Here is a 144179-nt window from a genome sequence, read left to right as displayed (position 1 = left end):
AAAGTCAAATTAAAGACATTGTTTTTCCTCCGATCAGAAACACGAGAGCCTCAGGGAAGCTTCGGAGAAGAGAATAAATTGAACAACGCCTCAGAGTTTCAGTCCAGGCCCCTTTTATTTGACTGTAAGATAATGGCATTGAGCTCAAAGAATCCTTTATATCCTTCCTCCAGCGCTCCCTCTAATGCTTCCCCCAGGACAAGAAGCAGGGCATGCCAGAACTGTAAATTCTAGCTCTGTATCTGTCCATCTCTCAGCATAGTACGACCAAATGTACATTTGTACCCATAAAGATTCATGCTGGTTTCCAGTGGGGCTGTTTTTGGGTGGCAAGTACCCTGGTCTTTACGACGGTCATATAATATAAATCATCAGGCCGTCCATGTAATGAAACACTGATGGATGAGAGCGGGTGGCTAATCGGAGTTGACCTCTGGGGTCACATTGTCTCCACCTGGATCCAGTCATTCAGAAAGCCCCAACATCCTGAGTGGAGGAGGCAGACGACATGAATCGATCACTGTCAACACAAGTGTTTTCCACCAGATGTCAGCAGTGCATTCACACTCATAGTGCATGTTTAAACTGAGCTAACCACTCAGCAACTGCTCACGACCAATCAATGTAGGCAGGCATAGCATATTACTGTAAAGTCCTCTGGCACTGTGTGATAGACAGTTCAGTCTCATAGTGTTACTGTCTACTGTTAGAGTCCATGCATGGACTGCTATTATTCCTCTTCTGTCTGTGGTTATGTAAATAGAGGGGGAGGAGTCTCATTATGTAGTGTTGCTATGGAGGCAGGAATCATGGGACAAGCTATACTTTTCGTGGCTGTTTGGTTACCACCATTGACAGATGCTGGCACTAAGACCGCACTCAGTCAGCTGTATAAGGAAATAAGCAAACAGGAAACCACTCACCCAGAGGTGACGCTCCTAGTGGCCGGAGACTTTAATGCAGGGAAACTTAAATCAGTTCTACCAAATTTCTATCAACATGTTAAATGTGCAACCAGAGGGAAAAAATTCTAGATCACCTGTACTCCACACACAGAGACGCATACAAAGCTCTCCCTCGCCCTCCCTTTGGTAAATCCGACCACAACTCTATCCTCCTGATTCCTGCTTACAAGCAAAAATTAAAGCAGGAAGCACCAGTGGCTCGGTCTATAAAAAAGTGCTCAGATGAAGCAGATGCTAAACTATAGGACTGTTTTGCTATCACAGACTGGAACATGTTCCGGGATTCTTCCGATGGCACACCACATCAGTCACAGGCTTTATCAATAAGTGCATCAAGAACGTTGTCCCCACAGTGACTGTACGTACATACCCCAACCAGAAGCCATGGATTACAGGCAACATTCGCACTGAGCTAAAGGGTAGAGCTGCCGCTTTCAAGGTCGGGACTCTAACCCGGAAGCTTACAAGAAATCCTGCTTTGCCCTGCGACGAACCATCAAACAGGCAAAGCGTCAATACAAGGCTAAGATTGAATCATACTACACCAGCTCCGACGCTCGTCTTATGTGGCAGGGCTTGCAAACTATTACAGACTACAAAGGGATGCACAGCCGCGAGCTCCCCAGTGACACGAGCCTACCAGACGAGCTAAATCGCTTCTATGATCGCTTCGAGGCAAGCAACACTGAGGCATGCATGAGAGCATCAGCTGTTCCGGACGACTGTGTGATCCCGCTCTCCGTAGCCGATGTGAGTAAGACCTGTAAACAGGTCAACATACACAAGGCTGCGGGGCCAGACGGATTACCAGGACGTGTGCTCCGGGCGTGTGCTGACCAACTGGCAGGTGTCTTCACTGACATTTTCAACATGTCCCTGATTGAGTCTGTAATACCAACATGTTTCAAGCAGACCACCATAGCCCCTGTGCCCAAGAACACAAAGGCAACCTGCCTAAATGACTACAGACCCGTAGCACTCACGTCCGTAGCCATGAAGTGCTTTGAAAGGCTGGTAATGGCTCACATCAACACCATTATCCCAGAAACCCTAGACCCACTCCAATTTGCATACTGCCCAAACAGATCCACAGATGATGCAATCTCTATTGCACTCCACATACTACCTCAATCAGCCTGACTAACCGGTGTCTGTATGTAGCCTCGCTACTTTTATAGCCTCGCTACTATATATAGCCTGTCTTTTTACTGTTGTTTTATTTCTGAACTTACCTATTGTTCACCTAACACCTTTTTGCACTATTGGTTAGAGCCTGTAAGTAAGCATTTCACTGTAAGGTCTACACCTGTTGTATTCGGCGCAAGTGACAAATAAACTTTGATTTGATTTGATCTGTGTGTATGCGTGCGACAGGAGGTTGGTGGCACCTTAATTGGGGAGGATGGGTTCGTGGTAATAGCTGGAGCGGAATCAGTGGAATGGTAATAAACACATGGTTTCCATGGTTTCTATGTGTTTGATGCTATTCCACTCGCGCCGTTCCAGCCATTATTATGATCCGTCCTCCCCTCAGCAGCCCCATTGATGCGTTCGTGAGTGTGATTTTTGCCATTTTATTACAGCCAGCTGTTTGAAATGCCCAGCTTATCTCTTTACATACAATTTGATATTCTGTGCACAGACACAGTAAAATTAAACAAAGGAATTTTCTCATATTCACATTATCTCAAACCTCAACTTTTTTTGTTTAATCAACTTTCGAATTTCGATCAGATTGAGTTTATCTTTATCTAGACTTGGCCAAATACAAACAAACAAAAAAACTTTGCAAATACAGAAATACTTTATCTTGCAGAGCATTTCAGTGTTGTTTTTTATGCTTTTCAATGTTAAGCAAATTTCAAGGCTCTCAGTCCCATGCTTGTCTTCAAGTTCCAACAGAGTTGATAGATGTAATTCCTTTTTGGTGGGTATGCAGCAGCACCACTGCCTCCCCCACCTGAAAGGCACTGCATGGACAATCCAACGTCTGCATTGGCCGTGCAGCATTTACGGTGATACTGCCTCTACAGAAGGCAGGGCGTTCATACTTCTTGCTAGGTCGCTTGACCAAGAACTGGGTGGCCATCAGCTGAGATGGCATCTGGGGCTTGGGAAATGTTCATCCATTTCTGAACCAACATTTTTGATGAACAGGTTAGTGGCCTTGGCTCCAAGTTCCGCTTCACGCTCTTTGCGAGACTTAAAGTGCCCAATAAGCACTTTTTTCTCATTACCCACCCCGCTCTTCCTCAGGGGGTTAGGCTGAGACGATATGATAAGCAGAGTTCTTCCTTCAAACATCTCATAGTTCAACTCGATCGGGGCTCACTCAGAATTGGCTGGCTGATAGTTGTTGATATAAACATATGCCAGCAATCGGCAGGTGATGATGTCCCTTCGAATCGAGTATAATGGGCCGACGGAACTGAACAGCTCATGGAGCTGAGCCTCGGTGACATCACAGAGTTTCTAAACCCAGAGGCCCAACATCGAAAGACTTCCAGGAATGCTTGTGAAGCAGACTCGGCAGACCAGACTGGGGTTTGAGAAGTCAATGAGAGAAGTGAAATATTCTTCCTTAGTTGTTCATTTTCTCCAAATCTAAAGGCACCACCTAGATACGAGTCAACGTCTTAAGTAGTTGAACATGTTATTACTCCAACCGTGTGAAAGTGACAAACTGACACTTTTTAAATTTTCGTCAAAAACAACTTTACATCGAAGAACTGACTTTTATTTGACGGTCTGCACATGTGCAGTTCAGCGCGAGACAACCTTTAGACCCGATGATGTGTTTCTGTGCATGAGCTTAGCTAGCCAACGTCGCCATTACATCACCTACAAGCGTGATCAGGGATTTCTATTGGAGAAGCCGTTTCCACATATCTTCATACTGAAATATCTTAGGTGACATGCTGGTGAAGGTCCCCAACATAAAAGGAGGAGATGGGTGATGCACTGAGATTCATGTCTGACTTTTAGATACTTTCTTTGCTTACAGAAATCTTTGTTGAATTTGTAGGAGCACATGACAGGAGATTGAATCATGACAGAAGAGTGAAACCAATGTAATTTGGGACCCCCGTAACTCCATTGTTTGTTATCTCATAAGTAATGTTCAACCAGATAGAATACATCATATAATTAGAATTCTTTATTGGGTCATAGTAATTTACTGTAGCATGATTTACCTTACAAATAGTGTGTGTGTGTGTGTGTGTGTGTGTGTGTGTGTGTGTGTGTGTGTGTGTGTGTGTGTGTGTGTGTGTGTGTGTGTGTGAGAGAGAGAGAGAGAGAGGTACATATCTAGGGTCACTGTGTATAAACCAATAGATGGTGCTAGTGATCCTCGTCTGCTGGGTGTACAATGCAGCACAGTACCGTACAGTCAGTCTGCCTGGGACCAGGGGCCCTTATCCATTACCACAGCAGACTCACCATCAGATAGCAGCAGGGGTTAACCATGGAGGGCCAGAGGTCCAGGGAGAACTGTCGGAATAAGATTCTGTTTCTCAGTTCAATCGAGGAAAGGCTAACTGAATGAACAACCGAGACTAAGTGCAATATGAAAATGCATTAAAATGGGAATGATCTTCGGTGCCAGAGACCCCCCTGCTGGGAAAAAGGAGTTTGATGACAGGCCTTAAGCTGGCGGTGGTGGGGAGGTGGTTGTTGGAAACAGCAAGTGAGAGAACAAGGGTAAGTTGACATATAAATACATCCCAAGATTTACACCCATTGGTTGAGAGAGCGTAAGGTGATAATTGTGAGCCCATTGGTTAAACAGCAAGCGTGAGGAATGTGCATTATTGTGCCTTGCCCACAGGCTATAAGGTAAATAAGTGCATGACATTCTGCATGTCGCAAATAGAAAAGAGGAAGAGAGATATGACACTATGATGATAACATTTCTAAACACTAACATATATACTGAAGAAAAATATAAACGCAACACGTAAAGTGTTTCATGAGCTAGAAATGTTCCATATGCACAAAAAGCGTATTTCTCTCAAATGTTGTGCACAGATTTGTTTACATCCCTGGTAGTGAGCATTTCTCCTTTGCCAAGATAATCCATCCACCTGATAAACACCCATGGTGGAGGTGGGGTTATGGTACGGGCAGACATAAGCAAAGGGCAACGAACACAATTGCATTTTATCGATGGCAATTTGAATGCACAGCGATACCGTGATAAGATCCTGAGGCCCATTGTTGTGCCATTCATCTGCCACCATCACCTCATGTTTCAGCATGATAATACACAGCCCCATGTTGCAAGGATCTGTACACAATACCTGGAAGCTAAAAATGTCCCAGCTCTTCCGTGGCCTATATACTCACCAGACATGTTTGGGATGCTCTGGATCAATGTGTACGTGTTCCTGCCAATATCCAGCAACCTTGCACAGCCATTGAAGAAGATACTGACTGGTTTTCTGATCCACGCCCATATCTTTTTTTAAAGGTATCTGTGACCAACAGATGCATATCTGTATTCCCAGTCATGTGAAATCCATAGATTAGGGCTTAATTCATTTATTTCAATATGCTGAATTCCTTATATGAACTGTAACTCAGTTAAATCTTTGAAATTGTTGCATGTTGCGTTTATATTTTTGTTCAGTGTACATTCCCACTATTACCATAGAAGATGAAGCAATGTTAATATATTATGCTTACTGGATGAAATGAAAGGGGCAATCCGCAGTTGAAACAATAACAAACCGTTCTCCACACCAATATTTCGGTAAAAAGCTGAGGGATAGGGCTGTAGAAATGTAACCACTCAACTATCATTTTTACCATGTTTTGATGCTATGCAGTGTTAGTTCACGTTTACCTTGTTTACAAACAATGGAGTAAAACAACTTCATGTTTTGGGTTCTCATGGGGTGTGACAATTGAACTAAGCTCATGAATATAAGTTATATTCTTCAAGAATCAATGGATGCATATCATAAATGTATTAAGTGGAACAAATATGGATGCAGCAACTGCAGATTGCACCTTTAAAGAAGCAAGCCATTCAGTTTTACTGACTGAACATCGTTAACTACATTTCTCCCCGGGGCTGGACACTGTGCTAGGAATAAATCAGTCATGTGCAATCCCAAACGTTAATTGTGCACCTGAAGACTCACTGCAACAGGGTTGGATCATGTAGGTCGGTGAGAAGGGCAACTCTTTCCCATTGATTAAAGTGAGATTATTTTGTTGTATATACTGCAGACCTAAATGTGAAGATGCGAACAAATCTTCATAGCTCTTCTTCCACAGGAATGGCTCTGAGAGAATTTCTATGACAAACTCATTTGGGAAGAGTTGCAGAATTTTTTTGGGGGGTTGATGAATAATTACATGTCAATGTCGTGTTTCTATCCAAAGATGGAGATTTTTCCTGGGCCTCCAGCAGTTTCCAGGAGTCCAAGAACAACACAAATAATAGCATCAAGAGGACAGAGTGCTGAGAGACTGCAGTGTCTGTCCGTTTTACACTCGGAATCCTATTTCCTCCATCCTGCTAGCATGTAAAATGTGTCCTACTTTTAAGAGCAAAGTGCTTAGCTTGAACACTCACAATAATTACCCACTCTTGCTGTCTTCTGAACCTCGTGTGAAGTTCCCAAAATTGCGGGCGATAATAAAATATTATATTTCCATGACTGTTCCTGCGACAATGACCACGGAGCCAAGGATATGAGTATACCTTCCATTGGCAAGTCTCTCTCTTCCATCTGCCAATGCTAAGGACCCCATTATTCTCCCTAACTAGATTCCACCCTCTGGCTTTGATGACAGTTGCAACTCAGCTTCACTTTTACAGTGATGTCTCCTTGCCAAGAGAAAAATGACTCTGGATATGCGGATTCTGCTATCATTTCAGGAGAAATGTGTCAAGTCCTTTTCTCATGAAGATGAATTCTGTGCCTTCTCCAGGTACCTGTGTGTGGAGTTTCATCATCATTTTGTTAATCAGACATCAAACAAATTGAGATTTTGTTTCCACAGAAACAGTACCTTAAGGAATATTTGGACTTCAGTATGAGACTTTGCTCCCAAATGAATAACCAGTGAAGAGATAGAACATGTGAGCTATAGAAAAGACATATCGATGTTGGTCAAATGTTAGGCCTTTATTATGGAGATAGATTTGTGATTTTCTTTGTATTTTACAGATCATGGTACACATTGACTTGTATGCTGTGTATTTACAAGAATTCTGGCACCGATCTATCTCCGTACTTTATTTTCTGAAAGGAAAAAGAATGAATCACAGAGGCGTGTGGTTTCTCTCACTATGAAAATGGTGGATGAGGATAAATATTGAATAGATATTACTCAGTCCAACCCAAAGGTCAATAGTAATATATTAACCACACGCGATTATGATCCGAGGGGTTTCTAAGTCATTCTGGGTTTTCCAGCGTTTATGGTCAGTATTGTTGTATATTTGGCTGAACTATTTTCAACATTGGTTTTGAGTAAAGACTTTCATGGCTCCAAGTAACTTTTTGGACACATCCAGCATGGCGAGGTTAAGGGGGTTGTGTGAGAAAGAGAGAGAGTTTACAGTAAATGTTTTCATCCGTTCAGTCGAACAAAAGGAAAAATACACACTTTAGCCTGACCATTACGATGCTATAGCCAGCATTTTGCTGATGTAGAAACGATTCAATGAGGGACGTTCATAAAACACCATGTTGTTTATTGTTTGGCTACACCTTCCTCCTATGGAGGATACCACAGCCATTCATTAGCTGGTGTGGCTAATCATTTATGGAATGGTATTTATATGTTCAATATGGGACCATTAGCAACTGACTTTCACAGGCGGCACAGCAGGAGGGGACAGGGTTTTGTGTGCTGTTGTTATTCAGGCAACACACACACACACACACTTTCTCTCTCCCAGAGCATGGGTGGTCATGGGCCCACTACAGCCCCAACTAACACCGTGGTCGTTGGCACACCTCCCACAACACAGACACACCCCCGCTGCTCGACAAAAACTGCTCCAAATCGTTTTTGTCTTCCGATTACATCCTCCCATTCCAAAAGCTGTGCTTTGGTGGCTTGGTAACAAATGTCATATTGATCGGTGCATTTGTTTGGGTGTACTGCAGTATCCCTTATGAAGGACAGCTTTATGCACAGTCAGTTCCATACAGCCATCTTTAAAGGTCCCAATGTTAAGCACTCACCCACCATAATGGCTGGCCCCAAAACAGGAAAGGCTCAAGTTATGAGAACCACTTGAATTTTTGACAGACATATTGAAGTGGAAACTCCATGCTGAAGGAGTTGGCCTCTTGGATGATATTTGGTGAGTTGACCAATCCCCCACCCAGTAGTCATGACCACTTATTTGGGTAAAGAGAGCTCCAACGTGACTCTTTTCACTCACAGAGGGACATCTGTTGCCAGTAGCTACAAACCTCGTTCACTCTGGATTGACAACGTCAGTAAATCCTGACATATTATGCTTTCCTCCATTGGTAGATAATACGGACAGAAATACTTCTGCAGTTGCGTATTGGTTCCATTTTACATGGTTAGTGTTAGTCAAAACAGCCTGGTGAATGTGAAGTTTATGGAAGACAGGAGGGCCTGCTTCATTGGGCTAATTTGCTCTTGGAGCCAGGTTGAGACACTTCTGTAGGCAATAGCAGTGATAAGATCATGACAGGAAAGAGATTGGCCATAGATACTTAGGGTCCTGAGTTTTTCCGGGCCAGGTCATGTGATTAGAAAACACTCATGGCCCCAGCTACACTTCCATAGCTTTTATGTTAATGCTCCATTGAGCAACAACTGTCCCGGTTTAGGGACACCGATCCGTAGAGATTAATGCTCAGCCGTGCTTGAAGTGTTCTTGTAGCAGAGTGGTCCATCGGTGAATAAGGATGATTTAACAGGAGATGAGGAGTCTAGTTAAAGGATATCTTTATAGCCAACAGACAAAATGCAAAGTGAGGAAGAGGTTGGAATAGGAATAGGACAGCTGTGCAACTATACCCTGAAGAGTTGAAAGATGTGCTAAAGCAGGGTTTCCCAAACTCGGTCCTGGGCCCCCCCCCCCCCCCCCCCCCGGGTACACATTTCGTTTTTTGTCCTACCACTACACAGCTGATTCAAATAACCAATTGTTTAGTTAAAGGTTGCAAAATAAGAGCTTGGTGTGTTTGTGTGTGTGTGTGTGCGTGCTTATTGGCTGCCTGAGGTCTTTCATCAAGGTCCTTTAAGACTTCTAAGCTTCCAAAACTTGTCTCTGCTACCTTAAGATGGGATACACACACCGCTCAGGGGTTTACTTTAGTCCCCATATGATCAGTAAAACCTACTGTACATCCCTTTCTATAACATCCTTTTCTGAACAATTGTTCACAGTACAGTTGTTTTGAGTCTGAAGTGTGATGGCCTGACAGCGTGATCCAGGACAAGTTCTTGTTCTTGCTCTTGCCTAGACAACTCCTCAGCGGGCAAGACACACCTTAGTTTGAGCAACAGAGCTCTCGCTGTCCAGCCAACTGCACGGTACAGAAGACAACAACCATATTTCCATATTTGCACACACACCGTACACAAGTACACAAATAAACACACTCATACATACATGCAATACACACACAAAGAGTATACGCCTACTGTTCATAGGGCAATGCACAGAGGCACTTCAAGCTTCCAAAAGATCTTAGTGAGATTTTTTATAGCTCATGAATATGCAAATACTGTATATTGACAGCAGGTCATTGTTGGTGCTGACTTGAATGCCATTGGTGATTATGACGACATGTCTGCCCCAGAGGAAGCTGGTGGGAGGAGCTATAGGAGGAATGGCTCATTGTAATGGCTGGAATGGAATAAATGGAAGGGTATCAAACACATCAAACTAATGGAAACCACATGTTTGGCTCAGTTCAATTTATTCCATTCCAGCCATTACAATGAGCCTGTCCTCCTATAGCTTCTCTCACCAGCCTCCTCTGGTCTGCCCCCATGGCAAAATTTAGTTTAACTCCCTCTGTCTTGCACGCTTCTTGCACAATTCTTTAGCTGTATTATTATTAGTATTATTTCTTTATTGTATACTTTGTCTTTTTTTGCGCAAATGTGTGTCTTTTTTATACACACTGAGTGTACAAAACATTCTGAACACCTGCTCTATCGATGACATAGACTGACCAGGAGAATCCAGGTGAAAGCTATGATCCCTTGTTGATGTCACTTAGTAAATTCACTTCAAACAGAGTAGATGAAGAGGTAGGAGACAGGTTAAAGAAGGATTTCTAAGCCTTGAGACAGTTGAGACATGGATTGTGTGTGTGCCATTCAGAGGGTGAATGTGCAAGACAAAAGATTTAAGTGGCGTCAGCTAATGGGGATCCTAATAAAATCAAATAAGTTATACACACGGTAGCAGATCAGCTGGTTGAGCTCCTGGACATGCAACACTGCAATCGTTTTGGAGACAGCTCACAAAACCTTGTCATATATAACCCACCACTTCAGAACACATCTCATTTTTGCTTCACTATGATGTTCATTTGCTTTCCCCATAGGTCTTATCTGTCTCAACAGCACCTCTCAAAGTTTTGTGTGTGTGTGTGTGTGTGTGTGTGTGTGTGTGTGTGTGTGTGTGTGTGTGTGTGTGTGTGTGTGTGTGTGTGTGTGTGTGTGTGTGTGTGTGTGTGTGTGTGCGCAGCTAATTAAGTTTAAGGTGATAGACATGACTAAAATACATGAAAGAGCAAGGCAAACCCCCGAAGAAACACAGACTGGCTACCAAACACTTCAAACAGGTGCTGGGGCATGCAACTCCGGAGCAAGGCCTGGGGCTATGAATGGTTAACGACGTCTGCAGAGCACATTTGAAAATGAAGATGTGAGGCAGAATATTTGCAAACGCTTTTGCAGACTTTATTTGCACAAGTCTGTCAAGAAGACGGCTCAGTTCTCTGTATGAAGACTTCCATAAACTCGGAGCAGAACTTGTACGTCTATTTGTGCACAATGGAGGTAGGTGTGTCATGGGAGAGGAGAATATTCTGGCTCCTCTCCTTGTTCGTTCGGCGATCGACATCACCGGCTTTCTAGCCATCGCCGCTCCATTTTTCATATATCCATTTGTCTTGTCTTGTTTCCATACACACCTGGTTTTCATTTCCCCAATTTAGCTACTTGTATTTAACCCTCTATTTCCCATCATGTTTTGTGTGTAATTGTTTCATGTTGCTGTGGTGTCTTTTTAAGAACTTTACTTTTGTTATGTTCTGTGTTTTTGAGCGCATTTGATTTATGTTGTGCTCTCGTTTTGGAACTTTAATAAAGTGCGCCTGTTTACATCACACTACTCTCCTGTACCTGACTTCGCCTCTTTTACACACGCTGACAGTTGGCTCGTACTCCTATATCTCGGCACTGTGGTCCAAGCTATGACAAGCTCTGGGGCGCTGGTTAAATGGGCAGCCTTAAGGGAATCCTCAGCGGGGGATTCAATAGTAATCTAAGTTTTCACCCCTCAAACGAATGATACACCACCTCAAAATGAAGACCAAAATCCCACTAAGACAGTGATCCATTGGAGGGAAAATCCCCCATCACCTTGATGTGAAGGCCTTCAAAGTAAAACCTGCAGAGCTCTTCAAACATATCCCCTGTGCACGAATGAGCTCCATTTCAAACCAGAATGGGGAATATAGTGTTTTATTTGAATGAGCACTTGGGAAAGTAATTCTTACACTTTATTAATATCTCAAGACATGGAGCTGTACAGCTCAAGAGCCATACTTCATAGCACAGAAGCCAATGAGTGAAGAGATCCCAGTTCTTAACCTTGCATTTGGGATATTACTTGGATTTGAAGCCTCTGTTTGGAGAAGAAGAAAAAAAGCTCTGCGTCCTATTTCATTTTGATAAACTGTATTTCCATAGCAGTGAGAGCGCTACAGATGTAAGATCTTAATTTGAGCCAGTTTGCCACAGCACAAAAATCAACCTGCAGCAACAGTAAATGTGAATTATTATGTGGATTAGAATTAAAATACATTTTTATAGGGATTGATCTATTTTTCTTTAGGACAAATCAAGTCTGACATTTTAAAGTAGAAATTGCAAACTTCAGAATCCTTTTTAAACCTTGAATACCTTGAACCACTTCAAGTGTACATTTCCTGCTGTGTAGGACAATTCTCAGCAACAAAAGAGTGATCATATTATAAGGGGGGTAAGCATGATTCACACCTCTCCCTATCCAATTCCCGCATCCCTTACCTTACAAGTCAACTAGAGAATTACTGTAGATGCTGTATTCAGGCACTACTCATTAAGTTTGAAGACTGTGTGTGTGTGTGTGTGTGTGTGTGTGTGTGTGTGTGTGTGTGTGTGTGTGTGTGTGTGTGTGTGTGTGTGTGTGTGTGTGTGTGTGTGTGTGTGTGTGTGTATTGGGGGCGGGTGATTTTCTTTTTTTACTCACTCCCCTAGCTAATAAAACATTCATAGGAGGTCAAGTATTCCAATGTATAGTTTCCCTGTGCCTGTGAGAGCTGGGATCCTGTGGTGAACCCATGGGGAGCACCATTCTGTCTGCAGACAAAGACCCACTGTTCCAACTATACAGCCAAAAACTATAAATAAAACACTCACTACTGCACTGCTGCAAAGCTAATCAACAGTTGTTCTATTACCGTCGATTACTTCAGTATATGCATGTATGTTGGTGGTTTCTTTCTGTGGTTATCACAAAGTGGAAAATACTGTTGTGGAAAATTGTGTGGACAGAGTAATAGACGTGTGATAAGTAGTTAACTGAGAAGCTTTAGAATTGGCTGGCTTGTTTACACTCTAGTTCTCTTTAAGAGAGAAAAACAAATATTGAATTTAAGTAGTCTTTCTACGAGCAAGTTGTAAAAACATTTGTTTTGTTTACTCCATATTATGAACCTAGTGTGCCCCTCACCTTCCCTCAGATAGAGGTGAAGTCTCAGAGAGTCCAACCAAAAGGGAAATAATCTTCCATTGCTGATTGCCCAAAATCATTTAGCTACTGTAATGATTCAGATTTCACTATGCCAGAGATTGGCCAATGTAGCTAGTCTTCCCTCTGAGAGAGCTATTTATTCAGCTCGTAAAAATATGGTTGACAAAAAAACATCTCATTACTTGATGTAATCAAGTGCAGGTTTCATTTATTTAGAGAGCTTTTTTTTATCCTATGAATTCCAGCTAATTTCTTTTTTCTTGGTTTTAACTCATCGGTCATGTAGAGGGTTTGATTAAATGCAGGACAATTTCATATTTTTTAAGAACTACATGCGTATTCAAGCACACATGCACGTCAAACATACACAGGCACACATGTAGGTCTTGTTCCGGGTTCATCCTGACTTCTATAAAACCGTTTGAAACCATCTGATGAAGGAAGGCTAATAAAGCTATGATGTGTGTTGTTGAGTCGATTTGAACACATTTTCAGAATACTCACATTTACACTAACTGGACAAGACTGGTTTGATTTCCCAAAAAAAAGGCCACCCTAATGGAAGAATAACACCATCTAGTTCCCAAGAAAACACTTTCAATACCAATGTTCTTGATTTTAAGTTAGGGCCTTCGCAATGATGTCATGCTCATACAATTTAAAGGATTATTATGATTATAGTATTATTATAGATTATTAGTATTTAAGAGAATCTTGAGTTGCAAGACATACCTCAGTACTCAGTTGATTCTCTGATGTGCCAGAAATGTCTTATTTTCTCCTTCTGGCAATGGCAATTTGGTTGTAAGAAAATCCTAGCCGTTTGCTCTCTCTGAAGTGGAGTGTAAACGAATATGACCCTGGGCTATTTGTCCAGTGTGTTTGAATAGTCTCTGACCTGTACTAGCACCTACTGTAACATCACCTCTCTCTTATCTCAGTATACTCTCTCTCTCTCTCTCTCTCTCTCTCTCTCTCTCTCTCTCTCTCTCTCTCTCTCTCTCTCTCTCTCTCTCTCTCTCTCTCTCTCTCTCTCGCTCCACACACACGCACACACACACACACACACGCAGGCATGCACGCACACACACATACACATAAAGATACAGTAATTGTACACTACACAGACAGGGTCGTGGTTCAGACAGGGCCGGGGTTCAGACAGGGTCAGAGTTCAGACAGGGAACACATGTCAGTGATGCATCGAGACACAAATTAATCTCCGACCAAATGATGACAAATGTGGTGCCTCTCAGATTGCTCATTGTATCAAGTCGAGGCCTGGTTTCATGTAGGCATAGTTACAGTAATAGCTGTACTAGTGCTCAGGTGATGTTCAGGTCGTTCAGGGCCAATTGACAAGTCACACGGAGTCATCAACACCATGTCAGATGAAACTGCATGATGTATTCCCTCCATACCCAAAACGGGCCTGGTTTCTTGGTGTTCACCTGTTTCTTATATCTTAGCCTTACATCCTGAAATGGGCCTGTTGCCACAGAGAATAACATTTTTCATTTCATTTTAGAATATGCAGGAATGGTTCCCCCCTTCATGAATGTGACTTAAGCGTGCCATTTTCTCCCCCTCTCTCCTTTTATCTCCCTCTCTCTCCCTCTCTCTCTCTTTATCTCTCTCTCTCGCTCTGACTCTCTCTTTATCTCCCTCTCTTGCTCTCTCTCTCTTTGTCTCCCTCTCCCACTCTCTCTCCCTTTCTCCCTCTCTCTCGCTCTCTCTCTCTATCTCCCTCTCTCTTGTTTATCTCCCTCTCTCACTCTCTCTCTCTTTATCTCCCTCTCTCTCGCACTCTCTCTTTATCTCCCTCTCTCTCACTCTCCCTCTCTTTATCTCCCTCTCTCTCACTCTCTCTCTTTATCTCTCTCTCTCTCGCACTCGCGCTCTCTCTCTTTATCGCCCTCTCTCGCTCTTTATCTTCCTCTCTCTCGCTCTCTCTCTCTCGCACTCGCGCTCTCTCTCTTTATCGCCCTCTCTCGCTCTTTATCTTCCTCTCTCTCGCTCTCTCTCTTTATCTCCCTCTCTATCTCTCTTTACCTCCCTCTCTCTCTCTCTCTCTCTCTCTCTCTCTGACCAGTTCAGCTGTGCTTAGATTTAGATTCAGAGGGGGAATATCGGATGTAGTATCTCCTTGACAAAGGTTTAACTATGCTTCACTGTTATCTTTGCAATTGGATACACAAAAATCTACTGTTAGACATATGCGATGACGTCTTTTCAAGAAAGTCGTTCCGGCTTGATTTCAGATCTACAAGGTCGTGCCAGATGATCACACAAAATCCACCCAGGACATCAGATAGCAATGTGAAAGAAATACCCTTTTACCACAGGCTTCCTTAAAGCAGGGGCTGCCAAGTCCCAAATTAACGTTGATTTAGTAACAACAGAAGCCTTTTGTTTAGCTTTTTTTGTACATTGAGCACTTGGGTTTCCAGCTTGTTATTTTTCCACGCATAAAACTTTCATGATGAAATAAGGCAGTGCATGGTTCGTTCTGGGGATGGACAATTTGCTCGGCTTGGCTCGTATCGTCGATGAACTTGACCTGCTGCATAGTGTGCGAACAGGCCACTCACACTAATCTTAGTGATAAAACTACGCTGCTAAAACCGTCTTATTGTTTGGTATAGGGTGGTCCCCTGCTGTTCCTGAAAATAACAAGAAAATGCCAAAAACAAGAAAATACAAATATCACATATCAACATTAAATCGACATACATTTATAAACAGACAAATCATCCATGTGGAAACAGTCCAGACATACTTCATCTGGAGTCAAGCAGTTCAAATTACAAACACTGACATTGGGAACTTGAACCCGTTGTCTGAGTGTATCCCCCCGGTAGTCATAATCAAACTGTTGATGGTTGAGATTCCACTTATCCTGCTGAGGACTGTATTTTACTGACCTAATGAATCTGGATATAAACAACCGGAGGCTGCAGAGTTCAACCCCCACAACCCCCTTCCAGATCCCCCAACCTCTCGTTTATCCTCTCCCCAAACTGGCTTTTATTGGCCCTGGATTCAAAACGGCATCATTGAAGTTCAGGCAGGTTGAGGGAGAATGAATGTGTCTAGACACTGGTGGTGACCGCTGTTGAGAGATGAGCTGTTGAGTCACACAACATGTGTCATCATGGACCAGTCTACTGATGAATGTAATGTCATTCACTACTACCAAGCTCTGAGGCTGGGCTTTGAATCAAAGCAGAAACAGATTGTCTCTATGATACCGGGCTGCTTGGGAGTGTATGGTACAGTTCATAATAACACCAGTTGTCGAATAAATATTGGAATATGCTTGAAAACATAAGGCAGTACTATGTTTTGCAAAAGGCAGTACTATGTATTGTAAAAGGCAGCACTATGTACAGTGCTTTGCAAAAGTATTCATCCCCCTGTGTGTTTTTTGTTGCATTACGACCTGTAATTTAAATGGATTTTTATTTGGATTTCATGTAATGGACATACACAAAATAATCAAAATTGGTGAAGTGAAAGGAAAACAATTACTTGTTTAAAAAAAAGTGCATATGTATTCACCCCCTTTGCTATGAAGCCCCTAAATAAGATCTGGTGCAAACAATTACCTTCAAAAGTCACATAATTAATTAAATAAAGTCCACCTGTGTGCAATCTAAGTGTCACATGATCTGTCACATCATCTCAGTATATATACACACCTGTTCTGAAAGGCCCCAGAGTCTGCAACACCACTAAGCAAGGGGTACCACCAAGCAAGTGGCACCATGAAGACCAAGGAGCTCTCCAAACAGGTCAGGGACAAAGTTGTGGAGAAGTACAGATCAGGGTTGGAGTCTAAAAAAATATCCAAAACTTTGAACATCCCATGGAGCACCATTAAATCCATTATTTAAAAAATGAAAGAATATGGCACCACAACAAACCTGCCAATAGAGGGCCGCCCACCAAAACTCACAGACCAGGCATGGAGGACATTAATCAGAGAGGCAACAAAGAGACCAAAGATAACCCTGAAGGCGCTGTAAAGCTCCACAGCGGAGATTGGAGTATCTGTCCATAGGACCACTTTAAGCCGTACACTCCACAGAGTTGGGCTTTACGGAAGAGTGGTCTGAAAAAAGCCATTGCTTAAAGAAAAAAATAAGCAAACACGTTTGGTGTTCACCAAAAGGCATGTGGGAGACTCCCCAAACATATGGAAGAAGTTACTCTGGTCAGATGAGACTAAAATTGAGCTCTTTGGCCATCAAGGAAAACGCTATGTCTGGCGCAAACCCAACACCTCTCATCACCCCGAGAATACCATCCCCACAGTGAAGCATGGTGGTGGCAGCATCATGCTGTGGAGATGTTTTTCATCTTCAGGGACTGGGAAACTGGTCAGAATTGAAGGAATGATGGATGGTGCTAAATACATGGAAATTCTTGAGGGAAACCTGTTTCAGTCTTCCAGAGATTTGAGACTGGGACGGAGGTTCACCTTCCAGCAGGACAATGACCCTAAGCATACTGCTAAAGCAACACTCAAGTGGTTTAAGGGGAAACATTTAAATGTCTTGGAATGGCCTAGTCAAAGCCCAGACCTCAATCCAATTGAGAATCTGTGGTATGACTTAAAGATTGCTGTACATCAGTGGAACCCATCCAAGTTGAAGGAGCTGGAGCAGTTTTGCCTTGAAGAATGGGCAAAAATCCCATTGGCTAGATGTGCCAAGCTTTTAGAGCTATACCCCAAGAGACATGTAGCTGTAATTGCTGCAAAAGGTGGCTCTACAAAGTATTGACTTAGGGGGGTGTTAGTTATGCACTCTCAAGTTTTCTGTTTTTTGTCTTATTTCTTATTTGTTTCACAACAAAAAATATTTTGCATCTTTAAAGTGGTAGGCATGTTGTGTAAATCAAATAATACAAATATTAGTTCCAGGTTGTATGGCAACAAAATAGGAAAAATGCCAAGGGAGGTGAATACCTTCGCAAGCCACTGTATTGTAAAAGGCAGCACTAAGTACTGTAAAAGGAAATACTGTGTATTGTAAAAGGAAGTACTATGTATTATAAAAGGCAGTACCGCATAATGTGAAAGGCAGTACTATGTATTTTAAAAGTCCACATGTTCATTCATTTGTATTGCCTGAAACCTTTTCAAACTAAATACAAAGTAAATACTTTCCTCTCTTTTCAGATCTGCTGCTGGTTTTAGTAACCACAACCACTTGAATCTGAGGGTCTTTCAGCCCCAAAAAAGACCACACAAAACGTGTTATGAATGAATAAACAAAATTTATACAATCAAGATCATCACCCTGGATACCATCAGTACATAAGTATATTCAACTGATTCTTAGCTAAATCTCTTATCTTCTTTTGTCTGAGCCTGGACTAAAGGGACAACCCATAGTGAATGATGTCACACCAGAGGTACAGTGTGACATGGGTGGGAGGAGGCCACACAATGCAGGCTTATTGTCTCACACAGGGCCTTCTCTAACAATATTTTTTCTAGACGGCCTTTTTCTTACGTTCTCCACAGCATTTAGAATCCAGGCAATGCTTCCCCTGCTGAGTTGCAGAGCCAATGGGATTACTGCCGCCCACACAATCTATAGCCCTCCCTAACACCCAACCACCCACCCCATTGCTGGCAAAACACTATGCCCTTTTTGTGAGGCACTTTTCACACGAGAGGGTTACATTTGACGGTTGATCTGAAAAACACATTTTTCAGTTACGGCGGGGGCTCCGTATTGGAAGAAGTAAACATATGCTGATGGTTAAATCATATAGTGTACAGTAGACGTCCAGTTAAATGTTTTTCAATGGAAGCCAACTGTTTAACACACTTTTTTATTTCCTGCTTGTGACATGATAGACATTGAAATTAATTGGGATTACACATTGAAATTGAGTCCCCTACCTCCCAAGGCAATTTCATGAAGTGGTATTGAATATCTGAGTGAGCAATGTTTGGCTCCATCTTTCTGACTGACTTCACTCTTCAACATAGACCAAAAGAGAGACAGGAAACTTAAAAGAAAGTGGTTTGTGAGGTGTGGGATTTTTCTGTTGAACGCAGCAGACAACCTTTAGACTCTACTCATTATATGTTCAAGATATTTGATGTCAAAGGTTCATACTGGGGTTAGATCATAGCTCAAGGCAATGTGAAAAGGCCTGTAGCGAGAGCATGCTCTGTGGAAGCTGTAATTAGAGAAATAAGTCAGACGAAACCTGAAATTAGCCCCAGTACAGTCAATTTGGGCACATTGACAAGAGTGTGTGTGGTTTGGTGTAGATATGTGAGGTTGGGTAGAGTCACTGAGACTGAGAGTTAATTAGTTCCCTTAGAAGTGAAGACATCAGTTCCAATGGCTGACTATCCTACCATGGCCAATGCCAAATACTGCTTTCTGGTCCATCTTTCACCAAATATACTACTGTACCCTTGACAACCAACTCACAAATGTGCACCCAAATAGAGAGAGAGAAAGAGAGAATTGGAGACAGAGGGATAGAGAGAGTTGGAGGCAGAGAGAGAGAGAGAGAGAGAGAGTTAAAGGCAGATGGAGAGAGGGAGAGAGAGTTTCTCCATTCTGAGGGGTAACTAATGTTGAGTGACAGAGAGGCAGAGATCAAAGCTGCCCTGGTGCAGGGGGCCAAGCATTCACAGCTGTCAGAGGGGAAATCACATAGGTAACAGGCACGCAGAGCAGGGCAGCCGCTGGCTGGCTGGCTGGTTGCTAGATGACTAGCTGGCTGGCTGAATAGTGTGGCTGGCTGCTAGATTACTGGTTGGTGTGGGTGGGTGCTAGATGACTGGTTGTGTGAGTGGCTGGTTGGTTGGTGTGGGTGGCTGGTTGTGTGGCTGGTTGGTGTGGGTGCTAGATGACTGGCTGGTTGGTGTGGGTGGTTGGTGTGGGTGCTAGATGACTGATTGGTATGGGTGCTACATGACTGGCTGGTTGGTGTGGGTGGTTGGTGTGGGTGCTAGATGACTGGTTGGTGTGGGTGGCTGCTAGATGACTGGTTGGTGTAGGTGGCTGCTAGATGACTGGTTGGTGTAGGTGGCTGCTAGATGACTGGTTGGTGTAGGTGGCTGCTAGATGACTGGTTGGTGTAGGTGGCTGCTAGATGACTGGTTGGTGTGGGTGGCTGCTAGATGACTGGTTGGTGTAGGTGGCTGCTAGATGACTGGTTGGTGTAGGTGGCTGCTAGATGACTGGTTGGTGTAGGTGGCTGCTAGATGACTGGTTGGTGTAGGTGGCTGCTAGATGACTGGTTGGTGTAGGTGGCTGCTAGATGACCAGTTGGTGTGGGTGGCTGCTAGATGACTGGTTGGTGTGGGTGCTAGATGACTGGTTGCTGTAGGTGCCTGCTAGATGACTGGTTGATGTGGGTGCTAGATGACTGGTTGGTGTGGGTGCTAGATGACTGGTTGGTGTGGCTGCTAGATGACTGGTTGGTGTGGGTGCTAGATGACTGGTTGGTGTGGGTGCTAGATGACTGGTTGGTGTGGGTGCTAGATGACTGGTTGGTGTGGGTGCTAGATGACTGGTTAGTGTGGCTGCTAGATGACTGGTTGGTGTGGGTGTTAGATGACTGGTTGGTGTGGCTGCTAGATGACTGGTTGGTGTGGGTGTTAGATGACTGGCTGGTTGGTGTAGGTAGCTGCTTGATGACTGGTTGGTACGGGTGCTAGAAGACTGGTTGATGTGGGTGCTAGATGATAGGCTGGTTGGTGTGGGTGCTAGAGGACTGGTTGGTGTAGATAGCTGCTAGATGACTGGTTGGTGTGGGTAGCTGCTAGATGACTGGTTGGTGTGGGTGCAAGATGACTGGTTGGTGTGGGTGGCTGCTAGATGACTGGTTGGTGTGGGTGGCTGCTAGATGACTGGTTGGTGTGGGTGCCTGATAGATGACTGGTTGGTGTGGCTGCTAGATGACTGGTTGGTGTGGGTGCTAGATGACTGGTTGGTGTGGGTGTTAGATGACTGGCTGGTTGGTATAGGTGGCTGCAAGATGACTGGTTGGTGTGGGTGCTAGATGACTGGCTGGTTGGTGTAGGTAGCTGCTTGATGACTGGTTGGTACGGGTGCTAGAAGACTGGTTGATGTGGGTGCTAGATGATAGGCTGGTTGGTGTGGGTGGTTGGTTGGTGTGGGTGCTAGATGACTGGTTGGTATGGATGCAAGATGACTGGTTGGTGTAGGTGGCTGCTAGATGACTGGTTGGTGTAGATGGCTGCTAAATGACTGGTTGGTATGGGTGCTAGATGACTGGTTGGTGTAGGTGGCTGCTAAATGACTGGTTGGTGTGGGTGCTAGATGACTGCTTGGTTTGTGTGGGTGGTTTGTGTGGGTGCTAGATGACTGGTTGGTATGGGTGCTAGATGACTGGTTGGTGTATGTGCCTGCTAGATGACTGGTTGGTGTGGGTGCTAGATGACTGGTTGGTTTGTGTGCTAGATGACTGGTTGGTGTGGCTGCTAGATGACTGGTTGGTGTGGGTTCTAGATGACTGGTTGGTGTGGCTGCTAGATGACTGGTTAGTGTGGGTGCTAGATGACTGCTTGGTTTGTGTGGGTGGTTTGTGTGGGTGCTAGATGACTGGTTGGTATGGGTGCTAGATGACTGGTTGGTGTATGTGCCTGCAAGATGACTGGTTGGTGTGGCTGCTAGATGACTGGTTGGTGTGGGTGCTAGATGACTGGTTGGTGTAGGTGCAAGATGACAGGCTGGTTGGTATAGCTGGCTGCTAGATGACTGGTTGGTGTGGGTGCTAGATGACTGGTTGGTGTGGGTGCTAGATGACTGGGTGGTTGGTGTGGGTGGTTGGTGTGGGTGTTAGATGACTGGCTGGTTGGTGTAGGTAGCTGCTTGATGACTGGTTGGTACGGGTGCTAGAAGACTGGTTGATGTGGGTGCTAGATGACAGGCTGGTTGGTATAGCTGGCTGCTAGATGACTGGTTGGTGTGGGTGCTAGATGACTGGTTGGTGTGGGTGCTAGATGACTGGTTGGTGTGGGTGCTAGATGACTGGGTGGTTGGTGTGGGTGGTTGGTGTGGGTGCTAGATGACTGGTTGGTATGGGTGCTAGATGACTGGTTGGTGTGGGTGCTAGATGACTGGTTAGTGTAGGTGCAAGATGACAGGCTGGTTGGTATAGCTGGCTGCTAGATGACTGGTTGGTGTGGGTGCTAGATGACTGGGTGGTTGGTGTGGGTGGTTGGTGTGGGTGCTAGATGACTGGTTGGTATGTGTGCTAGATGACTGGTTGGTGTAGGTGGCTGCTAGATGACTGGTTGGTGTAGGTGGCTGCTAGATGACTGGTTGGTATGGGTGCTAGATGACTGGTTGGTGTAGGTGGCTGCTAGATGACTGGTTGGTGTGTGTGCTAGATGACTGGTTGGTGTAGGTGGCTGCTAGATAAGTGTTTGGTGTGGGTGTTAGATGACCGGCTGGTTGATCTAGGTGGCTGCTAGATGACTGGTTGGTGTGGGTGCTAGACGACTGGTTGGTGTGCGTGTTAGATGACTGGCTGGTTTGTGTAGGTGGCTGCTAGATGGCTGGTTGGTGTGGGTGCTAGATGACTGGTTAGTGTGGATGTTAGATGACTGCCTGTTTGGTGTATGTGGCTGCTAGATGACTGGTTGGTGTAGGTGGCCGCTAGATGACTGGCTGGTTGGTGTGGGTGGCTGCTAGATGACTGGTTGGTGTGGGTGTTAGATGACTGGCTGGTTGGTGTAGGTGGCTGCTAGATGACTGATTGGTGTGGGTGCTAGATGACTGGTTGGTGTATGTGGCTGCAAAATGACTGATTGGTGTGGGTGCTAGATTACTGGTCGGTTTAGATGGCTGCTAGATGACTGGTTGGTGTGGGTGTTAGATGACTGGCTGGTTGGTGTGGGTGGCTGCTAGATGACTGGTTGGTGTAGTTGGCTGCTAGATGACTGGTTGGTGTAGTTGGCTGCTAGATGACTGGTTGGTATGGGTGTTAGATGACTGACTGGTTGGTGTGGGTGGCTGCTAGATGACTAGTTGTGTAGGTCGCTGCTAGATGACCAGTTGGTGTGGGTGCTAGATGACTGGCTAGTTGGTGTAGGTAGCTGCTAGATGACTGGTTGGTGTAGTTGGCTGCTAGATGACTGGTTGGTGTAGTTGGCTGCTAGATGACTGGTTGGTGTAGTTGGCTGCTAGATGACTGGTTGGTGTAGTTGGCTGCTAGATGACTGGTTGGTATGGGTGTTAGATGACTGACTGGTTGGTGTGGGTGGCTGCTAGATGACTGTTTGGTGTGGGTGGCTGCTAGATGACTGTTTGGTGTGGGTGCTAGATGACTGGTTGGTGTGGGTGCTAGATTACTGGTTGGTGTAGGTGGCTGCTAGATGACTGGTTGGTATGGGTGCTAGATGACTGGTTGGTGTAGGTGCCGGCTAGATGAGTGTTTGGTGTGGGTGTTAGATGACTGGCTGGTTGATCTAGGTGGCTGCTAGATGACTGGTTGGTGTGGGTGCTAGATGACTTGTTAGTGTATTTGGCTGCTAGATGACTGGTTGGTGTGGGTGCTAGACGACTGGTTGGTGTGCGTTTTAGATGACTGGTTGGTGTGCGTGTTAGATGACTGGTTGGTTGGTGTATGTGGCTGCTAGATGACTGGTTGGTGTGGATGTTAGATGACTGGTTGGTGTGCGTGTTAGATGATTGCCTGGTTGGTGTATGTGGCTGCTAGATGACTGGTTGGTGTAGGTGGCTGCTAGATGACTGGCTGGTTGGTGTGGGTGCTAGATAACTGGCTGGTTGGTGTGGGTGCTAGATAACTGGCTGGTTGGTGTGGGTGGCTTCTAGATGACTAGTTGGTGTGGGTGCTAGATGACTGGTTGGTGTGGGTGCTAGATGACTGGCTGGTTGATGTTGGTGGTTGGTGTGAGTGCTATATTACTGGTTGGTATGGGTGCTAGATAACTGGTTGGTGTGGGTGCTAGATGACTGGTTGGTGTAGGTGGCTGCCATATGTCTGGTTGGTGTGGGTGCTAGATGACTGGTTGGTTGGTGTAAGTGGCTGCTAGATGACTGGTTGGTTGGTGTAAGTGGCTGTTAGATGACTGGTTGGTGTGGGTGCTAGATGACTGGTTAGTGTGAGTAGCTGCTAGATGACAGATTGGTGTGGGTGTTAGACGACTGGTTGGTGTGGGTGCTAGATGAGTGGTTGGTGTGGGGGCTAGATGACTGGTTGGTATGGTGGTAGATGACTGGTTGGTGTGGGTGTTAGATGACTGGCTGGTTGGTGTAGGTGGCTGCTAGATGACTGGTTGGTATGGGTGCTAGATGACAGGCTGGTTGGTGAAGGTGGCTGCTAGATGACTGATTGGTGTGGGTGCTAGATGACTGGTTGGTGTATGTGGCTGCAAAATGACTGATTGGTGTGGGTGCTAGATTACTGGTCGGTGTAGATGGCTGCTAGATGACTGGTTGGTGTGGGTGTTAGATGACTGGCTGGTTGGTGTGGGTGGCTGCTAGATGACTAGTTGTGTAGGTCGCTGCTAGATGACCAGTTGGTGTGGGTGGTTGGTGTGGGTGCTAGATGACTGAATGGTTGGTGTGGGTGCTAGATGACTGGCTAGTTGGTGTAGGTGGCTGCTAGATGACTGGTTGGTATGGGTGTTAGATGACTGACTGGTTGGTGTAGGTGGCGGCTAGATGACTGTTTGGTGTGGGTGCCAGATGACTGGTTGGTGTGGGTGCTAGATGACTGGCTGGTTGGTGTGGGTGGTTGGTGTGGGTGCTAGATGACTGTTTGGTGTAGGTGGCTACTAGATGACTAGTAGGTATGGTGCTAGATGACTGGTTGGTGTGGGTTTTAGATGACTGGCTGGTTGGTGTAGGTGGCTGCTAGATGACTGTTTGGCTCTGGATAAGAGCGTCTGCTAAATGACGTAAATGTAATGTTTGCTGTGGGTGGTAGATGACTGGTTGGTTGGTGTAAGTGGCTGCTAGATGACAGGTTGGTGTGGCTGTTAGTCGACTGGTTGGTGTGGGTGCTAGATGAGTGGTTGGTGTGGGGGCTAGATGACTGGTTGGTATGGTGGTAGATGACTGGTTGGTGTGGGTGTTAGATGACAGGCTGGTTGGTGTAGGTGGCTGCTAGTTGACTGGTTGGTATGGGTGCTAGATGACTGGTTGGTGTAGGTGGCTGCTAGATGAGTGTTTGGTGTGGGTGCTAAATGACTGGCTGGTGGATGTGGATAGTTGTTGTGGGTGCTATATTACGGGTTGGTATGGGTGCTAGATGACTGGTTGGTATGGATGCTAGATGACTGGTTGGTGTAGGTGGCTGCTAGATGACTGGTTGGTGTGGGTTTTAGATGACTGGCTGGTTGATGTAGGTGGCTGCTAGATGACTGGTTTGTGTGGGTGCTAGATGACTGGTTGGTGTGGGTGCTAGATGACTGGTTGGTGTAGGTGCCTGCAAGATGATTGGGTGGTGTGGGTGCTAGATGACTGACTGGTTGGTGTAGGTGGCTGCAAGATGACTGGTTGGTATGGGTGCTAGATTACTTTTTGATGTGGGTGGTTGGTGTAGGTAGCTGCTTGACGACTGGTTGGTATGGTGTTAGATTACGGTCTTGTTGGTGTAGGTGGCTGCTAGATGACTGGTTGGTGTGGGTGCTAGATGACTGGCTGGTTGATGTGGGTGGTTGGTGTGGGTGCTAGATGACTGGTTGGTGTGGGTGCTAGATGACTGGTTGGTGTGGGTGCTAGATGACTGGTTGGTATGGGTGCTAGATGACTGCTTGGTTGGTGTGGGTGCTAGATGACTGGTTGGTATGGGTGCTAGATGACTGGTTGGTATAGGTGGGTGCTAGAGAACCTGTTGGTGTGGGTGCTAGATGACTGGGTGGTTGTTGTGGGTAGTTGATGTGGTTGCTAGATGACTGGTTGGTGTGGGTGCTAGATGACTGGGTGGTTGGTGTTAGATGCCAGGGTGGTGATGTAGGTGGCTGGTTGGTTGGTTGGTGTGGCTGGGTGGTGTGTGTGTCTGGTTGTTGTGGGTGGTTGGTTGGTGTGGCTGCTAGATGACTGGCTGGTTGGTGTTGCTGCTAGATGACTGGCTGGTTGGTGTGGTTGGCTGGTTGGTGTGGGTGGCTGGTGTGGGTGCTAGATGACTGGCTGGCTGGTGTGGCTGCTGGATGACGGGTTGGCTGGTGTGTTTGCTAGATGACTGATTGTTGGTGTGGGTGCTAGATGACATGCTGGTTGGTGCTGCTGCTAGATGACTGATTGTTGGTGTGGCTGCTAGAAGATTGGTTTGTTGGTGTGGGTGGTGGATTACTGGCTGGTTGGTGTGGCTGCTAGGTGACTGGCTGGTTGGTGTGGGTTCTGTTATACTTTCTCTGTCTCTCTTCAACTTTCTCTCTCTTTCTCACTCGTATTGTCTATCTTTCTTTCCCTCTATCTCTCTCTCAGAGGAGGAGGAAAATGAGATCTACACCACGCTAACCTTTCTCATCTCCCCTGAGCTGTTTGTCACCAGACTTCTACTAAATTGTACTTTCTCCAGAGCTGTGGAGATGCATTAATGAGCAATTTGGCAAATCCAATCAAATGTTATTTGTCACATGCGCCGAATACAACAGGTGTAGACCGTACAGTGAAATGCTTACTTACAAGCCCTTAACCAACAATGCTTTAAGAAGTTAAAAGTAAAATAAGTGTTAAGTAATAGATAAGTAAAAATAGAAAATGAAAGTAACAAATAATTTAACAGCAGCAGTAAAATAACAATAGCGAGGCTATATATAGGGGGTACCAGTACAATGTGCGGGGGCACCGGTTAGTCAAAGTAATTGAGGTAATATGTACATGTAGATAGAGTTAAAGTGACTATGAATTAGAAAATAAACAGAGAGTAGCAGCAGTGTAAAAGAGGGGTCTGGGTAGCCATTTGATTAGCTGTTCAGAAGACATGGATTGGGGTAGAAGCTGTTAAGAAGCCTTTTGGACCTACACTTGGTGCTCCGGTACCGCTTGTCGTGTGGTAGCAGAGAGAACAGTCTATGACTATGGTGGCTGGAGTCTTTGACAATTGTTTGGGCCTTCCTCTGACACTGCCTGGTATAGAGGTCCTGGATGGCCCATCAGGAAGTCCAGGATCCAGTTGCAGAGGGAGGTGTTTAGTCCCAGGGTCCTTAGCTTATTGATGAGCTTTGAGGGCACTATGGTGTTGAACGCTGAGCTGTAGTCAATGAATAGCATTCTCACATAGGTGTTCCTTTTGTCCAGGTGGGAAAGGGCATTGTTGATTGCAATACAGATTGCATCATCTGTGGATCTGTTGGGGCGGTATGCAAATTGGAGTGGGTCTAGGGTTTCTGGGATGATGGAGTTGATGTGAGCCATGACCAGCCTTTCAAAGCACTTCATGGCTACAGACATGAGTGCTACGGGTCGGTAGTCATTTAGGCAGGTTACCTTAGTGTTCTTGGGCACAGCCACTATGGTGGTCTGCTTAAAACATGTTGGTATTACAGACTCGAACAGGGAGAGGTTGAAAATGTCAGTGATGTCACTGGTAATCCGTCTGGCCCTGCGGCCTTGTGAATTTTGACCTGTCTAAAGGTCTTACTCACTTTGGCTGCGGAGAGCATGATCACACAGTCTTCCGGTACAGCTGGTGCTCTCATGTATGTTTCAGTGTTATTTGCCTCAAAGCGAGCATAGAAATTGTTTAGCTCATCCGGTAGGCTTGTGTCACTGGGCAGCTCTCGGCAGTGCTTCCCTTTGTAGTCTGTAATGGTTTGCAGGCCCTGCCACATCCGATGAGCGTCAGAGCCGGTGTAGTGCGACTTGATCGTAGTCCTGTATTGACGCTTTGCCTGTTTGATGGTTCATCGGAGGGCATAGTGGGATATCTTATAAGCTTCCGCTCCTTGAAAACGGCAGCTCGAGCCTTCAGCTCAGTGTGGATGCTGCCTATAATCCATGGCTTCTGGTTGGGGTATGTACGTACGGTCACTGTGGGGACGACATTATCAATACACTTATTGATGAAGCCATTGACAGATGTGGTGTATTCCTCGATGCCATTGGAGGAATCCCGGAACATATTCCAAGTCTGTGCTAGCAAAACAGTCCTGTAGGTTAGCATCTGCTTCATCTGACCACTTTTCATTGATCTAGTCACTGGTGCTTCCTGCTTTAATTTTTGCTTGTAAGCAGGAATCAGGAGGATGGAATTATGGTCAAATTTGACAAAAGGAGGGCGAGGGAGAGATTTGTATGCATCTCTGTGTGTGGTATAGGTGGTCCAGAGTTCTTTTTCCTCTCGTTGCACATTTAACATGCTGATAGAAGTTTGGTAAAACTGGTTTAAGTTTCCTTGCATTAAAGTCCCCGGCTACTAAGAGCGCCGCCTCTGGGTTAGCGTTTTCTTGTTTGCTTATGGCAGAATACAGCTCATTCAATGCTATCTTAGTGCCAGCTTCTGACTGTGGTGGTATGTAAACAGCTACAAAGAATATAGATGAAAACTCTCTCGGTGGGTAGTGTGGTCAACAGCTTATCATGAGATGCTCTACCTCAGGCGAGCAAAACCTCAAGACTTCCTTAGATTTCGTGCACCAGCTGTTGTTTACAAATGTACCGCCACCCCTTGTCTTTCCAGACGCTGCTGTTCTATCCTACCAAAAAAGCTTAAAACCCGCCAGCTGTATGTTATTCATGTCGTCGTTCAGCCACGACTCGGTGAAACATAAGATATTACAGATTTTTTATGTCCTGTTGGTAGGATATACACAGTCGTAGCTCATCTATTTTATTATCCAATGATTGTACATTGGCTAATAGGACTGATGGTAAAGGCAGATTACCCACTCGTCGTTGGATCCTTATGAGGCACCCAGACCTTCGTCCCCGATATCTCCGTCTCTTTCTCCTGCGAATGTCAGGGATGAGGGCCTTGTCAGGCGTCTGAAGTAAATCCTTACCGTACGACTCGTTAAAGAAAAAGTATTCCTCCAATACGGGGTGAGTAATCACTGTCCTGATATCTAGAAGCTCTTTTCGGTCATAAGCCATTGTGGCAGAAACATTATGTACAAAATAAGTTACAAATAATGCGAAAAAACACACTCAATAGCATAATTCGTTAGGAGATCCTAAAACGGCAGCCATCTCCTACTCTTATCATGATTATCAATATTACTGCGTATTTCATCAAAGCACTATGAGAATAAGGGTAGTAAATCCAGGCCCCTAACAGAGTATAGCATCCTCTTAAATCCTGCTTAAAATCAAGCATTCCCATATGGATCGATGAAAAAAATATATTTAAAGGCATAAAAAAAAGCCCATAATGCCAGACTTACTGTGTGAGGCCAAGAAAAACAATATGCTTGGCCAGAAAAGTCTGTCTGAAATACACCAAGCTAATTCCATTCTCTCTCATGACAAAAGGGGTTGGAGGGGAGAGGAGGGAAGCACAACTTCAAAACTGACTGGTAAGTTACACACTTCATTCAAATAATTTGCGTCCGAGCACTGATATATCACACATAGACTAGATAAAAAAATGGCTTAAGGGCAAATCTCATCAATCACAGTTGCACAGGGCCAAAGTCACAGCATTACAGAGTGATTTATAGACAGTCAAACGAAACGGTGTGGATGGGAGGGGAGAGAGCAGTGCCAGTCGTCAGTCCATTTGGTGCATTAAAGTGAAGTGTAATGGTCTCACTGACTGAATGATGATGGGGAAAATGGCCTCGCTGTTTGGGAACCCTTGAAGTGATTGATAACCATGTGGATAGAATACAGCGCTCTATGACCAATCACGCTTTCCGCAACTCATCGTAGGCATAAACAAAAGAGGGGCCATAGAGCGACTGGGCCATTGGCGTGGCCCATTCCCCCTGCCTGAAGCAGATACAGCTGTTTCTCAGCCAAACTCACTGTGTCGTCCAAACAGAAGCCTCCAAAAGTGAATAATGGTTGTAACTCAATAGCTTTGTCCATTTTTCAAATGTGCCCAAACACATCAGGCTTGCTTGTTTTCAGATAGGCATCTCGCATTAAGAATGACCAACAAGTCAATTAAAACTTGCTTTAAGTAATCAAAGCAATGAGTTCACATTCTGGAAAGTGATCGTCAACTGATAATAACTTGACATAGCATCATAAGAAATAGAGAATGGTCCATCTCAGTTGATTGTGTGCGTGAGTGCAATGGTAAGAGTTCACACGGTCAATTGTGTAAGTGTTTGTGCTTTACTGTATTAGTTGTAAGTGTCTTGGCAGATATACTGCAGACTGTATACAGAGGCTTAATGATTACTCTGGGGTTTGAAGAAAATGAGCTGAAGAAATAAAACCATCTAATGAGTGGATGTAACTTTGATTCAAGACTATATGGTTTCTTTCTCTGCATAAGTGCTAAGGGATTTCCCCTATCTACAGCCAATTATTCCTGAGTTGAAGGGAAAAACTCCAGCGCTCCTTACTGAGGCAAAGATAACTTTGGTGTATTCATAAGTGGTCAGAGAATATACCTCAAGTCTAATTTTGTATCTATAATGATTTATTGCAGTAATAATAACACACAAAAGTATTTTTCTAATTGGGTCACATGAAGCGAACGTTGGAGGTGAAATCCATCATGTTGATTGCTGGCTCTGTCGGTGGGTTGAGTTTCTGCAGATGTAGTGGGTCTCAGGAGAGGAGCTGCACCACTCGGCTAGCGCTGCTCGCACTGCTGAGAGCAGCTCTTTACCTTTGTTACTGAACCCAAATGTCTGAACCCCAATGATAAATCACTCACTTTTTATGCGGAGCTCCGACAGGCCGTGGCACTGGGTCAGGCCACTATTCAGAAATCAGACGTCTGAGCGGCCCGGCTGGACGAGACAAGGCCTACAGAAATACACCCTTATGTGATCATTCTGTCAGTAAGCAGCCCAGGTGGTGTGTGGGGGGGATAAACTACTCCAGTCCCACTCGGATGTCATCTATACCCAGTAAACCCTGCAATTTGCTGAGATTTGGGCCATAAATTTGTCATAACATATCCTTTCCAGGAGGCATTCCATCTTCTGTTGGCGTTGATCGCTAAATGCGCTGCTATGCAAATGCAGGAGCTGTTCCGGATATCTCTCTGGGAGAGGAAGGCTGTCTGTCTTGCTGTCTGTTTTTCTCAGAAGGAGGACATTGATGTGAACTCTTCTCTCTGAGTGTCCATGAGGGAGGTATGGCAGAGGACCCAGTCTGGTGAGGGTCTGTGTGATCACACATGGACATCTTGGCAGGGATCAGATGAGTAATGGAGGGGTTTTCATGGCCCTCGGACATCCATGACCAAATCAGTCAGAGCGGTCATTTAGTCCTAGCCAGCAGTAAGAAAACAAGTCGAGGGGAGATTGGTGTCCAGCCAAAAGCAACATGGCGGACTCACTGTCTTTCACTCCTTGATGAACGCCCCAGGCAGATATTCTGTGAATCAAAGCATTTTCTTCTGTCCCCCTACTTCATCTCTCTACCAGAGGTGATTCATGCATGCATGATGTCATATGGGATGCCATTTTTTAAATGGTCTTATGTGTGAGGGGCCATTGTCTTGGCCAGTGTCTGCTGTACCGATTAAAAAATATGAAATGATGAACAGTTAAAGGTCCAATGCAGCCATTTTTATCTCAATATTAATTGTTACCCTTTCTGGGTAACAATTAAGTACCTTACTGTGATTGTTTTCAATTAAAATGGTCCAGAAGAAACAAAAATAGTTTCTTAGCTAAGATAAATTTCTCAAGCAATCATTTTTCTAGGACTGTTTTGGATTGGTCTGGGTGGGGAAGGGAAAACTGAAAACTAGCTGTTATTGGCAGAGAGGTTTGGAACTCGCTTTCTTATTGGTCTATTAACTAATTTACCGCCTGGTGACATCACCAGGTGGTCTTTACAAACAGCTCTTACACTAAAACCATTAACATAATTTTCACAAGTTCACAGTATTATTCCAACCTCATTGTTACAAAGGAAATTATGGGTGGCTCTAATGGGAAGGGTCTACCATGATCTCGACACATGATGACAGCTGAGGCTGATATGATCTTGCTTAGGCTATATAGTGAAAACCTTAAGACAATCCTTGCTTTAGTGAGTGCTTCAGGAGCAGGGGACTTTAGTGCTGTTGCAGGACATGTAAAGCGTGGTGTGAAAGGCCCCAGTGATTCCCGTCGGGCCAGTAGAATGTATTTTAATGGCTCACTGACCCCAGTAGCCAGGCTGTCACCACCTCTCTCACAGGGTCTGCATTGTGCTGCTGTTAACTAGACATCAAGACCCCAGAAACGCAGGAGGCTCCAGCAGGCCCCTCCGACCGAGGGGCCACAAAAGAATGAAATGGAAGAAAAACAAGAGCACCTCACAAAAGGTCTTAACATCACATGGTTGGCTGGAGAGACCAGGAAGGGAGACATATCTTTACATATCGGCATGCCACCGAAACATCAATTCTTCATGCAACTCTTCACTACAAGGGAGTGCCCTGTGCCCCAGTCATTATGTGATCATCATGCCTATGGTTATCTAGAATGGAACGAAATAGGCATTACAGTTCAAACAGTCAAAATGAATTTAATTCATTAGGTTAGAGTGTAAATGTTTTTTTTAAATGATGTATGAAAACCTTTAATAATAATAGAATATAATTCCTGTTTTCATAGTTGCAATATCTAAAGCACTGTAAATTTAACAGCAGCTAGCACATACAGTTATTCTACAATGAGGGAGATCTGCGGACTCTCTCGTTGGCTGGGCGCTGCAAAGCGTCACCATCTGTCACTGCTAAAACAGTAGTCTACCCCCTAGTCTCTCTGTTAGTAAGAAAACAGTGTGGAGCAATACGCTGTGAAGTTTGCCATAGACTTACCATTTTAAATGTTGACCTCTAATCTACATATGAGTAAAAAGAAAAACAACTAATCAAGCGCGTCCTGGAATTGCACTGCCGAGAGCTGTGGAGGATTTTTCTCACATTTTGGCACATTCAAACACTAAAGAAAGACGGTACTTGATGGAATAACTCGTTTTGCATCGAAAATATGACGAAGATATTATTACATCTGGTGCATTTGATGTTATTTTTTCATTCCGGTATCGGGGAAGTTTTATCAGAGGAACCATTCGAAATTACGCAGCAGGACAGCGATATCCACGAAACTACCGATGGCACCTCCTCGCGCGAAAGCGCACGGCGGGACATGGTCTCCATCAATATGTTTAAAGTCTATGAAAAGTACAGTAAGGAACCACAACGCTATCGAGACGAAAATACAGTTAGAAGTTTTAAGGCTATTCCAGGTGAGTGTTCTCCTGCCCTATGTACTGCAGTAGATTTTATGTAGGCCTTTTTAATGTAAGATGTCCCTGAGTGTCCCGAAAGCCGTCTGCTACATAAAATGTATTATTATTATATGTGTATATGTTACTGCATGACACTGTAATATCACATAACCTAATATGAAGTGACGGGCTGCTGTAGGTAGGATGCAGCAGCTACAGTAGCCTATATCAGTTGGAACCGTACAGTGACATAAATATAATTTTGCAAGAGCAAAACGTAAAAAATACATAATACATAAAGTTCAGCTACTGAATGTGTTTAATATAAGCACCCCCACGCCCTGTCACTACTTGATACAAGCTCCATGTGATCAGAGAGTATAGGCTACTGTTAATATCCACGACATATTAGACCAAAGCCGATTATGACGCCTTTAGAGGCACATGGAAACTTCTTCTCGTGCGCTCCTAAGCATTTCCACATGTCTGAGACCTTTTCAGGGGCAATGTTTATATTTCAAACAGCAGTGGGAGTCAAGGGATGAAATTAAGATGATTGTTTATTGTAATCTAAATGTTGTGTATTGCAATCAGATCGTTATCATGCCATCTGGTTGCATGCGCTATAATCTGCCGTATGTGATGCTATTTCAACCACAGCTAATCATTCATTGTTTTTATGACATTATAGTTTGCAGAAAAAACAGTTGAAAGTAAGCTACATTGAAAAATAAGGTTTAGAATTGAAAATGCTGTCACCACACATCTTTCCATTGTCTTGTCTTTTTTTTTTTTGCAGGAGTCTCCAAGAACAGTGTGTGGTTCCATTTCAACCTGTCCTCCATCCAGGAGTCGGAGGACATCCTGTCCGCAACATTCCACTTCCTGGACCAGCGTCCCCGCCACCGACCCTGGATCTGCCGGCGCTCCCGAAGCGCTTCCTGTCGTCTCCAGTGGCATCCGCCGTCCCAGCTCCTCTTCCGAGGAACGTCCCCAAACTCTGCCTTTGCCTCCCTGCTGGGCAATGTCACCCTGCCCCCTCCCAGGAGAGGGTCCTGGCAGACAAGGGATGTCTCCGCTGTAGTCAAAGAGGCCCGCATCCTGGGAGTCTTCCTCATTACCGCAGAGTTTGACTTCGGGATGAAGCCACAGAGGAACCAGGAGCACCTTTCTCCAGCCAGCCTACCGTACGTCCTGGCGTATGCCAATGACATGGCCATATCTGAGCCCAACAGCGTGGCCATGACCTTGCAGAGGTACGGGCCTTTCCCTTCTGGCGAGGAGCCCACCCGATCATCCAACGAATCTCCTCCAGCCTCTAGGCTGAAAAGAGAAGCATTGTCCCCCCTGGACCAAATACTGGACAATGACCTGCCTGAGGTCCAGTTCAACACCCTGAAGAGCCATGAGCTATGGGAGAGCACTTATTTGGCTCCCAAGATCAAGCCCTCAATGAAAGATGGGCAAAAGCATGGCCAGGAGAGCAGTGAGGGGTTGAATAAGCCCCAGGTGCTGAGTTTTGATGAGAGGACCATGAAGAAAGCTCGCAGGAGACAGTGGAGTGAGCCCAGGGTCTGCGCCCGACGCTATCTGAGAGTGGACTTTGCAGACATCGGCTGGAGCGAGTGGGTGCTAGCCCCGAAAGCCTTTGATGCCTACTACTGTGCAGGCACCTGCGGATTTCCTATTCCTAAGGTAAGTTAGCGTAGTGTTTCACTTCAGTGTGTCATGCAGTATTTATTTAATAAATAAAATGTTCCATTGTCTTGAAAAGATGCTTGGAATTGCTTTAATTGATCAGATGACGAAGGGCATGCTGGATTAAATACACTACATGACCAAAAGTATGTAGACACCTGCTCGTCGAACATCTCATTCCAAAATTATGGGCATTAATATGGAGTTGGTCCCCCCTTTGGTGTTATAACAGCCTCCACTCTTCTGGGAAGGCTTTCCACTAGATGTTGGAACATTGCTGCAGGGACGTGCTTCCATTCAGCCACACAATAGCGTTAGTGAGGTCGGGCACGGATGTTGGGGGATTAGACCTGGCTCGCAGTCTGCGTTCCAATTCATCCCAAAGATGTTCAGTGGGGTTGAGGTCAGGGCTCTGTGCAGGCCAGTCAACTTCCTCCACACCGATCTCGACAAACCATTTCTGTATGGACCTCGGTTTGTGCACGGGGGAATTGTCATGCTGAAACAGGAAAGGGTGTTCCCTAAACTGTGCCACAAAGTTGGAAGCACAGAATCGTCTAGAATGTAATTGTATGCTGTAGCGTTAAGATTTCCCTTCACTGGAACTAAGGGGCCTAGCCTGAACCAGGAAAAACAGCCCCAAACCATTATTCCTCATCTACCAAACTTTACAGTTGGCACTATGCATTGGGGCAAGTAGCGTTCTCCTGGCATCTGCCAAACCCAGATTCGTCCGTCAAACTGCCAGATGGTGAAGCGTGATTCATCACTCCAGAGATGGCATTTCCACTGCTCCAGAGTCCAATGGTGGCGAGCTTTACACCACTCCAGCTGACGCTTGGCATTGTGCATGCTGATCTTAGGCTTGTTTGTGGCTACCCGACCATGGAAACCCATTTCATTAAGCTCCCGACGAACAGTTCTTATGCTGACGTTGCTTCCAGAGGCAGTTTGGAACTCGATAGTAAATGTTGCAACCGAGAACAGATGATATTTACGTGTTTCAGCACTCGGCGGTCCCGTTCTGTGAGCTTGTGTGGCCTACCACTTCGCGGCTGAGCTGTTGTTGCTCTTAGACGTTTCCACTTCACAATAACAGCACTTACAGATGACCGGGGCAGCTCTAGCAGGGTAGAAATGTGAGGAACTGACTTGTTCCTCACATTGACAATGTGGCATCCTATGACAGTGCCACATTGAAAGTCACTGAGCTCTTCAGTAAGGCCATTCTACTGCCAATGTTTGTCTATGGAGATTGCATGGCGGTGTGCTAGATTTTATACACCGGTCAGCAATGGTTGTGGCTGAAATAACCAATCCACTGATTTGAAGTAGTGTCCACATATTTTGTATATATAGTGTACATGCCTGACAAATGTGATGTCATCATCATACTCCCTTGTGAAAGAGAATCCCTCTTAACTCCAGCTTCTTTCCCTCTCTGGCTCCCAGGTTGCCCGGCCCTCGAACCACGCCACCATCCAAAGCATTGTGAGGGCGGTGGGAATCGTTCACGGCATTCCGGAGCCCTGCTGTGTTCCGGACAGGATGAGCTCTCTGAGTGTTCTCTTCCTGGACCCCAGCCGGAACATGGTGTTGAAGGTTTACCCCAACATGTCTGTGGAGACCTGCGCCTGCCAGTAGAACCAAGGAGGCTCAATGCATAATGCATGAGCCAGAGTACAATGAATCAGACAGAGTGGAGCAGAAGAGAAATTCAGTCAGTACAGTAAAAAAGACAGACATCTTTGGATGAGGCTGCAATGGATAAACCCACTATGGAGGGAGAGCTGGATTATAAATAAGGGTTTCGGGTGGCGAGATGCAGAGTCTGACAATCAGATTAGTGTGATACACACAGACATTTCTTTGTCATTCTGCAGCTCAACTGTAGTTGAATTTGGGCCTGTATCACTGTCAGTTCCAAGTGTTCAGCCATCCAGAGCTCCTGATGTATACACGGATTCCAAAGTAACTCAAATGATGGACCCTATTGCCATGTACTGGACTTCGATGGAGGCTGGTGGGAAGAGCTACAGGAGGACGGGCTCCTTGCAATGGCTTGAATGGAATAGATGGAACGCTATCAAACACATGGAAACAACATGTGCGACTCAGTTCCATTTACTCAGTTTCAGCTATTGCAATGAGCCCGTCCTCCTATTGCTCCTCCCACCAGCCTCCACTGCTGCACTTAGACTATTGGACTCAGGTGAGCTTTAGATATGATGTCTTCATACGGTACAAGACTCAAAAGCTGAACCTCTGTAAATAATAATGTAACTAATACAACTAAATAAGACTTATTTCTGTAAATAATTGCTGGGATCTTAAACTATGTTTTGCCTGTAGTGTTCACTAGTTGTGCAGTTTGAATTAATCTGTCAAAATAAATGGTTAATACATGAGAGAATGTACTGTTATAATAAATAATTCCATGTTGTTTTCTGACAGTATGCATACTGTGATGTTTTGTGGAAGATAAAATGTCATGTTTGCATAAGTTTGAATCAGGAATCCATTGTCATCATATTCAGCGAAGAAAATGGAGATAGACAGCACATTCCTGCCACCTGCTGTTTTGAAATAGAAAATCGTTTTTCAAAAATGGCCATTTGAAGAGGTAGACCTGATATTGATTGTTTTGATGTTATTGACGGAAAGATCGTGAGAGCTTAATTTCTGGTTTCTTATAGACCACTAGTGCAAAGTTATTACATTCAACATTTTCAGCATCATACTGTAGTTGATTAATGTCAAACTACCACAAAAGTCTTGAGAATATTGTGCTATGTAATTTCTATTCCAACATTGTGAATTGTGCATTTATCCTTTGTTTAGGCTTTGTCCGGTTTTGATCAAATATGGCCTAGATTGACTCAAAACTTAAATGGAAATAAACTGAATGCTAGATAAAGTGTATAATGAGAACCCTGGGAGATTGGGTGGGGTTGTAATAATTTTATGATGACCTTGTCCAGAGTCCTCATAGGCTGCGTTTACACAGGCTGCCCAATTCTGATCTTTTTTTCACTAGTTGGTCTTTTGACCAATCAGATCAGCACTGAAAAAGATCTGATGTGAAAAACTGATATTTACAGAATTAGTCAAGCAGCTAATATTAGAATGACAGGAATGTTTAGGAAATAGGAATGCGTTACTCATTTCAGACTCAAATAAAGAAAGTACCTTAATCACCAAATCACTTGTTTATCTGGTGCATTCCTCAACGGAAAATGCATGTCAGAGGATATTTAACTGGCCTTTACTCATAAAGATATCCCACAGATGGGGGGGAGGGGGGTCTGCCTGAATGTGTGAGAGAGACAAACACACTGTTGGAAAGTGCCAGGACTCAGGCCAATGTCCTCAGATACATTGGCCTCGGATGTCACTGGATCCTAGCCACTGTGTGTACTGGTGATGAAGAAGGTGTTCTACACAAATAATTCCCCTTGTAATATTGAGTGCTGCCAATTTAACCTGTAACTAACATTTCTAAGCAAATGTGTTAGTTTGACATCTTTATTGCTTATGTATCTGAAAGACTCTGAAGAAAACATGTCCTGTATCAATATGGGAAAGTCCTCACTATGTTTTTTTCTGCCTCTCCTAACTTATGGTGATTTCTGTCGGCCTCAAACTATGACCCGCGAGTGGGAAGCAAGTGGGAAGAATTTAGCAAAGTGTTTGTCAGTAGTCTCGCAATTTCCAGCGCCTCTCTCATTATCGCAGTTTGTCTGTCAAATGTTTACAGAATATTCATTAACGGCAAGCGCCCTAATGATAACAAGGCCCAAATGAAGATACAGTATCAATTGTCGAGATAAGAATGGCTGTGCTACTATTTTGGTTGAAACCAGGCTACTGTTTACTCTAGAACATGGGAGTGGACCCCAGCTCTAACATAGAAGAATCTCAATTTCAACAGATTGTCACCCAAAGTCCATGTTAAATACATAGTGGGAACTGGGAAGGTAAAGCGTGTTGATTGGGAAGGATTTGCTCTGAAGATGCAATGCTCAAGGCGTTTCTTCTTCCAGATGTGTCTGACTTTGCTGGTATCCACGGGGTCCTGTAGATGCAAGTCATTGAACGATGTCCTCCAAAGTGAAGATCCAGAGGGCTTCGCTGAGACTTCCAATCAGGACCTGGTTGAAGAGGAGGAAATGGACTCCAGGTTACAGAGCTTTCTGGGAAACATGAAGGAAGGGTTTCTGAGAAAACTCAACTTATCAGATGTCCCACAAGAGCACAGCAAGATATACCCACCGCCATTCATGATTGAACTGTACGACAAGTATGCCTCCGACAAGTACGCTATGCCTCGTTCTGATGTAATTCGCAGCTTCGCCGTTCAAGGTATGTACATAGGCAAGTCAAACAGGAATATTTGGGGCAAGACTTATGTCACATGTTTTTTATCAGTTATCACAACATTTACATACATACAGTGGCTTCAGAAAGTATTCAGAAGTACTCACACCCCTTGACTTTTTGGACAATTAGTTGTTACAAAGTGGGATTACAATGGATTTAATTGAAATTTTTGATCAAAGATCTACATAAAATACTCTGTAATGTTAACATGGAAGAAAAATTCAAACATTTATGAAATATTTAGGAAAACTAAAACACTCATATATCTTGATTAGGTAAGTATTCATCCCCCTGAGACAATACATGTTAGAAACACCTTTGGCAGCGATTACAGCTGTGAGTCTTTTTGAGTAAGTCTCTAAGAGCTTTGCACACCTGGATTGTACAATATTTGCCCATTATTCTTTTTTAAATTCTTCGATCTCTGTCAAATTGGTTGTTGATCATTGTCAGAAAGCCATTTTCAAGTCTTGCCATAGATTTTCAAGCTGATTTAAGTCAAAACTGTAACTAAGTCACTCAGGACAATTCTATGTCGTCTTGGTAAGCAACTCCAGAGTAGATTTGGCCTTGTGTTTTAGGTTATTGTCCTGCTGAAAGATACATTTGTCTCCCGGTGTCTGTTGGAAAGAAGATTGAACCAGGTTTTCCTCTAGGGCTTTGCCTGTGCTTAGCTGTATTCCGTATCTTTTTATCCCCAAAAACTCCCTTAGTCCTTGCCGATAACAAGCATGCCCATAACATGATGCAGCCACCACCATGCTTGAAAATACGAAGAGTGGTACTCAGTAATGCGTTGTGTTGGATATGTCCTAAACATAACACTTTGTATTCAGACCAAAACATTTATTTCTCTGCCACATTTTTTACAGTATTACTTACATGCCTTGTTGCAAACAGGATTCATGTTTTGTAATATTTTGTTCTGTACAGGCTTCCTTCTTTTCACTCATTTAGATTAGTATTGTGGAGTAACTACAATGTTGTTGAGCCATCCTCAGTTTTGTCATACAGTATCACAACCATTAAACTCTGTAACTGTTTTAAAATCATCATTGGCTCATGGTGAAAGCCCTGAGCAGTTTCCTTCCTCTCTGGCAACTGAATTAGGATGGATACTTGTATATCTGTAGTGACTACCATAACAAAGGCTTGCCATAACAACGGGGTTTAATGCTTATTGACTGAAGACATTTCAGCTTATCATATATAAATTTTTTCTAACCATTTTTTTTTCTACAAACAAAAATCCACTTTGACATTATGGGCTATTGTGTATAGATCAGTGACATACATCTCCATTTAAACAATACACAATTCAGGCTGTAACACAACAAAATGTGGAAAAAGTCAAGAGGTGTGAATACTTCTTAAGGCATTATGTTAGTACTGTATGCTTATTAAGCAAGCCTGTGTGCCTCTAAGGCTATTGATTCAAATAAGTGACATCAAATATGAAACTGCGTATGCTTGTTGCCTACTTTCTCAGATGTTAGTCACTCTGCAAAAAATGGAACCAAGTCAAAACACAGACTGCTGTTCAATGTAACTGTCCCAAATCACGAAGAGGTCACCATGGCGGAACTCAGGCTATTCACCCTGCTGGATAATAGGGCGACCTCAGCCTCAACCTCCACCAATCAGATCGGGGCTTCCATAAAGGTCTATGAAGTGGAGTATAAAGGAAACAATGTCACAGCCCACTTTGTGAATGGGAAAGAGGTCGTTGGGGCCCATCACTCTTGGGAAGCTTTCGATGTGACCACCGCCATCCAGAGTTGGGTCAAATCAGGCCGTGGGGCCAGTGCATTTGAGGTGGTGGTCGACAGGTGGGACTGTGGGCCTTTCAAAGGCGGAAGTTTTGACGTGAGCGTGGGTGCGGGGGATAACCAGTCAGCTGCTTTGATTGTCTTCTCTGATGACCTGGGGAGCAGGAAGAGAGAGGCCAAGAAGGAGCTGAGGGAGGAGATAGTCCATGAGGAAGAGACGGTCTTCTCAGGGAGCGACTGGCAAGGGCCCGACTTCAATGAGATCCTTGTGGACCTACACCCCAGGCGGAAGAGGCAGGGGGACACCAGCTACTGCCGACGGACCTCCATGCGCGTCAAATTCAAAGATATCGGCTGGGACCAGTGGATCGTAGCGCCCCCTGAGTATGACGCCTTTGAGTGTAGAGGGGTGTGTTACTACCCCCTGACTGAGGACATGACCCCTTCCAAACACGCCCTCATCCAAACCCTGGTCAATCTCAAGAACCCCAAAAAAGCCAACATGGCATGTTGCGTTCCCACAAAACTGGCCCCAATCCCGGTCATGTACCAGGAGAATGGTGTCATCACCTTGCGACAGATGTATGAGGAGATGAAGGTGGCAGAGTGTGGATGTAGGTAGTAAGAGGTAACATCCATGGTGGTCCCCTTTACTGTAAATCTGTACATTCCTGTTGTAAGATGCTTTTGAGTTATTTTATTTAGTATAAGCTCAGAAAATATATTAATAAAACCTGTAATTCAGTTTTTATTAACTATTTATCATTATTGTAATGGTTTTAGAAAACAAAAGAGATGATAAATTGGATCTATTATGAAGTCAGTGTTCATCAATTGTTTGATATTTATAACAAAATGATCATAATCGAAAAGAGTAAATTTTGAACGTATTTTTTATAAGAGGGCATATCTGTAGTATACGCAAGAGGCGTCACTACAGTACCTGGTTCGAATCCAGGCTGTATCACATCCGGCCGTGATTGTGAGTCCCACAGGGCGTGCATCGTCCGGGTTTGGCCGGGATAGGCCGTCATTGTAAATAAGAATTTGTTCTTAACTGACTTGCCTAGTTAAATAAAGGTTAAATAAAAATGATGATTATGACTTCTAAATTATTAATTTGAATTAAACATGTAGTGTTCTCATTAGTTTCATATTAGAGGCAGAAACTGCTCTATAGCATAACAGTGTATTTCTCCGCTAAATATGTTCTACTGTATAAATTTATATTAATTTAGAATTTCTAAAGTTCAACTTTTGGGGATGAATTTCTTCTTTGAATAATGTGTAAAGAGCGCCCTCTAATGGTGGTGGACAATAAACTGTATTTTTATGTGTATATATATATATATATATATATATGTCTTACTCCTTCATTCATTCCTTACATTTTCTTTTGACTGTTTTTGTAATTATTCAACTAAAATATTGCACACATATCTAAATATTAAGTACATGTTGATCCCGACATACTTCAGTTGTGAACATTAGTCAATGCACAATAGTCAATACACATCAATGTATTCTAATAAGAGGTGATGGTTCCCGTCCCAATGAAGCAAATATTTGTCAGGGGATGAGGAAGCCTAGATGTAGACACTTACATCACCGCTTCACAGTAAAAACAAATATAGCCCAGTCTTAATATACACTATATATACAAAAGTATGTGGAACCCTGTCAAATTAGTGGATTCGGCTATTTCAGCCACACCTGTTGCTGACAGGTGTATAAAATCGAGCACGCAGCCACGCAATCTCCATAGACAAACATTGGCAGTAGAATGGCCTTACTGAAGAGCTCAGTGACTTTCAACGTGGCACCGTCATAGGATACCACCTTTCCAACAAATCAGTTAGTCAATTTCTGCCCTGCTCGAGCTGCCCTGGTCTGCCCTGCTGTTATAGTGAAGTCAAAACATCTAGGAGCAACAACGGCTCAGCCGCGAGGTGGTAGGCCACACAAGCTCACAGAACGGGACTGCTGAGTGCTGAAGTGCGTAGCGTGTATAAATCATCTGTCCTCGGGTTGCAACACTCACTACCGAGTTCCAAACTGTCTCTGGAAGCAGCGTCAGCACAAGAACTGTTCGTCGGGAGCTTCATGAAATGGGTTTCAATGGCCGAGCAGCCACACACAAGATCACCATGCACAATGCCAAGCGTTGGCTGGAGTGGTGTAAAGATCGCCACCATTGGACTCTGGAGCAGTGGAAATGCCTTCTATGGAATGATAAATCACGCTTCACCATCTGGCTCGATGGATGGACGAATCTGGTTTTGGCGGATGGGGCTGTTTTTCATGGTTCGGGCTAGGCCCCTTAGTTCCAGTGTAGGGAAATCTTTACGCTCCAGAAGGTCCTTGCTTTCTGGATCCTTGGGACGTCCCTACCCCATTAAAATGGTTAGGGTTAAGGTTAGGCTTAGGTAATGGTTATGGGTAAGGTTAGGGTTAGGGTAGGGATTAAGGTTAGGGTTTAGGATAGGGACGTCCCAAGGATCACGGATAACACTAACCCTCCCAAATGACACAGTGAACAATGTACCAGAGTCTTAAAATGAGATTCCAGGTCCTGATTGGTCATGAGGAATCGCCAGACGGGTTTATGTAAGAATGGGTATTAGAAGTTAAGGCAAGATTAACGGTACACACCGTGCTGCAGCATTAGACGATATGTAGTTGCGTAATTCTGTGATGTAAAAATTCCCAGTGATAAATTTCAGTGTTGAACTCACTCAACCCTAAATTATATTCACCGTTGATAAATTAACACAGGGGAAATGCCATTCAAATCAATGAGTGAAAATCTGGACACAAACATGCAATGTAAATAGTGAATATATAAGTAGTTTCAAACAAATGGTAATTCATGTTCATTTTTATAATCATTGCTGTTGAATCTTCAGTTTCCATCGTGCATTCTGTGTTTAAGGCAGCGTATCAGGAATACACACGTGAACACAAACGGTGTAATCGTGTCATCCACTCCGTGCCCCAGACATGACCTCACAAAGCATGGCCATATTCTCCACCTGGCCAAACCACAATGCTTTCATAAGTGATTGTGACTTTCACATGGGGTTTTCATACTAATCCGTTAGTCTTTCACTTCTTTAATCTGACCTAATCTCTTGTCATATCTCATCCCCTTTTTCAAGAAAATGAGTATGACATGGTAGTGCATATCATAGAAATTCCAAAAAAGAATATGGAATGCAAAGGTTTTGTATTTGATGCCTAAAACGAAATACTGTACATCCACACAGAAGCATTCACAGTAATAAAACAAATGAAATAAAGCAAGCGGAAAAGGGAAACTCCAATAATCCTGTGGCATCCCCAAATATGTATATTATAATACCTTTGATGTAACATCTCCAATTAAACATTTTTATCTGTTACTGTCTGGCGGATGCACCGCAGATAATACGATTAAAGGTTTATTGGGAACAAAAGCCTCTTACGTCATTGTTGCTGTCCAAAACCTGGTGGTTAAAACATTCTCTCTTAACAACGGACTGCCCCTCTGAATGAATGGACAAAAAAGCAGGATAACACAGATAAAATATAACATTCTCCACAGTAATGGCAGGAGGTCGGTTCTCACCAGCACTGCTGGTGCTTCTTTACCATGTTCTCTTTGGCAGCTCTTCGTTCCAGCCTGCTCTGGTGCTGGACATGGCAAAAATTCTACTCAACAACTACTGCTTCCCTGAGAATCTGGTCGGCATGCAGGAGGCCATTCAGCAAGCCATCAACAGTGGAGAAATCCTCAAAATATATGACCGCAAGACCTTGGCATCTGTGCTGACGGTTGGCGTGCAGGGTGCACTCAATGACCCTCGACTAACTGTGTCCTTCGAGCCAAACTTTGTCCCAGTCATGCCGCCCGCCCTCCCTTCTCTCCCCACTGAGCAGCTCATCCGTCTGGTCAGGAACTCTGTGAAGCTGGAGGTCCTGAAGAACAACGTGGGTTACCTGAGGATCGACCAGATCATAGGGGAGGAGACGGCCACCAAGCTTGGCCCGCTGCTCCGGGACAACGTCTGGAACAAGGTCGCCAACACCTCCTCGTTAATCTTTGACCTGCGCTACAGCACAGCTGGGGAGCTGTCCGGAGTCCCGTTCATCATCTCCTACTTCTCCGACCCAGAACCTCTCATTCACATTGACACTGTGTTCGATCGACCCTCCAACACCACTAAGGAGCTGTGGACTATGTCATCTATCATGGGAGAGCGGTACGGAAAGCAAAAGGACCTCATCGTATTAACCAGTAAGCGTACTATGGGTGCGGCTGAGGCAGTTGCCTACACTCTGAAGCATTTGAAGAGGGCGAACATTGTTGGAGAGAGGTCAGCCGGGGGGTCAGTGAAAGTGGAGAAGATAAGAATAGGAGATTCTGGATTCTACATCACAATTCCAGTGGCCAGGTCAGTGAACCCAATAACAGGCCAAAGCTGGGAAGTGAGTGGAGTATCTCCCTCTGTAAATATCAATGCCAAGGAGGCTGTTGCTAACGCCCAAAATCTACTGGCGGTCAGGAGTGCCATTCCAAGGGCCATCCAGAGTGTCTCTGACATCATCAGGCAGTACTACTCATTCACAGACAGAGTACCGGCTTTCCTTCAACATCTGGAATCCACTGATTTCTTCTCTGTCATTTCAGAGGAGGACCTGGCGAATAAACTCAACAACGAACTGCAGTCTGTGTCAGAGGACCCTCGTCTGATGATCAAACTGACCCAAGATCACCCGGTTATCATTGAGGAAGACATTGAACCTGAGAACATACCAGGTGATCCAGCATTTCTCAGGAAGCTGGTGGATACAGTCTTCAAAGTACGCATCCTAACTGGAAACACTGGTTATCTCCGCTTCGACAAGTTTGGAGACGTGTCAGTGATGGCCAAATTAGGAGAGCAGATTGCCCAAAAAATCTGGGAGGCCCTCAAAGACACAGAGAACCTCATCATCGACCTGCGATACAACACAGGCGGGTCCTCAGCTTCCATGGGCATCCTGCTCTCTTTCCTCCAAGACCCGTCACAACAGTTCCACTTCTTCACCATATACGACAGGATCCAGAACACCACCACTGAGTTTAACACACTTTCCGGCCTCCTAGGCCCACCCTACGGGTCTAAACGTGGAGTGTACATCCTGACTAGTCACTATACCGCCAGTGCAGGGGAGGAATTTGCTTATCTGATGCAGTCGCTGCACCGTGGCACCCTCATCGGGGAAATCACATCTGGGACCCTGATGCACTCCAAGTCATTCCAGGTGGAAGACACAGACATTGTCATCACCGTCCCCTTCATAAACTTCATAGACAACAACGGGGAGTGCTGGCTAGGTGGAGGCGTGGTCCCCGATGCCATAGTGCTTGCTGAGGAGGCCGTGGACCACGCCCATGAGATAATAGAATTTCACAAGGAGGTTCTGTCACTGGTGGAGGGGACAGGGGAGCTCTTGGAAGTACACTATGCCATCCCTGAGGTCGCCAACAAGCTCAGTAGAGTGCTACTCACCAAATGGGCCGAGGGCTCATATCGATCGGTGGTCGACTATGAGTCTCTGGCATTCCAGTTAACAGCTGACCTCCAGGAGACGTCAGGCGACCACCGACTGCACATATTCTACTGCGACATCGAACCCGAGTCTCTGCATGACATGCCAAAAATCCCGACAGCTCAGGAGGTGGGTTACATCATTGACACGCTGTTCAAGATCGAGGTGATGCCCGGGAACGTGGGCTATCTGAGGTTCGATATGATGGCAGACATAGAAGTGATGAGAGCCATTGGCCCTCAGTTGATCAAACTGGTGTGGAGCAAGCTGGTGAACACAGACACAATGATCATCGACATGAGATACAACACAGGTGGTTACTCCACAGCCATACCGCTTCTCTGTACCTACTTCTTTGATGCTGAGCCCCTGAGGCACCTTTACACCGTCTTTGACCGCTCTACAACCACCATGACCGAGGTCATGACCCTGCCTCAGATCCAGGGTCAGAGGTACGGCTCCACCAAGGATATCTACATCCTCACTAGTCAAATGACAGGGTCAGCTGCTGAGGTGTTCACGCGGGCCATGAAGGACCTGAACAGGGCGAAGGTGATTGGAGAGCCGACCATCGGAGGGTCCCTGTCCAGCGGCACTTACCAGATCGGGAATAGTATCCTGTATGCTTCCATACCTAACCAGGTGGTCCTGAGTGCTGTTACTGGGAAGGTGTGGAGTGTCTCTGGGGTCGAGCCACACGTTGCTGCCCAGGCAAATGATGCTCTGAGTGTTGCACAGAGAATCATTGCATCCAGGCTTTTAAAGCAAGATAAAGGGAAATAGTGATCATGTTTTAATTTCTCTTTCCTTTAAATGTTAACTTTGTTTGTCCTGTATTTGGAATTATGTTATTTTTCCTGTGTAATTTCTAACAGAAATGTTATTTATTATCATAATTTTTCTGTAACCTGACATAATATATCTGTGGTATTATATATCCACCCCAAGGAAAGCTATTTTGGTTCTCTTATTCGAAATCTTAAAACAGTAGATTGCACATTATTATTTACGCACCTTATGAAAGCGTTCTTTTTGCACCTGAAAATATACAGATCAATAACTGTCGCAGCACTGGGATGAAATGAGTTGCCTTCGATGAATTTGACCAACCCCTCTGTGCATCATTTTATTTGAAAAATTGGATTAGATTTAGAAGTAAATCCTCTTGTTTATATTTTATGAATATCTAAATGTATTTTTAATCTCTTTGATGTAACTCTTTGAGCTACATTTTATGTTGGCCTAAATATGGGTGAGGAGACAGGGTTGACATTTCATTTCATTGTACTATCATGTACTTTATTTGATTATCGCAAATACTTTATACTTCTATATTAATCTGCATTTGTTATTTGTCCTTTTCTTCATTTGTTAAGTCATGCAATGTAGAAGAGTCTTTAGCCAGTCAGTAGAGGGAGCATTCCCCATACAAACCTGTAGTGAACTACTGTACTCAGTTCTCCAACTGTGTAATAGCATCAATGATAACCACATGAACACATTATGAATAGTGTAATATCAGTTAACCTAGATTCACGTAATTGGTCAAATGCTTGATTAAGCTCTGGGCTCACACATGTTAGGAGAAAAGACTATAGAACAAGGATCGGAACCGGAACGAAGAGCATCCCTTTTTATCATGACAGATCTACGGTACCATTTATGTTTACGTAGTCTGTCCACAAGAAATGATGAATAGTGTCATGCCCCGATGGAACACATATACTGTAGTTTAGAAGAGAAAACACAAATGTTCTATTTTACGCTGGTATAGTAGGTTGAATATAACTGTAGAGCAAATGTTATTGGTTCCTGGTAAGTTTCATTTGATTTTTAATCAACATTAAACCGTTAAATAAACTTGTGAGTTATTGATTACCTGAGATGAACTGTTCAGAGCTCAATGTCATATTTACAGACCATAATATTGGGTCAGCCAATGGGAAATTAAGAAAGGGGAGGGGGTGGACGACTTGACTATTTTATGTTGTAAGTTTTAAGTATAAATTCTAAGTATAAGTTCTATGTTCTAAGTATGTTCTATGTCCTAAGTATAAATTCTATGTTCTAAGTATAAATTCTATATTCTAAGGATAATGCTGTGTGAGATTAGAATCCTAAATATGGTATAAGGACAGTCACAGGTAATATTACACTTAAAATCAACTTACTGACCAACAGAAGGCCTAATTATAAGGTACAAAACATGTATATATATATTTATTTATCTAGTTAACATTGATCTTCAATCAGTGAGATTCTTTCTTCAAATGAAAAATATTCATAAATGTATACAGTAATGTGAATATTTCTACCAAGTATAATCACAGCCGATATTTGTGTCTAGTCAAACCTTACCTCACATGCATAGCAACAAATATATATTTAACATCTACATCTTGGGTAACATGTTGCACCTACATTGTTAGCTTGTTATTGTCTTACCAAAGTACTCGGGATAATACGATTAAAGGTTTATTGTGAGGAAAATCCTTGTGTGTGTTAACAGAAACTTTCAGGAGAAACAGTCTCATTTGACCAAGGACCTCTTTGCAGACGTACGTTCCACCGCAGAGCAGCTACTACTGTGGTTTACTACAATCTAGAAACCCGACAAGATGGCAAAGTCTCTCCTCTTGTTGGCATCGGTGCTGGTCTTCGGCAATGTTGCCATCCACAGCGCTTTTGCACCCGACCTGATTGTAGACATGGCTAAAATTCTCCTGGACAACTACTGCTCTCCGGAGAAGCTGACTGGCATGCAGGAGGCCATCGACGCTGCAAGCAGCAACACAGAGATCCTCAGCATCCCCGACCCCGACACTCTCGCCTCTGTGCTGACCGGCGGGGTCCAGAGTACCATCAACGACCCCCGACTGGTCATCTCCAATGAGCCCAACTACGTCCCTGCGGTGGCCCCTGCCCTGCCACCCCTGCCACCGGACCAGCTTATCGGCGTGCTCCAGAGCTCCATTAAGCTGGAGGTCTTAGAGGGCAACATCGGCTACCTGAGGATCGACCACATCATCGGGGAGGAGTTGGCCGACAAGATCGGCACCCTCCTCCTGGAGCTGGTCTGGAAAAAGATTCTGCCCACGTCCGCTCTGATCTTTGACCTCCGCTACACAGGCAGCGGGGATCTGTCGGGCATCCCATACATTGTGTCTTATTTCACCGACGCCGAGCCTCTGATTCACATCGACAGTGTGTACGACCGTCCCTCCGACACCACCACCGAGATGTGGTCCATGCCCAAACTGCTGGGCGAGAGGTACGGAACCAAGAAATCCCTCGTCATCCTGACTAGTGCAAACACCAAGGGAATTGCAGAGGACGTCGCCTACTGTCTGAAGAACCTCAAGAGAGCCACAATCGTTGGGGAGAAAACCGCTGGCGGTTCCGTGAAAATTGACAAGATCAAGATTGGGGACACAGACTTCTATGTCACAGTGCCCTCGGCTAAGTCCATCAACCCCATCACAGGGAAGTCTTGGGAGGTCACCGGCGTGACGCCTGATGTTGAGGTCGATGCTGAAGATGCCGTGGCCGTTGCCATTAAGATCATTAACCTCCGTGCCGAGATCCCTGCCATTCTCGAGGCAACTGGCGCTCTGGTGGCCGACAACTACGCCTTTGAGAATGTCGGAGCGGACGTTGCAGAGAAGCTGGCAGCAGCGAGCAGTGACTACAACTTGATCTCTTCAAAGGTGGCTCTGGAGACTAAACTCTCCGCTGACCTCATGACACTGTCTGGAGACAAGTGCCTGAAGACCACACACAACATCCCACCCCTGCCACCAATGGTAAGACACTTTTGATGTTGTATTGTATTTCTAGCCTATGTAATACATTTATCTACAGAGAATACTTTTGTGAATCAGAGAGCAACTTGTTTTTTATTAATATTTGCCTGAAAAGAAATTATGTTGAATTTCAGTATTAATTAAGGGGACAATTTTGAGACATTTATGTTGATTTCAGAACCCATCTCCAGAGATGTTCATTGAGCTCATCAAGGTCTCCTTCCACACGGATCTGTTTGAGAACAACATTGGCTACCTGCGCTTTGACATGTTTGGTAACTTCGAGGAGGTTCAGGCCATTGCCCAGATCATCGTGGAGCATGTGTGGAACAAAGTTGTTAACACTGACGCTCTGATTGTTGATCTCAGGTACAGATGTAGGATCTTAATTTGTTCACACCGTTGCAGAAGAACTTTCCTGCAATGCAGGACATGTAAAACTAGTAGTGTATATGAGGTTTAAAAAGGCTTCTGAAGTTTGTAATTTCCAATTTGACATTTCACACTTGATTTTCCCTTATGAAAAATGTATCAACCCCTACAAAAATGTTCATTAATTATAATCCCCATAATAATTCACATTTACTGTTGCTGCATGATTATTTTTCTGCTGTGGCAAACTGGCTCAAATTAAGATCCTACATCTGAAGAACTTCTCTTTATAGTGAAAATCAAAGCTCAAATTACGAGCATAGCAACTAGAGAAACATATTTATGTTCACCAAGATGAACAGAGTTACATAGTGGCTTACCATTTAGTTGGGTTAAATGGGGACAGTTGCACCATAGGGAAAGGTTTTATTTACAACATGTTCATCTTTTATATTGAATGAGTTTGTATAATTGATTTTGCAGGAACAACGTTGGCGGGGCCACTACTGCCATTCCGGGCTTCTGCTCCTACTTCTTTGATGCAGACAAGCAGGTTTTGCTGGACAAACTGTACGACAGACCGTCTGGCACCACTAAGGAGCTGTGGACTCTACCTGAGCTCACAGGTTTAAAAAAAATCCCAAGTTTCATAATGTGCACTGTATAATGAGTTTATCGATTTGGATTAAGCAGAACACAACTGTGCGCTGTCAGCAGATGAAAATGACTCTCATCTTCTCTCTCAGGTGTGAGGTATGGCTCCAAGAAGAGCCTGATCATCTTGACCAGCAGAGCCACGGCCGGCGCCGCCGAGGAGTTTGTCTACATCATGAAGAAGCATGGTCGGGCCATGATCGTGGGCGAGACAACCAACGGTGCCTCACACCCCCCTGAGACCTTCCGCGTGGGCGACAGTGATGTGTTCCTGAGTATCCCCACCACCCATTCAGACACAGCCCAGGGCCCCGCTTGGGAGGGGGCCGGGGTCACCCCTCACATCCCCGTGCCCGCCGATGCAGCCCTGGACACCGCCAAGGGCATCCTCAACAAGCACTTCACCGGTGCAAAGAAGTGAAGTCTCTGACCGAGGATGTTGGCAGCCAAAGGCGTTTAGGATCTTATGTTCTCAGAGGAGAGGAGAGCAGTGCGTAGGGTACCGTTACATGTAATTGACCAAATTTAGGCAACCAGCCTCTGCACCTAAGCCTTCTTTCTGTAGCCTGTTCTCGTTTTGCAAGAAAATGTGAGAGGTTCTGAACCAGATTGTGGTTTGTTTTTACTTATAGTTTTTACTTCTGAAAACTACTGTGATTGCAGAATGATTTAAGAAAGTGTGAGTGATTTTAAATGTTATACTGAAATGTGACTCTTAAAGGAGTGGTTCAGAAACTATGTTTGTGTTTGAGTTACTGATCCACTAGCCTTTGTGGCAATGATTTGTCAAAGCAGCTTCGATCTTTGGCTGTCAAAAAGAATGTGAATTGTAAATTGTGCGAGAACAGGAAAGCTGAAACTAGTTTAAAAAGCAGCATTGGATCAAACGCTGAAATATTTTTAATGACATATTTGCTTTTCCTACGATATTCTTATATAATTTCAAGTAACATTGTTAGGACCTTTACAAACAAATTGTCCTGTCTGTTGGGGAAGCACTCTTAAATTTGATGCAGGGTCTTTTTGCTGTGTATGGGAAGTAGTGTTGTGTCCATACACAGTGACTTGCCATGTGAGGACATTTGGGTTGTATCAATTCCAATGGTGGGACACAATAAAGGCAATGGAAACACAATAATAAATCTGTGTATTGTTTTATAACAGAGGTTAGGAGTTGATCGAGAAAACCAAGCAGCTTTTTATTTTATATAACACCAAACACATTAGAATTACTACAATTCCTACCAGATTTTCTCCCGATGGCAATTAAACACACCAACAAAATGGAATCAATCCCAGCCATTGTTACACGACTTTCCATTACAGCCTCTTGTAATAATCCAAACCAACAAATTAGTGAGATTATGCCAGAGATAAACTGTATTCAGCTCTAAGCAGCAAAAGCATTTTATTAAAACTACTCATTCAGATGAAACCTGAGAACAATTATCCGTCTGTCAATTCAAGTAATACTTACCTATTCTAGTTGCTTTCTGCAGTTTCAACTTGGTCTGTAATACACAAACACAGTTTATTAGTATTCTGTTAGAGGATATATTAATCAGCCAATATAATTCAATTTACTCCCTTTGTCCCTTTTCAATCTACACCATTCTATTCAACCACTGGGATGCAAATCCATTCCACCCAGGAGATGGCAGTGCAGCTGTAACATCTCAGAGGCACATACAGATACTGATCAGTGAGAGAGAGAGAGAGAGAACAGACCAGCTTTTGGCAAGCACATTTTCAAAACACAAGGATTTAACAGGATACGGTATGCAGGGAATACCACCGTACATAAACACGTGCAGAGCCAAGGGACAGTGGACAAGAGAGACAACCCAACACTACATAAAGAGAGACCTAAGACAACAAAACAGCCAGGCAGCAACACATGACAACACAGCATGGTAGCAACACAACATGACAACATGGTAGCAACACAACATGGTAGCAGCACAAAACATGGTACAAACATTATAGGGCACAGACAAACAGTACAAAGGGCAAGAAGGTAGAGACAACAATACATCACGCAAAGCAGCCTCAACTGTCAGCAAGAGTGTCCATGATTGAGTCTTTGAATGAAGAGATGAATGAAGCTAATGAATGAAGCTAATCACAGACCACATACAGTAGCTAAAGTTTAGCTGTGTATGTGTGTGTGTGTTTGTGTGTGTGTGTGTGTGTGTGTGTGTGTGTGTGTGTGTGTGTGTGTGTACAGTATGTGTGTGTGTGTGTTCTGTGTTTCATGTACTGTGTGCACTGTACTGTATGTTTCCATTGTGTGAAAAGGTAAGCTTGTCATACGCCTAAATAGAGTAATGGGAAAAATGATTAATGTAGAAATACATGTTAAGACAGACATCCAGTTTTCCTGTAGTCATCACTTTCATTTGATAATTCTTGCTTTACTTGTCTCTGGAGGCGTAATTTTGCTTTACAGCTGACTCTTGTGGTACCTGCAGCAGCTTGCTGGCTATGGATTAAATACTATAGACATCACTACAGCTTCTGCCTGCTTGGCTCTTCGACATTCAGCCTCTGAGAGAGGATGAGAATGTGCCAATCAACATGTGTTCATTACAGTCCCAGTAATTGCATGTCATTATAAATGTGTAGGCTAATTACATAGTCACATCATTCCACAGTGCTAATTAACTGGAAGGGCCAGCCCAGTAAACAAGGGATAAGGTAGGTTACAAGTCAGTGGTAACCTACAGGAGGTGAGATTTTATCTTGAATAAATCTATTAACTTTGTTTGTCTAGAGAAGTATAAAGAAACAATAAATATAGCTGCAAGCAGCAATGAACGGGGTTCACAGGATGACAGAAAGGACACAAGATCAGTTGGATAACAAAGCAAGCACACTATCATGTAGGAACTATCTTCCTTTATGTGCAATCAGTGAAAGCATTACCATGTTTATCTCTTAAAGGGATATTTGGGGATTTCTTGATTAGACAATAGGCCTTACCTGTCATCCTTGCGTGAGCCCACCAAGGTGGGAAAACATAACAGCCCAAGAATATTATTTTCTTATTTTCGTGACATGCTTATTAGTTCAATAGCTATTGATGAGAGAAAACCGCATATACAATATAAAACTAGCTTAACCATGGTGCCGAACGGAACCATAGCCTATACCTACAGGTTCTCTAAAAAGTTGGGTAAACAATACTTTCCTGGGGATTTTTTTTTTAACATTTTGACCAGCTGAAGGACAAACAGCACAGACAACCGGTAGAGTTTAAAGCTGTAATATGTAACCAGTTGGGCGACATGACCAAATTCACATAGAAATGTGAGTTGTAGATCTGTCATTCTCAATGAAAGCATGTCTAAGAAGTGGTAGATCTCTTCTATGTGCAGTATTTCTGTGCTTCCCATTCTTACGTTTCGTTTTAGCATCTCCACACTATACTTGCTTGTTTTGTCACATAAACTGAAATTAGGCGAACTATTCACATTTTTGCAAACAGGACATGACGACGCGCTTTCTGCATAGTGCACCTTTAAATGTAATTTTATTACACATTCTGGCTTGTAAAGAACAGTTATAGGATTGTTCAGCCATTAGTTTCAGGCTGTATATACAAATTCATTGTGTATTACAGTCTGATTAATCAGACTAGTCTTATGCTGGGATGAGCTGTGAAAAGGGTAGTTATATGCACAGTAACGGTGAGTATGTAAAATCACTGGGGAAGCCAAGCCAGAAAGAAAAGCCATATTACAACCTGCAGTATGTACAGTGCCTTGCGAAAGTATTCGGCCCCCTTGAACTTTTCGACCTTTTGCCACATTTCAGGCTTCAAACATAAAGATATAAAACTGTAATTTTTTGTGAAGAATCAACAACAAGTGGGACACAATCATGAAGTGGAACGAAATGTATTGGATATTTCAAACTTTTTTAACAAATAAAAAAATGAAAAATTGGGCATGCAAAATTATTCAGCCCCTTTACTTTCAGTGCAGCAAACTCTCTCCAGAAGTTCAGTGAGGATCTCTGAATGATCCAATGTTGACCTAAATGACTAATGATGATAAATAGAATCCACCTGTGTGTAATCAAGTCTCCGTATAAATGCACCTGCTCTGTGATAGTCTCAGAGGTCCGTTTAAAGCGCAGAGAGCATCATGAAGAACAAGGAACACACCAGGCAGGTCCGAGATACTGTTGTGGAGAAGTTTAAAGCCGGATTTGGATACAAAAAGATTTCCCAAGCTTTAAACATCCCAAGGAGCACTGTGCAAGCGATAATATTGAAATGGAAGGATTATCAGACCACTGCAAATCTACGAAGACCCGGACGTCCCTCTAAACTTTCAGCTCATACAAGGAGAAGACTGATCAGAGATGCAGCCAAGAGGCCCATGATCACTCTGGATGAACTGCAGAGATCTACAGCTGAGGTGGGAGACTCTGTCCATAGGACAACAATCAGTCGTATACTGCACAAATCTGGCCTTTATGGAAGAGTGGCAAGAAGAAAGCCATTTCTTAAAGATATCCATAAAAAGTGTCGTTTAAAGTTTGCCACTAGCCACCTGGGAGACACACCAAACATGTGGAAGAAGGTGCTCTGGTCAGATGAAACCAAAATCGAACTTTTTGGCAACAATGCAAAACGTTATGTTTGGCGTAAAAGCAACACAGCTCATCACCCTGGACACACCATCCCCACTGTCAAACATGGTGGTGGCAGCATCATGGTTTGGGCCTGCTTTTCTTCAGCAGTGGCAGGGAAGATGGTTAAAATTGATGGGAAGATGGATGGAGCCAAATACAGGACCATTCTGGAAGAAAACCTGATGGAGTCTGCAAAAGACCTGAGACTGGGACGGAGATTTGTCTTCCAACAAGACAATGATCCAAAACATAAAGCAAAATCTACAATGGAATGGTTCACAAATAAACATATCCAGGTGTTAGAATGGCCAAGTCAAAGTCCAGACCTGAATACAATCGAGAATCTGTGGAAAGAACGGAAAACTGCTGTTCACAAACGCTCTCCATCCAACCTCACTGAGCTCGAGCTGTTTTGCAAGGAGGAATGGGCAAAAATTTCAGTCTCTCGATGTGCAAAACTGATAGAGACATACCCCAGGCGACTTACAGCTGTAATCGCAGCAAAAGGTGGCGCTACAAAGTATTAACTTAAGGGGGCTGAATAATTTTGCACGGACAATTTTTCCGTTTTTCATTTGTTAAAAAAGTTTGAAATATCCAATAAATTTCGTTCCACTTCATAATTGTGTCCCACTTGTTGTTGATTCTTCACAAAAAATTACAGTTTTATATCTTTATGTTTGAAGCCTGAAATGTGGCAAAAGGTTGAAAAGTTCAAGGGGGCCGTATACTTTCGCAAGGCACTGTATTGTGATAATTGCATTGTTTGCTCTATAACCTGTTAGTTTATATACCTTGCGACCATGATATATAGGCATAAGGACGAGACAATAAGAAGACACAGTGGCAGAATAAATTCAACCACGTATTTGTTTCATCACAAAACTGGAGAGCAACCTCTGTCAGGTGAAGTCCACAAAGCATATTGCATGTAACAAACAGCTACATGACCTACAGCATGGTCAACGAAGTTGGTACTCGGACTACTAAACTATTGATTTAGAACCACAGAGAGTTACCGCAAGTCGCAAAGAAAACAGGAGCTGCCTCCACTATTCCAGCACCATTTCAATTTCAACATTTTAACATCAAATCCCCTATGCGTAGTATAATACAAAGACAACTAAAAGATGCCAAAAACAATTTAAAAAACGCAAGATCAATATGATGTGGCTGTTCATGGTTGTGATTTATTTCCGCTTGTGTGTGTTTGTGCGTTCGTGCAAGTAGATGTTGACTCACCCTACTTGAAGAGAAACGCCAATGCCATCCTCCTCTCTTTCATGTTGATGAAATGGTCTGTGATGCCGTCATACAGTACACACTTACATTTTTGTTGTCCTAGGCTACCTGGCTAAAATGCTTGCTCGCCAGCCTAAATTCCATTCTTGGGCAACATTAGCAAGTTAACATTAGCCTTCTACATCTAGCTACATATTGAACGTCCATCCTCTCAGGCCAGGGGCACAATGTGTGAATTTATGGTTGGATCAGAATTGCTGTTATAATCATTGGCCAGTACAGAGAATTAAGTAAAACCACGAGTCCATCTTCATCCATGGCTAATTTAGGAAATGGCCAATTTTAGCTAGCTAGCCACCAAAGGACAACAACACAACGAGATGCAACAATTGAAGTTGTTTCTGTCAATGACATATTGCTCTCGATGTGATGTGATTGGAGTGAAGCCAAATCCAAACTAGCTTCCCATTACACTTTTTTTGGTGCTCCAGGACCATTCACAGTTCAGCTCACTCAGTTCAGCTCAACATTGATTGGCTATTATTTTATCCTTATGACTCATACCATGGTACTCAATAGAGCCCAACAGTGGATGTGTCATAATACCATAACACCTAGCAGTCAAACAGGGATTTTTTATTTAACTAGGTAAGTCGGTTAAGAACAAATTCTTATTTACAATGACGGCCTACCCCGGCCAAACCCGGACAACGCTGGGCCAATAGTACGCCGCCATATGGGACTCCCAATCACGGCCGGGTGTGATACAGCCTGGATTCGAACCAGGGACTGTAGTGACGCCTCTTGCACTGAGATGCAGTCCCTTAGACTGCTGCGCCACTCTGGAGCCCATGATGGTTCCTAATACATTTTCCACCATTCATTTATTTTTATAGGGAATTTTCAAAACACCTAAAACTGTGTTTCGTGTATGCTTATTGTGGCGTTACATTTCGATAATCATGTAAATCTCTCTCGGACAAGTTGACTTTAATCAATATATTCGGCTCTATTTACTCTCTGATTCTAAAATGCTAAATAGCATCAAAGTAGGCATCATGCAAGACTACAAATCCCTGCAAGCTCCTGCACGTCATCTCTAGCTGAGACCTTTGCTAATAGGGATTGTCAATTGAAAACTTGCACACAACAGTTCACAGAATTATCAATTGAAAGAAATGTTGCCAATTTATTCATTATTAAATGTAGCTAACATTAGATAATTAATCCAGAGATTCTTACCTTTGCCTCGATTTGGAATTTTCGCCCAGATCATCATGGCATTTGTAGTTCTTTATGATAGCCACATTAACAGCTAATTAGCATTTCATGGGGGGGTAAATACAGGCAAATATATTGATAAAAGTCACATTGTCCTATAGAGATTTAAACGGTTATCAAAATGTCAAGCCAGGGTAAGCCTACAAGAAACTCAGCCCTTATTTTAAGTGTTTCTAAAATCCCCTATGGGAAAAATGGTGGGAAAACGATTGGAACCATTTCCTTGTTTGACCGCTAGGTTTTCTGGGTATAATGACTCATACTGTGGTACTCTATTAGCCTACAATAACATTCTGGACAGATGGGATTTTGGTGTTAAGATGTCAGTGGATGCTGCAGCTCATCATTTCTTTGTCGTTTTATAGGCAGGCATATGTTTCTCCAAAGTTAGCTTCTTAAGAGGGAGTTGCAAGACGGAATCTCGACCTTTTTTCATTTTTTTTCTCTAGGCAGAAATATGAAACCTGGTTCATTTCTGCCATATTTGTTCCCGAGCTGCCAGTTCTTAACATTGCACGTCTCCACTTAGCTTTTTTAACCCAAATTATTTTTACAATTTTCACAGGAAACTTGCATTTTTGTGAATTATCCACATATATTCTAACACATTGAAACATTTTAGATTTGTTACTCAAATACTCCACGATTGTTTTATCATGCATGCGAATATGACAGGATGATATCGGAGAGTAAAATCTCTGAACAAATTATTTTCTACGTTTTCAAAGGAGAACAAAGTGCTGCAAGTTTTGGTATGGTATATTCGCCTTCACCGCCCATCCAATATTTGTCAGAGGCACACGGTCTGTATTGTTTGGATACTGAGAGCAACGATTTTCTATGGCGCAGCCTTGACCGACTTTTTTGTCGGTTATGTATCTCTGCCTAGATAAGTAATTTCAAGACTTTGTGGGTGTGAGACAGCATTGACTTAGTTCCATAGAGTTTTTGGAGTATTTTGCGTTTTTGAGATGGCGAGGTTTTGGGGAAACGTGTCTCTTGCCCTACTTTTCCTTGGATTTTTTATGTTTACTTTAGCATCTGTAAATGCTGAACCAGAGCAAGAAGTAGAAGAAGAAGGGGAGGAAAGTACATGTCAGGGGGCTTTTGACTTGTATTTTGTGCTTGACAAGTAAGTAACTGTCTAAATGGCATATTTATTATTATACTGCATAATAAACCCAGGGAGCCGTTATATTGAGATGCCAAGCCTCGCTAGTTACACCGTGTTAAGTCATTACTAAACAGACAATAGTGTACAGTGAGCTCCAACATTTTTAGGACAGTGACACGTTTTCTGTTGTTTTGGCTCTGTACTCCATCACTTTGGATTTTAAATGATACAATGACTATGGGGTTAAAGTGCAGACTATCAGCTTTCAATTAAGGGTATTTTCATCCATATCGGGTATAATTACAGCACTTTTTGTACATAGTCCCCCCATTTTAGGGAACCAATAGTATTGGGACAAATTCAGTTATATGTGTATTAAAGTAGTAAAAAGTGAAGTATTTGGTTCCATAGTACGCAATGACTACATCAAGCGTGTGACTCTACACATTTGTTGGATGCATTTGCTGTTTGTTTTGGTTGTGTTTCAGAATATTTTGTGCCCAATAGAAATGAATTGTATATAATGTATTGTGTCAATTTGGAGTCAGCATGTCAAATCAAATCACATGTGCCGAATACAACAAGTTTAGACCATACCGTGAAATGCTTACTTACAAGCCCTTAACCAACAGTGCAGTTCAAGAAGAATTAAGAAAATATTTACCACATAAACTAAAGTAAAACATTTTTTTTTAAAGTAACACAATAAAATAACAATAACGAGGCTATATACAGGGGGTACAGGTTCTGGGTCAGTGCGCAGGGGTACAGGTTGTTGAGGTAATTTGTACATGTAGGTAGGGGTGGTTATGCATAGATAATAAACAGTGAGTTGCAAGAGTGTACAAAACAAATGGGAGGGGGTGTCAATGTAAATAGTCCAGTGGCCATTTGATTAATTGTTCAGCAGTCTTATGGCTTGGGGGTAGAATCTGTTAATGAGCCTTTTGGTCCTAGACTTGGCACTCCAGTACTGCTTGCTGTGCAGTAGAAGAGAAAACAGTCTATGACTTGGGTGACTGGAGTCTCTGACACTTTTATGGGCTTTCCTCTGACACAGCCTATTATATAGGTCCTGGATGGCAGGGAGCTTGGCCCCGGTGATGTACTGGGCCTTACGCACTACCGTCTGTAGTGCCTTACGGTCAGATGCCGAGCAGTTGTCATACCAGGCAGTGATGCAACCAGTCAGGATGCTCTCGATGGTGCAGCTGTAGAACTTTTTGAGGATCTGGGGTCCCAAACCAAATCTTTTCAGTCTCCTGAGGAGGAAAAGGTGTTGTTGTGCCCTCTTCACGACTGTCTTGGTGTGTTTGGACCATGATAGTTTGTTGGTGATGTGGACACCAAGGAACTTGAAACTCTTGACCCGCTCCACTACAGCCCAGTCGATGTTAATGGGGGGCTGTTCAGCCCGCCTTTTCCTGTAGTCCACAATCAGCTCCTTTGTCTTGCTCAGGTTGAGGGATAGGTTGTTGTCCTGGCAACACATTGCCAGTTCTCTGACCTTATGTAATATATCTGTCACGACTTCCGCCGAAGTTGGTCCCTCTCCTTGTTCGGGCGGCGTTCGGCGGTCGAAGTCACCAACTTTCTAGACATCGCTGATCCTCTTTTCATTTTCCTTTGGCTTTGTCTTGTCTCCATCACACCTGGTTCCAATCCCATCAATTACATGTTGTGTATTTAACCCTCTGTTCCCCCTCATGTCCTTGTCGGTGATTGTTTGTTGTAAGTGCTTGTGCATGTCTGTCCTGGTGTGCGTCGGGTTATGTACCCATTATTTGATTGTTCTGTTTTCTGGTGGGTTTTTCTGTTATTAAACTGCGCCGTTTGGAAACACAGTTTTTGCTCTCCTGCGTCTGACTTCTCTGCCGCCAGTACGCACCCCTTACAATATCTGATCTAATTTGGACATATTTTAGATAAGTTCTCATCTGGTAACACAACTCGTAGAAGATGTATGATTCAATGTTGATAGATTTCTATGTGTACAAACTTGTGTGGCCCTGGATGAGGATGTTGGTGCTACTAAGCGAGGTTCCTGACTTCAAACAACCGGATGCTCGTTAGTGACATCCCCTCATCCCTCAGGCCTGAGCTGTTTATGAGATGCACAGGCAAGTGTTTTCACAACACCAGTATCGCAATAATAGGAAGTAAGGAAGCAAAGGAAACAAAACATGAAGCAGACTCAAGTCCTAATGTTGGGGGGAAAAACAGTCTTGTGTTGTCACCCAGAGGCACATGAGGGTTTTTTTGCAAGCTATAGCACATGCTATTTTGCAAAAGTATGTTTTAATGGACCATAAAGTTGACTCTGCTTCATGTTTTCTTTTTTGCCAAGAAGAATCTGGTGTCATAGTATTGCAATACTGGTATCGTCACAACACTAGCACAGACCATATTCTGGTTGAGATGTAGATTACGGACATAGCCCTTTGTACTTTAGCCTGGTCATTGGGTTCCTGACCAGACCTGAACAGGAAAAACTCTGGGCCTTAGTTACATCCCATAGGACCAGGAGTTTTTCTTCCGGGTCTGGCTCTTGTCACACTGCATAGGGCTACAACTAGGATACAAATCAAATCAAATTATATTTGTCACATGCGCAGAACACTGGAATGGCTGGAGTCAACACTTTGGTCTCGAGTTTCTTTGAATATAAATCCTGCAAATTTCACGACTAGTTTATGGAAAAATCTCCCTCTGCCAAGTGGTCACCGAATACAGAAAAACAGACCATGTGGATATCATGAATCATTACTGTTAAGGTCCAAATGGGTAGTGGATCAAAGAGAACCAAGCTACAGTTATCCCTATGTTGTGGTGTACTATAGGCTTACTGAGGTATGACCATATAATTAGTAATTTAATAAGATCTCTATGGGTATGACTTTGACATTAATCAGACTGGTAGGCCCTATCCTGCTGTTTTATAAGGAACACAACAAAATGTATTGTTTTAGGGCATGTTTTTATCACTGCAGACCAGTACTGATGCCAAATGTTCTGCATAATAAAAATCATCAAAACACACTCCCTACCACTGTAGCTAATGCTCATCAGATGTTATGGGAAAACACCCTAGTTTTACTTTTGGTCTGCAGACATCACTTCCTTGCCCTTACTTCCTTATCTGTAACCAGTTCGCTGCAGCCTGCAACAAACACTCAAATTGGACAGTTTTATCTCAATCTCTTCATTCAAAGACTCAATCATGGACACTCTTACTGACAGTTGTGGCTGCTTTACGTGATGTATTGTTGTCTCTACCTTCTTGCCCTTGTACTGTTTGTCTGTGCCCAATAATGTTTGTACCATGTTTTGTGCTGCTACCGTGTTGTGCTGCTACCATGTTGTCATGTTGTGTTGCTACCATGCTGTGTTATGTGTTGCTGCCTTGCTATGTTGTCTTAGGTCTCTCTTTATATAGTGTTGCGTTGTCTCTCTTGAAGTGATGTGTGTTTTGTCCTATATTTATATATTTTTGTATTTTATTTTTAATCCCAGCCCCCGTCCCCGCAGGAGGCCTTTTGCCTTTTGGTAGGCCGTCATTGTAAATAAGAATTTGTTCTTAGCTGACTTTCCTAGTTAAATAAAGGTTAAATAAAAATAAAAACAACGTTTCCATCCACAGTTTATGCGAGTAAAGTCATACTGTATAAAAAAAGAATCACATCAGCGGTGTGGAAACAGGAAGTTTCGGGTACAATTTTATAAATGCCAACAGATCATTTGTTCGTTCGACATGGTGGCATCTTTTTGTGCAGGTAAAATTAATTATACAAGAAATGGCGATGGAAACACCTTCATGAGAAAATATTGATATAATAATCATAATGTCGAAGTAAACGTGGAGTCACGCGATGATTTGTGTGGTCCTCACTATACAACTCGGGAAACCATGCGGTTTATTAGGCTACAGATGAAATACGTTTTGATGAACTTCACAGGGTGGTGAAAGTGCAAGGTGGACTAACCTACCCACACTATATCTGCTGTTGTCTAGAGCACATGTGCCAAGACCAGACTAGGTACATTTGCTATTTAACGCAACAGTATTTGTGACAACTATCGGTAGAGTTGAAAAAGCGATGGAAACACATTGGACATTTGATTTTTATTCCGTCCTTGGACACTTAAGTGAAAAGGTACATTTTGTGTGCACAACGTCATCACGCACAGAGTTTTAACCGCAACAAGTCTGTTTGGTGGAAACTGGTGGAAAAATTTGCATATTTTCTTAATGCAGATTTTGGAGAATATTTGCGTGAAAATCTGTCGCCATTCGGATGGAAACCTAGCTACTGCCATCTGCATTTACCTCTTGTACGACGTGAAAACTCAGGCCTACGGGACATTCACTGTTTAGAAGACACAAGATAATACTGCTAGAAGCTCTGATGCCCTAGCAGATTCCCACAGCCATACTGTGTGTCTTGACCCGCTTGGCCTTGATATAATTGTTTTCTGATCAAGCTATGGGACAATAGGTGTAACGGTGGTCGTACATAGAGGACCAAGGCGCAGCAGGTTGAATGCTCATAGTGACTTCATTAGAACACGTAACAAAGAGATCGAACGAACAGTGTTGCACGCTAACACACAGCAGGACAACAACAACTTCCCACAAAGGGACAGGTGAAACAGGGCTACCTAAGTATGACTCTCAATCAGCAACAACGATGTACAGCTGTTCCTGATTGAGAGCCATACCAGGCCAACACAAAGAAATACACAACATAGAAAACCATAGAAATACAAAACAAGAACATTACCCAAAAACCCCGGGAACACATAAATCAAACACCCCTCTTACATAAATACATATACCATTAAACCCCGAACCACATAAAACAAATACCCCCTGCCACGTCCTGACCAAATTACAATAACCAATAACCCCTTATACTGGTCAGGACGTGACAATAGGAAACAATTTTGTTTGGCACCTGTGTTTTCCCAATAGAAGCTGCATGTAGCAGCCATTTGTACTTCCTTTTCAAGTCTTAGTCATTCTTCACAAGAATGTTAATCATTGCGAAATGTTTGTTTTTTTCACAGGCCAACATTGAATTTGGGCGTTAAATTGTGATCATTTTAAAAATCCAAGCCAACCCGGACTACATCTGGAGTCTATAAATAATGTAAACATGTCAAGACTTTCTCACTGTGGAATGTGTTTTTTTTCTCTCTCCTGGACCATGGTGCTGCTCTGGCCTCTATAATGCGTCAGAAGAAGCCTTTGGCATGTGTGATTTGCAGGAATAAATGCCTTGTTAAAGGTGATGCACTATGAAGAAATCACTCCGCCATTTCCTGTTTGCTAAAATTCTAAAAGTTCACCTAATTTCAGTTTATGTGACAAAACAACAAGTTTAGTATAGGGCATGGTTTCCCAACTGGTGGCCCAGCTGTTTTTGTATTATAATTTTATTGTTGGACATAAAATACTGTAAACATGCCAGCAAATCAGCTCCAAGTGATTTTCATTTTGGAAATCTGTTCCAAAGTATTCCCAGGTATAATAGAGAGATATACAGTAAGTGATCGTATACAAATGTCAGCAAGGTTTGAAATGATTCTGTTTTAGTTAAATATTGTGTCCGTTTGGTCAATTTGCAGTTTACAAATTATTTGTAATTATGTTCCGAACCCCTGACCATCCGCTCAAGAAAACAATTGGCCCACAGCTGAGTCGAGTTGATGATCCCTTGTGTAGAGAATCACTGTACCATCTAAACCGCTATGAAATATATTTTCCATAAGCCAAAATATTGTATTTTTGTATTGTACAAAGCCGCAAGTAAAAGACGCAAAAACTTACGAACGGGAGCCATAGAAATAATGCACATAGAACAGATCTACCGCTTCTTAGACTTGCTTTCAACGAGAATGGCAGATCGATAACTCACATTTCTATGTGAATTTGGTCTGGTTGCCCAAAAAGTTACATATTGCAGCTTTAAATGTTATCACACCATCTAGAATCCCCAGTGCTTTGGGGTACCCGAGCAAGACAGACATTTTAAATGGGCAGTCAGTTATTTAGAGAAAATAATATTGCACCCAGAGAAAGAGGGTGAGAAGAAGAAAGAGAGGGAAAAAATGGAAAAAATCCAAAAGATAAGGGAGTGAGAGTAAAGAAAGATTGCAGTTGGAAGCCTAGACACAGCAAGTAGGCCTCAAGCTGAAAGTAGGTTAATGGTCTATCCGTACAAATCCATGTGCATAGTCAGTTAAATTGGAGTAAGATCATTGCTTCGCAGACTGGAGTGGTTCGTAACATGCAGCAGGCCCAACTGGAAAGGGAGCCTACAGCTTCGTGCTGTTGGATTCTCCTCTCAACACTTAGGAGCGTGAGAGCAGAGCCTTTTACTGAACACCTGGGTCTGACAGAGCCTTTTCCCCCCACATGTTTTCTGACATCCCTGGCTTAGACCGACTGAACACTCTCTCTGTCTGTCTCTCTCTCTCCCTGACTCACTTCATTTTGCTCATTGTAGTGGTGAGTTTTCACACAGTCAGCAGAAAGAAAGGCTTGATAAAACAAAAACAAAAAATATATAGAAATGACTCTGGGCTTTCATGTTCAAAGTAACAAATTCTCTCCCTCTCAGACATCTAGCACAGTCCTGACCTGATCTGTTTAGCGTTGCTAGATGTCGATCGTGCATGTTTCTTCCCTGAGTGTCCTAAGGTGTTTGGAAACAGTACAGCTACAGCCGTCCGATCAAACGCTGTAGTAAACTAAATAACTGTTGTTTATGGCCTTGAAGCCATAGCCTGTCATTCGTCTTATGTCATTTGTCTGTTGTGCTCGTTGGTCTGTTATTCCCCAGGACAGTTTTCAGTGGGTTGGTTAGAGCACAGACCTCACCAGTCCTGATCTATTTTGGCTGTGTGGGCTGAAAGACAAAAAAAATCTACTTGTTGTTGGAGATCCATGGTGGATCTTTTCTGCTTCCCCCAGCAGAAGAGACAATAAAGAGCCAGCGCGTGGTTTTAATTATCCCAGTCATCCGAATGTTACCCCGATCACTCTCTCTCTCTTGGCTATGGGGTTCCATCTGTTTCAAAATGAGTTTCATATGGCCCGACATGTGCCGTTTATCATGTACATATAGTCAGAGGATTGATCAATTATATAACACTAGACAAAGGAAACGTGCACTCTTTTTGATATGATATAATCTCAAACTCCTGTCGTCAAGAGCTCAATCATTTTAGTCAACAAAGCTGTTGAAGCTTGCAATAACAACTTCCAAAACTTTTGAACTGTAATGGTTTGACTCAGTCTATTAAAATTGTATCAAAGAAAAAGTACCACAACATTTTTCTTCAAGGATCTCACAAGACAATAGCCCACTTCCTTTCCTAATGCTGTTTATACAGGTGAGAAAATTGCAAGCTCGGCTCCAATCCCACGACTGCCTGGTACCTCAGAAAACAGTCTTGTCCAACACAAATAATATCCATTGTGATGCAAGAAAAATCTCCACTCCTCTTAGAAAATCACTGAAACACTATCCCTATATGGCTGTACTGTACATGAAATAAGCCATTTTGAGGTGTAGTATTTCCCCCGTAGTAATGAAAGAAACTGCATGCCTGACAGATTGGCTCTTCCCTCGGGTCAGGGCAGTGCGACTGTGTGTGTTCAAGCTGTGTCAGATGAACACTGTTTATTCAACACATTTGTTGAACATCCAAGTGTGACGCTAGCTGGCCTCCCCCACAAGTTTTATTTGGGTAAGGTTTGTTTAGTTTGACAAGTATTGTCCTCACAGGGTGCTTTGACTCCGATGAATGCAATGTTTGTAAAGCTTCTAAAGAATATACTCAACTCTAGCTGCACAGTATGTCATGCCTGTTTATCCTACATATTAACAACACAAATATACACCAGAAAACCAGTACGGAGACTAAACTGGGAAAACAAGTTAATGTTATGTCTGGTGCCCAGATTGTAACTATTACATCAGACATCCATGTGAGGCTTCGTCAGCAGCATTGTCCTATTTCAGGCTACTGCTTCATCCATCCGCTAACAGCGGTTTGGTTCAGTTCAATAAATTAGATCATTTCCCATGTGTAGTATTCTTCAGTAACGAGTCACCGCCACAACCCCCAGCCAGGTCCCTTCCTTCCCGAACTAAGAGGAAATGAAGCTCCTCTCTGTGGAAAGCATTCTGCTTTCATAGGGACTATTACTGCTACCGTCCCTTATGGAAGCTCAGAGACCACAGGGTAGCTAGCTGGGCAGGCTGCTGAGTTACAGACTTGGTCCTCAGATGTGTCCTAACTCACTTTCCTCCTTTTCACTAATAAATGGGGTTAGTTTGTGTCAATGGAGATTCTTCTGCTAATGTTCAAATGGCTTGTGTTTTCCATGACATATTGTTTGGCCAATCAGCTTACTGATAACCTCTCTGTTATGATTTTCTGTTGACTTTATATGTCGCAATAGTACAATCAGTTCCTGTACTAGGAGGTGTTGGATAAACATTTAGGAAATGTGTCATGTGGGTTTAAACAACGTTAGGTTGTAGGATATAAGTATTCCTCTGTTTTCTTTCTTTCTAAGATCTGGCAGTGTGAAACACCACTGGAATGAAATCTACTCCTTTGTGGAGCATCTAGCTGAAAAGTTTATCAGGTAAGAGAACATCACAAAGATATTTTGTTGTCAATCAGGGCCTGAAGAGGCAGCATGGCTAGTTCGTGTACAGAGATGAGTTGAATCGGGACTGTCCGATTGGCTGAGACCACGAGCTGGAGGTGATAGCGATCTCTCATGTGAGGGTGGGTGAGAGCTAGACTCTGCGGCGTCAGCCGGAGAAATAAACAACGCGCATGCCGGAAAATAGTCCTTCATCGCCATCGGCATGGGAATTCTGTAACAGCATTTATTTATTAATAGGAAAAGTATCTTCATTGCTGCTTGGCCTGTAATGGCAGGATCCATCCAGCGAGCTTTAAGAGAAACAGCACTCGACAACACATAACTCCCCCAGCAAAAAAAATGATTTCCCCAATGGAGCAAAGACTGTCCATGTGCTCATTCACTTACCAACCAACCGCGGTAATGGCATGTGTCATGAACATAACGGCAGCTCGAGAGCTTCAAGCTGGAGGACAAAGACATACATGACCAGAGTGCACAGCGATGTCAGCTAGCTATTCCCTTAACGTCAATAGCTAGTAAGCTAACTCAGTTTGGGTGGTATTGTTTTTCCCCATCACAATACTCTCAAAAACAACATATGAATCCATCAAATTGGGTCCAGAGTCCTTGTGAACATGGCCCATAAACAAACAATATGATAGAACTAACCACAGAGAATTCAGTGATTTATGCTTGAATGCATGGACATGTTTCCATGTAAGGTTTTTTTTTTATCCTAGGGACATTTTTGACGCCAAAACACGTCCTTGCATGTCACAATAAATACGTGAAATAAATGATTTGGAGAGTGCGTCCATTGTGTGGTCACGATTTTTAGTTTGTTTGTTTATGTGTTGAGTTCAAACATAGTATGGCCTCTTTGAGGCTTGACAAAAGGAATGTTTTAATGGTTCAGGACCACCATAGTCTCTAACCGTTGTTTGTGTGCTGTGTTGTTTTACAGCCCAATGTTGAGAATGTCCTTCATTGTCTTCTCATCCAGAGGAACCACTCTCATGAAACTGACAGAAAACAGGTACACTGAAAATATTGGTTGAATACATCCCAAATGCCACCCTATTCAGGTTATAGGGTGCAATTTGGAATGCATATGTTTTCCTTGTATGAGGAATAGAAGTGATGACTATTTTACTCAGTAATGCCATTTAGACATCAGACCAAGACATTTTTTTTTTTGTAACGTGAGATTTGTGTTGTTTGTCAGGGTGGAGATAAGAAAAGGATTGAATGTGCTGAGAAAAGAGGTACCTGGTGGAGACACCTTTATGCACCTGGGCTTGGAAAGGGTACATATCTGCTTCTGACGTGGTCTTACTTTATCATGTTATTCATCTGTTTAACATATTTAAACAAAAACAAAAACAGAATGAGAAGAATAACATTGTCTTCTCCTTTCAGGCAAATGAGCAGATACACCATGAAAACTTTGGTGAGCTTCCAATGGCATCTGTCACTAGGGTTAGACATAGCAAAGATCACTCGATACTTGGCAATGTTGAGGTCATACTATTGATTGACCTCTCCGTTACAGGGACAGCAAGTGTTATTATTGCCTTGACTGATGGGGAGCTGAACGAACACCAACTCGTCACTGCACAACAGGAGGTAATCAAATAGGACTATAGCGTTCACCTTCCTGTTGATGTAAAGGAAAGACAATGTTAAAACATGTTCTCTGGTGCTGATTCTTGGTTTCCTCCCAACAAACAGGCAGAGAGAAGCCGGTCTCTAGGAGCTATGGTGTACTGTGTTGGAGTAAAGGACTTCAACGAGACACAGGCAAGGGTTTAGTTTGCAGTAAAACATGCAAGTCCTGCTCCCCTGTCAAAACACATTTAGGAACCTGTTGTGAACAGAAAATGATATACTGTAATTACACCTAGTAATACTACGCACTCAATATTATTTCACAACCATGATTACAATATGTGCTATTTATATTTAGTAACCCATTTGTAGACTATGTATCCCATAATTGCATCTACCTACACATCTTGAACCCGAGTTTGCTTGTGAAGTTTACAGGGCTACTTATACGCCAGGCTGAGCAGTAATGAAATTGGGCGATTTGACTTGCATGCAAACAATTACCATATTAGCTAAAGAAGCAAGCTTCAGAGTCATGCAATGTTTTAACTGGATTTTTTATGCGTCGTTCTACCACCCAGATTGACTTTCACTAAATGTCTGGATATAACATTTCCCTTCATCAAGGTTGTTTAGGCCTCTGTTCAATGTCCATTGTACATCTGGATTGTACTTAGTGTCCCTATCAATGTACTGTTATTTCCCCCCTAACCTGGTCATGCATGTAGAGAGAGATGAAGATACAATAACCATACAATATAATTATATGGTTATTTAATCTCAAATCAAGTGTTCACTGAACTCTTCACCGAAGTGAATGGGTCATGATGTGTGTGTCTCTGGTTACTGAGACGGGAGCCAGGAGAAAGCACTGGGTCTGTGTAAATAAACCTGTTCTCTCCTTCCCCCTATAGCTGGCCACCATAGCAGACACCATCGAGCATGTGTTTCCTGTGATGGGCGGATTCGTAGCCCTGCGAGGAGTGATCGACTCGGTAAATACACACTGGCCAGGAAGGAGAGACTTAGACCTGTTTCACCAAACATATCTTCAGAGAAAGATCAAATAAAGCTGAAAAGTCAAAATAGACTGTTGTAAATGTAGCCTATAGCTACTGAGTGTCTGAAATTTGAGGAACCTGTCTCTTATTTCGATACAGAATCTTCACAAGATATGAGTCACCTTTAGCCTATTTAACCTAGTCAACTCAATAATTTTCTCCTTCTCCAGATCATCAAGAAGTCCTGTATTGAAATCCTAGCTGCAGAGCCCTCCAGTGTTTGTGCAGGAGGTGGGGTCCCTAAAGGATCAAAGCAGATCAACGCTAGTTCCCTGTCATTGCCTAAGTGCTGTGTTCATTTCATTAAGGGGCCAGGCTGGTGCCCTTCCCTCTGACTGGGGCTCAGCTGGCTCGTATTCATCCAGTACAAACAAAAAAAAATGCATGAAATGAAATGTATGCATTCACTACAGTAAGTCGCTCTGGATAAGAGCGTCTGCTAAATGACTAAAATGTAAATGTAATTATGGCACACTGTAGCAAAACATAGAAAAACATTTTGAAATGGAAAACAGCAGGTAGCCTAGCGGTTAAGAGCGTTGGGCCAATAACCGAAGGTCACTGATTTGAATCCCTGAGCCGACTAAGTGAAAAATGTGCCCTTGAGCAAGGCACTTAATCCTAATTGCTCCTGTAAGTCGCTCTGGATAAGAGCATCTGCTAAATGACTAGCTAAATGACTAAAACTAAAATGTGTTTCTTATTGGAAAAATTCAGGTGGTCCCTCTCTGTTTCATTCTGTTTTTTTTTGCCATTTGGTACCTAATGAATAGGACCCTGATCACTCGAATGACTTCAACAGACAGGAATCCCCATTGGGGTTAATGGAGGGTAGTGTATTGGGGATCTTGTTATGAAATGGTCTCTAAATGGAATGTCCATGTTTAATTTATGCTGGCCTGCCAAATGGAAGTCAATTTGATAAATTACTTGTTTTCTAATCGAGAGAGACAAGTCCCATAAGACCTGTGTTTCCCGAGCATGATGTTTCCTGTATTTTATTTAACCGATGTTGACAAGTCAGTCTAGCTACTCTTGTATGCTACCCAACATAATTGTGCAAAGTCTGATAGCCTATGATCATATGAAATGTATGTAGTATTTTTCTAAACTCAAGGTGTCTTATTTCCAGAGAGCTTCCAGGTAGTGGTGAGAGGAAACGGTTTCCTTCACGCCAGGAACATAGAGCAGGTGTTGTGCAGCTTTAGACTCAATGACACCCTCACCATTAGTGAGTACCTGCTTACATTTACACTTCATTTACTGTAGGCTTCACCAGGTGTTTCATACCAATGTGTGCAATGTGTATTTCCAGCTGTAACATGCATGAAGAGCTACAGTCGATTGAAGAAACGAAACGTATTTAAGTAAACGGAGTGTTTGGTTCTCTCCATAGATAAGAAGCCTGTGGAAATCAAAGACACGCTCCTGCTGTGTACGGCTCCGGTTATAGATGAAGTTGGGCAGTGAGTACCTTTTTAAAAATACGTTTTTAATCCGTTTTAAGATGGTCAGAGCTATCACTGTTTTTAAGCACTGTAGGATGAGTGTGTGTAGCCTCCTGCTGTGTACGGCTCCGGTTATAGATGAAGTTGGGCAGTGAGTACCTTTTTTAAAAATACGTTTTTAATCTGTTTTAAGATGGTCAGAGCTATCACTGTTTTTAAGCACTGTAGGATGAGTGTGTGTAGCCTCACATTTCTAGCCGATCACCCCCCCAAGCCCTCCCACATAAACACACTACCAGAAGAAGCCTGCTATTCATTAGGGTGTCTTAACGGACTCTGTCAGGGCCAAATTCCACTCCTCCTCTATTCTCTCTCTCTATAATTTAAATGAGTTCATTCAGGTAGAGCCTCATTGGTTAGAGCCCTGTGTTTTCATAATGAGGACAGTGTTACGGTTGCCCCATCACAGGTGGCTGGTGGCACCTTAATTGGGGAGGAGGGCTCATGGCTGGAACGGAATTAATGGAATGGTATCGAATGTGGTTTCCATGTGTTTGATACCATTCCATTTACTCCATTCCAGCCATTACTATGAGCCCTCCTCCCCTCAGCAGCCTCCAGTGTGCTCCATAATCCAATAACAGCTACATCCATCATCAGGCTGCCTCATTTCTAATGTAGGCCTCAGAATCTCCAACATCAACAAACCACTTCAGAACCCCATTTTTAAGAACTTATTGGATCAGGTCATAAATTGAGGAATTAGACAGCAATGGTAAAAGACTTAAGACTCTGAGGGCTCGTTTGACCTTGGATGAGACAGTTTAAGGGAGAAATAAAACAAAAGTGCATGACGTACTTTCCAGCCCACAAACTCTCTCTCCCACCCACTCTTTGTGTTCCCCCAGACTCAAAACCCTGTTACTCTCCACTCCTCCTTTCCTCTCTCGTCTCCCTCCAGCCCTCACCCCATTCCCCTGCCTGCCTTCCTCTCCCCTCTACCTCCAGCTTTCTCCTCTACCCTCACCCTGCCACCTCTCTCGCTCTCTCACTCTCTCTCTCCACTAACAGCTCTGATCAAAGCAGCAGAATGTCTGCCTAGTGCAGACCCTGGCCTTTCATCTGCTTGTTTAACAGATGTCTGACACCACACAGCCAAGACTGGCACTTCCTGTCTTCCTCTCTGTCTGGTATTTTATTCCTGAACATCCAGTTTCTCTAGTTAACTCCCTCCTCCTTCTTCCCTCTCTCCCATTGTTTTTCACCATTTTTTCCTCCTCATCTTTCATCTTCTTTTAATCTGTAGAGTCATCTAGCAGTTAGCATCCCATGGTCAAATTGATCATTCTCCCCTCACACACATGCACACGCGTACTCACATCTCCACAAAATGTGAACATGGCCCAAGTCCAACTGACCATATTTTTCCCCTGATCGTTACTTCTGTCAGGGATACACAGCCGTTTGCTGGCACTGAATTTAACCCACGGACTCCAGACAGCCAAACCAAATAATGCTTATCAGTCCAAATGACCTAGTTCGCATATCCTGTTGATCAGTCTGCGTGCTTTGCAACCCTAGAAAAAATGCAGGGAATTCCAAATTAGGCTTTTTATCACCAAGGTTTGAGAAGTTTTCCAGGCTTCCTGAGGTCACATGTGAATAATTGTTTTGCACCCAGAAGAGAAAGGTACTTGCAGTAGTTTTTGGAGATATGAAGAAATGTGGGCATCAACTGTTTTTGATCGGGCAAGGTAAAAACCTCTCTTGGCTGAAAAAGGGTTAAATCAACTTTGACACCAGTGCCCTACTTAGTCTCAGACATGTAATAACATTGCTGCGCAAGAATAGCTTTGTTTGTTGGGCGCAAAGCTCTCTTTGTGTGGCACCTTGGCACTGGACAACTGTGCCCTTTTGCCATTCAGTGGTCTTGGGCAAACAGGTCTTAACTAGCCTAATTTGTCTGTTTTTGTGTTTCAGGGTTGTTTATCTACAAGTGAGCATGAATGAAGGCCTGTCGTTCATCACTAGCTCTGTACACATCACCACCACAGAGTGTGTAAGTATGCTCTACCAATCACATTACAACTACTACTCAACACTCACTAGAAATTGTCTAATGTTCGGAAAAAATTATCCAATTTCCATAATTTTGCATTGAATCGTTTGTTTGTTTCTTCTATCTGAATCTTTTTCTGTTTTTTATTTCTGCTTCCTCCTCCTTCTCCTAATGTTAGTCGTAACCCTGTCTTAACTCTGTCTTTTATCTTCCCTGGCAGTTTGATGGCACCATCCTTCTCATCACCCTCCTGGTTCTGTTCCTGTTAATGGCCGTGCTGTTCATGTGGTGGTTCTGGCCCCTCTGCTGCACTGTGGTTAGTGTACCCCTACAAAAATGTCCATTCATTATAATCCACAAAATAATTCAAATTTCCTGTTACTGCAGGATTACTTTCCTGCTGTAGCAAACTGGCTCAAATTAAGGTCCTACATCTGTATACTGTATAGAGTAGACCCTATAGCAGAGTAATTGCCATTGGAATGACTTATGTAATTACGTAAACAAAGTAACCTGGTTCAATGTAATGAAAATGATGTTGTTATTGTTTGAAAGGGCTTTTACTTACCAGAAAACATTACTTTAAACGTTTGTAACAACTTTCTCTCAGTTTTGCAGTTCATTCAGATAATAAATGATACATCTGTGGTTTTTCTTTTGTTGAACATTCTTCATTTGGACAATAAATGATGATTGCCGAATCATTTTAAAAGAACACGGGGCACGTATCTATGAAGCTCCACTCCACATCTAAACTGCCTGCTAAATCTATTATTCAACTATAGAAATAAGGTTTCTTTGCAGGATCCTTTTCCTGACGTTCAAGAATGGCTAAATAGTTTTTTCTGGTTGTCTTGATACAAGTTCCACCATCCAATTATGTCACATATACAGGAGTGCAACTTTCACCATGGCATGGACCATGGCGATCCATTCAGGCACATGAGAATTATTAGAATATGGCAAATATTAGTTAGTTATTGCATTCTATCTATGCTGGCTTTCTCGGGCTACCTGAGACGTGAAACAGATAGGTGGGAGGGAATACGGAAGGTCGTCAATTTATTAATGCGCAATTTGCCTAAATGGATAATGAAACACTTCAGCCAGTACATTTTTATTAGACACTGTAGTTTTTCTGGTGTCATGTCATTACATCCAGCTGTTTTATCAAAACAAAATTGTTAAATGCATATGCACCCTAGCAAACGTTCTAAATGTCAACAAGAAAAATCACTAGACAAATTACTGGAAACATAGCTAGTGTCCAACAGTTGATATGAATGTGACTTTCTCCCCTGAACTTCCTGTCAAGGTGATCAAGGAGCCTCCGCCACCACCCCCTCCAGAGCCAGTAAGTCAGCCCTTAAATCTCTGAAAGTATACACATGCATTAAAGACTATACACACACACTCAGTCACACACACTCAGTCACACACAGGGTCTCAATCATAGCACAGACCTATTAGTGAGCCAGGGAACACATCATCAAGCTCAGTGGGTTCTATGCTCAATATGGATGAAGTTCCCAGAGAAAGCAACAGTATTCAGATGAAAAATCAAGAATAAGTGACAAAATGTTAAGTGATGCAGTCATCAGGCCTCTTCAGGGCATTTCGCCACAGAAGTTGATTCCAAATAATAAGTCTTTGTCACATTTTCCATAGATGTGACACAGCTGGTCGTGAAACAGAGGCATTATATTCTATGGATCTCTGATGCATGAATAGCCTAAAGCACTTACTAATTCTCTATTTTACCCCCACTGGGAGTCTTTCAATTCTATTTCCTTTTGGGGGAATTCTTGTTTTATTTTCTGTGAAGCTATTTTGTTGGGGAATGAAAAAAGCTTTCATACAAGGCAAGTGAGATAAATAGCTTTTTGGAGACGTTTACTATCGTGGCCAAGAATATGGGAAAGGTGCATAATATCGTAACACATGAACACATGCTCCTATCTTTTCTCTCCGCCAGGAATCAGATGATGAAGATGGCATGCCCAAGAAGAAGTGGCCCACCGTGGATGCATCCTACTATGGAGGAAGAGGAGTCGGGGGAATCAAAAGAATGGAGGCGAGTTGGATCTAATCCAATCTTGACATTGCAATTGCTATAATCTTTATCCTCCATATTTCCTCACAAACACATCAAAGTTGGAACTTTATTATAGACTACATCACTGCCCGTGTGTAGTATGTAAAACTCCTTCTGCAGGTACTGTAGGTCATATAAGCTGTGTTCCACTCCTACAGGTGCGCTGGGGAGGGAAGGGTTCAACGGAGGAGGGGGCTAAACTGGAGATGCCCAAGAACGCTGTGGTGAAAATGCCCGAGCAGGAGTTTGAGCCTTACGAGCCCAAGCCCAAGAAGGCCCACAACAGGAAGCCAGCCGCGGACAGGAAGTGGTACACTCCCATACAGGTAGAAACACACTTTTCTTCTCTTTCCTTTCTTCGTTTTTCTTTCTAAGACTAGTATGTACACTCTCTTCCTCGCTACCGCTACTTTTATAATAGGGTACTGTGTAGTATGAAAGAACATATTGGCCATGCACACTTACCAGTTGGCTAGCTAAAATGCATTTTTGACAGTATTCACTGTAGTCATTTCTCTGTCTCTTGTCGGCAGGGTAAACTGGATGCCATTTGGGCCCTGTTTCGCCGCGGTTACGACCAGGTCTCTCTCATGAGGCCTCAGCCAGGAGAACATGTGAGTACTAAAGCCTTAAAACACCCTGGGAGCCCAGCCTTAGTCCAATCCCTCATCAGACAGTCCAATCCCCAAAAAAACGCCCCTGCAGTGGCCGACACCTCACCAGTGCCAAGATTCATGACAAGGCAGAGCCCAACACCTGCTTCAAATCAGCCATAAAAGGGAAATAAACCAGGACTGTGGACACACTCCAGGAAGTTCCTCTTAATGTTTTAAAATCACTACTTTCACATGTTTTAACTTTGCAATGCTGACCCTTTGTATCAAAACGGAGATTGGAGTTTGGCTTAGAGTTGGTTTTTGCTCTAGATATGCACTTTGGAGGGCTAGACTATCTGAGGGACTGTATCCCATAGATCTCCTCTAATTTCTTTCCTTTGAGAGCTGCAGCTAGCCTGCTGAGATGGCACCTCTCCAGGTGCTAGTTAAAATCATGCGTTATTTGCAGAAAATCTTCAATAGCCCTTTTTAACTGGAATTCCACATTTAAAGATTATTCTCTCGGCCAAAAATAGGAACTGAGAAGACATGACCGTACTGCCAGATAAGCTCTCAACAACGACACGGGAAGTCAGCTATCGACCGCGAAGAGGAACAATGATGATTAGCGTCCTTCAGATTTCTCCCGGACAAAAAGATGTCGATACTTTGTTCAAAGGGTTTGACCCAGGAAAGCTTTTAACGATCGCCACCTGCAAAAGGTTACGTGACGCAATGCTTACTCCAGCAGAATCGTTTCCATCCCTCCGTGTAATGGCGTCGCCTACTCGAGTAATTTGCGGTCGGTTACGAAGAAACACAAAAATTCAGAGGCAGGCCTACTTGTACTGGTGTAATATATATTTTTTCCTTCAGGGAGGAATGAACACATATACAAGGCAGAGGAGCTCTTTTCTTTCCTGTGTAAAGTGTTACCTGAGGAGACCGGGCCATGCTTGCTGGAAACACAGCTCTTTCACTCTCACACACACAAACACACAGAGGCCATATTGGTGCTCACAGAACATGTACGGGCCTTGTGTGTTCCGTTGGACCCATTTGGCCAAGGTCAGATCTGGTTTCCCAACAGACATATTTCAGTCTGTTGCTATGTTGCATTTTATCGCCATGCAGATTGCTATGACGATGCCTGTATCCTGAATGGCACTATTGAGAGAAGCCTTGGCTAAAAGCCTTTCCAGTACAATTCCATAAAACACGACTGAATGCTCCTCGTATCCATAGTAGAAAGGCTGATCTATCAAGCCTAGTTCCCTTTGATTTTATCAGTTTACAATGGGCCTGCTATGTCCCCTAGTCTATGCATCCTCTGAATACAACTCACATAGCTATCGATCTAACTCCATGACTATTGAAAAACAGAAAGGCAGCATCTGTTGCTCTCTCTCTCTCTCTCTCAATTTCAATTCATGAGGCTTTGTTGGCATGGGAAACATATGTTTACATTGCCAAAGCAAGTGAAATAGATAATGAACAAAAGTGAAATATAGAATAGAAAATGAACAGTAAACATTACACTCACAAAGGTTCCAAAAGAATAAAGGCATTTCAAATGTCATATTATGTATATATGCAGTGTTGTAATGATGTGCAAATAGTTAAAGAGAAAATAAATAAACATAAATATTGTCACAGCTGTCTGAAGAATGGGACCAAAGCGCAGCGTGTGTATCGTTCCACATTTTATTATAACTGTGAAACTATGCAAGACATACAAATAAACTAATGAACAAAACAACAAACAGTGACGAAGAGGTGCAACATACACTTACTCAAAATACAATCTCCCACAAACCCAGGTGGGAAAAACAACTACTTAAGTATGATCTCCAATTAGAGACAACGATGACCAGCTGCCTCTAATTGGAGATCATCCCCAAAAAAACAACATAGAAATACAGAGACAAGAACATGACAACATAGAAAATCTAAACTAGACACAACCCCGTCACGCCCTGACCTACTCTACCATAGAAAATAAAAGCTTCTATGGTCAGGACGTGACAGATATAGATTGTATTTACAATGGTGATTGTTTTTCACTGGTTGACCTTTTCTTGTGGCAACAGGTCACAGATCTTGTTGCTGTGATGACAACACTGTGGTATTTTACCCAATAGATATTGGAGTTTATCAAAAATGGACTTGTTTTCGAATTCTTTGTAGGTCTGTGTAATCTGAGGAAAATATGTGTTTCTAATATGGTCATAGATTTGGCAGGAGGTTAGGAAGTGCAGCTCAGTTTCCACCTCATTTTGTGGGAAGTGTGCACATAGCCTGTCTTCTCTTGAGAGCCAGGTCTGCCTTCGGCGGCCTTTCTCAATAGTAATGCTATGCTCACTGAGTCTGTACATAGTCAAAGATTTCCTTAATTTGGGGTCAGTCACAGTGGTCAGGTATTCTGCCACTGTGTGCTTTCTATTTAGGGTCAAATAGCATTCTAGTTTGCTCAGGTTTTTTGTACATTCTTTCCAATGTGTCAACTAATTATCTTTTTGTTTTCTCGTGATTTGGTTGGGTCTAATTGTGTTGCTGTCCTGAGGCACTGTGGGGTCTGTTTGTGTTTGTGAATCAAGACCCAGGAGCAGCTTGCTTAGGGGGCTCTTCTTCAGGTTCATTTCTTTGTTGGTGATGGCTTTGTTATGGAAGGTTTGGGAATCGCTTCCTTTTAGGTGGTTGTAGAATTTAACGGCTCTTTTCTGGATTTTGATAATTAACGGGTATCGGCCTAATTCTGCTCTGCATGCATTATTTGTTGTTTTACGTCGTACACAGATTATATTTTTGCAGAATTGTACATGCAGAGTCTCAATTTGGTGTTCGTCCCATTTTGTGAATTCTTGGTTGGTGAGCGGACCCCAGACCTTCCAACCAGGTCTAACAGAATCTGTGCAGAAAATCTAGGTCTAACAGAATCTGTGCAGAAGTTCTAGGGGCTGCTGTAGGCACTCCTTGGTTGGGGACAGAAGCACCAGATCATCAGTAGACATTTGACTTCAGATTCTAGTAGGGTGAGGCCGGGTGCTGCAGACAATTCTAGTGCCCTCGCCAATTCGTTGATATATATGTTGAAGAGGGTGGGGCTTAAGCTGCATCCCTGTCTCACCCCCGGCACTGTGGAAAGAAATGTGTGTTTTTTGCCAATTTTAACCGCACACTTGTTGTTTGTGTGTATGTATTTTATAATGTTGTATGTTTTTCCCCTAACACCACTTTCGATCAATTTGTATAGCAGACCCTGATGCCAAATTGAGGTGAAAGCTTTTTTTAAATCAACAAAGCATGAGAAGACTTTGCCTTTGTTTTGGTTTGTTTGATTGTCAATTAGGGTGTGCAGGGTGAATACGTGGTCTGTCGTACAGTCATTTGGTAAAAAGCCAATTTGACATTTGCTCAGTACATTGTTTTCGCTGAGGAAATGTACGAGTCTGCTGTTAATGATAATGCAGAGGATTTTCCCAAGGTTGCTGTTGACGCATATCCCCCAGTAGTTATTGGGGTCAAATTTGTCTCCACTTTTGTGTATTCGGGTGATCGGTCCTTGGTTCCAAATATTGGGGAAGATGCCAGAGCTGAAGATGATGTTAAAGAGTTTAAGTATAGCCAATTGGAATTTGTGGTCTGTATATTTTATCATTTAATTTTGGATACCATCAACACCACAGGGCTTTTTGGGTTGGAGGGTTTGTATTTTGTCCTGTAATTCATTCAATGTAATTGGAGAATCCAGTGGGTTCTGGTAGTCTTTAATAGATGATTCTAAGATTTGTATTTGAGCATGTATATGTTTGTTCGTTGTTATAGAGCCAAAAAGATTGGAGAAGTGGTTTATCCATACATCTCCATTTTGGATAGATAATTCTTCGTGTTGTTGTTTGTTTAGAGTTTTCCAATTTTCCCAGAAGTGGTTAGATTTCTGACGTGCTGTTCATTCTTTTTCTTTAGTGTATTTCTGTATTGTTTTAGTGATTCACAATAGTGAAGGCGTAGGCTCAGGTTTTCTGGGTCCCTATGTTTTTGGTTGGATAGGTTTCTCAATTTATATCTTAGGCATTCTTCATCAAACCATTTGTCATAGTTGTTCATTTTCTTAGGTTGTCTGCTTGAAATTTTTGGATTTGATTGGGAAGCTGAGAGGTCAAATACAGTGTTCAGGTTTTCTACTGCCAAGTTTACTCCTTCACTATTACAGTGGAACGTTTTGTCCAGGAAGTCGTCTAAAAGGGATTGAATTTGTTGTTGCCTAATTGTTTTTTGGTAGGTTTCCACACTACTTCCCTTCCATCTATAGTTTCTTTGGCTTTGATGCCTCTCCCCCTCTCTATCTCTCCCCCCCTCTCTCCCCCCTCCCTCTCTCCCTCCCTCCCTCTCTCTAACTTCCTCCCCAGCTTTACTGTGGGATTCTCTGGGCTGGTTTAGGACACCCAGACACACTCCTTGTTTGCTTAGTTTCGGTTGAGTGTGGTATAGTGCAGTGTATGTGCGCTTGTGTACTGTGGGCACAGCCCTACAGGGTATGATTATCTGTGCATAGTCTGGTTTAGTCATATCCCTCTCTCTTTGTGCAGCCCTAGTCTTAATTCACTGGCTCCACACCGCTACATAGGACCACAGCTATGTCTCCAAATACTCTCAACTTCTCAGCGAGCTCCTATGTAGAACATCATGTGTTCGAGCAGATCGCCTCCTGAGGTTACATTAGAGGCTTTGATTTAACGTCTCCCCTGATAGAGTGTTCACAATGCGAAGGACATGAGGTAATAGCGAGCAGAGATGACCGCGAGAGTCGTCTATACCAGCGGGGGCACATGAAAACCATTCTGACGTAACACGGGCTAGCCTGTTTTGTGACATCTGGGTTTTAATGGTAGACGTTAGAAGAAGGAGGTTTGAAGGGGCATCTTTGTTTAGCCTTTGTACTGTAAGTTCTGGTTCAAAGTCTCACACCAGATTCTTCTATTGGTTTTTCAATCAATCCACGATTGTGCACTCCAATACATGTCAGATGTTTTTAAGTTATGTAACCAGTAGGTCCCTCAGGTCCTCTGACACTGGCCTTTTAATTATCCTAAAGCCTAGGACCAAGATGCACGGAGAGGCAGCCATTAGTTATTATGCCCCCAGCCTCAGGAACAGCCTGCCAGAGAACCTGAGGGGGGCCGAAACTGTGGACATATTTAAAAGAGATCTTAAAACACATATTTTTTGCTTTTCCTTAGGGTGCTTTTTATTTGTTCAGTTTTATTGTAATTATTTTGTTTTTATCCTCTTATGTTTGTTGTGTAGTAAATATTTCAGTTTTTATTTATTGTTTTTATTATTATTATTCCTGTGAAGTACATTCAAATCAAATCAAATTTTATTGGTCACATACACATCTTTAGCAGATGGTTTAGCGAAATGCTTGTGTTCCATGTCTGAAATGTGCTGTATAAATAAAGCTTGATTTGATTTGACCACACTGGTTCAACGTTATGAACTCGCAGAAAGGTTGCTAAAATGAGCCTCTCTCAAAGGGTCTGCAGAGAACGTATGCACTGAGAATGAAAGAATATTTGATTAAAATCCATGACCTCATGTTCTCATCCTGTTATTGACTTGATTGAATGTCAGAGACCGAGTTTGTTTACCAGAGGATTTCTGTATTTTTTATACCTCATATATATAATTTACAAGTCAAGATGAATGGAATGTGTCCACTGTTGTTTTCATTGATGTCTTGCCAATGCAGCCACTCAGTGTGTGTGTGTGTTTGTGTGTGTGTTTGCATATGTTAAATGGCTCTACAGTATGACCTAGTAAGTCCATGTCTGCCTATCTGCGTGGGGAATGGAAAAGGGGTCACTGGGATGTCTGTCTGGTAAGGGCATAAATCTGAGTTAGACCATATACCGCGAGAGTGCACTGTAAGACGCCACTGTGGTCGAAGTTAGGGGTTCTCACTATGTAGGGAAGTAGCTGTGGTGGACGAGCATAGGGAGCAAAAGTTTATGCTACAAAAGGAACGTATTGCTTTGAATTGACTCAAAGCAACCCCCCCCCCCACGTCTGTCTCTACATTTCTCTCTCTCATTCTCCATATGGTGCTATAAACAACATGGGGTTATTGGAAAGCGGCCACAGTTTCATTGGTAACAGTACATTGGAACAGGACATCGGGCTGGGAGGAGAGGGTAGAGGGTTCACAGCAGGGGCTGATGGGTAAGACACCTGTGTACTGTACGTGGGAGGTGGGCTGGACCATGTGGGGGAGGGGAGGGGGGTTACAATGTAATCTGAGTTATGTCTTTACTGTAGCTTAATGGGGTTCTGTATACCTCCTGACTTTTAGGACATTGATCACCATGTAATCGGATGTTACGGTATCTTTCCCCCCAGGGTCGATGCATCAACTTCACCCGGGTGAAAGATGAGGCAGCGGCAGCAGCCAAGGCCCCTCCTCGGGCCCATAGCCCCCCTGCTCCAGACTACCGTCCCCTGATCCGCCCCACTACACCGCCGCCAGCACAGACCAGCCCGCCCCCGCGAGCACCGCCCGTCAGCCAGCTACCCCCGGGGCCACCCCCCTCCCGCACCCCCCCAGGGCCGCCCTGCCCCCCTCCCTCGCGCCCCCCACCGTGCCCCAACAACAGACCATGAAAGCGATTTAGGGACCCCACTCCAATAAAGCAATAGTCCCCGCTGCCAAAGATGCTCCCTCAACCAAAAATAAACATAGTATTTATTAGAGTTGGGGTGAATTTAGCAGGAGACGTAATGGTTTGTTGCTGGACAGCAAAATATTTAGTCATAGGAGGAAAAATACTGCAATGGATGAAATTTGTTTATCAACTACTGAGTATCCGATGATGGTAAGTGTCAAGGTGACAGTAGAGTAGACTGGGCCTTTGTGTGACTTTAGTTATCACTGAGTCGATTTACTTTCAACCACAAGGATTGGATTTTTTCTAGTATGACAAACCTGCTGTCAAACCAATCTGGATTAGCTTTTTGCATCTCTCTTTTGTGAATATTTACATATAGCTTTTTAGATCTCTCTTTTGTACATTGAAAGATTTCAGGGCTTGATTATGTTTTTTCTCTGATGTCCAAATTAGTTAAACTCAGACTGAGAAAGACAGTTTTTGCCAGTGGTGGAAAAAGTACCGAAGTCATACTCAAGTAAAAGTGAAAGTCACCCAGTAAAATACTACTTGAGTAAAAGTCTAAAAGTATTTGGTTTTAAATATACTTAAGTATCAAAAGTAAATGTTTTACTTTTGATAATTTTCTTGTTTTATTATTTTACGGATAGCCAGGGACACACTCCAACACTCAGACATAATTTACAAAAGAAGCAATTGAGTTTAGTCAGTCCTCCAGATCAGAGACAGTAGGGATGACCAGGGATGTTGTCTTGATAAGTGTGTGAATTGGCCAATTTGTCTGTCCTGCTAAGCATTCGAAATGTAACTAGTACTTTTGGGTGACAGGGAAAATGTATGGAGTAAAAAGTACATTATTTTCATAAGGAATGTAGTGGAGTAAAAGTAAAAGTTGTCAAAAAATATAAAAAGTAAAGTAAAGTACAAATACCCCTAAAAAACGACTTAAGTAGTACTTTAAAGTATTTTTACATAAGGACTTTACACCACTGGTCTTAGCCCATGTGAGTTAGTCCATATTCCCATTGAGAAAACTATTTTCATTACTCCCATTTGGTAGTGTTGCCGGAAGCCATAAGCGTATAAGCATACGTTGACACTGAGATACTTTTGATATGGACTGAACACGTAAAATGTGTATATTTTTTGAATTAGTAAATGGAAAATCATACATAGCGTAAGAGATGTCTATCGACAAAATCTGGCATTTTTAAACACTTCGTTGGTCAATATCTGAGGGTGAACCCAGGTTTATCTAAGTTAATATTGGTAATTGTGCACATTGAATGCAGTTCAGATATAGCATTATTTTAGTTTTCTTTCTTTCATTTGTTTTATAACCTCTCAAATCAAACAACCAAAGTCAGGTCATTGTTCTCTCATCAAGTTTTTACATTCCAAAAACTGTACAGTAATTTGATACATTGTATCATTTACCTTTTGTTTTTGACCACAATCACATTGCAACTGCAGGGCAGTTCACCACGTCTCTAATTTATTAACCCCCAGACCTAGAGGAGGGTACTTGAATACGACAAAGGTGTCCGCTGACAAAGACGGACACTGTGCATGTAAACAAACTATTCACGCAACTTCATACGACAGCGTTTCTCAACCCCATTGGTCTATAGTCCGGCACTAGGTCATGGAATATTGCTTCCTTAGTGCAACTGTACTTTATCAAAAGGCTATAAAACATGGTGAAGTCTGAGTGATTTTTCTATGAACCAACACCGATTCAATCAAGTCCCCAAAGGAGGAAAACTACAGCATGCCAGTCCTTGGTACAGACAAAGGTTGACGAACACTATTAGAAACGTATTACACTCGGTACCTTTCAGGATTTTTCTACTTAGATTTTTCTACTCTCTTTGTATAATGTACTTCATTCAATTATGTACTATAATACCATTGTGTTACTATATTCCTTTGATATCTTGTAGCACTGCTGAAAGCTGTTCAGGAGGAGGATGATGATGATGATGATGATGATTAAGAGGTGCATACATTTACTTTGTTTTTATTGGTACAATAACACAAATAAAGCTCAAAGGCACCCAAGTGTAATATTAAAGTTCTGCTTTTTGACAATGATGAAAGCCCTCCATTTCATTGACTGGATTGATGGCTTTTATTAGTACATCACCCCACTCAAGCAATGGCATACAGTAGTTAGAAGAGCAAGCAACAACATTATATACACCTCATTATTATGTCGTTTTTATCTCTACGCTTCAGAATGACCATTAGGACCTTTGTGGAGTGGTGTTCTGAGAAAAAACTGAGATGCTAAATGTTAACCATTGTTTTACATGTTAACCATTGTTTTACATGTTAACCATTGTTTTACATGTTAACCATTGTTTTTCATGTATTAATGGGAGTACTGAAACAAATATGGAAAGACATTAATATTATATAATATGTTTTTTTTAACAGTATTAATAAAGGTTGACTTCCAAGCTTTTATATGTGACTAATGGGTTGTTTTTATGTGTGTGTGTGTGTGTCAAAATCCAATTAAAATGTTATTGGTTGCGTACACATATTTTGCAGAAGTTATCATGGGTTTGGCTAAATGCTAATGTTCCTAGCTCCAACAGTGCAGTAATAGCTACTTAACAATACAAAACAATACACGCAAATCCCCAAAATGTAAAGAAAGGAATTAAGAAATATTACAACGAGTAATGTCAGAGTGCAGAATATAAATATATATGTATATGATGGTGTGTATGGACATTATGGGCAGTATATGACAGTATATGAATTATGGACTGTGTGTGTGCGTGTGTGTGTGTGTGTGTGGGGGGGGGGAGAAGGAGAGAGACCTGGCTGAGGTGAGTGAGGTCAGCAATGAGCTCCTTGGTGGTCCTCAGCAGCCTGTCGATGGTGGGGTGAAAGGGAGAGCTGTCCACCTGGGCCAGGGTCTGTAGGGTGGCTGTGGCTGCCCTCACCTCACGGACAGAGGAGCTCAGACAGGCCAGCAGGGAGAGCACCACTATGGAGGGAAGAAACATTTACAACTTTGTTACTAATACGCCAGTAATACTACAGCCACTTGTTAAATATCTTCTACTGCAGTGTTTGTGAGCACTTGGGTCTTATTACACCGTCACAAACAGAGCAGGCAATAAGCTAAACGTACCACAATACTGTAGACACAGTTCTCACACCCCAGACAAATTACACATATAGGATAATTCTCAGACTGTGTCAACAAACTCGGTAAAGTACAATGAAATACAGCAAGCCTTTAAATGATGGGAATTATGAGAGGCTCTGTGTTGTAAAAGAAGCAGTCACTGACCCCATTTGAACACACTCCTTGCTGCTCCACCCAGAACATTTGGATAGGAGACAACTGTAAAGAGAGGCAGGCCTCCCCAGGGACTGGCCCACCCTCTACTTCTGCCACACACACACATTCAGCAGCTTCTGTATGATCCACTATGTCATTTAGATAACTATGATATGAAGTTGTGGCCACTTCACATGTCACATTCACAGGGCCCAAAGAGGTTGTTTGTGTAACCTTGGAACATTTAATTTGTCAAAGACCGCATATCCATTCAGAGCTTCAATTGTATACCAAAAAGAATTATAATTTCCACCCAACTTTAACCAAGCAATGTGCTATCCAACTTTGTTTACATGTGTAACTGTACTTCCAGCTAATTACACAATTATTATTTTCTCATGAAGATCAGAAGACATTTCGGACCAGAAAACGTATTGTTCATGCTGGTCTACGACTATGGGAATATTCATAATCAAAATGAAATCCCTTCTTGGGAATATTGAGCAATGAGCAGTTACAGCTATATAATTGCATTGTAGTCTCGCAGAACACTTGGGACTCCCGAGTGGCGCAGTGGTGTAAACACTGCATCTCAGTGCAAGAGGTGTCACTGCTGTACCTGATTCAAATCCAGGCTGCATCACATCTGGCCGTGATTGGGAGTCCCATAGGGTGGCACACAATTGGCCCAGTATCATCTGGGTTTGGCCATCAATGTAAGTAAGAATTTGTCCTTAACTGACTTGCCTGGTTAAATATATATCTATTTTTTAAACTACAGGAGATGTGGAAGAGAGTGCAGGCCAGGGCCGTGCCCCTCCTCTCCCGGGGGAGAGAGAATGCATGGCTGATAAGGGATGAGGTTTTGGCCGGAGGCTGGCAGCACTTCTCCAGATAACATAAATGACTCCCAGGCCTTTATCAGCATAAATCACAGCCTAGCCCCACTCATTGTGGTGAAGCTGTCCTCACAGCCCAAAGCCAACACATTATGGCCAGGATGTACATTGTGAGAGGAACGTGATTGATGAGGACCACTCGGATGTGTATTACACTGAACAAAAATAAATGCAACAATTGAGTTACTGAGTTACAGTTCATATAAGGAAATTAGTCAATTGAAATAAATGAATTAGGCACCAATCTATGGATTTCACATGACTGGGAATACAGATATGCATCTGTTGGTCATAGATACCTTTAAAAAAAAGATAGGGGCGTGGATCAGAAAACCAGTCAGTATCTGGTGTGACCACCATTTGCCTCATGCAGCGCGACATCTCCTTCGCAATAGAGTTGATCAGGCTGTTGATTGTGGCCTGTGGAATGTTGTCTCACTTCTCTTCAATGGCTGTGCGAAGTTGCTGGATATTGGCGGGAACTGAAACACACTGTCATACACATTGATCCAGAGCATCCCAAACATGCTCAATGGGTAACATCTCTGGTGAGTATGCAGGTCATGGAAGAACTGGGACATTTTCAGCTTCCATGAATTGTGTACAGATCCTTGCGACATTGGGCTGTGCATCATCATGCTGAAACATGAGGTGATGGCGACGGATGAACGGCATGACTTTGGCCTCAGGATCTTGTCACAGTATCTCTGTGCATTCAAATTGCCATCGATAAAATGCAATAGTGTTCGTTGTCCATAGCTTATGCCTGCCCATACCATAACCCCACTGCCACCATTGGGCACTCTGTTCACAACGTTGAAATCAGCAAACCGCTCACCCACATGACTCCATACATGCTGTGTGCCATCTGCCGGTACAGTTGAAACCGGAATTAATCTTTGAAGAACACACTTCTTCAGTGTGCCAGTGGCCATTGAAGGTGAGCATTTGCCCACTGAAGTCGGTTGCGATGCTGAACTGCAGTCAGGTCAAGACCTTGGTGAGGACGAAGCAGATGAGCTTCCCTGAGATGGTTTCTGACAGTTTTTGCAGAAATTCTTTGGTTGTGCAAACCCACAGTTTCATCAGCTGTCCAGGTGGCTGGTCTCAGATGATCCTGAAGGTGAAGAAGCCGGATGTGGAGGTCCTGGGCTGGCGTGGTTACACGTGGTCTGCGGTTGTGAGGCGGATTATGGTAGAGAAATTAACATTCAATTCTCTGGCAACAGCTCTGGTGGACATTCCTGCAGTCAGCATGCCAACTGCATGCTCCCTCAAAACTTGAGACATCTGTGGCATTGTGTTGTGACAAAATTACACATTTTAGAGTGGCCTTTTATTGTCTCCAGCACAAGGTGCACCTGTGTAATGATCATGCTGTTTAATCAGCTTCTTGATATGCCACACCTGTCAGGTGGATGGATTATCTTGGCAATTGAGAAATGCTCACTAACAGGGGTGTAAACAAATTTGAGGGAAATAAGCTTTTTGTGCGTTGTGGAACATTTCTTGAATCTTTAATTTCACCTCATGAAACACGGGACCAGCACTTTACATTTTGCATTTATATTTTCGTTCAGTGTAAAATAAAATACCCTGTGAAACTATCATGGACTATCTTTTGGTAAAATATCCTCAAATAGCTGCCCAGTATTCCCAAAAAGGTTTCTGAGATAGCTTTTTCGTGGCTGCCCATTGTCTGGAAAAATACTACATTCGAAAAACTATTCCCATTTCCTGTTTATTCCCTGTTATGTCTGATATTGGAGTGTTTTAAACGGATTACCATAATTACCTGACAAGGTGATGAAACTGTGGTAATTTACCCCCGAGGGTTGGAGATGGCAGCCCCCCAACCCCACCCAACCTCTCTTGTTGGACCAGTAAATTCCCTGGCTTTTTGTTTATGCATCAAGACCAAGCTGAGAAACCACGTACATGAACAGTTAGTGGTCTTTTTTTTTGTCTAACCCCAGGCTGAGAGGAATGTGCTGATGATTCCGTTTTGTCTTCAGCGTCTCACATTACAGCCCAGACTGAAGACTGAACCTCCCTGACCCAATCCTTATTCCTGCCTCCTCCTTCCCTCCGCTAGTATTGTCATTAACCCTCTATTTCGATGCCCTTGTATCCAGGGCAACTTCACACTGCAAACAGAAGGAAAACTGTCTTGTAAGCAGCTCACTGAGCACACATGTCAGTTCAACGTCTAGTTTTGATTTGGTTTAACGGTCAAATAACGTGAATTCAACGTAAAAAATATATGTAATAATCATCACCATGTGATTGGATTTAGGTTAAAAGTTGGGTGAAAAAAAAATAATTTCCCTCACATTGATTACTTTTTGTAAATCCATTCAGTTTTCCACATTCATTCATGATCAAGTTTTATTTTTTGGTTGAAATGCTGTGGAAACAAGGTTAATTCAACCAGTGAGAGAGCACAGTGTGCTTTGTATTCAAATCTGTGTTTAAAAAGGCCAAAGTTAGTGTTCATTCTCTATGTTAACATGTGAAGAAGGAAATGTTTGAGCAGTAGGCTACATTAAAGTTGTTATTCTCTTGTCAAATAATTCTTTCTTCAAAACATCTTATGTTTTTTTGCCCTCACTCTGATTTAACACCAAAGCATTTCAAACTTCCAAGATTTCAATATGCTGGGAATTAACTGTTTTTGTTTGTGTCTTGCTGTTTAGCGCAAGTAAGACGTAGATTGAAGCTGAATTTCATTGAATAGAGTAATGATGGAATCTTTGGGTTTTGAATTCCCTGAATTCACTACTGTCTGGCAACTCTTCTCAGAATATATTGTTTCATCCTTTTTTCTTCAAAATAGCATGACTTAATCATGAGGTTTTGGGCATCATCAGTTGGAAAAACCCAAATACTTCAAGGCCACAGCCAAGTCAACCATGTGGTTCCTACTCTCTCGCTCTCTCTTTCTCCTCTATCTCTCTTCCCTCTCTCCCTCTCTCCTTCTTTCTACTCTCTCTGTCTTTCTACTCTCTCCCTCTCTCCTCTTTTTCTCCTCTCTCCCTCTTCCTACTATTTCTCTCGCTCTGTCTGAAACAGCAGCCACCTCTGAGTAAATGCATAGTCTTGGGTGATTTTTGTTTTGTCCTATAGAAATGCGTGAGCAACAGTGCAGACACTGTTCCATTCCCACGGGTAGTAGGCCTAATGTTATTGAATGTTGGAATTATAATGTTTTTTCTCTCTCTCTTAACTTGAATGAATAAGAGTCTTTCTGGTCAGTGAGATTATACATTGAGCGTTTAGTAACGAGCAGGATTCCTCAGATTAAAAGTTAGGCAGCAAAAATGGCAGCTTGGCTATGAATAGTATTACAGTACTGTGATGCAAACGTGGCACCCACATCTGCCCCCAGCCCCCTCTCCCACTCCCCCTCTCACCCTCTCCTCTCTGCCAAAGGGCTGAGAGAGAGAGAGAGAGAGAGAGAGAGAGAGAGAGAGAGAGAGAGAGAGAGAGAGAGAGAGAGAGAGAGAGAGAGAGAGAGAGAGAGAGAGCGACTCCTGCTGGTAGAACTGGGATATGCTCTACAAAGTCACATGCACGGACACACACACAGGTTATGTTCCCTCCTCCTCCTCCCTTGTCCACTGACAGAACAGGCCAGGAGAGACAGAAAACAGAGATAGATACTGTAAGAGGGGATACTAGCTGGGGAAACTAATTGGAAGTAAGCGCAGAACCGTGCCTCGGACGGCTCTGGCTAAGCTAGACTACTGGTTATGTTGACTCAAACGGTCGTCAGACATTTTGTCAAATGGCCGCCCGCTGCCTGCTGGGTTAGACTGACTTTTTTTCTCTGAGAAAAACAACCACAAGACTGCAGAAAGAATTTTGGCATGGTATGACTTTACTGAATAACTCTTAAAACCCACACGCAAAACACACACACACCCACATACACACACAGTGAATTAAATTAAATGCTGTGCACAAATGTGGATACTGCCCATTGGGAGTAAAGAGGTCCACTGGGGAAGCCATCAATATCCAGAACTCCAACAGAAACATATGCTGCTATTTCCCATCCTTACACAACCTCCATAGAAATTAACATAACAGACTGCATGTACAGAAACATAAAAAAAGAGCACCATAGAAAATGGTGATGGAATAGACCCTTAAAGCAAGCGTCAATCAATTTCAATCCCTCACCACAGTATAAAAAACAGAATGAAAATTAATGTGATCTGATACATTGAAATGTTGACACAAACCTACAGGTAACTGCCAAAATAAAGGAAACACCTGAGTAAATGGAGGCAAAGTATATTGAAAGAAGGTACTTCCACACAGGTGTGGTTCCTCAGTTAATTAAGCAATTAATATCCCATCATGCTTAGCGTCATGTTCCAGACACTTGTAGAATCTATGCCAAGGCGGATTGAAGCTGTTCCAGCGGCTCGTGGTGGCCCAAAGCCCTATTAAGACACTTTATGTTGGTGTTTCCTTTATTTTGGCAGTTACCTGTACATTTTCCACTATCTCCATCATGCGGTCTGTGGAGAAATATTTAGGCCAGTTGCAATTATGTTGTTTTCCCCTCAAGAATGTAACCCTCTACAGGCCCATTCTACCCAATGGTCTCGCAATATCCTGGAAACAGCAGCACATCCCCAACCACAGCACTGTGAGCATCCCAAATGACATCCTATTCCTCAATACGTAGTGTGCTACTTTCAGCCAGGCTCAGGTAAAAAGTAGGGCACTACATAGGGAATAGGGTACCATTTGGGATGCAGACCTACCTTAATTCTACAGACAAATACACCGTCACCCTATTAAAAACAACCGCATTAACAGATTAGCTGGCAGAGTTTTAGCAAATGAATCCAGGGACCTCAGGATTCTCCTAAGCCTCTGTCTGTCAGTAGCTCAGAGGGTGTTTGAGTTGGTTAGGGTTGGCGTCGGAGCTGGAGCCGATGCGCAGCGTACTCATTGGTCCATGGAGCCGGGATGGAGAGTGAGGAGAAGCTATAATTGGCCTGGGGCAAGTGTTTCATTACGGGGGATGTTTTTGATGTTGTTTGTGTTGTTGGTTGTTGGGAGTGTTTGGCTGGCTGGCAGGCTTGGCCAGCTTGCAGGGCAGGGGGCTCAAGGCTTAGACAGGGAGCTGGTGCCACAGCCTTAAGGGGAAAGGAAATCTGGCTCTAAAATGGAACTAGGCCACATCGAACTCAATAGCTTACTACAGTTAGGTGAGATGGACACCCTGTTCTGGCTCCAGTCCCTGTCCCCTGTAATCCAGTGAAGGGACACAATGTGTGTCAGTGAAATATATGTTAAGTTCACAGGTGTTGATTCCTGTAATTGTCTAATTGGGATTGACTTATGACTTTTGATGGTGTGATATTGTATTATGTTGCATAGTGAGGGTGGATGGTTTACTTTAAACCTCTGTATGCTGATTTCATTGCTATATTCAAAGAGATCTGTGTAGAGAGGTTAGGGAGTTCAAACCCGTTTAGGACCGGGGTTTGGTCATTGGGTCCACAGCTCACTTCCTGGAAAAACAAGGTGTCCGGCGTCTGCTGTTGTCCTCCCCTGGAGTCACTGAGACCATGTGACGTCATATCAGCCCATGGAATGCTGCTCACCTCAACACAGGTTTATGTACATTGTGTTGAGGTGAGCAGCATTATGAGGTGAGTAGCATTATGAGGTGAGGAGCATTAGGTAAGCATTTAGTGAGCGGTGGGGGAATGTTCCAGGTGGCTGGCCACGAGGAGATGGCAGCAGATTAGCATTAAAGCCCCCCTAACTCCCCGGGCCTCCAACCCCACACACACTGACTCACATGAACTGTGTTCTGCAAGATCTGCTGCCCTGACCGGATTGCTTCTTCTATTCTGGTCAGAGCTTTCTGTTATTCTGGACAAAGAGCTGCCCAGTTTGCACAAGATCATAGAGCAACCCTATACGCCCTGCTCCATAGCCCTCCGCCACGAACAGCTGTGACCTTAAAATCCTTCTTCCCCGTTGACGATGCATACCAATGACATTTGGTGTAAGTCGGCCAAAGCATGGAAGGGGTTTACACAAGGAGTAAAACATGAATTGGTTGTGGGCCCGATAAACAGAACCTGTCCACCATTATCTAATATTTTTTGAATCACTCAAATCCTTAGTGTATGTTCTTTAACATGTCTACAAGCTATCTCACAAGATTCAGTCAGAGCTGTTGCTCAGAAATTGCATAAATGTGTATCCCTCTCCCTTAGTATGTTGATACTGCTCGTTCTGAGAAGCTGAGAAATGAGTCCATTTCTAATGGGGTAATTGGGGTAAATTTCAGTCAAAGATGCCTATGCAGACTCCAGATTGCTCAGCTGAGCACCTCAACACATTGAAAACAGTTTTGAGCACGTTTGTGCATATTTGATAGGCTCATTCTGGGTCTGTAATGGCACACAGTGTAGAATGGCCTGATTCCACTCAGGTCCTGGCAGGGCAGCCAACCACAAACGCCTCTTGAGAAATTCCATCAATAGGGCCTTTTTTCAGGGATTTTCATTCGCCCTGTAGACTGTATTTGCTTTGAGAGGGAGAGAGAGAGAGTACTGTGTATAGTGTGTGTGTATAGTGTGTGCGTTTTCTTGTGCATATGTACATGGGCGTCATATATTGGGAAAAATATGAAAAAACCTCAGTCGACTTGTGAAGAAATGTAACGTCACTGTATGGTGTTACAGTACAGTCTACTGAGGATTACTCAAGCATCTTTCAAAAATCTCAATGATCTCTCACGTCCGGGTCAAATACTGTCTGTTGGAGTACTTGTGGGGCTGTGTAGTGACATTAGGATATTATGTGTGACAGTAAGTTGAGTGGAGGCAGCCAGGCGGCAGATCTGGGGCCAGCAGAAATCACAGACGTCCTTGGCTGACCACCTCTGGTCCTGTCCTCAGGCCAGTTCCCTAACATTGAACCCTTCAGACCTCTGATGACAGCCATACCATTCACCCCACAGTGCTACTGGGAATAATATTATATTAATTCATTGTCCATCAGCCTCATGTTACATAAATGGTGAAAACAGTCATGTAAAAATCTAAACACTTTTGAATCGATGACAAAATCTGAACATGATGTATGTTCCTAATACGTTTTCACTTCAGGGAACACTTCAAATATAAGCTCTCTCAGTTGAAGGAATCTGCCTGCAGCCTATTACTGTACACCCGTATCCAAGCCAAAAATCCTCCTTGTTCTAACATCTTGTGCACAGTGCCATCTAGTGGTGATGACAAACTAGTGACTGTTTATGAGTCAGGCTGTCTGTTGTGCATACTATACTGGCTATAACACTGAACAGAAATATAAAGCCAACATGTAAAGTGTTGGTCCCATGTTTCATGAGCTTAAATGAAAGATCCCAGACATTTTCCACATGCACAAAAAGCTTATTGCTCTTAAATTTGGTGCACAAATTTGTTTACATCCCTGTTTGTGAGCATTTCTCCTTCGCCAAGATAATCCATCCACTTGACAGGTGTGACATATGAAGAAGCTGATTAAACAGTATGATCATTACACAGGTGAACCTTGTGCTGGGGACAATAAAAGGCCACTCTAAAATGTGCAGTTGTGTAACACAACACAAATGTCACAGATGTCTCAAGTTTTAAGGAAGCGTGCAATTGGCATGCTAACTGCAGGAATGTCCACCAGAGCTGTAGCCGCCTCCAACGTTGTTTTAGAGAATTTGGCAGTACATTCAATGGGCCTCACAAATGCAGACCACGTATAACCACGCCAGCCCAGGACCTCCACATCTGGCTTCTTCACCTGGGGGAGTGTCTGAGGCCAGCCACCCAAACATTTGATTAAACTGTGGGTTTGCACAACCGAAGAATTTCCGCACAAACTGTCAGAAACCATCTCAGGGAAGCTCATCTGCATGATCGTCGTCCTCACCAGGGTCTTGACCTGACTGCAGTTTGGCGTCGTAAACCGACTTCAGTGGGTAAATGCTCACCATCATGGCCACTGAAAACAGCAAGATGACAACAATCTTTAAGTCATTGAGAGAGTACATTAATTATGTCTGTGAATCCATGATAACAATGACAGAGAAATCAGATTATCTCGAGGGACAATCAAGGCAGAACAACATTGATGTAGACGGAATTGCAGAATCTCCACGATACCTGGATGGAGTCTGAGGACAAAGTGAGGGAAATTATCTTGGAGAAACTGAAGATAGATCACAGGAAGATTGAGATGGAGAGCGCCCACAGGAAAACCCACCACCGGCCTAGGTGACAGGCCCAGGCCGATAAGTAGCTGTTCCTGAGGTTCAAGGACAAGGTAAAGGTTCTGGAAAGAGCCAAGAACTTGAGGGGAACATACATCTTCCTCAACGAGGACTATCCTGAAGCTGTGCGCCAGAATAGAAAATAACTTATCCCGGCCATGAAAGCTGCCAAAACATGTGGGGACATTGCTTACATCCGATATAAAAGGCTCTTTGTCCACCCTCCCTCCCAAAAGCCTGGAAGGGATAAGAGAGCCAAGCATATGGGTTCATAGCTTTAACCCCACAGCACACACACACACGTTTGTTATTTTCCATATTATGTCTCTCTCTGAAAACCTACCCAGGAAAGGGCTGAAAATAGCCCATATTAATATATGTAGCCTTAGAAATAAGGTTCATGAAATCAATAACTTGCTAACATCAGAAAACAATATATTAGCCATTTCTGAGACTCACTTAGATAATTCCTTTGATGATACAACAGTAGCAGTACAAGGACATAAAATCTGTAGAAGAGACAGGAATGCTTATGGGGAAGGTGTTGCTATATATTCACACACTACATGACCAAAAGTATTGAACACCTGCTTGTCAAACATGTCATTCAAAAATCATGGGCATTAATTTGGAGTTGGTCCCCCCTTTGCTGCTATAACAGCCTCCACTCATCTGGGAAAGCTTTCCATTAGATGTTGGAACATTGCTGAGGGGACTTTCTTCCATTCAGCCACAAGAGCATTAGTGAGGTCAGGCACTAATGTTGGGCGATTAGGCCTGGCTCGCAGTCGGCATTCCAATTCATCCCAAAGATGTTCAGTGGGGTTGAGGTCAGGACTCTGTGCAGGCCAGTCAAGTCCTTTCACACCGATCTCAAAAAACAAGTCGAATGGCCGCAAGCTTTACACCACTCCAGCCAACGCTTGGCATTGCACATTGTGATCTTAGGCTTGTGTTCGGCTGCTCGGCCATGGAAACCCATTTCATGAAGCTCCCGACAAACAGTTCTTGCGCTGACCTTGCTTCCAGAGGCAGTTTGGAACTAGGTAGTAAGTGTTGCAACAGAGGACAGATGATTTTTACTCGCTATGTGCTTCAGCACTCCGCGGTCCCGTTATGTGAGCTTGTGTGGCCTACCACTTCACGGCTGAGCCGTTGTTGCTCCTAGACGTTTCCACTTAACAATAACAGCACTCATAGTTGACCAAGGCAGCTGAAGCTGGGCAGAAATTTGACAAACTTACTTGTTGGAAAGGTGGCATCCTATGACGATGCCACGTTGAAAGTCACTGACCTCTTCAGTAAGGCCATTCTACTGCCAATTGTCTATGGAGATTGCATGGCGGTGTGCTCAATTTTATACACCTGTCAGCAACAGGTGAGGCTGAAATAGCTGAATCCACTAATTTGACAGGGTGTCCACATACTTTTGTATATAGTATATACTCAGAGCCATATCCCAGTAATTCTTAGAGAAGATCTCATGTCAAGTGTTATTGAAGTACTGTGGCTGCAGGTTCACTTTCCTCATCTAAAGCCAATTCTTTTGGGGTGTTGCTATAGGCCACAAAGTCCTAACAGTAAGTATCGAAATAATGTGTGTGAAATGGTTGATAGTGTATGCAATGTAAACAGAGAGGTCTACTTTCTTGGGGACATGAATATTGACTGGTTTCCATCAAGCTTTCCGCTCAAGAGGAAGCTTCTCACTGTAACCAGTGCCTGTAAACTGGCTCAGGTTATTAATCAACCTACCTGGGTGTTCACAAACACTACAGGAACAACATCACCCATACAGTGGGGAGAACAAGTATTTGATACACTGCCGATTTTGCAGGTTTTCCTACTTACAAAGCATGTAGAGGTCTGTAATTTTAATCATAGGTACACTTCAACTGTGAGAGACGGAATCTAAAACAAAAATCCAGAAAATCACATTGTATGATTTTTAAGTAATTAATTAGCATTTTATTGCATGACATAAGTATTTGATCACCTACCAACCAGTAAGAATTCCGGCTCTCACAGACGTTTTAGTTTTTCTTTAAGAAGCCCTCCTGTTCTCCACTCATTACCTGTATTAACTGCACCTGTTTAAACTCGTTACCTGTATAAAAGACACCTGTCCACACACTCAATCAAACAGACTCCAACCTCTCCACAATGGCCAAGACCAGAGAGCTGTGTAAGGACATCAGGGATAAAATTGTAGACCTGCACAAGGCTGGGATGGGCTACAGGACAATAGGCAAGCAGCTTGGTGAGAAGGCAACAACTGTTGCCGCAATTATTAGAAAATGGAAGAAGTTCAAGATGACGGTCAATCACCCTCGGTCTGGGGCTCCATGCAAGATCTCACCTCATGGGGCATCAATGATCATGAGGAAGGTGAGGGATCAGCCCAGAACTACACGGCAGGACCTGGTCAATGACCTGAAGAGAGCTGGGACCACAGTCTCAAAGAAAACCATTAGTAACACACTACGCCGTCATGGATTAAAATCCTGCAGCGAACGCAAGGTCCCCCTGCTCAAGCCAGCGCATGTCCAGGCCCGTCTGAAGTTTGCCAATGACCATCTGGATGATCCAGAGGAGGAATGGGAGAAGGTCATGTGGTCTGATGAGACAAAAATAGAGCTTTTTGGTCTAAACTCCACTCGCTGTGTTTGGAGGAAGAAAAAGGATGAGTACAACCCCAAGAACACCATCCCAACCGTGAAGCATGGAGGTGGAAACATCATTCTTTGGGGATGCTTTTCTGCAAAGGGGACAGGACGACTGCACTGTATTGAGGGGAGGATGGATGGGGCCATGTATCGCAAGATCTTGGCCAACAACCTCCTTCCCTCAGTAAGAGCATTGAAGATGGGTCGTGGCTGGGTCTTCCAGCATGACAACGACCCGAAACACACAGCCAGGGCAAGTAAGGAGGGGCTCCGTAAGAAGCATTTCAAGGTCCTGGAGTGGCCTAGCAAGTCTCCAGACCTGAACCCAATAGAAAATCTTTGGAGGGAGCTGAAAGTCCGGATTGCCCAGCGGCAGCCCCGAAACCTGAAGGATCTGGAGAAGGTCTGTATGGAGGAGTGGGCCAAAATCCTTGCTGCAGTGTGTGCAAACCTGGTCAAGAACTACAGGAAACGTATGATCTCTAATTGCAAACAAAGGTTTCTGTACCAAATATTAAATTCTGCTTTTCTGATGTATCAAATACTTCTGTCATGCAATAAAATGCAAATTCATTTCTTTAAAAAATCATACAAGTTTTTGCTGTGACTTATGTGGATGACGTAAAAAATATTTGTTGGTCTGATGTGATTAATAAGGAGCATCCAGACGCTGCACTTGATGAATTTATGAAATAGCTTCTTCTAATTCTTTACATACATGCCACCTGTTAAGACATTTACTGTTAGAACTGTTAAGGCTCCATGGATTGATGAGGAATTGAAAAACTGTATGGTTGAAAGAGATGGGGCAAAAGGAGTGCAAAATAAGTCTGGCTACACATCTGACTGGCTGACCTTCTGCAAATTGAGAAATTAAGAGCAAGAAACTGTATTATGAAGCCAAGATCAATGATATAAAGAATTCTGGAGAAAAAAACTTGAGTACTTTAAATGAAATTATGGGCAGAAAGACCAATTCAACTACATATTTCATCAATTGCTTACTCATCACAAAACCTTTTGATGTTGCCAATTATTTGTATTATTACTTCATTGGAAAAGTGGGCAAACTTGAGCAGGAATGCTAACAACGAATAGTGAGCCATCGTATTCATGTATAAAAAAAAAACATGAAAGAAAAGCATTGTAAATTTGAACTTTGTTAAGTTAGTTTGGGACTGGTGTAAAAAGTATTGTTTTTGATCAATAACAATCCTCCTGGCATTGACAACTTAAACAGAAGGCTACTGAGGGTGGTAGCTGACTATGGCCACTCCTGTCTTTCATCCGAGTCTAGTGGAAGGTGTTTGTCCTCAGGCCTGGAGAGAAGCTAAAGTCATTCCGCTACCTAAGAGTGGTAAAGCGGTCTTTACTTGTTCTAACAGCAGACCAATCAGCTTGCTGCCAGTTCTTAGCAAACTGTTGGGGAAAAAATGGTGTTAGACCAAATACAATGCTATTTCTTTGTTAACAAATTGACAGACTTTCAGCATGCTTATAGAGGGCACTCAACATGTACTACATTGACACAAATGACTGATGATTGGGTGAAAGAAATGGATAAGAAGATTGTGGGAGCTAAACGGTTAGATTTCAGTGCAGCCTGACATTGACCATAACCTGTTGTTGAGAAAACACACTACCGTTCAAAGTTTGGGGTCACTTAGAAATGTCCTTGTTTTTGAAAGAAAAGCAACTTTTTTGTCCATTAAAATAACAAATTGATCAGAAATACAATGTAGACAGACATTGTTAATGACTATTGTAGCTGGAAACAGCTGATTTGTTATGGAATATCTACATAGGCGTACAGAGGCCCATTATTAGCAACTGTCGCTCTATCAGGTACCAAGGTAAGACCCAAGTGCAGACTGTGTGAAGTAACAATGTTTATTGTAACAGGGGCAGGCAAATGACAGGTCAAGCTGGCAGGGGTCGATAATGCAGAGTAGAGGCCAAGGTACAGGATGGCAGGCAGGTTCAAGTCAGGCAGAGGTCGGAAATCCAGAGGTGGAGCAAAGGTACAAGGCAGGCAGGCAGGCTCAGGGACAGGCAAAGTGGTCAGGCGGGCGGGTACAGGGTCAGGACAAGCAAGGGTCAAAAACCAGGAGGACAAGATAAAGATCAACTGGAAAACGTAGGAGCTGAGACAAAACGCTGGTAGGCTTGAACAAACAAGATGAACTGGCAACAGACAGACGGAAAACACAGGTATAAATACACACGCCTCACAAGTCCTCAACTGGCAGCTTCATTAAATAGTACCCAGAAAACACCAGTCTCAATGTCAACAGTGAAGAGATGACTCCGGGATGCTGGCCTTCTAGGCAGAGTTCATCTGTCCAGTGTCTGTGTTCTTTCGCCCATCTTAATCTTTTCTTTTTATCGGCCAATCTGAGATATGGCCTCAGCTCGGAGTCGCCTCTTCACTGTTGACATTGAAACTGGTGTTTGTCCAGTACTATTTAATGAAGCTGCCAGTTGAGGACTTGTGAGGCATCTGTTTCTCAAACTAGACACTCTAATGTACTTGTCTTCTTGCTCAGTTGTGCACCGGGGCCTCCCACTCTTTCTATTCTGGTTAGAGCCAGTTTGCACTGTTCTGTGAAGGGAGTAGCACACAACGTTGTGCTAACATAATTGCAAAAGGTTTTCTAATGATCAATTAGCCTTTTAAAATGATAAACTTGGATTCGCTAACACAACGTGCCATTGGAACACAGGAGGGATGGTTGCTGATAATGGACCTCTGTACGCCTATGTAGATATTCCATAAAAAAATCAGCCGTTTCCAGCTATAATAGTAATTTACAACATTGACAATGTGTACACTGTATTTCTGATCAATTTGATGTTATTTTAAAAATGGACAATAAAGAGTTACTTTTCTTTCAAAAACAAGGACATTTCTAAGTGACCCCAAACCTTTGAACGGTAGTGTATGTTTTATGGCTTTTCAACCTCTGCCATATCGTGGATTCAGAGCTTTCTTTAAAATGGAAGCTTCTCTAATGTCAAACATGTAGTGTAGGGTGTGGTGCACCGCAGGGCAGCTCTCTAGGCCCTCCACTTCTTTCTATTTTTACCAATGACATGCCACTGGCATTAAAACAAAGCCTGTGTGTCCATGTATGCTGGTGATTGAACCATATATGTGTCAGCAACCACAGCTAAGGAAGTCACTGAAACCCTTAACAAGGAGTTGCAGTCGGATTTGGAATGGCTGGCCAGTAATAAACTGGTCCTGAACATCTCTAAAACTAAGAGCATTGTATTTGGTACAAATCATTCCCTAGACCTCAGCTGAATCTGGTAATGAATGTGTGGCTGTTGAACAAGTTGAGGAGACTACATTACTTGATGTTACCTTAGATTGTAAACTGTTATGGTCAAAACATATAAATCGGTCCGTAATCAAGAAATGTACTGCTTTAATTATACCACACTCCACAAAGTCCTGCAGGCTCTAGTTTTGTATTATCTTGTACACTACCGGTAAAAAGTTTTAGAACACCTACTCATTCAAGGGTTTTTCTTTATTTTACTATTTTCTACATCATAGAATAGTGAAAACATCAAAACTATGAAATAACACATATGGAATCATGTAGTAACCAAAAAAAAAAAAGTGTTAAACATATAAAAAATATATTTTATATTTGAGATTCTTCAAATAGCCACCCTTTGTCTTGATGACAGCTTTGCACACTCTTGGCATTCTCTCAACCAGCTTCACCTGGAATGCTTTTCCAACAGTCTTGAAGGAGTTCCCACATATGCTGAGCACTTGTTGGCTGCTTTTCCTTCACTCTGCGGTCCGACTCATCCCAAACCATCTCAATTTGTTGAGGTCGAGGGATTGTGGAGGCTAGGTCATCTGATGCAGCACTCCATCACTCTCCTTCTTGGTAAAATATCCCTTAAACAGCCTGGTGTTGGGTCATTGTCCTGTTGGGAAAAAAATGAGTCTCACTAGGCACAAACCAGATAGGATGGTGTATTGCTGCAGAATTCTGTGGTAGCCATGCTGGTTAAGTGTGCCTTGAATTCTGAATAAATCAGTGTCACTAGCAAAGCACCCCCACACCATCACACCTCCTCCATGCTTCACGGTGGGAAATACACATGCGGAGATCATCCGTTCATTCACACCGCGTATCACAAAGACATGGCAGTTGGAACCAAAAATCTCCAATATGGACTCCAGACCAAAGATCAAATTTCCACCGACCTAATGTCAATTACTTGTGTTTCTTGGCCCAAGCAAGTCTCTTCTTATTATTGGTGTCCTTTAGTAGTTGTTTCTTTGCAGCAATTTGACCATGAATTCCTGATTCACGCAGCCTCCTCTGAACAGTTGATGTTGAGATGTGTCTGTTACTTGAACTGTGTGAAACATTTATTTGTGCTGCAATTTCTGAGGCTGGTAACTCTAATGAACTTATCCTCTGCAGCAGAGGTAACTCTGGGTTTTCCTTTCCTGTGGCGGTCCTCATGAGAGCCTCTTTCATCATAGCGCTTGATGGCTTTTGAGACTGCACTTGAAGAAACTTGACATTTTCCAGATTGACTGACCTTCATGTCTTAAAATAATGATGACTGTAATTTCTCTTTGCTTATTTGAGCTGTTCATGCCATAATATGGACTTGGTCTTTTACCAAATAGGGCTATCTTGTCAGAACACAACTGATTGGCTCAAACACATTAAGAAGGAAAGAAATTCCACATGAAATGCATTCCAGGTGACTACCTCATGAAGCTGGTTGAGAGACTGCAAAGCGTGCAAAGCTGTCATCAAGGCAAAGGGTGGCTACTTGAAGAATCTCAAATTTAAAATATATTTTGATTTGTTTAACACTTTTTTGGGTACTACATGATTCCATATATGTTATTTCATAGTTTTGATGTCTTCACTATTATTCTAATGTAGAAAATAGTAAAAATAAAGAAAAACCCTTCAATTAGGTGTTCTAAAATGTTTGACTGGTCGTGTATTTGTACAGGTAACTGCCAAAGTAATGGAAACACTTTTTATTTTTATTTCACCTTTAACCAGGTAGGCCAGTTGAGAACAAGTTCTCATTTACAACTGCGACCTGGCCAAGATAAAGAAAAACAGTGTGACAAAAGCAACAAAGTTACACATAAACAAACGTACAGTCAATAACACAATGGGAAAAAATTGATTTTTCTATGTACAGTGTGTACAAATGTAGAAGAGTAGGGAGGTAGGCAATAAATAGGCCATAGTGGCAAAATAATTACAATTTAGCATTAAAGTAAATTAAGGAGGCAAAGTATATTGAAAGCAGGTGCTTCCACACAGGTGTGGTTCCTGAGCAATTCACATCCCATCCCCCTTTAGGTCATGTATTAAAATGCTGGGCAGGCCCAGTTGCCCATTATTTTGGCCACCATTGCTATGCCTCAGCCCATAGGATGACAATACCCCATCCACAGGGCACAAGTGGTCCCTGAAGGGTTTTATGAACATGAAAACAATCTAAACCATATGCCATGGCTGTCTTAGTCACCAGATCTCAACCCAATTTAACCCCTTATGGGAGCTTCTGGGGAGGAGCCTGAGACAGCGTTTTCCACCACCATCAACAAGACACCAAATTCTGGAATTTCTCTAGGAAGAATGGTTTCGAATCCCGCTAATAGAGTTCCAGCCACTTGTAGAATCTATGTCAAGGCTCATTGAAGCTGTTCTGGCAGCTCGTGGTGGCCCAACACCACAACTACAAATACCTAGGTGTCTGGCCCTCGCTTCATATTCGTCGCCAAACCCACTGGCTCCAGGTCATCTATAAGTCTTTGCTAGGTAAAGCCCCACCTTATCTCAGCTCACTGGTCACCATAGCAGCACCCACCCGTAGCACGCGCTCCAGCAGGTATATTTTACTGGTCACCCCCAAAGCCAATTCCTCCTTTGGCCGCCGTTCCTTCCAGTTCTCTGCTGCCAATGACTGGAATGAACTGCAAAAATCCCTGAAGCTGGAGACTCATATCTTCCTCACTAACTTTAAGCACCAGCTGTCAGAGCAGCTCACAGATCACTGCACCTGTAACATAGCCCATCCAATTACCTCATCCCAATACTGTTATTTATTTTGCTCCTTTGCACCCCAGTATCTCTACTTGCACATTCATCTTCTGCACATCTATCACTCTAGTGTTTAATTGCTATATTGTAATTATTTCATCACTATGGCCTATTTATTGCCTTACCTCCCTTATCCTACCTCATTTGCACACACTGTATATATACTTTTTCTATTGTATTATTGACTGTATGTTTGTTTATTCCATGTGTAACTCTGTGTTGTTGTTTGTGTCGCACTGTTTTGCTTTATCTTAGCCAGGTCGCAGTTGTAAATGAGAACTTGTTCTCAACTAGCCTACCTGGTTAAATAATGGTGAAATAAAATTAAAATTAAAATGTCGGTGGTTTTCTTTATTTAGTAGTAGTGTGAGCATGTGCTTTAAACTAACTGCATAATGCTGCCAGTGGCGGTCGGTGCGGTTAAGATGAGGGAGGATCCACATTTTTTTTATGAGCATGGCCTTATTTCTATTACAGCATATTGGATGACTGTCATTCATATTCCATTCACCCAGCTCAATGCAACATCGAGTGTAGCAGAACGAACGCTCAACACCCGTTGAATATGGCCTGTGTCAGTAAACGTTGGCAAAAAAGCATAAATTGTTGCCAGCAGCACAGTTATAGTCACCAACGTTCTGGAAAACATGAATATAGCCTAACCAGCTCTGCTAGGGTGAATAAAATGGTCAGTGAGGCGTTCTCTCATTTGTGTCTGGAAGTAGCTAGCAAGTTCGCTTTGGTGCTTCCCTACCATTGTAAGATCAACCCAATTCCTCACCCAGAGTGAAACACTCTGAATTTACAAACGTACAATCTGACAACGCTCTGAAATTACGAACACCCAGAGTACACTCTGGCACTCTAGATTGATTTTAACCTCTCTTGGGTAGGGGGCAGTATTTTCACCTCCGGATGAAAAGCGTGCCCAAAGTAAACTGCCTGTTGCTCAGGCCCAGAAGCTAGGATATGCATATAATTTGGATAGAAAACACTAAAGTTTCTAAAACTGTTAAAATAATGTCTGTGAGTATAACAGAACTGATATGGCAGGCGAAACCCCAAGGACAAACCATGCAGGGGGGATTTTTTTTTTTTTTCTCCAATGGTTTTCTTTGGAATACCCTTATTATTAGGACCCTGTTTGCAGTTCCTATGGCTTCCACTAGATGTCAACAGTCTTTAGAAATTGTTCGATGTTTTTCTTTTGAGAAATTAAGAAGTAGTGCTATTCATTGTAAGTTTCACTCCAGGTGGACTCTACTGTTTTGGTGCGCGTGAACTGGAACGTGCTTCACGTTGTTTCTATCCGGTATTAGAAACAGTTTATTCCGTCTTAAATTTGATTGATTATTTACGTTTTAGGGTACCTGAGGTTGGATTAGGAACGTTGTTTGAAATGTTTGGACCAAGTTTACAGGTAACTTATTAGATACTTTGTAGGCATGTTGGGCGAGTTGAAACCGCTGTATTTCTTAATCAAATGCGCCAAATAAATGGACATTTTTGGGACATAAAGAAGGACATTATCAAACAAAAGGACCATTTGTGATGTTTCTGGGACATTTTGGAGTGCCAACAGAAGAAGAGCTTCAAAGGCATTAATTATATCGCCATTTCTGACTTTTGTGGCGCACCTGCCTGGTTGAAATATGATTTTCATGTGTTTATATGCGGGGTGCTGTCCTCAGATAATCTCATGGTTTGCTTTTGCCGTAAAGCCTTTTTGAAATCTGACACAGCAGCTGGATTAACAAGAAGTTAAGCTTTATTTTATGTATAACACATCTATTTTCAAGACTGTTAAATATTTGAATTTGGTATTTTTGAATTTCGCGCTCTGCAATTTCACCAGATGTTGGCCGGATGACCTGCCCATAAGAAGTTAAGAACACCCCCGAAGACGTAAAATGTCTAGCTAGTAATTTGTTATGATAAGAAGCTAGCAGGAGGTTGTATAGCAACAGCATCAACTTCCAGGAGACCGGCGAAGCACTAGTACACTCAACTGAAAGGACACCGTTCGTTTTCAGTATACTAAAATGAACTAATAGTATGTAATATATACTCATTAAGTATGTAGTATACAGTATGTTAGTATGGGTATTCAAACATAGCTCTAGTGTTGGATAGCCATAGCCTGCTAGCTAACATAGCATTCCTTTCTGTTTGAGCCATTTGTTTGAGTAGGCTAAACTAGCTAGCTGCATTTGCAAGCTAAGTGAAAGTAAAAATAAAATACAACCAAATATAGCTAGCTCTCTCTCCCTCTTGCTTTTGAACAAATTAAGAAATGTATTTGTTCAAAACTGCTCAACTTTTGTCTTTCTCGCTGAGTCAACTACTCAGCTAGCACGGCAGCTTATGCTTTCAGTACTAGATTCATTCTCTGATCCTTTGATTGGGTGGAAAACATGCCAGTTCATGCTGCATGAGCTCTGATAGGTTGAGAGCGTCCTCCAGAAATGGTCATAATTACTGTTTAAGTCTATGGAACCATGAACCTCCTAGGTGTCGTATTGACCTCAACACCCAGAGGACAGCGGCTTGCTGTCCGCCGGCTACACCATGGTGCTACCCTACAGAGTCTTGCTGAGGCTACTGTAGACCATTGCAAAACAGTGTTTTAATCAATTATTTGGTGAAATGGATATATTTAGTATAGTTTTATCTAAAAACAATAACTTTAATGTTTCACAAATATTATTAAATTAACCGAGGATGGTCGACTGAATGCTGCATATCCTGGAACTCAGCACAACCTAATCTGGGCATACTGGAGGATCGAGGAAGAGGTCAAATAACGTGGGTGGTATTTCCTTCTGGATCAGACAAGCCCAGTCAAACACACGAGACCAGACCAGAGCCTGCTCAGCAGTCATACCTTCTCACTGGGCAAGGCTCACTGGACTCATCAGGGACTCCAAACATACCTTGTTAGAGCCAGAAAGTCCAGTAGCCCACCAACATCTTTTTGGCCAATCAAAGTTCAATTTGTTGAAGATATGATCACAATTAAGTGTTCCGGTTCTGGAAAAGAAAAGAAAATGACTGACAAGTAAATTACATAATGTAAGAGAACAATATATTCAAATAACAGTCAGAGATAATGCAGGGGTTTTGTAAACTCTTCAACACAGAGGTCAGGGAAATCAGAGCCTTATATGTCTTTCAAGCAAAAACATACCCATGGTTTTAGGATAACAGCATGGTCTCTCATTCATGTTCCAGATGGGGAGTAAAGCTGGATGGTGGGGATCTGAGCAATAAGACTGGAAATACTTGAATTAGTGGGAGTAGAATAGATTGCTTAGTCGCCCCATGAGGAGCATATGCCATCATCGACGACTCTACAGAGTACTCAACTTCATTCTCTCCGGTCTTCGGCTACTCCTGGAATATAATACAGATCTTTCTGCTTCGGTGTCATGTCTCCATGTGCTTTTCGCTCACACCCTCTTCCTTTATCTTATTTCTATAGAAGAAAGGAAGAGATCATGTTTCTTTAGTGCGCCACAAGAGAATTTCACAGTCAATAATCAATAGACTAAATTATACTGTATATCCACAAGATGGCAGTATGACCTAAATCAATTACCTGAACTTGTACTGTGTGGGGCGAGTCCAGGAAAGTTCATTCAATAAGTATTGAACTTTAAAAACTGATCACCAAAGGAACAAGAGAACACAAACATTTAAACGAATAAAAATTCACTTTGGTTGTTATTCATTTACAGAGGCTAGGTAGGATATTCTGGTCCAAGGCCACATACAGATTTGGCTACAGGATCAAATGAAGAGAGAGATTTCCTTTAACAATAATTGTAATTATGTTACAGCTAAAAACAAGGTTGAAAATTAAATCAGCTTATAAATGTACACGTCACTTGTAAAATGAGTTGTTGTAAGCATATTTAATTATCAGAAATCTCATATATAATAATCACTTATATTTTTCCAAATGACTAAATATACATATCTTTATACATCTTTGTGGACATCAACAAAAACACAATTTGCATGTTTCTGCTTTGAGCAAGGCCTCTTGATCCACCCTGGTGAAAATGCTTGATTAAAATGCAATGGCTTATTGGCATCTGAGGTCCGAGAGGAACATAAAGCAGTGTACATTGTGTCCTAAAGTAACCCACAAAATAACTAAAATAAATATCCATGGCCATATTACCAGCTTTAGTATACTGCATGTCTGAGTCTACCTGTGTACCATGACTTAGGACATTACAGGAAACATACAAATGAAACTCCTGCTCTGACCCCCATATGATCAAACATGTATCATGCATACAAAAGATACTTGTACATTCTTACTAAAACAGAAAACTGAAAGCATGTCTGATTAATGGCCTGCATAAGGGATCTTTCCTAGACAATTGTTGAAATCTCTCTAACTACTGTGATGGGAGGTTCACAGGCCTCAGAAAACTGAAGGAAGAGCAGAGCTCTCTCTCTCTCTCCTGCTCCCCTGGCCTGGATCGAACCACGGCCCTTGTGTGATGTCATTGCTCTGTGATATCAGATTTGTCCTTACTGGCAACATCGTGCAGCTCCCTCACATAGATTACATTGAGCTTTCTATTTTTGTGCTGTCCGATGTAGGGATTGTACATTGACGTTAGACCAACGTATCTCGTTACCTCTCGTAGCACTAAATGAACATAGATGAAGCAAACATTTGAGCCACATTCTGCAAGGAGGGATTGAGACAAGAAATGAAAAGAAAGAAAAAAAATGGGTCTCTGCTGTTTTACACAGAAGAGGTGGGAGACTAAAAAGAGGCTCTATTGCAAAGTTAGGTATTTTTCTGAGCCCAAATGGATGTGCTAACCTTCACACAAAGTGGGGGGACAAGGGCCAAGCCAATTAACGCACGGTACATGATTGTTATAGTGAGGACATCCCGTTAAAAGAAAGAAGTGGCCATTTGAACACTTATATATGGCACAACATTTCAAAACAGAGATGAAGGCAATATGAAACTCTGAACAAGGTCAAAGGTCGATTGTACAATGACAAAGCAATCTCAACATAGCAGGCTCCTATGTTCTGTGTTTCTGAGAACCTTTACATAGTCATAGCTAATGCTACTGTATATATGAAATAAGGGGAGAATCAAAAAGGTACGAGGTCTATTTTGTATTGCACATACATTGTAAGTTGAGAGAAATACTCAGCTTTGCATAAAGATTAACAAATATATTCCCAGCACAGTCATTGATCAACTGTTTGAGCTAAAGTTGGATAAAGTTCAAGTGCCTATACAGACAACAAACCTAAAATCCTTAAAGGGCATAGCATGCTAGCAGATACCCATAGACTTCCAGTCAGTGCGCTAACACTAGTTAGCATTGGCTTGTGAAACTACCTTTAACTTCCTTCATACTAAACACAAAGGCATAAAATAGTATCCACGAGATCATCCGACACTGGGGAAGTAGATAAATTGCCTCATTGCCAAAATATCCCTTTAAATGATAGTTATGCTATGATGACAATAGCCTGGTAACAGGTCTTCCCACCTCCAGTTTAACAATCCACCACTGAGTATCTTGTTTATGTTCTTTTGATGAGGACATAAAAGAAAGGGGCACAAGCGCTTAGAGAAAGATGGAAAAGCAAAGGACTGACATGAAGGGTAAAGGAGCACCTCATGTGCAGCGAGGTGCCACCCGAGACAGACAGAAAAGCACTGTTCCTCTTCCATGACTATATACTAAAACAGAGAGACGTTCTCCTATCATCTTCACTGTAGCTTGAGCTTCACATTTCACCTCAGGATTGTAATGTGGCACAGCATACAAGGGCTAGGCTCTCTAATCATTGTCATTTTACAGTACATTGACAATGGGAGTGTGGGGGGCACATACAACCATTAGGGACAACACAAGGCTAACATCCATGGAAACACCAGTGGTACATTTGAAATGCAATAACTGATATAGAGACAGCTGATCGAAAAATGCAGCAGTATATTTAGGATTTGTATAGATCTATGAAACAATTATTCCTGAATCTAGAGACAGAAGGCTTTAGCAGTAAAAATAGCATTTTCCCCCCCTAAGGATTCTGTTTTGTTTTCTTCCTTGAAGGCACACAAACTACCACGCAAGTACAAATCAACTGTGCAAAAAAAGCTCTGTTTGAGATTAACTCAAAAAAAGAAAGAAATGAGAGAAAAAGTTTTGTATATCACTTGAGGGAGGATCATGGGAAGTATCCATTACAGGGTACCAGAGTAGAGACCAGGGACAGAAAAAGATGTGCTTTACAAACTCTGTAAAAGATTCTGCGATTTCAATTGGCACCTGGTTAATGTTAGTGCAGACGCAGACCCCTTGCACGTGCCGTGTGGTGCACACCTGCAGTGTCTCACATCTGGGGGGCAATTCTGCTATGATTTACTTCAAAGTTAGTGTGGTGAGTGACAGAGAACACCCCTTCTTAGGGTGAGTGGTCTCGTCTGAAACGTCTGGATCGATCGATCAACCGTCCTATAGAGAAGTGACACACTGAAAAGAACCACACTCTTTAACGGTAAACAATGAAACATTGAAAAGCATTCAGAGTCTCTCCCTTCTGTTGTTCATCTCTTAACTGTAATTCCCCAAATCACCCCTCTGTTTTACATCGATCCTCCTCTCATCTGGGACCTAGTTAATGGGGGCCTGCGGGTTGACGATGACCTGGATGACAAAGTCCTTCTGGATCTTAGTGTCCTGCAGGCGGGTCTTGTCCGTGAGCAGCTTGCCTGAGAAGAACCAGCGCTGGTGGGCCGTGTCGATGTCCTCCTGGGCCTGAAGCTGCTTCTTCAGCAGCCCGATGGAGTCGGCCATGCTGGCGCTGAGGCGCAGGTCCTTGCCCGTGGAGAGGCGCACCTTGAGCTGGAACTCCTTCTTGGGGGCGGCTGTGGGCTCGGGGCTGTCGCCGGGGTCCTCGTCGCTGCGCTCGGAGATCAGATTGACCGGAGGGGCCAGGCAGTAGACGGGCAGCTGGTAGCGGCTACCCAGCTCATCATAACACTCTGTCAGTGAGCCTGGAACACAGACAGAGGGAAAACCATGTTCTGTTGCTAAATGTGTGTTATTTCACAACTGCTCAGGAAGTGGTCTTGACTCAGGCATGAATCAGAGAAACATGAATCAGATTTCATAATCAGGTCAATAGCTGTGCAAAAACATCATGGTGTAATATTACCATTGTTCCAAATGTACTGACAGTTCAAGTCTATTCAGATTCCAAATGTGCCCCCAGGTTATCATAGCTTCCCCATATCGTGCTTGTGTGTGTGTTCCTCACCGTGAGGCAGAGTGATGCTGGCTCCATCCACTATGGCCTGGGCCAGCTCGTGGTCGTTGCACTCCAGGGCGACGGTGGCTGCCTTCAGAGCGTCCCAGATCTCCTTTCGGCCCTCGAAGGCCGGGGCTGTGTCCCAGAACTCATCCCTCTTACTGCGGAGCTGGCCCTCCGTCATGGGATAGTCACTCTTCCACTTGGGCTTGTCCTTCTTCAGGGGCTCATTGCGACCTGCAGGGAGGGACACAACAAAAAGTCACATTGTTAGAAGGCTTTTCTAATATCAACCTACAGACTACGTACCAGAATATCACTACACATCATTGTTTAGTGCATTGAAATGGGTACAGTTTTAGTCACATGCTCAGCAATATATACTGGGGTACATCTCTCTAAAAACCCATATGGTTACACCAAGGGCTAATGTCAGAGTGCCAGATACCCATTCTAGCCTATTTGTTACAAAATATAGTTAAGTCACACATAATTGTTTTCAACACCTTCCAAAGGTAGATCGTAGGCATGTCCAAGGAAAGGGCATCGACATGGTAAACATGTTAACTAGGTTCTTATCTGGGTATGGGGATTATCTGGGTATATACAATCTAGCACATGATAGGGAATGTCTGCTGCATATGTCTAGCCTTTTGACGGTTTTCGGAAGACATGATAGGGCAATGGGAGTACATCCCACATCATCACTATCTGTCAAGGCTGCAATCCAGGTTCTTTGCCTTCCTCCAACTAACTGTTGGCCACAAAGCGATTTCTATTCCAAGTCACTGGGCTCTGTCATATCCTCACATGGTCTCTCCTATTATTGCTATGGTGTGAAGGCTCTGTCACTGGGCTCTGTCATATCCTCACATGGTCTCTCCTATTATTGCTATGGTGTGAAGGCTCTGTCACTGGGCTCTGTCATATCCTCACATGGTCTCTCCTATTATTGCTATGCGGATGAAAGTCAACTACTCTTCTTCCCTCCCTTCTGACACCCAGGTGGCGACACGCATCTCTGCGTGCCTGGCAGGTATCTCAGCTTGGATGTCGGCCCACTACCTCAAGCTCAACAAAACGGAGTTGCTCTTCCTCCCGGGGAAGGCCTGCCCACTCCAAGACCTCTCCATTGTGGTTGACAACTCCACGGTGCTCCCCCTCCCAGAGTGGAAAGAACTATGGCCTGACCCTGGATAACATCCTGTCGTTCTCTGCAAACATCAAAGCAGTGACTTGCGCCTGCAGGTTCATACTCTACGACATCCATAGAGTATGAATTTTCCTCACACAGGAAGCGGCTCAGGTCCTAATCCAGGCACTTGTCCTCTCCCGTCTGGACTACTGCAACTCTGTTGGCTGGGCTCCCCGCTTGTGCCATCAAACCCCTGCAACTTACCCAGAACGCTGCAGCCCGCCTGCTGTCCAACCTTCCCAAGTCACCCCGCTCCTCCGCACACTCTGGCTTCCAGTCGAAGCTCGCATCATCTTCAAGACTCTGGTGCTTGCCCACGGAGAAGCAAGGGGAACTGCCCCTCCTTACTTTCAAGCTATGCTCAAACCCTACACCCCAACCAGAGCACTCCGTTCCGCCACCTCTGGTCTCTTGCCCCTCCCACCCCTAAATGTACTCTATGTTGTGGTCTCACCTCGTTCTGTATGAGAGGGTCTGCTAAATTACTAAAATGCTAATTTTCAAGTAGAATAGACTAGATAGCCTATTACCTAATGAGACTTACCAGCAGCCATTGATTTCCCAACGCAGAGTGAACACCCTTTAAAGAATGTTAAAGGGGGCTTAGACAATGTGGGCGGCATCATCATGACACAGTCATTACCACGGACGAAACTAGAGCAACAATGTCGTGGCGTCTGCCAATGCCTGGAATCTCATTATAATAGGATAGCCCATCACCTACGTTCAATAAGGTCATCATAATACCATATAAGCTAGTTGTACCAGACACAGAAGACTAGAGCTCTTTAAAAAAAACTGCCCTAGAGAGATACTTAAGAAACGAATAGACGTTACACGTTGCTCTGGCTATGCCACAGCCGGCCTATGCAGCGTTTGGTATTCCACGAGGACTAATACACCCAGCTATAATAAACCCTCTTCCTCATCATCGTGACCAAAGTCCTCCCCTCTCTGCCAGATTCAAGGCAGCCAGGTGAGCCACACAACATAAACAAGACCAATCTAGGGTATGCTCGTTTGCATGACAGAGCAGAGGCATTCCGAGAGCAGGGGGGGGTTGTTTGAACATTAAAATTCCCCCTCCCGCGCCATACACGGTCCAGGATAGTGTAGAGTGAGTGTGTGGCAATCTCGGTTGCACTGGGTACACACAGTGTGTGATGGGCGTTCCCATCTCCAAACGTTTCACTAGCACGGATGCAACAGTTAACAAGACATTTATGGAGTGTTTGGGCCTGCCCGTCTGGAGAAGTTTTCCCTACATTGCCAGCAAAGAACCCCTCCCCCCACACGCAGCTCTCTATACCCTCAATCAGGGTTTATAATTAGAATATGCAGACAGTATTACACCATGTACATCTGAAAGATTATCCATGCTTAGCATAGGATTAGCACTGCACACCTATCGGGGAAGCCAGGAAAACACTTTTCAGCATGTGGTAAAGTGTTCCTTCAGCACCAGGCCAGGCTGACTACCATACAGCGCCTCTAAAACACATCCTGTCTCAACCACATAACCTAAAGGAGAGAGAGGGCTTAATTGGACGCAGGCAGACAAGCAGCTCTCAGAATGGTATGGAGAGGTAGGTCCCGGCCTCCAATGAGGACTTGGTGTCAAACTGAGCAGATGAGTTTTATAGTTGGCACCAGAGTGCGACTTTGGCTCGGTCTGTCACATGGTACTAAACAGGCCCAGTTAGCTAACAAACGAGGGTTTGAATGGTCAAAGAAGAGTCTGCTGAGGCGGCAATTGTTGTCCTAACATGATCAGCGGTATCTTTGGTCTTCATTGACAACTAGGCTAACCAAGGGCAGCAAGGAGGGGCAACAAAGACAGTTGCCAAGTATCTAAAAAAGGTCACCTTTCCACCAAACAAATTATTTATGGTGCAGGTAGCTTACGAGGAGTAATCAGTAGGACAGTGTAGGATATACAGGGAGTAGAGTGTAATGATCTTCATACTAGTACTCAAGCAGAGTAATGGACTAGTCTACGAGAGTTGTTGGATCAGGCAGCATACAAGACTAGGACACAACTGTGTGCAACACTATGTGATGTCGTAAGGCAGGGTATCCTAAACTCGGTCCTGGGGCCTGTTTTGGTTCTGTCCCTAGCTGATTCAAATAATCCAAGCTTGATGATGAGTTGGTTATTTGAGTCAGCTGTGTAGTCCTAGGGGCAAAAAACGAAATGTGCACCCAGGGGAGGCCCCAGGACCGAGTTTGGGAAACGCTGTCGAAAGGGACATCATATACTGTAAGTTCAACTCAACATACATGCTGTCTTGGGAAAAAGGACTTGTAGACTTTCCAGTCATCATATAGCCTAGACTAGGCCTCTGGAAAAAAGTGAATAGGCTAGGTCTAATGTCTTGTCTGGATTACCAGCTAACTTTTTAACATCAGATTAGCAAATAGTTTGGAAATGTGCAGGCCTATTTCCAGGTGTGCAGATATTGCAGCACTAGGCCAAGGAGCATATCCACCCATCATGAATCCATGTTGCCGCAGCATCAGAGAAGCATTCCAGAGACATGACACAATAGCAGGGTGTGCTCCTCATGTGGGGCTTGTTGAGGTTATGAAGGGGCAGATACATTGCATTTTACAGACAGGATTGCATTGCAGATCACATTATGTATTGTTTCAGGACTCGAAGATACACTTGTGATGTAGCGGTGGGCTGTATGTGGCTGTTAAAAAGTATAATCTCGGGACTTGGGTTCAAAATAATAGGTTACAGTCTTACATCATAGCACCTCACTCCCCCGATAACACTAAATATAGGGCGGATCTGTTCCTAGAGGCCTACGGCCTGCTTTCACCCCTACAATGTCAATGTTGAAGTAGGCCAATTTCAGCCCTGAACCAACATTGCAAGTTAAAAGCATATCCGCAAGACTAGGAAGTATCCCTTTCACAGACAGTACAGAACAGCCATGTAGGAATTAATTCAATGAAAGTCAAAACTAGGCTTGGGCCAAGCACAAATTCACTGCGAACACATATAGTCACCCCTGTAATTGACAATCTTATCAGCTTTTTCAAAACCTCCTCGACATTCTGCGGCTAAAGATAAAACTTGGCCTCGCCTGTCAAACCTCCACGGAACATCCAAAAAGCTGTTTGAAAACTGCTATCAACTAGGCTTAGCCCCAGTTGCTAGACAACTTTGATATGGATATAGAGCTCCACAGTGGAGGTGTCATAATACCCATAAAACCTAGCAGTCAAACAGGGAAATGGTTCCAATCGTTTTTATTAGGATTCATACTTCGGGACTCTATTGAAAGCAGGTGCTTCCACACAGGTGTGGATCCTGAGTTAATTAAGCAACTAACGTCCCATTATGCATAGGGTCATGTATAAAAATGCCCAGTTGGCCATTATTTTGGCTACCATGGCTAGAAGAGATCTCAGTGACTTTGAAAGAAGAGTCTCAAATGAGCATAGGGGGGTTTAAAGGGTGTGTGTGTGTGTGTGTGTCATCAGATCTCAACCCAATTGAACACTTATGGGAGATTCTGGATCGGTGCCTGAGACAGTGTTTTCCACCAACAAAACACCAAATTATGGAATTTCTTGTGGAAGAATATATAAGTTCAATGAAGTATGTATTCATAATTATTTTTATAAGAATAGTGTTACATCACTCCAATATAGGTTCAGGACACGTAGAATCTATGCCAAGGCACATTGAAGCTGTTTTGGCGGCCCAACGCCCTATTAAGACACTATGTTGGTGTTTCCTTTATTTTACATGTAGCTACAACATGACTTGGCCAAGGTTATAATTAAACAAATGCTTACACCAAAATGAAGTTCTACACCAAAGAATAAAACAATACTTCCACCCACAAAGGCAGCAAGTCGTCCTTAACTTAGCACCGTGGTATTTATTTCTAGCCATAATGGGAGACATGACACTGAGAAACATCGGACTTCTCCTTGCTTTCACATGGCACACTGCATGCCGGCCTGGCGCACGCAGCCCCGGTGGAACAGTTGCTGTAGGGCAGCGGTTCGCAAACCTCTCCTCAGGGACCCCCAGACGTTTCACAATTTTGTTGTAGGCCTGAACTCACTCACTGACTGACTCACACAGTCAAGGGCTTGATACTTAGTTGACAAGTTGAATCAGGTGTGCTAGCTCTGGAATAGATCAAATACATGGAATGGCTGGAGGTCCCCGAGGAGAGGGTTGAGAACCACTGCTGTCGGGCACATGACACGACTTGTTCTTATTACCGGCCTGGGAGTGCCTCTAGCCTACCTGCATCAAACACTCACTGCTCCTAAGGCAGCGTTTCACAAACTCGGGCTGCACATTTTGGTTTTTGCCCTAGCACTACACAGCTGATTCAGATAATCAGCTGTCCACCATTTGAATCAGCTGTGTAGTGCTAGGTCAAAAAACAAAATGTGAACCTCTTGGGGTTCCCAGGACCGAGTTTGGGAAACACTGTCCTAAAGCCTCTACAAATCATTGTTGGCTCTTCAGTCAACTTTATAGGCGAGGTCTTCTGATTTATTAATGTTTTTATTTAACTAGGCAGAACAAATACTTATTTACAATGGGTGGCCTGCCAAACCCGGACGACGCTGCGCCAATTGTGCGCCGCCCTATGGGACTCCCAATCACGGCAGGTTGTGATACAGCCTGGATTTGAACCAGGGTGTTTGTAGTGACGCCTCTAGCATTAAGATGCAGTGCCTTAGACCGCTGCGCCACTCAGGAGCCCTGTTGTATAATACACCAAGAAAGTCTAATGGCACATTGTGACTAAAGACCGTACAGTATGAAGAAAGACAAACTGCTTCTCCAATAGAAATCCCAATCACACATGAAGGTGATGTCGGCTAGCAAAGCTAAAGCTTAGAAACGCATCATCGGGTCTAACGGTCACCTCACGCCAAACTGCGCATGTGCAGGCTGTCAAACCAAAAGGCAATCCTTCGATATACATTTTTTTTCACCAATTAGAAAAGTGTCAGTTTGTCACTTACACGAGGTTGGAGCAATAACATGTTCAACTACTTAAGACATTTTTAATTTTACCTGTATTTAACTAGGCAAGTCAGTTAAGGACAAATTCTTATTTTCAATGACAGCCTAGGAACAGTGGGTTAACTGCCTTGTTCAGGGGCAGAACAACAGTTTTTTACCTCGTCAACTCTTGCAATCTATTGGTTACAAGTCCAACGCTCTAACCACTAGGCTACCTGCCACCCACTTAAGACATGGCTTGAATCTAAGGTAGAATTCTTCACTTCACTTATTGACTTCTCAAACCCCAAACCCCGGGATGGTCTGTTTCGCGAGCTTTCCCGGAAGTCTTGCGATGTTGCGCCTCTGGGTTTAGAAATTGTGTTATGACAGTCCCACAGTCCAGTGTAAGATTGCATTTTCTAAATTAGGCCGAGGTGTTGATAGGTCCTATGTGGCAGAGGGATCTTACTGCTTTCCGTGTCCCTTGGAAGTTTCCAATTTGAGTTTCATTAGACCTAAGCTATTTGGAGCCTGTAGCTTTAGTCTTTATGCAAAATGCTTTAGCAGCAATCTACATTCCATCAGTCACTTAAAATGCCAACAAACTATAACAGGTTAAACATGGCAGTCTGCCACTATTTTTCTTATGCAGAAAATAATCTTAGCAAGGTAATGGACTTGCACATGAAAAATCAAGATAACATTGTTGGTGAAGAGTCAGCTCAACTACTATGATATATTGAGTATTGACAGTCAACCAGTGTTGCTTTCCCTGATCAAATTAGGTTTAGCCTAGTTGTGTTGGTTGCTATGTATACAGCCATCGGTTGGTACATTTTAGTAATTTAGCAGATGCTTTTATCCAGAGCAATTTACAGTAGTGAGTGCATACATTTTTCTGTACTGGTAGAGGGGTAACAGGAAGTAACTCGTGTCCATTTGTGTCCTGCAAGATGGGGGGAAGGGAAATTACAAATGTATCCTACAGTTATTTGGGCACAGTCCAGATTGGGTACCCGTGTTAAGAGTGAGAACCTTAAGGACGAAATCCATATTTCTCTGGGGGTTAGTATGTTGTAGTAATGAAATGGGTAGATATTACATGGTAAATGTTTACCATTTAGTACCATATGTTGAACTATGTTTCTATTCGATGCACTCAGACAACAAAGTTACCATTACTTACTTCCACGTTTTCGGTGTGCCCTTCCACTGCTTCTGGATGATCCGTGGCCCTGTGTGTCCTCACGTTCTCTCCCAACACATCCTCCCATGATTATTATCAGTTTGCTAACTATGTCGGGGCCCCATTATTAGCCAACCGCTACCTATTTCCAAAACAATTAGATATAGCTAGATCCGCTGTACAAAATTAACTCGCTAGGTCAAGGTGCTTTTCTTGATAGCATAATCCACAAATTAACGTTACACGGAAAGTGAACACTGTTCGCAACTCTAAATGGTAAACACGGAAGAGCTAGCTAGCTACTTCTGCTTTATTATTGTTTGATGCGATCCAACATTCCAAAATCAGTAGTCACGTGCAGACTCGCTAGCAACCTAACGGGATAAATGTCAACAATAATTGATTGCATTATATCTAGACTGCCCTCTATACATTCTACTTAGACAAGTTAGCGTGCCAACTAGCTAGCTTCGTTGACAACAATTTTCAAAGCAACTTGTTAGCAAGCTCACATTAGATCGCTGGCTTGATAACTCGCACACTGCCATCCGTCGTTGCGCGAGACAGCCCTAGCTAATTTAACTAGTTAACATTAGTTAACAACCTTTCACGACCACGTAAGTATTCTAAACAGATAGCTTGGATTTTAAACCAAAATGATTGTTGGTATGATTCTCCGTTTAACACCGTGGTCAATTTCAAACGTTTCCATTTTTCTCAGCCAGGTTTTTAAATCCCCCTTCCCTTCCTGGTGCGGGTAGCAACAGTAACTTTTTACGCCTGCGCGTGCTCAAGGCAAGGGGTGTCAGATTATGGCACGTCACGACTTCCTTCATGGGTGGGGAGCATCCCTGGAACAAATGAAAGTCCTCAACCATGCCAAAACGAACTTTATATATATTATTTGCAGATGAACGGTCAAATGATAAATAGAAATATAACATTTCCATATATAACATTTCTTTAGAATATGCACATAGCCATGCACTTCCACAACAAACAGTTTATGTATTATTTGGTTAGTAATAATGTACAGCTTTAATACATTGCAAAAAAGTATTTGCACATTTATGCATGGGGTTCAATATCATATTTGATATTATTACTTTTTTTGTGACTGCTCTCAGGGTAATCGCAAGAACTTTCCACGCATGCTCACTTCAGTTTGGTTGAACCAAGGCTGTTCGTGATGGCTGCGGGTAGTGCCTTGCTAGTGGGCTTGGTAGAAGAATTCGTTTCGGGACAACAGGACAGCAAGGCCGCAGACACCGCAACAGGTATTTCAGCCACCTTTCTCTCTGATTTGGTTTTTGAGATGAACGTCAATGAACGATACAGAAATCGCGCGTGATTGTTGGCCCAGCATGACATCTGGCTAGCATGCTAGCTAGCAGCAGGCCATCAAAACTCTTAACGTTACTTTCTGTGTTTAACCCGTCATTGGTTCAAGTGCCTACTACAAAAACGGACAACAGCCTGTTCAGTAGCTATCAACGTATACAAAGTGTCAATCGATGTCTTTGAAGTCAAGCGAATGAACATATGTTGTTGGCCACAACTTGCTTGCTAACTTTCTAACCAGCCTGCTGTGAAAAGGGTCTTTCTCAACATATTAGCACAATGTGTACCGTCTTTGACATTAGACTCTGAACATACTTCCCTGTCCCCTAAAAGTGTCTGTATGATATATCCTACTCATTGACCACTTGTCTTTCCTCTGGCTGAATAAATGCATTTTCTTTTTATTAGGACTCAAGGCTGGACAGTTTACAATACTACAGTTGGTTGAAGCGTTGGGGTAATGTTTAAGTTACATTAAGCATTATTGTCCCATTCACTATCAATGTCATCAACTTCAATGTCATGCAGTTCCAGCCAACACTAACAAGCTGACTATCTTGTCTCTGTGCAGCTTGCATCTGGCCAGCTCCCAACCCCAGACACGAGCCCGCGGTGTCCAGCTCCTCTCCAATGTCCTACAGCAGTGCCATGGAGACCTTACAGAGAGAGAAGGTAAACAGCGCTATGACGCATCTTTGTCGTTTTGGTTTGTGGGTGCTATATGTCCTGTCCATGGCTATTGATTATCTTCTTTTTGTTTTACCCTCAGTGGAAGTCCTTCTAGTGTTTTATGAGAACAGACTCAAGGACCACTATGTCATCACACCACATGTCTTGAAGGGGTTGAAAGCGTTGGTAAGTCTCAATCTTAGTAGCCTCATGTTAAATTTGACGTGAATATTAGATAGAAATGCGAATATTGTCAAAAGTGAACTGACAGACAGAGTATATCTTGCCCATTCCTGACCAACGTTTTGAAATGCCCTCTCAGACAAAATGCTCAGTGTTGCCGCCTGGGTCTGCAGTGTCCATTCTGAAATCACTCTTCCAGGACGTTCATGTGCAGGTGAGCACATCCAACCTGCCCTGTCAAGTGTCAACTCTCCTAAATAATTAGCATACAGAGGGGCCTATATGTTTCTTATACTGCAACACTCCTGACCCTGTTTCTGCTTTCTGTGTCACTACAGTCCCTGATGCTGGTGGAGCGGTCATGTGTTTACAACATCCTAACCCAGCTTATGGAATCCAGAGAGTCAGGTAAGAGCTGAGGTCGAGTGGTAGCTATAATGGAGAAATCAGCGGATTGTAGAAATCCGTGTGGTCAACATTGAGACTGTACAGCTTTGTAATAATCAGCATGATCTGTATGTTGCTTATCTGCATGTTGTTAAATTGATGGACCACTTTTCCCATCCCACAGAGCTGAAGGGCCTGGGTGCAGACTTTGTTTTTGGTTTTGTCCAGTCAGTGGATGGGGAGCGGGACCCACGCAATCTTCTCCTGGCCTTCCAGATCGCTAGGAAAATCATCCATGGAGGCTATGATCTGGGTGAGAACACACACATTGTTATTCCAAACTTTACAAACGTGTTTTATGTACCTTTTTTAGTTGTGTTGTCATCTTGTGTTTCAATGTTGCTCAGGTTTACTGGGCATTGAGTGAACTTGTAACACATCCACCTTCATTTAATTGCTTCCTCAGTAATGAGGTAAAGGCATGTTGTATTCATTAAGGAACAGGGAAATGACATTGCTTGAGGAACTTGATCAGCTGTGTCTCAGGAAAGCGTGCTATAACGACAAGCATGGGAAAAAAGACCCTCTAAACGTGTGCTGCACACAGGTGACCAAAACTCACCATCAACACGGTGTCAGGTAACAATAGCGACACGGTGTCAGGTAACAATATCAATTCGACACGGTGTCAGGTAACAATATCAATTCGACACGGTGTCAGGTAACAATATCAATTCGACACGGTGTCAGGTAACAATATCAATTCGACACGGTGTCAGGTAACAATATCAATTCGACACGGTGTCAGGTAACAATATCAATTCGACACGGTGTCAGGTAACAATATCAATTCGACACGGTGTCAGGTAACAATATCAATTCGACACGGTGTCAGGTAACAATATCAATTCGACACGGTGTCAGGTTACAATATCAATTCGACACGGTGTCAGGTAACAATATCAATTCGACACGGTGTCAGGTAACAATATCAATTCGACACGGTGTCAGGTAACAATATCAATTCGACACGGTGTCAGGTAACAATATCAATTCGACACGGTGTCAGGTAACAATATCAATTCGACACGGTGTCAGGTAACAATATCAATTCGACACGGTGTCAGGTGACAATATCAATTCGACACGGTGTCAGGTAACAATATCAATTCGACACGGTGTCAGGTGACAATAGCGACACGGTGTCAGGTGACAATATCAATTCAACACGGTGTCAGGTAACAATATCAATTCAACACGGTGTCAGGTAACAATATCAATTCAACACGGTGTCAGGTAACAATATCAATTCAACACGGTGTCAGGTAACAATATCAATTCAACACGGTGTCAGGTAACAATATCAATTCAACACGGTGTCAGGTAACAATATCAATTCAACACGGTGTCAGGTAACAATAGCGACACGGTGTCAGGTAACAATATCAATTCAACACGGTGTCATGATATGAACTCTTGACATTTTGTTGTGGATTAATCATGTCCTGGTTACGAGAAATGAAGCATTGGCTTCTGCTTGTTTAGTCTGTGGTGTGTGACAGATGGACAGAGACTAATTCAAGCTGAGTCATGTTTCGGAAGTGAACTTAGTGTAGTCTCGCGAGTGCTGCTCGTGTTGTTTTAGACTGCCAGTGTCTTTCTCTCCGGTAATGAAATTGTATCTGTAAATTGCAGCGATTAGGGTGCGAGGAGGCATGGAAAAACCTGCATGTCATTACTGAGAACAGCTCTCCTGAGAGCTAGCCTTATGGAGCACAGTTCACGAGTCACTGGTTTAGGTTGCACATCAAGACATCCTGTTCATGCATTTCTGCTTGGACATGTTGGATGAAATGTATGTCTTGAAGCATACCCACTAAGTAACACTGTGAATGATTTCATAAGATGATAGCAAAAAAAAAATATATATATATATATTGCGTGGTGCCGTAACAACATTTTTGTGCGACCAAATCATGGGCTGGTGTCACCAACTGAAAATGTTAGTTGCACCAGTGGAAAGAGTTAGTCTGGAGTCCTTTACGTGCACACACACACGAGGACAGGTTTAAGCCCCGTTTGATGTATACCATTAGTTGGGTTGAGATTTAATACATGTATTATCTAATGATTCCTCAATCCGTAGATGGTAATATCATGTCTGTGTTTCTTTATTCAGGTAAATTCACAGAGGAGCTGTTTGAAGTTACATCCTGCTATTTCCCCATAGACTTCAGCCCGGTAAGTGTTTGTTTGTGCAGCTGTTGTGGACTTAGACCCGCCAGATGAACCTACCCAGGAGACAATGCGTATGTGACTCTCTGTCCTGTGTGCTCTGATACCTGAGCCATGTGACACCGACTAGCATCTGGCAGAGGAATATAGGAAATGGATAAGCCCTGAGTCTAAACACTTTGACAGACAGCTTGCATTATTCCATTTTATTGTGATTCAGATTGAGCTTGATAGCGGAGATCACTCAGAACAGTACTTGATTAACATTCATTTTTAAGTGTTAGAGTATTAAGGAATGTCTTTTAATGAGCTGGATCTAAGTTCATTCAATACATTTTGTTCCGTGTTTTGAAATGGTTGACATCCATGACTGCCTCTGTGTGTGTGTCCACCCAGCCACCCAATGACCCCCACGGCATCACCCAGGAAGAGCTGATCCTCGCCCTGAGGGCCGTGCTCACTGGAACACCACGCTTTGCAGAGGTGGGGAAGACATACTGTACTGCACACTACACACAATGCGTAGTTTCTTCCCACATCTGCCCTGTCTGGCAAGCGAGACCACACAACGCATAGCCTTTTAGAACGTTAAAGGACATCAGATATAGTCTTTCTTTGTGAGAGACAGAAAGTGAACAAGTGAAAGTTTGGGTGTGTGTAGTCATGATTTGTTGCTTGTCTCGCTTCAACAGTTCCTGCTGCCGCTGATCATTGAGAAGCTGGACTCAGATGTTCAGAGTGCCAAGGTGGACTCCCTGCAGACCCTGGTAAGACCATGTTGGTCACCTCCGATCATCTTTATGGTTTATATATAAAAGTAAATGGCATTCATGTCTTAATGAGCTGTGTTTCATCCTCATGTTGCAGACTGCCTGTGCTTCTGTGTATGAACATAAAGAGCTAGCCGAATTCCTACCAGGCCTTTGGGCCTCGCTGCGCAGGGAGGTGCGTTTCAATGGAACCTGGGGGGCTGGCAACATCGAAAATGACTATTAGAATTGTGTGAAAGTGTCTCGAACAGTACACAAGGCATCTTGATAGTCTGAATGGAGAGTTTGATTGGCCTCCATCCCTGTGCAGGTGTTCCAGACAGCCAGTGAGAGGGTGGAGTCCGCTGGTCTAGCTGCCCTCGGTGCCCTGACAGCCTGCATCTCCCGCTCCGTCCTCAACTCTGACTCTGAAGACTACCTCAATGTCTTCCTCGACTTGGTCCTCAAAGGTAACCCCCCCCCCCAACCCCCCAAACAAATCTGGTTCTGGGAACAGGACCCAACTATTGTCGAAGGTGTTCGTCTATTTTGTTATTGTGTGGGGTCAGTGTATTTGGAAATGTGTGAGAGGGAGACAGACTTGGCAATTGTTCTCCTCAGTGCTTACCCAAGTAGGAGAGCTGTTGAGAGAGGAAAAAACAGCGCAAACTAGAGCGCTATTTGACCCTAAACAGAGAGTACACAGTGGCAGAATACCTGACCACTGTGACTGACCCAAAATTACGGAAATCTTTGACTGTGTACTGTGAGCATAGCCTTGCTATTGAGAAACGCCGCCAAAGGCAGACTTGTCTCTCAAGAGAAGACAGGCTATGTGCACACTGCCCACAAAATGAGGTGGAAACTGAGCTGCACTTCCTAACCTCCTGCCAAAGGTATGACCATATTAGAGACACATATTTCCCTCAGATTACACAGATCCACAAAGAATTTGAAAACAAATCCAATTTTGATAAACTCCCATATCTATTGGGTGAAATACCAAAGTGTGCCATCACAGCAGCAACATTTGTGACCTGTTGCCACAAGAAAATGGCAACCAGTGAAGAAGAAACACCATTATAAATATAGGTTATATTTATATTTGTTAATTTTTCTATTTGCACATCATTACAACACTGTATATATACATAATGACATTTGAAATGTCTTTATTCTTTTGGAACTTTTGTGAGTTTGATGTAAACTTTTTTTTGTTTATTTCACTTTTTGTTTATTATCTATTTCACTTGCTTTGGCAATGTAAACGTATGTTTCCCATAACAATAAAGCCCCTTAAATTGAAACATTTTTAAAATTGAGAGAGGTGGGGGGGGGGGGGGATGAGAGACGAGGACATCTCCACAGAGGCAGCTTGGCTACAGATGATAGCGAGCGATGGCAAATAAATCTCAGGCTCATTGCTACCTGTCTGCCCTCGATGCTTACTCGCAACCTTCCACCTTTGACTCACCACACTGTGCATTATTTACACCCGGATAGATGTAGGTTTACACACTTCATATAATCCAGCTTGATGTCCTGATACACGTGCCATCGCCAGTGTGCCAACCCAGCCTAATGTTTTGTAGACTGTCAGCACCACCTGTGTGAGCCGGACCTGAAGCTGGTGTGGCCCAGCGCCAAGCTGCTGCAGGCCACCTCTACCGCCTCCTACAGGGCGAGCCACAGAGTTGCAGCCGCCATCATGCCGTCCCTCATAGAACAATACAACAGCCGAACACAAGTGAGTCACACCAGCCAGCTAGGTCGTTCCATTTCCGTCAGTGTTGACGCTCGTCTCCCATTCTTGACTGTTTGGTAATGATTTGAGTCAGTTCCGCGAGGCATTTCTCACATTGTGTGTTTTGCTGGCTTCCCACATAGTCAAAATCACAGTGTTATTGCATTGTAAGTTATGGCCTTTTGCTGACCCAATACTGCCACAGGACATGTAGGCAGCCCAGCCTGTTGTAAGTATCTTGGTTCTGGCTTGGTTCCTACAGGCATATGGTTCCTTGGTTCCTAAAGAAATCTTAAATATCTGTCTGTGTCCTCCCCCGTGTAGTGTGCTCAGCGGCGCACCCTACTGGAGATGTTACAGGGCTTCGTCCAGCCAGTGAAGTCTTCAGAGGAGGGTAAGTGTAACGTTCATTACTGTCCCGCTCTTTGTGCCACGTTCATTAAGAGCCGTGCGTCAATCTAGGTAACATAATGAAATAATCTCTATCAAAACCCCTCAGACATCTTTTTTTTTTCATGGGCTGCCTCTCAACCCGCCACATCCTCCTATGTTGGCCTTGCGCATCTGTGGTGGAAGGTGGCCGAGCTACAGCGGTGTTCGTCAGCCCATGAGAAATCGGTCTTCTCACGAAAATGTCTGTAATGACGGTGTTCTCTGTTTTGCTCTACGAGCCCCACAGCATGGGACTCGTTTAAAGTCAGTAACTCTGATGTGCCAATTTCTGTCTGTAATTTATGGCCTTTAGTTTGAGCTACAAACTAATTTGACCCCACTATGGAAAGGAGAGACTCGCACAAACACGATTCTTCATTTTGCTCTATGACCCCACAAGTGTCACGGAACTCGTCTGAATGTAACCCATACAAACCAATGGAAGTACAGAGGTACTTCTGTGGGTTAAATATTTCATCATCACCCCCCAATGGCTTAGACTTTTAGAGATTTAATGTCCCCTGTTCCTCCTTTCATGTTCTGCCTCTGTAGCTAAACAAGGGATTTACAATGCTTCATTTCAGGGCTCCATTTGAAAGAGTATTTGAAGCAGAACGCCATTGGAACTTGCCCAAGCATAATAACAATTTATGCTTTAGGAATGATGAGAATATCCAGCCATTTCTACTGTACAATAACTCAGTCCCTCATGAAATTTCCCTCCTGGTTTGTGTTATATGTGGCGGTGTGAATTGTTCTTTAACCTTTTCCCACCACTCTCACACCCCTCCTTCTCTCCCTTTTCTCTCTTCCTCCCTCTCGCCTTCCCTACTTTCTTTGTCTCTTTCTCTCCCACCTCCTCCTCTCTCCTCTCGCCAGATGAAAGTGTGCTGTTGGACTTCAGGCAGTCTCTTTGCAGTATAGTGTTCTCTGCTCTGTCTGAGGACAGTGCTGGGCTCCAGATCACATCACTGCGTGTGCTCACTGCCCTGAGCCAACAGACAGGTGAGACTCCTGACCTCGCAATCCCTCTTCCAGTTAACATATACCTGACCAACACTTTTGAGACCTTTTGAGCTCATCTCACTGCTACACAAGATTGAATTGAAGTCAGAATGAGTCTTTGTTCACATGCTGTTCAGCTTGTGGGATAGAGAATGCATTTAATTGGCCATTCAGATTGTGCTACATCTCTCCTATGCTGAGACGTATAGGTTGACCTCTACCACCTCTCTCCTAGTCCTGCTGTTAAAGTCAGATGTGGAGCTGGCCGTTGACCACCTCACCAGGCTCATCCTGGAGGAGGAAGATGCTAAAGTCAGGTTAGTACCTGTTTTCAGTTCTTCTGGGAGGGCAATCAGAAGTCTGTGGTCACATTTACACAGGCAGCCCACTTCTGATCTTTTTTATTTCTTCACTAATTGGTATTTTGACCAATCAGATAAGCGCTGATAAAGATCTGATGTGATTGGTCAAAAGACCAGTTAGTGAAAAATAACCCATCAGAATTGGTCTGCCTGTGTAAACACAACCTGTGTGTACCTAATCAATTAACACAAGGGTTTGGTTCTTCTCTCTGCCTCTCCCTGTCTGTCCAGCCTGGCTGTGGTTGAGTGTGCAGGGGCTCTGGCTTGTCTGCACCCTCTAGCCTTCATCTCTAAGATGGTTCCACGGCTGAAGGAGGAGATCTTCTCAGGTGGGTTAGGATCAAAGGTCAAAACGAAATAATATAAACAAAGGTCTTTATCCTTACGTTCCTTCAATGACATCATTCCAACCGGAGGAGGGTTACTGATTTGAACCCTTTCCTCTCCTGTTCCCAGAGTCCATGGCACAAGGTGACAGCGCCCCGCTGTCCCAGGAACATCCCCAGCAGGCCGTGCGTCAGCGGTGTTTGACGGCGCTGGCTGCGGTGTCGTCCCGGCCCAGTGTGGTTCAGGAGAGCACACCTGTCCTGCTACAGGTTCTCACCTCCTCACACACTGGTATGTGTCACTACCATAGACTCTTCTGTCTTTGTATAGGTAGACCCTTTCTAAATATGTCTTATGTTTCGTAAACTCCCCTATCTCTCTATGTTAAAGCTGCAATATGTAACTTTTTGGGCGACCTGACCAAATTCACATAGAAATGTGAGTTATAGATATGTTATTCTCATTGAAAGCAAGTCTAAGAAGCGGCAGATCTCTTCTATGTGCACTATTTCGATGCTTCCCGTTTCCTTTTTGTCATTTACTTTCGGTTTTGTACACCAGCTTCAAATAGCTGAAAAACAGAATTTTTGTGGTGGTTGAAAATATATTTCCCAGCAGTTTAGATGGTACAATGGTTCTCTACACTATACATTGCTTGAACTATTAGAATTCTAGCAACCAGGAAATGTCGGAGCAATTTCTGCATATTGCACCTTTTGTATAAGTAGACTCTGATGACAATGAAGATGTAATCTCTCTCCCAACAGGCACTGGCTCATTTTCATTGGAGGAGGTGATCTCTGTGTGCCACAATCTGCAGAGGATAGCAGAGCATGCCCAGGACACAGAAGAGACCGGCCGCGTCTTCCATGACATCGTCATTCCGCGCCTGCTCGGACTGGCCTTGCAGGCAGCTATGCAGGGTGAGAATATTCTGACCAACTAATGGCTTCAGGCCTCTGCAACACATTTTAATGTTTTGATTAATGTAACCTTTTATTGAACCAGGAAGTCCCTTGAGATAAGGAATCTCTGGTTCAATGGAGAGCTGTTCTGAAAATGAGTAGGTGTGTTTGGGCAAACCTATGCAAACTAAATGCAAAGACCAAACTCTTTTTGACTGATGTTTTTTTCTGCTCTGTTTTATATGTGAAGGGTCCTCAGACCATCAGAGTCCTTTAGTGGAGGAGTCTGTCCTATCAGCCATGGTACCAGTCATCAGCACCACCTGTGCCCGACTACAGTCCCAGTGAGTTGGCATCACTGAGAGAGCCAGCCACCCAGTCAGACGAGAGACACACACACACACACACATAATTGATGACGGCACATGTATTATGTCATATGTAAATATGTTGGCTTGGTGCTAACCACTAGGGTTGTAAAACTCTAGGAACTTTTAATACATTCCCTGGTTTTCCCAAACTCCTGGTTGGAGGATTCCCAGATTCAGGAGGAAACGGGCAGGAAATCCAGATTCCTCCAACCAGGATTTCTGGAAAACAATGGGAATTTATTGAAAGTTCCTGGAATTTTGTAACCCTACTAAGCTCTGCTGTGTCACCAGACTGGCGGGTCAAACAGCTTCGCGGGCGGTGTCCCTCTTCCTGGACGGTGACATGTCCTTCCTGCCAGAGAATGCCTTCCCCTCCAAGATCCAGCTCCTCAAGGTCAGGGTTCAATGCTAAAGACACCCAGCCATCTCCTTTATCAAAACACACTTATACCTACTACTGAGGCTACTCAAGGGACAGGATGCATGCTGGGAATAAATAGAACATTGTATCTGTGAGTGGTATATTGAATGGGTTGTCCTTTGACCTTGTCCTCCAGAAGCAGGCAGGTGACTCCTGGAGCCAGTCCCAGATGGTGTGTCTTCTCATGGGCTGTGTGTGCTCGCTGCCTCGGAGCGTAAGAACACCTTACATCTCTGCTACTCATCACAAGGCCTCAAAACCACATTGTAATCGTGTTTGTACTGTTAAATGTTCATACAATGGATACCGGTTTAATGCGTTACACTGGATACTCGTATGTTGCATTCTTAAGATATCCTGACATTTAATGGCTTAATTTAGCCTGTTATCATTGACTGACTGACCGTGTGTCATGGACAGGTGGAGGTTCCACAGCTGGATAGGCTACTGTTAGAACTGGAGGAGCTGAGCTGTACCTGTGACCATCCCCTCTCCTACACCTCAGCTGCCAAGTGCTACGCTGGGCTGGTCAACAAGAGGCCTGCAGGTGAGTCCTCCAGTCCTGTCCTTGATCTGAATGAGGATTGGTCAAGTGAATGTTGGTGAGATGGTATATTTAATGTAGTGTGTTTCTACAGGAGAAGCCCTGGACTCTCTGATAGACAGGATGTTAAAGAGGATCTCCACTGAGCTGGACTGTTCGTCCTCCTCGGTCCGAACGCAGGCGTTCACGCTGTTGCTCTGGGTTAGACCCCCGTTTTGTATTGCTACTCACATGGCAGTGCTATATCCATTCACATCAGTTTCTATGATTTCCATGTATTCTCTATTTCGTTCTCCGTTCCCCTCAGCCCATACTTACCCTACTGAACTCCCCACACTACAACCCCCCCGTGTCTCTAGACTAGGGATCTCTGATACTCCTACGACCTCTCCTTTAGGGTGAATGGTGACTTGCCTATTGTATGTTGTTGTGGTGTTCTGTCCATTCATTCATCAAGTTGTGAATGGCTTTTCTTGTCTTTAGGTGGCCAAGGCTCTCCTTCTCCGCTACCACCCTCTGTCCACAGCCCTGACTGACAAGGTAAAGGACAGTCCTCTGTCCTCCTACACACACACAGTCTGTAGTTTAATTGTTTTGTCTCTTCTCCCCTAGAAAAATATCTCTACCTCAGTAACCTCACACACTCAAAACACACACACACACACACACACACACACACACACACACACACACACACACACAGCAATAATCCTGTGTCGGTCTCAGCTTTTCTCCCTGCTCAGTGACTCAGAACTGGGTTTGTTAGCTGCCGATGGATTCTCTCTCTTGATGAGCGACTCGCCGGACGTCCTCAACCGCGGTTGCAATGCCGACGTACGCATCATGTACCGCCAGCGCTTCTTCACCGAAAACTCGGCCAAGCTGGTCCTGGGCTTTAACTCTGCAGCCCAAGGTACTGGAGAGGGACACATTTTCAATGCACTACAGATACTGGCCACGTGTTGAAACTTGTTAACCAGTTTGTGAGAGTCCTGTTCATTGTACCGATTCTTAACTTTCCCTTCCTTCTCTCCCTCTGCAGAGAGGAAGTCTGGCTACCTGAAGGCACTGTCTCACATAGTGAACAACCTACCCAGACAGGTTCAGCTCACTGAGCTACCAGCAGTAAGTAGAGAGGACCAGTAAAACAGTATAGATAAGTGCCAGACAAGGGAGCAAAAACAGGAACAACTTAGAAATGCATTTTTTCCATGAATATATTCCTGAAATCTAAAACGCATATCTGAGAGGGGTGTGGTATATATTTTTATTTCACCTTCATTTAACCAGGTAGGCTAGTTGAGAACAATTTCTCATTTGCAACTGCGACCTGGCCAAGATAAAGCATAGCAATCTGACACATACAACAACACAGAGTTACACATGGAATAAACAAAACATACAGTCAATAATACAGTACAACAAAGAAAACAAAGTCTATATACAGTGTGTGCAAATTAGGTAAGATAAGGGAGTTAAGGCAATAAATAGGCCATGGTGGCGAAGTAATTACAATACAGCATTTAAACACTGGAATGGTAGATGTGCAGAAGATGAATGTGCAAGTAGAGATACTGGGGTGCAAAGGAGCAAGATAAATAAACAAATACAGTATGGGGATGAGGTAGGTAGATAGATGGGCTGTTTACAGATGGGCTATGTACAGGTGCAGTGATCTGTGAGCTGCTCTGACAGCTGGTGCTTAAAGCTAGTGAGGGAGATATGAGTCTCCAGCTTAAGTGATTTTTGCAGAGAACTGGAAGGAAAGGCGACCAAAGGAGGAATTGGCTTTGGGGGTGACCAGTGAGATATATTCTTAGGCACAACACAATGCGAAGTGCCTGGATACAACCCTTAGCCGTGGTATATTGGCCATATACCACAAACCCCCGAGGTGCCTTATTGCTATTATAAACTGGTTACCAACGTAATTAGAACAGTAAAAATAAATATGTCATACCAGTGGTATACAGTCTGATATACCACTGCTTTCAGCCAACCAGCATTCAGGGCTCAAACCACCCAGTATATAAAATTCTTATTTTATACATCTGTGATGAGCATTATATCCCACTATGGTACTGTTACAGTGCCTTCAGGAAGTATTCACACCCGTTGACTTTTTCCACATTTTGTTGTGTTACAGCCTGAATTTAAAATTCATTACATTTAGATGTGTCACTGATCTACACCCAATAATCAAAGTGGAATTTTGTTTGTAGAATTCTTTTACTAATTTTTTTTTTTTTTTTTTTTTTTTTTAAAGCTGAAATGTCTGGAGTCGATAAGAATTCAACCCCTTTGTTATGGCAAGCCATACATTCAGAAGTAAAGATTTGCTTAACAACTCCCATAATAAGTTGCATGGACTCTGTGTGCAATAATTGGGGTCAACATGATTTTTGAATGACTACCCCATATCTGTACCCCACACATACAGATAATTGTAAGGTCCCTCAGTGGAGCAGTACATTTCAAACACAGATTTAATCACAAGACCACAGTCAATCTACTGACTGGCTTTCTTGATGTCTAAAGTATTCTTTCTGCTTTCCGCTCAGGTTATGGATGTGTCACTGCAACCTTAAAGGTCCTAAATGATGTCACCATTACCCTTGATTCTAAGCAATGTTGTGCTGCTATTTTTATTGACTCGACTGACCATTCCATTCTTGTGGGCCAGTTAAGGAGTATTGGGGTCTCTGAGGGGTGTTTGGCCTGGTTTTTCTCAAAGAGTGCAGAACATCTGCTGTCTCAGCCAATGCCTGTCACCAAGGGAGTACCCCAAGGCTCGATCCTCGGCCCCACGCGCTTCCCAATTTACATCAACAACATAGCTCAGGCAGTAGGAAGCTCTCATCTATTTATATGCAGATGATAGTCTAGCTGGCCCCTCCCTGGATTTTGTGTTAAACGCTCTACAACAAAGCTTTCTTAGTGTGCAAAGCTTTCTTAGTGTGCAACAAGCTTTCTCTGCCCTTAACCCGAGTGGCGCAGTGGTCTAAGGCACTGCATCTCAGTGCTAGAGGCGTCACTACAGACCCTGGTTCGATCCCGGGCTGTATCACAACCGGCTGTGATCGGGAGTCCCATAGGGCGGCACACAATTGTCCCAGCGTTGTCTAGGTTAGGGGAGGGTTTGGCTGGGGTAGGCCGTCATTGTTAAATAAGAATTTGTTCCTTACTGACTTGCCTAGTTAAATAAAGGTTTGAAAAAAATATATATAAAAAAAAAAAACTTGTTCTCAACACTTCCAAAACAAAGGTCATGTGGTTTGGTAAGAAGAATGCCCCTGTCCCCACCTGTGTGATTACTATCTCTGAGGGTTTAGAGCTTGAGTTAGTCACCTCATACAAGTACTTGGGAGTATGATTAGATGGAACACTGTCCTTCTCTTAGCACATATCAAAGCTGCAGGCTAAAGTTAAATCTAGACTTGGTTTCCTCTATCGTAATCGCTCCTCTTTCACCCCAGCTGCCAAACTAACCCTGATTCAGATGACCATCCTACCAATGCTAGATTACGGAGACATAATTTAGAGTTCGGCAGGTAAGGGTGCTCTCGAGTGGCTAGATGTTCTTTACCATTCGGCCATCAGATTTGCCACCAATGTTCCTTATAGGACACATCACTGCACTCAATACTCCCCCTATCTGAGATACCTACTGCAGCCCTCATCCTCCACATACAACACCTGTTCTGCCAGTCACATTCCGTTAAAGGTCCCCAAAGCACCCACATCCCTGGGTCACTCCTCTTTTCAGTTCGTTGCAGCTAGCGACTGGAACGAGCTGCAAAAAACACTCAATCTGGACAGCTTTATCACCATCTCTTCGTTCAAAGACTCAATCACCATCTCTTCATTCAAAGACTCAATCATGGACACTCTTACTGACACTTGTGGCTGCTTTGCGTGATGTTGTCTCTACCTTCTTGCTTTTGTTTGTGCCCAATAATGTTTGTACCATGTTTTGTTCTGCTGCCATGTGGTGTTGCTACTATATTGTGTTGCTCCCATGTTGTTGTCTTAGGTCTCTCTTTATGTACTGCTGTGGTGTTTCTTGTCGTGATGTGTGTTTTGTCCTATATTTCATTTATAATCCCAGCCCCGTTCCCACAGGAGGCCTTTTGGTAGGCCATCGTTGTAAATTAAAGAGTTCTTAACTGACTTGCCTATTTAAATAATGGTTAAATAAAATACAAAAAAAGACCAGGGAGGTTTTCCAATGCCTCAAAGAAAGGCACCTATTGGTAGATGGGTCAAAAATGTAAAAATTACAAAAATATTACTTAAGTCCATTTTAGTCCCACTTTGTAACACATCAAAATGTAGAAACAAAATCAGGGGGTGTGAATGCTTTCTGAAGGCACTGTATCTTAAGGATGTGGTGATGTCCTCCTTTTATTTTCTCTACTGTTTGGTCAGCTCCTGCCCCTCCTGCTAGAGGCCCTGTCCTGTCCAGACCAGGCGGTGCAGCTGTCCACCCTGTCCTGCCTGCAACCTGTCCTCATGGACCCCCCCTCTGCCCTCATCACTCAGCTGGAGGCGCTGGTGGGCCGCACCCTCACCCTCACCACAAGCCCTGCTATGGTACGTATCATACACTAAGTGACCAAAAGCATGTGGACGCCTGCTCGTCGAATATCTAATTTCAATAACATGGGTATTAATATGGAGTTGGACCTCCCTTTGCTGCTATAACAGCCTCCACTCTTCTGGGAAGGCTTTCCACTAGATGTTGGAACATTGCTGGGGGGATTGCTTCCATTCAGCCACAAGAGCATTAGTGCGGTCGGGCGTTGATGTTGGGCGATTAGGCCTGGCTTGCAGTTTGCGTTCCAATTCATCCCAAAGGTGTTCTTCCACACCGATCTCGACAAACCATTTCTGAATGGACCTTGCTTTGTGCACAGGGGCATTGTCATGCCGAATTAGGAAAGGGCCGTCCACAAACTTGCTACAAAGTTGGAAGCACCGACGCGTCTAGAATGTCATTGTATGCTGTAAGATTACCGTTCACTGGAACTAAGGGGCCTAGCCAGAACCATGAAAAACTGCCCCAGACCATTATTCCTCCTCCACCAAACTTTAGTTGGCACTATGTATACAGCGTTATCCTGGCATCCGCCAAACCCAAATTCGTCCGTTGGACTGCCAGATGGTGAAGCATGATTCATCACTCCAGAGAACATGTTTCCACTGCTCCAGAGTCCAATGGCAGCAAGCTTTAAACCACTCCAGCCGACACACAAACTGTTCTTGTGCTGACGTTGCTTCCAGAGGCAGTTTGGAACTTGGTAGTGAGTGTGGACTATTTTTGCGCTCTTTAACACTAGGCGGTCCCGTTTTACAGTTAACCGGGCACCTCTAGCAAGGCATACATTTGACAAACTGACTTGTTGGAAAGGTGGCAGCCTATGTCGGTCCACGCTGAAAGTCAATGAGCGCTTCAGTAAGGCCATTCGACTGTTACTGTTTGTCTATGTAGATTGCATGGCTGTGTGCTCAATTTTATACATCTGTCAGGAGCTGGTGTGTCTGAAATAGCCAAATCCACTAATTTGAATTGGTGTCCACATACGTGTGTGTGTGTGTGTGTGTGTGTGTGTATAGATAGTATGTTATGCGACACCACACACTGCCAACCAACAGCAGGCAGACAAACACATACACGCTATCATTATAAACGTGACATATGCCAATAGGACAAGTATTGAGAAAGCTAAATAGATAGGAGTCAAATGTGAGCATCAGGCAGAGATGTGTTCTCTCTGTGACAGTTGTCCCACAGACCTTGTATCTCATTCTCATTATTATTCCTCTGTGCCAGAGGTATTGGTTCAGCCGTGTCCCCGCGAGCATTCAATAATATGCCATTTAGTAGACACTTATCCAAAGTGATGTACAGTCGTGTGCATACATTTTACGTATGGGTGGTCCCGGGAATCAAACCCACTATCACCCACAATAGATCTGCAAATGAAATGCTGCTTGACTGTACCGGTGTGGTCTTTAGCCTGAAATGCAATTAATGTCATAAACCCCAGAGTGCAACTCAGCGTTTTTGAAATCTGGACTATTCAGTATTGTAGCTGCAACATGAACCAAGGTAACCTTGAGTACCATTGTCCCCAATCCCCATACACAGTGCCAAAACACTTATCTTCACTCATGAAGGTCATTTTTTTGTCTGTCTCTCTCCTTGTCCTCACAGAAAGTGCGGATAGCCTCTCTGCGCTGTATCCATGCCCTCTCCCGCTTTCCAGAACATGAGGTAAGACTCGGTCCTGGACTGCACAGAACACCCTCTGTCAGCCAACTGGCCACACAGATGGGCCTTTAACAAGTGATTGTGATTGGCTTTAACAACCGATTCATATAAACTCTGGTCATAAACAAACCCACTCTTCCTCTGGCAGATCATGCCTTTCCGTGCAAGGGTGCTGCGTGCCCTGGCTGTGCCCCTGGACGACCTCAAGAGGATGGTGAGGAGTGAGGCGGTGGTGGCACGGAATGAATGGTGAGGCATTAGATTTCCTCAAACATTCTCACAACTACAAGGGTTAGTCATTTCAATCTGTTGATGTAACATTGGTGAATCCTGTTCCATTTCTAACAGACAAGAAGTCAATATGGCATGAAAGCCTAACAGTTTGAAAAACAGGCCATGAATTTCTCTCCATTGTGTCAATGGAAGGTTTCATTACAATGTGTGTCTCCTCATGTGAAGGTTCCTACTGGGGAGTCCAGGGGGAAGGTGAGTTTAGCCCCGCCATTACGGACTGGTTGTGGGAGGGGACAGAGGGACCGCCTGCTCCTGAGGAAGAGGCTTTGGATCCAGGCATGGGACCCAAGTTTTACCCTTGGAGTCTGGGACATCTCACCACCACCCACAGCACTTCACCTTTTACACGTCCATTTTTTTTTGTTTTTTTGTACTGCTACCCTGACCGTCATTAGACTGACCACCACTGCATGGTGGCGTGGACCTATAGGTGACCGCTAACCGTCCACCATGGAAGGACTCGGAGCTGCACTGAAACAAGCTTGGCACAGAGAGACCCATTTCTATCTACAATATTATGCCTTGAAATCATGAGTTGCAAGTCTAACATTTGACCTCACCCTGCCAGTTGTGTACGAGAGCTACTGATTTAAGTACATTTTACGTAATTGACTGTCTAACCATAGAGGACAATATTAATGTGTTTAACATCGCTCGTGAAGATGCCATTATGAAGAGTCAACATTGTATTGGAAGGATTGATGCAGCTGACATATGGTAGGCTGCACATCTCATTTCACTAGGCTAACTTTGAACCTCACAAAAACATGCCGAAGATATGTGGACAATATTTAAATGTCTAACTTAAGCCGTCAATAAAACCCTTTTTGTAAATGAATCAGTGGTTTAAAATCAACAAGAGCTCAATCAAATAAGCTGGATGAAGTTTCCAAAAACAATCCTTTATCAAATATTAAAACAATACAAGCTAATATCAAAAGTAATGATACAGATGTGCGCAATATAGTGAAGCAGTTTTTATTGGTCATGTCACAGCAGTCAACTTTCACTATGTCAACCACATAGCCCCTCCCTCCTGTTACAGGCTGGCCACAAGAAATATCCCCCGACCATTCTAGGAATTCTAACTATGGTGGCCATATTTGAGACCAGCTGGGAGAAGCAGCTTCTAAGAGTGTATGACCATGTTAAGTGATCTTAATGTTGGTTAAGCCAGGTGTACACTACACAACCTTCAAAATCTTAACATCGCTGAGCCTCTCATATTAAAAACCTCAAGGATCTGACCCTTTTTTCTCTCTCCTATGTTCACCTAAAATGTCATACCCAAATCTAACTGCCTGTAGCTCAGGACCTGAAGCAAGGATATGCATATTATTGATACCATTTAAAAGGAAACACTTTGAAATTTGAAATTAATGTAGGAGAACAACACATTAGATCTGGTAAAAGAAAATACAAAGGGAAAAAAGTTTCTTTGAAATGCAAGAGAAAGACCACAATGTATTCCAGTTCAGGTGCAATTTAGATTTGCCACTAGAAGGCAGCAGTGTCTGCAAAGTTTTAAACTGATCCAATGAACCATTGTTCAAGATCTAATCAAGTCTGCCCAAATGTGCCTAATTGGTTTATTGATACATTTTCAAGTACCTAACTGTGCACTCTCCTCAACAATAGCATGATATTCTTTAACTAATAGCTACACTAAATTGGACAGTGTAGTTAGATTAACAAGAGTTTAAGCTTTCTGCTCATATCAGATATGTCTATGTTCTTGTTACTTACATCATGCTCATCACGTTAGCGTAAAACCATCCCCCGGGGGGGACACTGATCCCGTAGAGGTTAAACAACCTCTTTCCTGTAGTTGTCTTGCCAACGTAGTGGTGACGACTAAACCATGAAAAACTGCCCCAGACCATTATTCCTCCTCCACCAAACTTTAGTTGGCACTATATATTGGGGCAGGTAGCGTTATCCTGGCATCCGCCAAACCCAGATTTGTCCATCGGACTGCCAGATGGTGAAGCATGATTCATCACTCCAGACAAGGTGTTTCCACTGCTCCAGAGTCCAATGGCAGCAAGCTTTAAACCACTCCAGCCGACGCACAAACTGTTCTTGTGCTGACGTTGCTTCCAGGGGCAGTTTGGAACTTGGTAGTGAGTGTGGACTATTTTTGCGCTCTTTAACACTAGGCAGTCCCGTTTTACAGTTAACCGGGCACCTCTAGCAAGGCACAAATTTGACCAACTGACTTGTTAGAAAGGTGGCAGCCTATGTTGGTCCACGCTGAAAGTCAATGAGCGCTTCAGTAAGGCCATTCGACTGTCAATGTTTGCTATGGAGATTGCATGGCTGTGTGCTCAAGTTTATACAGCTGTCAGCAACTGGTGTGTCTGAAATAGCCAAATTCACTAATTTTAAGGGGAGTCCACATATGTGTGTGTATATAGGGTATGTTATGAGACAACACACACACACTATCATTATAAACGTGACATATGCCAATAGGACCAGTATTGAGAAAGCTAAATAGGAGTCAAATGTGAGCATCAGGCAGAGACGTGTTCTCTCTGTGACAGTTGTCCCACAGACCTTGTATCTCATTCTCATTATTATTCCTCTGTGCCAGAGGTATTGATTCAGCCGTGTCCCCGCGAGCATTCAATAATGCCATTTAAATGCACACTAAACGATGTGGCAGACGGGTCAAACAACATTCACTTGTTTGTGAGGATTCTAGATACCACGCTATCTCGCAAAAAACAATATTAGATTTAATGTAGCTACAACGAGCTGTGTCAACAGCCTCAAACATTTTCAGTCAGACTTTCACGCTGTAGCCAAATTGTATCTATGATCGTACGTTACCCATTTGTTTTTTGTATGCTATTTTAATATAATTAACCAATGATATCAGGCCACAACTGGCCATGATTAGACACCTGTGTGTCTTCTGACACTATATAAAATGAGTCATCTCGCAGTGTTTGTCATTATACCCTGATGAAGACAGCTTGTCTGTCCAAACTTTGGACATAAATAGTTTTGCATCTGAGCTCCTAGAGTGTGCGGCCCTCCTTTATTTTTTTAAGACTTTCACGCTTTCCACACAGAGTTGAAATATCTAGCCAACATTTTGAATTCAATAACATTGCTTGTGAACTTCAGAGCTGTAACGACTTGAAGCTTTGGTTAAAGGGAAGTACAAACGCGTACTAGTAGTATTCATCGCTCCGGCTCGAGTCTACACGTTCTGTGTGATGCGAAGCGTCATCTCATTGGCTATTGCTTATCACCATTCTCAAAACTTGTTGCACATCTCACACTACAAGATCAATGCTGATTTTGTGCCGATAAAGTAAAACCATGTTTGAAAATACCGATCTCAAAAACTTGACCGGGACAGCTATCAGGACCAAAATCGTGTAGTGTACACGCCGCTTTTTTGTGGGGAAATCAATGTGGGAGAGATTGGATAATAGTAGAAAATACATTAAACTGTACTTTGCATTAGTGCCTGATAATTAACAAATAGAAAACGTTATGTTAAATCTTTAACCTAACAAGGCACATAGCAATTTTTTGACAATTCCTAATATTGACAGGGGCACTGCTCAGTAACATGAGCACCATGATCTAACTAGAGCCTGAATGGTAATATTGTTTATTTAATTCTGTCAGTCTCCAGACTACTCACCCATAGTTGGACAATGGCCAAGGCATGTGGTTATCTAGCTGGAACCTAGCCTTTGGTGGAAAGCTGTTCTTTGGCACTGAAAGTCCAAACTGCTTCTTCTGTGACTTCAGTACAATTAAAAAGCACACACACTTCACATCAACTTTGGACAACATACCTAACAGTACAAAAACGCATAAAATCAGTTCACAAGACAAGGAGACAGTTAAAGACAGGACCATCAGTTCACTTCACATTAAGGTCCCCAAACACCCAGAGGTGCCTGGACTCATGGGCCACAATCAACACCAAATAGTCCACTCCTCAGATGCTAAAAGAAGTCTTCTGTCCACCCCACCATCCAGGGGCCAGGGCTATAGCAGTGATTATGGCCCATAGTGTGGAGATGAGAAACTGTCCAGCAGCAGTGAGTAGTGGGAGGTTAGATGGTCATAGGGTCTCTTCTGGTGAGAGCCCGAGGGCATTCCCATATCAGTCCATCTTCATGGGGAACATGGCTTGACGGCAGGAGGACTCTGGTCAACCAGTGACTGTGGGAAGAGGAAGCCAAACCAACTCTGTAAGAACAATCATGTATGTTTCACAACAGCCTAAAAACAAGGCTTACCTTGTCTCCTCCACACCAAACAAAACTTTCCAATTGTTTATTTTCCCATAGTGGTATGGATTTCGGAACACCTTACAAAAGAGAAACAGGCTTTACTCACTAATTCCGAACTGGTACACCATGTTGATATTTTGGTAAATCCATAGAGTCCAAAAAGCCTCACCTTTCCTTTCTCCTTTAAACGTCTGATCTCTTTTTTGTTGATGTGTCTCTCCACACTGGTCTCTCCTCGAGTGATGAGGATAGCGTGCCACAGTGTCAGACCTCCCAGAGCAACTGCCACCGAACTACAGGGAATACAAACAGCGATCATGTCCATCTGTCAATTGTACAGTCGTGGCCAAAAGTTTTGAGAATGACAAATATTAATTTTCAAAATCTGCTGCCTCAGTTTGTATGATGGAAATTTGCATATACTCCAGAATGTTATGAAGAGCGATAAGATGAATTGCAAAGTCCCTCTTTGCCATGCAAATGAACTGAATCCCCCAAAAAACATTTCCACTGCATTTCAGCCCTGCCACAAAAGGACCAGCTGACATGTCAGTGATTCTCTCGTTAACACAGGTGTGAGTGTTGACGAGGACAAGGCTGTAGATCACTCTGTCATGCTGATTGAGTTCGAATAACAGACTGGAAGCTTCAAAAGGAGGGTGGTGCTTGGAATCATTGTTCTTCCTCTGTCAACCTTGGTTACCTGCAAGGAAACACGTGCCATCATCATTGCTTTGCTACCAGTAAGATTGCACCTAAATAAACCATTTATCAGATCGTCAAGAACTTCAAGGAGAGCGGTTCAATTGTTGTGAAGAAGGCTTCAGGGCACCCAAGAAAGTCCAGCAAGCGCCAGGACCGTCTCTTAAAGTTGATTCAGCTGCAGGATCGGGGCACCACCAGTACAGAGCTTGCTCAGGAATGGCAGCAGGCAGGTGTGAGTGCATCTGCACGCACAGTGAGGCGAAGACTTTTGGAGGATGGCCTGGTGTCAAGAAGGGCAGCAAAGAAGCCACTTCTCTCCAGGAAAAACATCAGGGACAGACTGATATTCTGCAAAAGGTACAGGGATTGGACTGCTGAGGACTGGGGTAAAGTCATTTTCTCTGATGAATCCCCTTTCTGATTGTTTGGGGCATCCGGAAAAAAGCTTGTCCGGAGAAGACAAGGTGAGCGCTACCATCAGTCCTGAGTCATGCCAACAGTAAAGCATACTGAGACCATTCATGTGTGGGGTTGCTTCTCAGCCAAGGGAGTAGGCTCACTCACAATTTTGCCTAAGAACCCAGCCATGAATAAAGAATGGTACCAACACATCCTCCGAGAGCAACTTCTCCCAACCATCCAGGAACAGTTTGGTGACGAACAATGCCTTTTCCAGCATGATGGAGCACCTTGCCATAAGGCAAAATGATAACTAAGTGGCTCGGGGAACAAAACATCGATTTTTTGGGGTCCATGGCCAGGAAACTCCCCAGATCTTCATCCCATTGAGAACTTTTTGGACAATCCTCAAGAGGCAGGTGGACAAACAAAAACCCACAAATTCTGACAAACTCCAAGCATTGATTATGCAAGAATGGGCTGCCATCAGTCAGGATGTGGCCCAGAAGTTAATTGACAGCATGCCAGGGCAGGTTGCAGAGGTCTTAAAAGGGTCTACACTGCAAATATTGACTCTTTGCATCAACTTCATGTAATTGCCAATACAAGCCTTTGC

At 43.3% G+C, this 144179-nt stretch overlaps 8 protein-coding genes and 1 non-coding gene across 11 annotated transcripts in view; 6 read left to right on the top strand and 3 right to left on the bottom strand.

Moving 5' to 3' along the window:
* Positions 1-32601: 32601 nt before the first annotated feature.
* Positions 32602-38178, top strand: LOC115157663 (growth/differentiation factor 10-like). The gene is made up of 3 exons (XM_029706107.1): positions 32602-33296; positions 34078-34973; positions 36429-38178. The coding sequence occupies exons 1-3, from the start codon at positions 33038-33040 to the stop codon at positions 36618-36620; spliced, it is 1347 nt and encodes a 448-aa protein (XP_029561967.1). The 5' UTR covers positions 32602-33037; the 3' UTR covers positions 36621-38178.
* Positions 38179-38793: 615 nt separating this feature from the next.
* Positions 38794-41981, top strand: LOC115157670 (growth/differentiation factor 2). Its single transcript, XM_029706114.1, has 2 exons — positions 38794-39338; positions 40846-41981. The coding sequence occupies exons 1-2, from the start codon at positions 38990-38992 to the stop codon at positions 41745-41747; spliced, it is 1251 nt and encodes a 416-aa protein (XP_029561974.1). The 5' UTR covers positions 38794-38989; the 3' UTR covers positions 41748-41981.
* A 1333-nt stretch (positions 41982-43314) lies between these two features.
* irbpl (interphotoreceptor retinoid-binding protein like) lies at positions 43315-48582 on the top strand. The gene has a single exon (XM_029706126.1). The coding sequence runs from the start codon at positions 44711-44713 to the stop codon at positions 47480-47482; it is 2772 nt and encodes a 923-aa protein (XP_029561986.1). The 5' UTR covers positions 43315-44710; the 3' UTR covers positions 47483-48582.
* Positions 48583-48670: 88 nt separating this feature from the next.
* LOC115157657 (retinol-binding protein 3) lies at positions 48671-52670 on the top strand. Its single transcript, XM_029706094.1, has 4 exons — positions 48671-50502; positions 50681-50871; positions 51358-51500; positions 51621-52670. The coding sequence occupies exons 1-4, from the start codon at positions 49318-49320 to the stop codon at positions 51947-51949; spliced, it is 1848 nt and encodes a 615-aa protein (XP_029561954.1). The 5' UTR covers positions 48671-49317; the 3' UTR covers positions 51950-52670.
* A 6993-nt stretch (positions 52671-59663) lies between these two features.
* LOC115157651 (anthrax toxin receptor 1-like) lies at positions 59664-84507 on the top strand. The gene is made up of 18 exons (XM_029706086.1): positions 59664-59824; positions 68397-68468; positions 69442-69513; positions 69703-69784; positions 69897-69927; positions 70030-70103; positions 70209-70277; positions 71000-71080; positions 71317-71377; positions 72279-72377; positions 72543-72612; positions 74575-74653; positions 74874-74969; positions 75969-76007; positions 76629-76727; positions 76907-77074; positions 77282-77362; positions 83744-84507. Exons 1-18 carry the CDS (start codon positions 59664-59666, stop codon positions 84002-84004), a joined length of 1695 nt encoding a protein of 564 aa, XP_029561946.1. The 3' UTR covers positions 84005-84507.
* Positions 84508-87094: 2587 nt separating this feature from the next.
* Positions 87095-87224, bottom strand: LOC115163533 (small nucleolar RNA ACA64). Its single transcript, XR_003869763.1, has one exon. It is a non-coding gene; the product is annotated as a small nucleolar RNA ACA64 (small nucleolar RNA).
* A 21943-nt stretch (positions 87225-109167) lies between these two features.
* LOC115157642 (ubiquitin domain-containing protein 1) lies at positions 109168-120727 on the bottom strand. The gene is made up of 3 exons (XM_029706075.1): positions 119952-120727; positions 112587-112814; positions 109168-112323 (listed from the first exon to the last, which is right to left on the bottom strand). Exons 1-3 carry the CDS (start codon positions 120037-120039, stop codon positions 111941-111943), a joined length of 699 nt encoding a protein of 232 aa, XP_029561935.1. The 5' UTR covers positions 120040-120727; the 3' UTR covers positions 109168-111940.
* A 376-nt stretch (positions 120728-121103) lies between these two features.
* On the top strand, positions 121104-139032 carry LOC115157635 (MMS19 nucleotide excision repair protein homolog). Its single transcript, XM_029706063.1, has 31 exons — positions 121104-121228; positions 121701-121749; positions 121864-121964; positions 122062-122147; positions 122284-122358; positions 122483-122552; positions 122716-122844; positions 124711-124772; positions 125163-125249; positions 125459-125533; positions 125634-125711; positions 125847-125985; positions 127108-127262; positions 127584-127653; positions 128571-128696; positions 128932-129013; positions 129290-129387; positions 129515-129676; positions 130153-130308; positions 130541-130634; positions 130953-131055; positions 131219-131296; positions 131503-131629; positions 131721-131827; positions 132110-132166; positions 132353-132539; positions 132669-132751; positions 136055-136219; positions 137844-137903; positions 138049-138149; positions 138360-139032. Exons 1-31 carry the CDS (start codon positions 121141-121143, stop codon positions 138388-138390), a joined length of 3081 nt encoding a protein of 1026 aa, XP_029561923.1. The 5' UTR covers positions 121104-121140; the 3' UTR covers positions 138391-139032.
* A 2191-nt stretch (positions 139033-141223) lies between these two features.
* LOC115157610 (palmitoyltransferase ZDHHC16B) overlaps positions 141224-144179 on the bottom strand; it is a 10654-nt gene continuing 7698 nt past the window's right edge. The window contains exons 8-10 of one of the 3 annotated variants that reach the window (XM_029706011.1): positions 142629-142752; positions 142466-142536; positions 141224-142388 (exon numbers count right to left, since the gene is read on the bottom strand). In XM_029706011.1, the coding sequence (XP_029561871.1) occupies positions 142280-142388; positions 142466-142536; positions 142629-142752 (304 nt within the window). In that variant the 3' untranslated portion in view covers positions 141224-142279. Of the gene's footprint in view, positions 142389-142465; positions 142537-142628; positions 142753-143123; positions 143163-144179 lie in introns of those variants that run through there. The other 2 variants (XM_029706019.1, XM_029706029.1) reach the window with 2 other exon arrangements.

This window comes from Salmo trutta, chromosome 2 (genome assembly GCF_901001165.1).
Source record: "Salmo trutta chromosome 2, fSalTru1.1, whole genome shotgun sequence".
In the NCBI taxonomy this organism is placed as follows: domain Eukaryota; kingdom Metazoa; phylum Chordata; class Actinopteri; order Salmoniformes; family Salmonidae; genus Salmo; species Salmo trutta.
The sequence above is the reverse complement of the archived record's forward strand: the minus strand, read 5'-3'. Positions and strand labels throughout refer to the sequence as shown.

Bases quoted from the DNA above. Each gene is read 5' to 3' on its own strand.
- LOC115157663 (XM_029706107.1), top strand. From the start codon at position 33,038: ATGACGAAGATATTATTACATCTGGTGCATTTGATGTTATTTTTTCAT. The intron at 33,297-34,077 runs GTGAGTGTTCTC...TTTTTTTTGCAG, and splicing joins AAGTTTTAAGGCTATTCCAG to GAGTCTCCAAGAACAGTGTG. The intron at 34,974-36,428 runs GTAAGTTAGCGT...TCTGGCTCCCAG, and splicing joins GCGGATTTCCTATTCCTAAG to GTTGCCCGGCCCTCGAACCA.
- LOC115157670 (XM_029706114.1), top strand. From the start codon at position 38,990: ATGCAATGCTCAAGGCGTTTCTTCTTCCAGATGTGTCTGACTTTGCTG. The intron at 39,339-40,845 runs GTATGTACATAG...CTACTTTCTCAG, and splicing joins TCGCAGCTTCGCCGTTCAAG to ATGTTAGTCACTCTGCAAAA.
- irbpl (XM_029706126.1), top strand. From the start codon at position 44,711: ATGGCAGGAGGTCGGTTCTCACCAGCACTGCTGGTGCTTCTTTACCAT.
- LOC115157657 (XM_029706094.1), top strand. From the start codon at position 49,318: ATGGCAAAGTCTCTCCTCTTGTTGGCATCGGTGCTGGTCTTCGGCAAT. The intron at 50,872-51,357 runs GTACAGATGTAG...TTGATTTTGCAG, and splicing joins GCTCTGATTGTTGATCTCAG to GAACAACGTTGGCGGGGCCA. The intron at 51,501-51,620 runs GTTTAAAAAAAA...CTTCTCTCTCAG, and splicing joins GACTCTACCTGAGCTCACAG to GTGTGAGGTATGGCTCCAAG.
- LOC115157651 (XM_029706086.1), top strand. From the start codon at position 59,664: ATGGCGAGGTTTTGGGGAAACGTGTCTCTTGCCCTACTTTTCCTTGGA. The intron at 68,469-69,441 runs GTAAGAGAACAT...GTTGTTTTACAG, and splicing joins CTAGCTGAAAAGTTTATCAG to CCCAATGTTGAGAATGTCCT. The intron at 71,378-72,278 runs GTGGGGTCCCTA...TCTTATTTCCAG, and splicing joins CTCCAGTGTTTGTGCAGGAG to AGAGCTTCCAGGTAGTGGTG.
- LOC115157642 (XM_029706075.1), bottom strand. From the start codon at position 120,039: ATGGGAGGATGTGTTGGGAGAGAACGTGAGGACACACAGGGCCACGGA. The intron at 112,815-119,951 runs GTAAGTAATGGT...CCCTCCCTGCAG, and splicing joins GGCACACCGAAAACGTGGAA to GTCGCAATGAGCCCCTGAAG. The intron at 112,324-112,586 runs GTGAGGAACACA...TCTGTGTTCCAG, and splicing joins CAGCATCACTCTGCCTCACG to GCTCACTGACAGAGTGTTAT.
- LOC115157635 (XM_029706063.1), top strand. From the start codon at position 121,141: ATGGCTGCGGGTAGTGCCTTGCTAGTGGGCTTGGTAGAAGAATTCGTT. The intron at 121,750-121,863 runs GTAATGTTTAAG...GTCTCTGTGCAG, and splicing joins CAGTTGGTTGAAGCGTTGGG to CTTGCATCTGGCCAGCTCCC. The intron at 138,150-138,359 runs GTGAGGCATTAG...CCTCATGTGAAG, and splicing joins GTGGTGGCACGGAATGAATG to GTTCCTACTGGGGAGTCCAG.